Source organism: Camarhynchus parvulus, chromosome 9 (assembly GCF_901933205.1).
Source record: "Camarhynchus parvulus chromosome 9, STF_HiC, whole genome shotgun sequence".
NCBI classification, from domain to species: Eukaryota; Metazoa; Chordata; class Aves; order Passeriformes; family Thraupidae; genus Camarhynchus; species Camarhynchus parvulus.
In genome coordinates this window covers 5999465-6143643 of record NC_044579.1, presented here as the reverse complement: position 1 = coordinate 6143643, position 144179 = coordinate 5999465, and the positions used below count along the sequence as shown (strand labels likewise).

At 41.6% G+C, this 144179-nt stretch overlaps 1 protein-coding gene across 6 annotated transcripts; it reads left to right on the top strand.

Moving 5' to 3' along the window:
- Positions 1–27491: 27491 nt before the first annotated feature.
- TBL1XR1 (transducin beta like 1 X-linked receptor 1) lies at positions 27492–135837 on the top strand. 6 transcript variants are annotated; one of them, XM_030954556.1, is made up of 17 exons: positions 27492–27868; positions 74477–74541; positions 97341–97408; positions 113597–113699; positions 115878–116023; positions 117486–117705; positions 119711–119843; positions 120773–120914; positions 121198–121261; positions 121363–121460; positions 123179–123239; positions 124402–124523; positions 124979–125053; positions 127423–127550; positions 127729–127894; positions 128783–128884; positions 130580–135837. In XM_030954556.1, exons 4-17 carry the CDS (start codon positions 113642–113644, stop codon positions 130604–130606), a joined length of 1542 nt encoding a protein of 513 aa, XP_030810416.1. In that variant the 5' UTR covers positions 27492–27868; positions 74477–74541; positions 97341–97408; positions 113597–113641; the 3' UTR covers positions 130607–135837. The 6 variants fall into 6 exon arrangements, with proteins under 6 accessions (XP_030810416.1, XP_030810415.1, XP_030810412.1 ...); XM_030954555.1 differs by having other exon boundaries at positions 119696–119843; XM_030954552.1 differs by lacking the exons at positions 128783–128884; positions 130580–135837 and having other exon boundaries at positions 119696–119843; positions 127729–128761.
- The last annotated feature ends 8342 nt before the right edge of the window (positions 135838–144179 follow it).

Sequence of the window (144179 nt, the reverse complement as noted above, 5' to 3'; positions counted from 1 at the left end):
CGCCTCCTCAGAGCCAATTATCCTGCAGTGAACACTGCAGTCAGGTTAGCTGAACGTGGGTGTTCCCAGCGCCAGCCGGCATCAGATTCCAGCCCTCCCAGGGGACCGGAGCTCCTGGGGTGGGTATGGAAGTGCTTGGCTCCCTCCTCTCCCTTCCTAGCTGTGAAAGAAACCTCTCAGCTTCTGTCACATCTGACTGCCTCATGCATCCCCAAAACAGCCACGCTCTGATGAGGGAGACAGGCGTTCTGACAGCAGAGCATCGCTAGCTACCAACCTCACCAGAAAACACAAGCTGAGGACAGAACCCCTGGCTAAATATAGAGCCCAACTGGGAGAGAAAACAATGTGGCATTGCAGATCCATCAAAATTAAGAATGAAAATGTGAAGGCGCTGCTCACTGACGACCCCCGGCTGCTCGCAGCGAGCGCCGTGTGCCCAGAGGTGCAGCCCGCCGCCAGTATCCAGCATGGAATGGCACAGGAGGGAGAGCACTGCCTTTATTAGCACTTGGCCATCAGTCAGCAGTCCACACTCCACAAATAAATGAACGGGCTGGGTGCATGTCATCCCAGTTCATGTGTTACAGAAATAGCGCTGGACTGGAACCAGAGTTAACACAGCTGAGATTTGGGATGTGGCTGATTTGGAGAGAGGGCAGATGGCAGGGCCTCGTTGGGCTATACCTGCTCTTGGAGGCAGACCTGATTTACAGCTCCATCCATCTTCTACACTCTAATTTCCCTGCTTTAGTAGGTCACTCTCCTGCTTCACATGGACTTCTTTCAGAGCAAATAGACTAGGAAGAAGTAATGGGTTTGGTGTGTATTGGATGGACTGATTTGGTCACCTTTCCAAGACAAAACCAGTAGAGAAATAGTATGAAAAAAGTGAGTGAACCCTGAGGGTGTTGCGTGCAGGTTATTCCCAGGGAACCTGAGGACCAGGCAATGATGCTGTGCCAACATGAGCCCTGCAATGCCTTCAGTCCTGGTACCTCATCTGGGTCTGGCTGTGGCTTCGTGCTCTCACTCATGGCTTGTGTTGGATTGGATTTTTCTCCTGTCTTGTGACATTCAAACAGAGGTCAGGCCCTGTTACTTGCTGCATTAAGCTTTGAGCCCAGTTGCCTTGTGATGGAGCCTCTGCCACCGAGAGCTGCAAGAGCTGCTGTGACCTTGCAGAAGGTGCCCGACCTGCCCTTGTTTTTTTCCTACTTACTTTCCTCTAGTCCTCCAGGAAACAGCTTTAACCAAAGCCTCATTGCATGTGTGTTTTATAACAACAGTCCACTGTTACTGTCACTGGTGGGTTTTCAGTCCCTGTCCCAACATGTGTCCTTGCAGCAGAAATGCCAGTATCCCTCCTGGGACGGAGCCAAGGCTCACCAGTGCTGATGGCTGGGTGCCTGCTCCATTCCTGAGAGAGCCCTGGGCAGGGAGCTGTCACCTCTGAGTTGTTGCAGGTCAATACACTCATCTGAAGAGCCCAGGGGCTGGCAGAGCTCCCCGCTGCCTCCACACCCCTTGAGATGCCTGATCTGTGCAGGAAACAGGGAGAATTGCCATCCTCACACCTTTGTGTCCTGAAGGCACAGGAGCCACAGCTGGCAGGATGCTGCAGCAGGCCTGGTGCTCTGTGGATCCTCATTCCAGCTTTCTGCAGGAAGGGAGGTGTAAAGCACCTGTACCACCCCAGCTGCAGGCTGGCCAGGCAGGTTCCTCATGCCACCACGCAGCCCTGTGAGGTGAACCCCTTGATTAAAGCCTGTGTGATGTCACAGATGTGCACAGATACCCTTAGCCGTAGGATTGTGCAACTGGCTGGTAATGTGCATGTTAATAAGGCTATTAAGGTTTACAAATATTCCTTACAGTTTATAATTTAATTAATTGCCAGTTAATTGTCTTATTTTCCCCCTGTGATTGATGTCAGTGAGTGGGATTAGGCAGCATCAGATGACAGAGGAAGGAGGAATGAATGCAGCTTCCTATGATGGTGTGAGAGGAGATGTTTTTATGGACAAATCCTTTCTGACATGGATGAATACCTCAATGAGATATCACAGAGTATCAGCTCAATACATATTGTAATGGGATCATTAGTGGAGGTACCAGCTGTGAGAGGTTTGTATTCACAAGCCACGAGTAAGTAACGGGGAAATATTGGTTCCTTGGAAATGTTTGCCAAGCATAAATCTTCCCTGTTTTTACTGAGCTGGTGCTCAGTTTACATAAACTGGGAAATAATTCTCTAAGGCTTGTGGGACTGCTCCAGCTACCCCTGAAGTTGGTCACGGCAGGGCAGCTTTGGTGAAGAAAGGGAATCTAAATGCAGCCCTGCTGGGCAATATTTTTCCATGGGGAAAAATTAAAGAGGAGGGTTTGAGGAGGGTGTGTAAGCCAGGCTGTGGCTCTGTCCCTAAAACAAAAGGCATCTTTACTTCTAAGCAGGGAAGGGGGGGTGGCTGAGCAGACACTGCATCTTCTTCTCTCCAGGATTTTGAGTCTCTCACCAGGCTTGTTCACACCCTGCCCACCCCCGAATGCCTGTTTGATGGACAGGTCTGTGCATCACAGACGTGCTGGGAATATCATTCCTTCAGGATCCCCTAGTGCCTGCAGACACGGGCAGTGTGCAGCCACGAGGGCCAAGTGGGTCACTGAGCTCAGGTTGATTCTCCATCTGGAGATGGTGCAGAAGGAACTTTTGCCTTCCCTGAGTCTTTCTGGGTGACCAAAGGCAGCCAGCTCTGGGGGGGAATGGCATTCCTGTAGCTCCCAAGGCCTGCAGCAGTGCCAAGCAAGGGGATTTGGGGTAAACAAAAACTCAGGCGACTTTTGACCAGACTTTGATCGCATTTCAGCAGAATAAACCTGGAGTGATTCCAGTGGCTTTGGTGTGAGTGGGATCAGACTGTGCAACTGGGCTGCACGGCAGAAAGCTGGATGTTCCTGCTGGGGTGGGTGTGCAGTGTGGTTGAACCCCTGCTTAAATCGGCACAAACTAACGAGGTCATTTCTGAGGCTGGAATCAGAACATGGAGCTGGCCAAACCACATCTGTCTCCTTTAATTCATTCCTTCCATTTTGGGGACTTAGCCTTTAGGAACAGCTATCTGTGATTACATAAAAGAGATTAGCCAACAGTTCTGCATAAATCAAGGCCAGTGCAAGATGTGTCCTAAGTGCATTGCGAAACCTGGGGCTGGTGGAGGACAAGTTCCTCCTCTTGGGGAGTGAGGCTCTGCAGCATGGGGCCAAGGGCAAAACCTTCCTGCTTCTCAAAATGGCCCTTCAGGCAAAACCCTCTCCAAGCAGAGATGGGCATGCATGGTGGGGCATGGTCTGCCCTGGGGTTGTGTGGTGTGGATTTTTTCACCAAAGCAGATTTTCCATCCGAGATACACGATGGAAACAATGAAAGAAAGGGCTGGAGAACCTTATTGTAAACCAGATCCCCATGTGTGAATGCAAATAAATCTTGCTGCTGAAGGAAAAGCCAAACCAGAATGTGTTACATTTAGTCTTTTAGCACAGTTGCTAAGAAAATATCTTGATTCGAACACTGTTGGATGACTCAACAAATCTTTTTTTTTCCTGGCTTTTTTTTTCCCCCATTTTGAGGCAACTTCATCATTTTCCCCCTGTTTGTTTGTCTGTTAACATGCAGGGTGAGGTTGTCCCAAGGTCAGGGAGTTGGAATTTCCCTTCCAGTGTTGTCCTACTGCTCCTCTCCTTTTTTTCTTGTTTTTTTTTTTTTGCTGCAGGTCACAGCAGATCTGTGGTGAGGTTGGTGGGGGAAGGCTCATCCCTTCTCTCCCTCTCCATCTGCCTGGGGAGTGCCAGTCCCTTGACAGGAGAGCACCTGGCTGGGCATTGTCCTTCCGCCTCATCATCAGTGTGTCTGTATCACAGCTTCCCTCCCGAGCTTTTAGGGCAAAATTACCAAAAGCAGTCTTGATTTTTTGATGTCTTTATTTTTGGGGAACTGAACATGAGACACAGCAGCTGAGTTTCAACAGAGCTGAACACCAGTAGCTCCTATTACTGGCTGAGCACTCATCGCTGCTTGAAATCAGGCTTGGAGTGTCTTTAATGGTATTTATTGTTTAAAGGAGAACTGTGCATCAAACCTGAGCAAGACCTGGGAGAAATCAAAGAAAAGGGGATTTACACTCCCCTAGTAGGAAACTGAAACAATGTGCAATTTAAGATCTGCCACTTAAATGTATGTTGGCTCCTCATGATGAAACCACCTACCCAAAGGCATTTAGAATTATTTTTTAAAAAGCACAAAAATGCTTATTTCCTATTGAAATGTTCAGGAAACACATATGCCCTGGAATAGAGTTGAAAATGAATCTGGTTATCTTTCTTCATCCTTTGATCTCTAACATCTTTCAAAATCTGGCCTCCAAGTAATGTGCCCGAGGATGCATGAAATCAAGGGCTGAATCTTTATCTCCTCCACTCGATCCTCTCTGCACTGCAGCTCACAACCCAGATCCATTGCTCCTCAGGACTAGCCTGGCTGAGGCAGCCAACAAGACTAACCCCAGAAATACAGGTCCTGGATGGGAATTCATAAATGCCCTGCACAGCCACCTTCCCTGTTTCCTCCCATCCAGGTTGCAGCTGCATTTGTCCCGTGATTCTCCCCAGATGTGTGGTGAATTTAAAGATCTATCCCAGTCCTTGACCTACGTGGAGGAGCACAGAGCCAGTCATTTCTGAACCAACAGCCACAGAGAACCCGAGGCCTTTTCATGCTGGAAATAACCATGGGAAGGAAGGAGAGTGCCTACAGACAGCAACTGCCTCTGTAGTGAAGTCTGAAGTTTCCCCTTTGCTTTTTCGTGCATAACAGCATCTGTATGCCTCATTTCCATCTTCACAGCTCCTGTAATTTACATAATGAACATTTGCAAAGCCTGAGATCTGGGTTCACTTTGTACCACATTTACTGTAGATGACCTTCAGCGAATCATCAGAAAAGTTTCCCAGGCAATTTTCCCAAAGGGTGTGAACATGAAACCTAAGATCATCAGGGAAGGAGGAAAGGAGAATGAAAGCAGATTTCTGAGATATCTGTCATTCAAAGATATGTTTTCTCTTCTAGAGCAGAACAAAAATATTTGAATTTAAAAAGAAGGGAGTTTTGTCTTTAAAGCAGGTGTTGGTATCAGGTCCCTCAATAAAGTGACTTTAATTAGCTTTGTCTGCCTAGATCTGCAGAAAGACTATTTCCTTGATAAAAATGCATTTGCTAAAATATTAAGCAGAGGGGGAAAAACCCTCAGAGAGACAATTTTATTTGCATTCCTTCATAAGCAATGGCTGTAAAATGAGTTTATCCACTTTGGCCCCCTGATCAGGTAATGAATCTGAAAAATAAGTCTGGTGACAAATAACTGGCAATCCAGCAGAGATTCAGGACTGAGGAGGAATTCTGACCTCAAAGGATAGGAATAGGACATCAGGGTGAGAACAAGCAGCTGAAGGCACTTATGGCTCCTCTGGAGGTGTCAGCTGCAGCTCTGATTGCACCTCCTGATAGTGCTCCAGCAATCACAAAGTGATAAAGCAGGAACTGACCCATTTTTGCTTCTGACACCCATCCTCAATGAACTGTCCTTTTCAGACCCAAGTTCCTGCAGAGTTCATCTGACAGAGTCCTGGGAAGCTGCATCTCCCAGATTACATTGACCTTTATGTTATATTTACATGGGACAACAGGGAACACATTTTTATAGGTGTTGGTTGGCTTCTAGATAAGCATAAATTAGGGATCATCTCTCATCTGAGGAGTGCTTGTGACTCCACTTTTTGTTTGCTCTTTGGGCAACAACACAGGTTATTGCTCACTGCAGGAATGAAGGATGCTTTGAAAGAAGAAATTCATGTTGTAACTGACTCAGGACTCCTGTTTGTACAGAAAATGAGCTGAAAGCTGAAATGCAGAGCCTTATTCTGGTGATGAAGAAGGGTTCTCATATCAGCTGTCATAAGACTCTTCAGACAGAATGAATCACAAACCCACCATGATAGGCATGCTGGAAATGCTCACGTAGATAAACCTGACACTGTTCCCATTGCTGTAGGCCAGGCACATATGAAGTGTTGCTTTACATAATAATCTTGAGAAGGCAAGCAAGCTTTTTAGATTCCCCTGTGCTTGAAAACAGTGCCCTGTGTGCCCTCCTCTTGGGGCAGGTAGGTGTATTTGCACCCTGCCAGGTAATTACAGTGTGATGGGTATTAGCCTGTATCTTCCTGCCTCTGGTGTGTTGCAGTGGTTTATCCATATATCCTTTGGGATTGGTGTTTCAGCTATAGGGCCACTGTATGGGTGAGAACTGGAATCAGGGTGAATCTTCACCAGCTTGTTTCTTTTAGTGTGGTCTGGCTCTGGGACTCCAGTCATTACCTTGGCCTGCAGGCAGATAATTGTATAATTAAGTATTTGGAAGATGGGCTGCATGTTGCAAGCATTCCACCTTGGGACCAAAAAGGAAAGGGGGTGGTTTGGAGAAAGAAGAGAAATGCTACTGTTTGTTGGGCCCTGGGAGGGGCCTCTGTCCTCAGTGGCTGCTGTGTCAGGCACAGCAGACAGGGCTGGAAGAGGAGCAGCTGTGTCAGGTGAGGTGTCAGCACCACATTACCTGGGCCAAATATGGGATCTGTGCAGCTCCCCTATGCATTGCCCTAAAATGACACGAGTCTGCCATAGTCACAGTTCAGGGCTGCTGGACCTTCCTTCTGGATTGGGAGGGCTTTTGCTTGTAGCCTTAAAGAAAGACCCTGTGGTTTTCAAGCACATGCTGGATTGTGAACAAATGGTTAATGCTGCTGCAAGGAAGCTGGCTTAGGAATGTTTCCTCCTTTCAGCCTGCCCTTTTTCTATCTTTCTTTCCTTTTTTTTTTTATGGTACCATATAGTGTTTAATAATTCAATACGTACATAATCCAAAATAAACACACTAATTAACCTTTGTTTTGAGAAATTTAATTAGTTAATGCTTAGTGTCTGTTCAGCTTCCAAACGGTTTGGAGTGGGAAAGGTGCCATGGGGAAAGCATGGCAAAATATGTTTAATGCTGAGCACCTTCAATTATTTAAACAGTAACGTGGGCTGGACCAATTAAAAAACAAAGTTGTTATACAGGCATATACATGCTGAAATATCTTGATGTAGTGTTCTCAAACTCCAGAACTGCTGCAGAATATGTGGTGAAATATATCTGTGCATAAAGCAACTGTAAGGAGGAGGGAAGCTGGTGGATGAGGAGTGATTCAGCTGCTTGCCAGCAACCCCAGAACTTCCCTGCTGAGCTCAGGGTGCAGCAGGGGTAAGGGAGGTGCTAAAGCTGTTGTGGTGACTGCCCATCCTGGTTGGGGGAAGCTGGAGGACAAATCTTGCCCTGTGTCCCAAATAGATGATGAATTTTCTGAAAGGTCAAATGCTGTGCTCTGACTCACTAGTACAAGTCATCCACGGCCCAAGTGCTTTCCTTCAAAATATGTTACTGTAGGGTAATAATTTTAGCCAAATCCTCAAGCTTTAATATTCTTCCCCAGATGAACTGTAAATAAAATTATTTCCTGAGAGCACTTATTTGAGCTTGATTATTAAATACATTGCCAAAATCTGGTCGTTTAATATACTGCCTGCTACTTGAGCTGAAGTATCTGAAAGACAAAGAATGAAGTAAACGAAAAGGAAATCAACATTTTGCTAAATTGCATGTTTTTAAAAATCCTATAATTGAGGCTGCTACTTCATTTCCATTTGTAAAACAGATTGAGTTCCCCTTCCATCTACTAATGGATCTGGTTTATCTCTGATACTAATTGCAGCATTTGCATGGTTTGCACAGGCTGCTGGTGACAGGACGTTGCGTAGGGAAAGTCAAACATCTCCTGCTGAGCTCTGGGCTGTCACTGAGCAGTGATACTTGGCACAGAGCTCTGCTGAACTTCAAGCCCTTGTTCTTTCTCCTATGGCTCCAAAGTCTGGGTCAATCAACCAAAATAAACTTGTTAATTCGTTTTCAGGATTCTGTGCCTCAGGTCTCACTTGAGAAGCAGTGGGAAGGCTCAGGTGATAATAAAGCAACACCAGACAGTCTGGATGTTTAATTAAACTTGTCCATGCTCTCTCTGACCTGGTGACTAGGCTGGAAATGTCACCAGGACAAAGGCTGCAAACATGAGGTTTCCATGTGGGCTTTCCTGCTGCACAAGGATGTGGGGGGACGTGGGAGGTTGCAGCTCTTTTCTCATTCTTTCAGGTTATTGTTGGGAAGGGAATTATGCTCTGAACATCTGGGGGAAAAGAAAATAAGTTTGGGCTTCTTTAGATGAATGAGCCTTTTCTTGGGCCCTGCTCTAGCAAATCTGTTGGCATACACCTGAATTAAGCATTTCTGGGTGCTGGGTCTGGTGAAAACTTGCCTGGCTTTTAGTTAGCAGCTGTTCAAGAGCTCAAGTGTACACCTTTTACTGCTGGGGTGAGGAGGCAAAGAAGTTTTTCAGAGAACTGCACCCAGGAATGTGAGCTGGAGACCTCTGTTCTCCCCTACCTATTGGTCTTTGCAGCCCAGACACTTTTCCTGGTACCCCTGTGCACAGATCTATGATAAAAGCTTCTGTGAGGTGTTTCAGCCTCTAACATCAGTATCCACACCTACCTGAGGATTCACCCTTTGCTGTCCATCCTTTCATTTTGCATTTACAAACAGAAATATTTGTCTTTTTATTTTTTTAAAATCACTCTTGAAAGTGATCCATTGGATTCCCAGTGTGGCAGAGGGAGCCCTGGCCACACAGTGGCCTTTGTGGAGCAGGTCCATGGGCTCAGTGCCACCAGCACCACAGGGGAGCCTGTAATAACCACACCAGCACAGCCCAGATGTCCTGGAGAGGATTTGGTTTCAAGACACACGGCTGCAAGTTTGGGAGAACGTGGAGGGGGGAAGGGGTTCTGCACTAATATACATAATTTGTTTAAAAAGTTTGCAGGTGTTAGAATTTTTATTGAAGGCTGGGAGCTGAGAAATCGTATCCAGTCGGTGAGGTAATGGTTTCTCTGCTTGGGGAGTGCACACAATCTGCATTAAATAAATGGCAGCTGTGTTGCCAGCAGAATTTTATATATATGAAAACTAATCTGAGCCATACCAAGCCAGACCTCCGCTCCTGCAAATCCTGGGAGAGAACAAGAAAATCCACTGATTGCTCACAGCTTTCCTCCAAAAACTGGTGGGGATTGTCCCCCCAGGCGTGGGAGCCCCTGTCCCAGCTCCATCACCCTGCAGCTGTGGGGGATGAGCTGTGGGGACCAGGGATGCTGCTGTGCTGGAGACATTCCTGCAGCTCATCACAGGCTTTGGGGCAGTGGGAACAGCTGCTTGCCCTGTCAGCTCCCAGCTAAAATGCCTGTGACGTGTGGTCCCATGGGAGCCAGGTAGAGCTGGGTCCTCACCTCAGCTCCAGCTGCAGGGCTTTGCTCTCCTAAGCCAGAGAAGGAGAGCACACACCAACAGTGGTTCCCATGGAGCTATTCAAGGGTTATAGTTTTCTGTTTCCTCCTCTCTCTGAGCTCAATTCTGCTATATGTTGAAGCCCCAGTAGAGAATTTGTTTCTTCTTATTGTTTTTTTTTTTTTATAGACAGGTTGTAATGTCAGGATATGAGGTTGAAAGGGCAGGTCTGAGTCAACTCTCAGATGAATTCTGAGCATTTCCTTTCTACGTGGATGAGTTCCAAGAATTTATCTCAGTTCAATAAACCCCACTTATTTCTGATGCTCATTCAAACAGACTTTGAATCCCTTGTGCCCACAGACCAAGGCTGGTCATTTGGGTTCTGCAAAGCTCTTTCCAGAGAGGTCAGGACATGTGGAGTCAGTGTGGGGGATGTTTTGGAGTGACAGTTGAAGTAGGTTTCTTTATTTTTATATATATTATTGATATTACAGATTTCAAATATATATATATATATATATAGTTGATATTACAGATTTGAAATATAAATATATATTTCTGCAGAAGGCCCTGGCAGACACAGGGCCTGCTCTAAGGGTGTGGGTACAGGCTTTGCCCTCAGCACAGCCCCTCCAGGAGTGTGGCACCTTCCCATCATCACACAGCAGTTACATAAACAGAGCTAAAATTAGAGCAAATGACACTTCACAGGCACAACATCATCCCCGGGGGCTCTCAGGGTTTCTAGCAGCTGGGGCTAAGGAAGGCACAGCAATGGGGTGAGTTTTGGTGCTGGAGCCCCCACATTCTCCCAGGCTGCCCCCAATATCCTCCCCCTCCCTGAGCCTGGACTGAGCGAGTCCCATGGGATCTTTTTGGCTGCCTGAAGTAAATTTTCTCTTATTTCCCTCCAGGCTGTCTTTTCCCCTGTTGCTGAATTTTGCTCAGCATAATGATTTCAAGGGCACCATTTTCAATTTCCTCTGCGGAGCCAAAATTAATACTGAGTTTGTGCCACAGCGTAGCAGCACTTTAAGCATCCACCAACAGTGTGCATATTTCACAATAATGTAATGGCTCCTAAACCCAAATACTGCTTAAACCACCACGGTATCCACTGTAAATATCAGCAATTCCTGCCTGAACCACGGCACCAGCAATATGACTCTGTAGGTGCTGCTGATGTGCCCATTAACATCCCCCCATGATAACCATTTTTTTTAGAACCAGGGGCATGTTTGGATGCTGCTGCAGGGCAGGAAGAGGTGCGGCCTCAACCTGGGAAGATGGAAAGATTCACAGCTCACATTTTTCTATTTCCCTTTCAGCACTGTCTCTGTAGGGCAGCCCCTCTTTTCTCACTTCCATCACTTCCTCTCATCATGGCTCTAGGCAAGGCTTAGATCCAGACAAGAAAGTTTGGGCCTATTTTCCTCAGTCCCCAAGCCTTGTGGGCAAATTGTTGACATGAAGGTTTTTAGCTGAGTTACTCCTTTGGGTTATGCCCTTCTGTTTATGCCTCACCCCTTACAAAGGAGGTGGCCATGGGGTTTTTTAAGTAATACATATATAGGCAGGAAGAACAGAGGGAAATTTGTCAAACAAACAGGTTCTAAGTGATTGCCAATCTATGGATTGACTGACCATGTTTGCTGCCTTGGGATGGTGATTTTGACTCAGTTTAGAAAGGAGCAGAGGGATTACAAGAACCCATGTGTGCAAAAGTACACAAGCCATTAATTATGGCGACTGCTGCATGATAGAATCTAGCAAGAGCTAATGGAGCTTGAGAAACCTGTGGAAAATGTTAGCGAGAGCTGTCAGGATGTTTGTCTTAGAGCTGCTCTGGATGATCTCATCTCTCCAACGTTTCAGAGGGCGAAGGGTGTGCCGGGTCAGCTGGAGCCGGCGGGCAGGCACCCCAGCTTGGGAAAGAGGGCGATGGAGTGGGGGCTCAGGGTCTGCCCAGGCAGAGAGAGGGGCACTTAGAGGGCTCCACGGCTGGAGATGAAAAATAGGGATGGAAAGAGTAGGGTTTGAGAGCATTTGGAAAGCATTGCGTTGTGTCTTTTCTTCCTGCTCCTCTGAAACAGCCCAAATAAAATGTCACTTGGCATTGCACAGCAGGGCGATGCAGGGCCTGGGGAGCAGCTCAGAGGGGCAGCACTGGAGCCCCAGGCAAGGCAGGAGGGATGTGGCTGGGGTGGGGAGCTGATGTGCTTGCTGCTGCATGCAGGGCAAGAACCAAGGGCAAGAACCTCTTCCCAGGGGAATTCCTGCTGCTCCCAACCCTTCTCCACACTTGTGGCTCACACAGACTATGCCTGGAGGACCAAGCGATGACAAACAGGTCAAAAATGGTGGCTTGGTAATGTCAGAGCCAGGAGTCAGCTCTGTGTTCTGACTTATAAGAGATCTCTCTCTGTGTCCCAGGGCTGCCTTGGCTTTTCATTCATGCTGGCAATGACGAAGGGCTGTGCTTAAGCAGCATGACCGAGCTGGCACGGGCGGCTTTTAGGAGCAGGAAACCGCTCCCTTTATCCTCGCTTGATCTTTTGAGTGAAATACGTGCAGTGCCCTTGTCAGCAGTAAGAGCCTCCTAAGGAAAGAAAGAAAGGTTAGCAAGCAGAAACAGATGTTTACCTTTAACTTCTGGCTTTGTGTGGACTGGGGAGACTGGGGGAGGGGGGTTTGCAGGGCATGGAAAATGCTCTCTGGAAGCCTGAGAAAGTCCTGTCGAATCTGCCTTTCCCTTCATTTTGCTGTGGTTTTTATTTGGCCCAGTGTGCTTTCATCATTATTATTATTATTTAAACACACCGTTCTCTTAAGGGAAAGATAATTGCTTTTTCTTTCTTCTGCCTGAGCTTCTCAACAGGATTAAGATATAGAAACCAAATGCCTGGACACGAGGATGATCTAATAGGCACCAACCAGGCCGAGTCACTGTGGCCCAGTTTAAAAACATGGCACTTTTCCAGAATCTATTTGTTTCTCTTAATATGGTGATTTGTTTTTCTATATTGCTCTCTATAATTATCACTGTGCTGTGTATTCACTGGCTCTAGGCTCAGTGTAATATAAATCTGGAATTAGTCTATTGAAGTCAGTGTCAGATACATTTCCTTTAACATCTAAACTAGGTCTTAGGCCCATTTATCCTACTGTAGCTCCAAACTAACTACACTGAAATAAATACACACCAGTGTTTTTCAAAAAGGCCTTTGCCATGGTCCTTGCCTCCACCTTCTACCCTTAGGCTAAACCTTGGGCTGGGGATTAGGAAAAAAAATTTGCCAGAGAAGGTAATTCAGATTAAGTATTAGAACCATTTTTTTCACTAAAAAAGTGGTGAAACATTGAAGTAAGTTGCCCAGGGAGGTGGTGGAGTCACTGTCTCTGGAAGTGTTCAAGAGGCCTCTGGATGTGGCACTTGGAGGACATGGTTTAGGGGTGATTGTGGTGGGCTGGGTTGATGGTTGGACTGGATGATCTTGAAGGTCTCTTCCAACCTAGATGAGTCTGTGATTCTGTGAGGATAACTCCTGTGGCATCTTGCTGTGCCTTCAGAATGAGCCTTCCTTAACCCCCACTGAGGTCTGGCTCTGTTTGTCCTTGATGGAGAAGGGACGGCTTGGAGCCAGTGCTTGCCCTGCACTGCTGGTGGTGAGGTTGGTGTTCCTTCACCACTTGAGTTCAGCCTCCCTCCAAAATGCAGGATAACCCTGGGCTCAGGCTGCTCTTAAATCTGCTGCTTGAACCTTTTTTCTTTCTCTGGTCTGCCAGGGCTGGAAATTCCTTTTACAGGTCCATAAGATCCTGTGGCTTGTCTCCACACATACCATGTGCCTGGTCAGAGCTGAATTGGGTCCATTATTATCCTTCCCAAGGTTGTGTTCAGTAGTTCAAGAGGAAGGTGGGGAGGCCCTGGCAAGGGGGCCCAGAGAAGCTGTGGCTGCCCCATCCCTGGAATTGTTCAAGGCCGGGTTGGACAGGGCCTGGGCTAGTGGAAAGTGTCCCTGCCCATGGCAGGGGGTTGGAATGAGATGATCTTAAAGGTCCCTTGATGTTCTTAGGGTCTTTTCCAGCCTAAATGATCCTATAATTCTATATATGTGTAAATTATCAGGGAAAATATTATCGTGGTTGCTGCGCTGCACACACACACACGGAGCTGCCTCGAGTGGAGGGACCACAGCTCATCCCCTGGAAGCAACAAAGTGCTTTTCTGCAGACTCTGGCAGACATTTCTTTAAAATAAAAGAAATATATACCTTCTCAATCTCCCAATTTTAGACTCTGATAATCTGGAGATATCCTGATATACCTGAGGGATTAAGAGCTTTTTTTCCTTTCTCAGATGAAGGTTGTGCACATCAATGGGTGCCCAAAAGTACACCTCGTGCTTCCCAGTGTTTTCCCCAGTTTTTTTCCTTCAGTTGCTGCACAATGAATGCACTTCACAGGGCTGTGCTGCTGCTTGATAACACAGCTGGAGAGAAGCTATTTTCTGATTTTTCAGATACTGTGGTTTATCTCTAATGTTGGTTTTCACTGGCAGTTTAAGAAGTTCTTAGAAAACTCTTCAACTTCCCCCTTAGTACTGAGATGGTAAGAGCAGATAAAACTTGTCGCTTAATAATAACCATCAAAAAATTTAGAGGTTTTTTTAAGATAAACTCAGGAGCTATTATTTGGTTTTTAGAGACAATACATGGCTCACTTCTACCCCAAGGAGAAAGGGAATGTATTAAACTGTCCTTTCTACTGGACCTAAACAAACAACCAAACCAAATAAAAAACACCCCCAACATCCCCCCCAGAGAATGTAGATTTTTTAATTGAAAAGTTCAAACTTGAAGATCTGGGGGCAAACCTTTCAATTCAAAGCCAGAAGTTCTGACTGGGAGATTTTCTTGCTGGGTTGTTTTGTGGGCCAAGACACAGCCCTGTGTCACCATGTGATGCCCTTTCTGATGGAAATCAAGATGTTCCTGGTCATGGTGCCTCATTGGGGATGAGGCTGGGCTTGGGAGCTCTTCCCAGGAAGAAAAAGGAAGCATTTTTTGTTAGGAAAAAAATTTACTATTTTCCCCAGGACAGCAGACCTGTTTGTGAAGATTTCTGTTACAAATACACAATTTTTCCAGAAAACATTGTTCCTGCTGGCTACGTGCATCACTTCAGAGCAGAGAGACCTTCTGGTCCTTTCCTAAACATCCCCCCAAACCAGCAATATCCAACCAGCTCCTGCTCCCTGTTAGAATTCAAACCACAGCCTTCCTCACCACTCCTTCTCTCAGATGACATTTAAACCTGTCAGCAGTTACAACTGGAGTCACGTAATCTTTGCAACCAGTGCAAAAATTGCACTCTGCCTTCTAAAAGCAGAAAAAGGAAGGGGATGGTTAAGAATGGACATAAATACTCCAAAATGCCTGTGTGCTGCTGTCCTTGCTGCTGGCCTGACAGTGTTTCCACCACTCCTCCCCTTGGAAAGCAAAATAAATCAGGGCAGTGGTGAGTAATAAAATGCAATAAGCAGAGATGAGAAATACATTTATCAGCAGTCAAATTACATGGATAGTGTGTCACCCCTGTCCCCAAGCCACATTTGATGGCACCTAAGTGTCTCTAGGGATAAGGAAAGGGTGCTGGGACATGTCTGCTGAGAAGCTGGAATACAATTCCCATAGAGCAGCTGGAAGAGGATCCCAAAGGGGATCCTCAAAAGACTCCTAAAGGGATTAATAGAATCATTAAGGTCGGAAAAGACCTCTAAGGTCCTGAAGTCCAGCCTGCAACTCAGCACCACCTTTATGTTCACCACTAAAGCAAGTCCTCAAGTGCCACGTCCATGTGTTTTTAACACTTCCAGGGATGGTGACTTCACAGATTCCTTGGGTAGCTTGCTGTGAGGAATTTTTTCCTAATATCTAATCTAAACCTCCCTGAATTCTGTCACCCGTGGGCTCTGGCATTTCAGAGCTAGTCAGAACACAGCCATGCCCAATACTGCCTTGAGTCTTGAATACACATGTGAGCCATCCTAATTGCTTTCATCTGGCCCAAAATGTGGCCACTGGTAAGCAAAGACCTGCTGTTTATGTAAAGTACAAAGCAGGCCAGACAGTCCTCTCGAGCTGTTTCCGTTTCCCCATGATTAATATATTCAAGTCTATAGTCATTTGTTTTTACAAACTTCACAAACAAAACCTTGATGTTTTGGTACCAAGCTCAAATATGGGAACAATTTGGTTCCCAGCGCCAGCATTTCTGATGCAAGAACTGAAAGGCGTCCAGAAATGCCGTGTTTTCACTGAATAGTCTTCAGTCCCAAGATATAGCATTTTTAAAGCATTACAGAAGCAAAAACAATCCCAGTGCCTTGAAAGCTTTTTACACTGACTCTGCTTCATGGAAACACTGACTCAGGGCCAAATGGCTGATTATGTTGTGTGATGTAAGAAGGAGTTAGAAAGCTTAGCAGGGCATTAGAATAATGCAGTGTGTGTGCCTGTGTCTGTGTGCAGTGAAGGGGGGACATGGCATTTATTAGAAAGCTTTAAATCTTTTGCAGCTCCACGTTAGTCACTTGCAAAACAGTCTCAGACCCAGCTGAAAGCGATGGGGATGTGATGTGTGACAAGCTCTAAGCTGCTGAGCTGAGCTGAGCTCCTGCTCGAGATCTTTTCAGTTCATTTCAAGGCTGCAAAATCTTCCTCGCTGGGGTGTGGGGGAAGCAAACGCTGCTGCTGTGCAGCCAAGGCAGAAAAGGACTGTGTTATACTTCTGGAAGGGCAGAGCTAAATTGTGGCTTGGCTTCTGCTGTCACACTGAACTAAGGGTGGAGATTTGGGGATGGTGCAGCTCTCCCCCAGTTCAGATACTGGTAAAGGGAGGTCAAAAAATGGCAAAAATGCTGGCAAAAATGTGATGTGAGGGGAGTCCCAGCCCTGCCTGTTCCCTGCTCTGTGCTGGTGGGAGCCACTTCATTGGGGAAGATTTTATCATTTACTTTATCACATTGTCCAGAGAAGCCATTCATTGCAAACATGAACTTTGAGACAAGTAAAAGTCAGAGATGACCCAAGTGCCTGGAGGCATAAAACCAGCTGCTGAATTGTTCAGCTTGTTTAATGAAATGGAGCAGCACAAAGCCACAGTTCAAGTGTAGATCTGTGTATACAACACTGGCACTCAGAGAATTTATGGAGCTCACTGCAAATTTAAGATTGGGAAACCTGGCTGGTGTCAGCTATTAGGAAGAGACTTGGGATAGAAAGTCCTGTTGGAAAAGCTGCCCTTGCTGTAGTGCTGTGATGGCAGAACATGAAGGAGCTGGGGATGTGCCAGCTCAGAGCGGCTGTGGGAGGGCAAGGGGAGCTGCTACTCGAACCTCAGGCCTGGCTACAGCAAAGTGCTGTTGTCAACTCGCCCTTGAGTGGTGACTCCCTGCAGAGCCACAGGTAAGTCACTGTCCCTGCTGCACCTGCACAACAGACTGAGCTACCAGGCAGATGTGCTGCAGTTCACTCCTGTTTTCGAAGTTATTTCCATTCTAAACACACACACACACACACACACACACACACACACACACACACACACACACACAGCCATCCCACGGCCATCCACACTGTTCTTTCCTTCCCAGCCACCCCAGTTCCCAGCAGTTTGACTGTCAGCTGTCTGCCCATAGTGCCCTCTCTGCCCAGATTGCCCTCTTTGCCCTCACTGCCCTCCCAGCTCTCTCTGCCCTCACCCTGCTCCCTGTCTGCCCATGGCACAGCCCTGGGGTCTCTCCTGCCCCTGGGCAGCTGTGATGGCTCCAGGCTGTGAGTGCTCCCAGTGTGCAGGGTGAGTAAGGCTGTCTCATCACGCTGCTCCCACCTCCAGTGAGTCATCAGCCAAGAGGAGATGCAGGCACTGAACTATATTTGATGCCTGTATCTGAAACACTGGGTTTGAATGACTGTGCAAGTCATTAGATCCCTAATTTCTTCTTTAATGGATTTTCTAATGTATCTGATGAATAAAGAGATGCTCAATAGTAAATAGAAATGCCATTTGCAACCTTGGACTCAAAATGGGGCCATAATGTTGTCTTTACTTATGTTCACCCAAGGGCTGTGGACCTCACTGAGGTGGAACAGTGTGAATGTTGCAATGACAGGGGCTGGGAGTGTCACTCCAGGCTACTGCCAAAGGAACAACTTGTGCATGCATAGGGTTTTTGGGACCTGAATGATCCCATTGACTCCTGATCGACTGCGGATATGACCTGGGCTGAATGGGTCTTGTGTTTGCACGGGGAGATGGCCCAGAAGGACCCAAAAGTGATTCCAAGCAGACATTGCTCAGTGTTGCTGTGTATGTGCAGGGTCTGTCCTAGCCCTGGCTGTGACCCCTGAGGGGATCCTGGGTGCCTGAGACTGTGCTCAGGGAGGGGGTGGCAGGAGCAGGGTCCTCCCTGACCCTGCAGGCTGCACTGACCCCTCAGAAGGGCTCTCACTCCCTGCACGGGGGCTGCCATCCCTCCTGCTGGGGAGGGAGCTCTGTGCCCTGCTGGCTGCAGCGATTTGAGCCTCTTGTTTCACAAGGGCCACATTGGTGCAGGATTATGTGATTACACATCCACATCCATTTGTGTAACGCTGGCAGCCTCCTCGGCGAATATTTCTGTGCCTCCAGTTTCTAAATGGCATTTCTGCTACCAGCCATATATCATCATTACCAGGCAGGCTTTGGAGGATGCACCAGCAAAGTGTGATATTACTTAAACCTCTGCAAGTACTGTCTGATAATTAATCAGGCGTGGGTTGGTTATGTTTTCACCTTACTCGGTGAAGAATAATGCAGTGCGAGGGAGCAGGATTTTGGTTAAAATTCTCTGGTGAGCTGCTCCCCCAGGCCAGGACAGCTGTCTCCGTGTGTGTGTGTGTGTGTGTGTCTGTATATGAGGGCACCACCGACCAGAAGCCTTTTCCAAATCTTTTTCTTCCTTCTGAAGCATCAGATAGCCACTGAGTCAGTGCCAGAGATGAGAGCTCAGCCCAGAGGAACCAAGGGTCCTATCCAAGACTGCAGACTCCCAGCCCTTGCTGGCCCAGATATTGTTTGATTTTTGGGGTCTCGTCCTGCAGCTATTTCTGCTATGGTGTTCTCTGCAATCGTGCCATTATGTATTAATAGGGGATGGAGCTGGCAGCAGGAAAGGGCAGCAGAAGCACACATTTGTCTTGCTGTCCAGTAAGCCACATAACAAATAGCGATGCCAAGTGTAATCCTGCTTCAGTTAAAACTGTTGCTTTGGTTTGTCATCATTCATTGTTTGCAGTACAGCTGCTTAATGACAGGATGTGGGAAATGAAAAGTTTTTTATGTCCTAGGAGACTTTTTAAAATAAAAATTCCTGAGTGATGAAGGGGAAGAAGGTGCTTGCATGAAAACTCTGGGTCTCAGTGCCGAGACACAGCCTGGATGGAGTGAACCTTCCCCCGACAAGGCTCAGGAGATGGAGGTTTTCCTCTCAGCTTTAAAAATAACCTGCTGTGTAAATCCAGGCAGTATCCGTGCCTCAGCTTGTTTTGCTTACATTACACATCCGCTGCAGCTGCCTCTACCTGGTGCCTTGCAGAACAGGACCCATGTTTGATAGGAAGAAATTAAAACTAAAAGACAAATGCCATGGATCTGTGTGCGGCCACTTCTTTGCAAGATGCCCCATGGCCAATTAAGTTGGCAAATGTTACCTATTGAACCTAAATACAGAGGAATGGAGGGAGTTTATCCATATGGACCCTGAGCAAGCAGATGAAATCTGAGGTGGACAGGGCACTTGTAGAGGAGACTTCATTAAGCCAGTAAGGAAAGAGACAACCCCAACTATGCCAAGACCTAGGGTGTGTGGAGGTGCCTTTTTTATTTTTGGGTACATTTTCACAATCCTAATTTTCATACAGGCTGCAGTGGGGCCACAGTGGGGCTCCACCCCTTCTGCCTGTTAATCACTTCTAATTGACAGTGCAGAATTAGCAGTGGGTGCATGATCTTTGCTCCCAGTAGGAACTCTCTAGGTGGGTGCACTGCACATCATGTAAGCAAAGAGGGAAGGTGATAGGTTTGGAGGGAGATGCATTTCATTTGGGCTTTAAACTCATTTCTGGCAGGTACAGCCCTTGAAGAACCACTGATGTATATGTGGCCAACAAGTCTGCATAATTGCTAGCCCATGCCCTGCTTCACTCTGCCTCTAGAAATACTCTCCCTCCTCTTCTATGTATATTTATTGAGTCATGTCCTGAACTATGTGGAATCAGTGTGGAATTTGCCTTAGGTTCCTCTCTGCTGGCCCAGGGCTTCTCAGCAGCGTAAGCAAAATTAAAGGAGGTGCTGGGGTTGGGATAAAACCACTCCTGCTTATCAAAGAGCGAGAAAGAGACAAGCCAGGGAGCTGTGCTCTCTGCCCTAAGTGCTGCAGGAGGATTGGGGAGTGGCTGAAATCCCTGTGGTGTGCTTCCCACATACCTGGCATTCTCCACGTTTTACAATCTCAGATAAATGTCACTTTTTTTTAGGATTATTTGATATCTTCTTGCAGTAATCTATTACCAGCAGATCACCGCCATGCTCATCACCACTCTCTAGGTCCAAAAGTTGGTTTTTTCTGTGTGTTTGCTTGTATCCCTTGAAAATTTCTATTTCCAACAAGCCTACTGTTATCTCACTTTTGCTATTTTAAGTTCCATGGCACAAAAAGGCTGACTCACAGAAAGCCATGTTGTAGGAAATATTGGCTCAGCTGAGGAAATAATTCTCAGTTCATTCTCCCACTGTGAGATTTGGTTTTGGGGTTTTTTTGTTTTATTTTGTTTTGTTTTTTGGTTTTTTTTTTTTTTATTGGTTGTTGTTGTTGGGTGTTTATTTTTGATTTTTGGGGGCTTTTTGTTTTTTTTGGGGGGTTGGTTTTTTTGTGTGTGTGTGTTTTTTTTTTTTTTTTTTTTTTTTTTTGTGTATGTGAGTGTTCTGGTCTCATGGTATGGCACACATCAAGCACTGTGAAATATTGACAGCTATTCCTAAATGCACTGCTCTACCCAGTCTGATCTTTCTTTTTGCTCATACCCTGAAGTGTTTTATGTACCTGCTAGGAACGTTACACAGGATGCTCGCACAGCTCATAAAATTTGGTCTCGTATTGGAAATGTTTTGTGGGAATGTGCTGCTTAATCTACTGCAGCCACTCACAGTTACTGTCACAGGGAGGGGGTGAAGATTACAGCTGGCTTGGGGAAGTTTGATACCTTATCAGAAGTCCTCAAGAATAAAACTGAAAGAAGTGGATGTTCAATAAAATGTAGATAATTGACTGAAAAAAGGGAAAATATGGCAAGCCCCAGTGAAGTCATCGTTTTGGCTGGGCTTATGCTGCTGTCAGTTCCCTCTGAGTACCTGCAGTCACCCTCTGCTAGGGGATTGAGTGGAATAAATCCTGGGTGTGCTTTAATTAAGTGTTAAGCACATCAGTGATGTGCAGTGAAAGACAAGGCTGGAGATCCAGGATGGAATCCTTGCCCAGCGGGGTGGGGAAACAAAAACAACCCAACAACTACAAAACCTCTATTGACTTCAAGGGCTTTAATCACTGGAGCAAGTTGTCTAATAACATACTGCAGGGTGTGCTTTGGCACTGCCACCTTCATCATTCACTTTATGCTTAATATGCTAGAAAACAATGTTTAACATCTGGTGTAAGTGGATATAGCATATCTGTCTACAAGAAAGCAGCTGATGCAAATGACTTAAGAAATAAAACCTGTTCAAGTGTACCTATTGATATTTTTTTCTACACTTTTTTGACACTATCATTAGCAAAACCTCATTAGAAGGTGGTTTTCAACAACTGCTGTCCTCAAGGCATAATGTATAGCCCTCATATAAATAATATTATCATCTTAAAAATACTTCATAAACACTAATTTACCCTCCCAATTTCTTGTGAGATAGATAATTATGTGTTAACAATAATATAATCACCATTAGTAGCCGTGTTAGTCCTCTCTTTTTACAGATAGAAGCTCATGCTCTGATAATAAACAGCTTGCTGAAGGCCACATGAGAAGCCTTTCAGGACTCTGATTAGGGAGAGAATCAGTCCTGGCTCTGTCCTCCCCTCACATAAAAACCAGAACAATGTTGGTATAATGAAACAAAACAGGGTTTAAGTATGGGCAAGAAAGAGAAATCTCCTTCAGGTTGGCTGGATTCTTGGACTCACAGGAAATATTAAAACAGTATGTGACAGAGATCAAGGGAAATAACAAATATTATACCTTTTGTACTTATGCCTTTATTTACTCTGCAGTAATTACACCAAGTAATGTAGATTACATTATGATTCACTATGACGCTTACAAGACTGAATTTTTTGCAACCACATCCTGAGCCTGTGAGATAATCTGTTTGATCTCCTACGAGGACCAGATATGTCTTGCTTGAAACTTCAGAGGTATGCCAGAGCAGCTGGGACACACCCTTTTTCGTAACCGTGTTAAAATAAAACAAGTTTGGATTTGCTCAGCCACTGTAGGACGTAACATCTGAGTTACATGCCTCCTGTGAAGGGAGTTTTGCCCTAACCTCAGAGTTAACAGGGACTTCTTCAGTGTTTCTGTCTGAGAAGTAACATTTTCTTTCCATCTTAAAAAATGTGCGTATTTACATACGCAAAAAACCCCAAACCCCAAACCAAAAGAAAAAAAAAATCCGACAGAACAAAATATCCCAATCCTTAGCAAATTATTAAAGCCAAAACACAAATTTGTTGCCATGCCTGTAAGAACCCCAGTTCACACTGAAGCTACAGTGCTGCACCTGGAATAACTAAACCCGCTGAGGTCAGTGTGTGTCACTTCCCAGAGTGAGGTCTGTATCAGCACCTTTCCAGGCTGTTCACTCATTTTTCTCCTCTTCTTGTGTGAAACCTCCACTAATCCTCCTGGGGCTGGATTGTGGATAACGAGGGATGACATTCAGCTTTTATTTTGTCCTCTCTCTTGTGCCAGGAACCACAGTGGGAGCTCAGGTGGGCAGGGACATTCTTTGCCCCAAACAACAGCCCATCCATGGGCAGGAAGGCTCTGGGACTGCAGCAACAAACCCACTGGTTTTCCTCTCCAAAAATAAAAAGGGACCATGTGGCCCAGTAGAAGCCAAGGTGCAGGAATCTGGTGCAGGGCGCTTGAAGGAGCTCAGGCAGTGGGCATCTCTTATTTTCCTTTAAAAATCCATTCCTCTGGCACTGATCTGGAAGCTCTCCTTGGTGTAACACATTCACACACACATCTGTACTTCTCTTACAGCCTTCAGGGAATGATGGGCCTCTGGGTGGGAGGTTGGCAGCAATACAAACAGTGAGGCCAGGCTGTTTGGTAGGCATCCCCATCCTGCAGCAGTCCTGACCTTGCTCATCTGTACTAGTTTTTGGGGTCCTGTGGTAGATTTTGAAAATAGCAAGGTGAAATTCAGCCCTGTCCAGCAGAAGCTCTGAGCACCAGGGAGGTGCTGAACAGTTCACATGCCTGAACAGCGAGTGAGAGCTGAACATGCTCTGAGCAGCACACCTTGTGTCCTGAAGCTTCTGAAAGAACCACTTAATGGCTTTGGATCACACAGTTCATGAGCTGCCTGTGAATGAGGGACTGTTCACCTGGTCATGCTGCTCCTCTGCTCCTCCTGTTTATTCTGGGAAGCAGAAGCCTCCCAAATCGATCTGGAAGTGTATCAATGAGATGATTGTTTTTGGATTGACTCCTCCCTGGCTTATGGAGAGCTACAGGGTTATCCGTGTGTGTATGCCTTAAAGCAACTGATGAAACTAGTGGTACTGCTATGTTGATCACCAGTGTTGGATATTTTTTACCATATATGATCAATAAATGATGAATCACCAATAAATTTATGCTAAGGTGAGGCAGAAGATGCTCCCTTCTCAGAAAGCTCTTTTCCAGCATGTCCTCTCCTGCAAAGAGTCGTCAGCAGCTTCAAAAGGAGTAAAACCACTGCCTTCAAAACAGTGAACTTCCATTTCCTTTGTCCGTATGCACAATACAGATAATTTAGAGGTGGTTTTTTTACTTAATGTTGATATCTCCCTCAAATTAAGGGGAAAAAACGGTCTCAGGAGTATGAAGGCCTCTAGGCCGAACTGTTCAGTGCTTCTGATCCAGAGGAACCCCTGTTGGAATTGCTAGGGTGTGGGTGTACCTGCTCATTAGGATTAAAGTGCCCTTGTGGTTCACATTAATCCACTTTGGGATGCAAAGTGACAAAAGCATCTTTGTGGGGGATCCCTCGGTGTGGGGAGCCCGGTCCCTCCGCTGCCCTGCCAAGCCCGGAGCTCCCCCGTGGGAGCCTGACGGTTCTTCTGTTTAAATCAACAGGGTTTAAGTCCCGCTGGTTTAAATATCAGGTTTAACTGGGGCTTGCCTGCAAATCAAAGGCACTATGGTAATTTTTACGAGGGAAAGTGCGGAGGGAAAGTGTTCGCCTGGTGCTGTCCAGGCTCCTCCCTGCCCTCCGTGCTGAGTCAGTGCCCTTCCTCACCCAGCAGCGCCTGCACCCTCCTGGTGCTGTTTGTGCACGATGGGGTCACACACCCTGTGTGCTGGGGGAGCCCCTGCATCAACAAGAGCTAAAAATGAACAAAGAGCCTTCCTGGTTTGCTGCTATTTATTTACACGCTGCCGTGCGTGGCGAGCTCCACTCTGGCACCTGGGTTTTGTGTGGGGACTGGGCTTGAACTTTTCTGGAGCCAGCCATCTGCTTCCTGCTGATGTGCTGGTGCCTCACTGTGCCTTCAGTCTCGCTCCAATCTGCACAAGATTTATGGATAGATATTATATAGATTTAACACAATAGCATGGGTTTTATTATTTGCTGGAAAATGTTAATAAACCCCAAGTATTACAGATGCATTTTAATCCCTGAAGTGATTTTTGAGTAGAATGCATGAATTATTAATTGTTGTTATTGTTATTATTGCAGTGCATACCTACCTCACAGGGCATTGTGAGGATTAATTAATTCTTGTAAAGATGTAAAAGGCCATATAGGTGTCAAGGGTTATGACTAAAGTGCTTTGAAAATGGAAACCACTCTGCAAGTGCCAAGTATTATTATTTATGGAGTCCAGGCAGTGTGCTTGGTGCTGTGCAAACACTGGGCCAGTTATTGCAAATATTTGCTTATATGTGCTTGGTAGGCCGAGCACTCCCTGTTACAAGTCATTTCAACTATTTTAAGGATGCATCTTAAAAATATGGGCGTGAGAAGACTTTCCAGTCATTTGGATTATGGAGCCACTGGCTGTGAGCAGCTGTCACTGAAGAACTTCAGAAGCGTGCTTTCATTCAAACACAGACATGAACCAAGACCTCAGTTCTGCTCCAGTTATACATCTGAAAGTTAGGGTTTTGTCCAACCTTTCTTGCTACTTTGGGAAGGGAAGTGTAACAAGAGTTATTGTTCAGAAGTGGCTCTCCCAGAAGGCAAAGCCAACTCCCTGAGCTCAGCTCACTCACCGAACAATCTGCTGCAAACCACAACCTGCTCAACTGCCCCGTGTTACCCAACATCCGTTCTTGGAAACCTCTGAAAGCGAGAGCCTCCTTCCCATGTGCTCTGGAAGTGTCCCCTGTAGCTCTGAATCCAGCTGCACATTTGGGCAAGAGAACTGCAAAGGCAAAAGCCCGTCACGGAGAGTGAGAGGCCTTTGTGTAGTCCTACAGCGTGTTTGCCTTCTTGAAAAAAGGGAAACCAGAACAAAACAGATGGGGGATGACTATAACAGCACAAATCCGCCAGAATTCACTTTGCAGATCCTGCAGAGCAGAGCTTCTCGGGAAATCGCCCGGTTGAGCACGTCATTGTGTTAAAAAAGAGAGCCTGGCACCCCAGAGCCGCAACTGAACATTTGGAGAACACCAGAGCACGGAAACCTTCAGCCAGATGACTCCAGCTCAGCGCGTTGTCGCTGCTCGGCAGATGGATGGGAAGACAGTGTTTGTAGTTCCCGAGGGCCAAACAACGCACACTTCAGGGATTCTCCTTCCCCCATTTCTCACACAAGCTTTCTGAATGTCACACCTCTCAATCCCATTTCATGGACCTCTCACATGTCCCTCATTAGGCCCCTGCTGTCCCCCAGTTCCCCAAAAGAGTTCCCTTTCCTATTGCCTTAGGCTATGTGCATATTCCCATTCCCCTTCCTCCACACACTGTTAGTGCTTATCTTCTTTCACCTGGGAAATAAATCAGAGTATCAAGAGGTCAAACTCCATTAGAAGCATGGACAGATCTAAGATTATAATGCGTGAACGTGTTAATGAGTGCCTTGCCACTTTTTCTTCCCCTCTTAAATTTCTTGACTTTCAGCAAATTTTGGAGCTGGACTGGATATAGTGCTCAAAACTATTGCCTCCTTACGTACCTAAAGCAGACAGCCTACACACCATTAGTGAGAAAAGAGAGTTGCCCACTTGGGCCACCAAAATCATTACACAAATAAATGCTGGACACCAAGTGATTTACAGTTACAAATACGCTTCCTGGCTTTTCTAGAGAGATTTAGGTTTCTTTACATAACTTTGGCCTGTATTTAAATATTTTTCTTCATAAAGGAAGGAGAAATGCATGGGTTTGACCCTGAAGAAAATGAGTACTAAGAGAGGATCCTACACGCAGAGATCTACCCAAGGCTTGCTGGAGCCAATGAACCCCATCTGCCTGTGTGATGATGCTCAGGTAGGCAAAATCTGCCTATGGTATATCCCAGGTGTTAGACTGAAGGTAAAATCCAGAAATGCTGCCTTAGGACTAGCATAGTTCTCTGACAATACTCTATCCACAAAAAAAAAAAAAAAAAAAAAAAGAAAAAAAAGGCATTATATCCATGACCATCTCTTTATCCACTGCCAGCTGCAGTGAAATCAAGTTCAGAAATTGAGTGTGGTGATGTGGATGCCCTATTTGAGCTGGGCTGGGGTGTGTGGAGAGCCTTCGAATGAGCTGGGATAACCTTGGATGTTGCCATCGCATCTGTGCAGGGTTTGTGGTCACTGGGACTCTGCACGGGTGCCAATGTCCGGACATGAGAGGGCTGGACCATCGCCCAAGAGTGTGAAACGCTCTTGCAAAACCATTTTAAGATGGAAAGGGCTGCCTGGTGACAAATGTGGTTTTGATTAACAAAGCTCGCTTTCAAAAACAAACAATGCGGCCCTATAGAGGACAAACAGCATTTCAATTGTAAAAATGAGCAGCACCCAGGTAGGACATTGCATTAGCGCTGCGGAAGATTATTTTCATTAGATGAAACGAGAGGGCAGAGGCGGCAGCGGGGTGCCCGCACGGGGCTGGATCCCGGTGCCAGGTGCCATCGCCAACCGCGACGGGCTGCGAGGACAGAGGCAAAACCACCATGTTACATCCTGCATTTACATAAGCTCTGTTGGCAGCGCAGTTTAATGTCTTTCCTAGAAAAGCTCCGCGGCCTGGGGCCTGCCGTGCCCGGGCGGCCTCCCCTTCGCTTCCCTCCCTTCGCCCGCGGCCGCCTCCCCTCCCCTCCCGCACTGCCGGGTGCGGCGGGGAACGCGTCAGGGAGCGGGTCCCCCTCCCGACCCCCGCGCTGGGCTTGTGTGGCCGGGCCGGGCCGCTCCTCCTCGCCTGGCCTCGCCTCCCGGCTCCGCTGCTTCCCTTCCTCCTTCCTTCCCTCCCTTCCTTCCCTTCCCTCCGCCGGCGCCCATTTCGGCGCGGCCGGGCACCCGGAGTGTCTGCGGGCCGCCGGCTGCTCCGCGCCGCTTGGCTCCTTCCCCCAGTAACAGCTCCCACATTCCGCCCCGATCCCTCCTCAATCTCAATCACACACACACATATTACTTTTTTTTTTCCCCTCCTTCCTCGGGACTTAATCTCCAGTCCCCCCACCCGCCCTCCCCCACCCTCCCCTCCCCCGGCCCCTGGCTCGGATATAATTGAATATCACAGCGCTACGCGCTGGGTATTTTTTTTCCTTCCTCCTCCTGTGTGTGTGTGGTGGTTTTGTTGGTTTTTTTTTTTTTCCTGGTGTTTTTTTTCTCCTCCTCCTCTCGGTGTGGACACCTTAAAAATACATATATATATATATATATATGTGTGTGTATATACATATATATATAATCGATAACGATACGCGTGTACACACACACACACTCACACAGGCAGGGATGTGCGCGTATATACACGCGGCGGTATAAAACACACGGGAGGAGGAGAGACAATCCAGGGTGAATTCCTCGTGCCTCCATTCCCTGGGAAAGGGGGGAGCAGCCGCTCGCAAGGTAAGAACCGGGGGGCTCGGAGCCCCGGGGGCGGGCAGGGGCCGGGGATGGGGGGGGGGGGCGGCCGCCCTGTTTGTGTCGGTGCAGGCGGGAGGGGGATGGGACCACAACGCCTCTGTGACCCCCCGTTTTCATTAATATGTGTGTATATATATATATACACAGACACACATACATATATATATGCACGCATATTTATCCCTTCCCCTCCCCCACCCCGCGCCGCTGGCTTCCCCTCCCCCACCCGCCTTCATTTTTTTAAATTAGAAAAAAGAGAGAAAAGGTTTAATGGAGCGGGGGGATGGGGGGGACACCGGCCTCGGCAGCGAATGGCACACTGGAGCCATGGCGAGAGGCCTATTTTTAGCCCGATTTGTGTGGAAGAGCGGCTTCCCCTCCCCCCCTTCCCGCATATTTACTTGGAGGGGGGAGGGGAAGGGGGGCAGGGCCGGGTCGGGATGGGGGAGGGGAGGCCCTTCCCCTCCCCCACTGGCGGAGCTCTCCCCCATCCCGGCTCCCCGTTCCTGGGGAGGGGATACACCCCCACCCCGGGCCATTCCCCATGCTCCCCCCAGAGCCAAGTTATTGATCAGTTCGCCGGCGAAGTTCGGGGCGGAACGTGCAATGCCCCGCGGTGCCGGGGAGCGGGCCCGGTTCGGGGCATAAAATAAGCTTTTATTTCCCCATTTCCCAGCGTCTCTCCTTCCCAGGGTTTATCCCTGTCCGAAACCCTGGTGTGAATTGTGTGTTGCATCAATTAGAGGGGCTCGCACGGTTGATGCAGTGTGTACTGTTTTCTTGGTGGAGGATTTAAGTCCTGAAATATGTGGCTTGTTATTGTTGTACCCTCGAAAGGGTTAAAATTTATCGTGTTGTTCCAGGTGAATTTAATCTTTCAACACCGAATTTCCTTTTAAGGCAGCTTGACAGAATAAAAGTCTCTTCCTCGCTTGTCTTTATCCCCAGAACAGCAAAACTTTGTCTGTGCTTTATGGCAGGGGCTGGTTGCTGCAGATGACACGTGAGTCTGGAGGAAAGTTTGGTTTGTAGGTCGCTGTGTAGGAAAGTGAAGTTTGCTGGTGAAGTTTTTACTACTCTCCAGTGTGCTCGACTTCCTCGTTTTCCTGTCTGTGTAAATCAAATTCCTAACTGATTTATGGGGGAGGGGATCACAAAACATATTCCTTCCTTATTGTTAAGGCATGGGAGGCATGATCAGGAGAAACAGGTCTTTGTTGCTTAAAAAAAGAGTTTTGCGGGCTTGTCTGACTCGCTTTGCTGTCCTTCCGTGCTAAAAGAAATGTCTGAGCACGTTGTGTGCTTTAAAAAGGTTCTTTGCTGTTCATGGTCTCTGCCCTTTGGGTGTTGTGAGTTGTGCTCCTTGAGCAGCAAGGGTGCCATATGCCAGGTTGGTGTTTGGGGTTTGGTTGTACCTGGGCTTCGGGGCAGTTTGGTGCCCTCTTCTTGCTCTGAGTAACCCAAAGGCTTGTCCATGTGAGGCTCATGTTGGGTTTGGGGCCTTCCTTTGGACATATGTGTTAACGGGCTTTTTGGAATATATTCCAAATGAGGACTGGACTGCAAGCTCCTGCGTGTGTCCTTAAATTTAAGTGAGTGGGTATGTGTTTGTGGATGAGCTGTGAAGGGGTTTTTGCCCTTATCCATTGAAAAAAAGGGGCTGCTGATGGTGCTTAGGGCACAGGTGGTGCCCTGTAATTGATCGAAACAAACTTTCTGTGGTTTTCTCTAGTGGTTTTTTTTTTCCCTTTGTTTTTGTTTAAGGTCTAATGGAATGGCAACATTTGTATTATTTACCTAAGGTCACCTGAGCTGGTACATTGTCGCTATCTTAAGTTTTCTTGGGGGAAGTTGGATTTTTCTCCATGAGAACCGTGTTTTCTGGTACTCTGTCTTGGGAGCGTGGTGGCCTGCCTCCCAAACTGTTATTGGGAACACCTGGAGAACGCTTCGCTCTCATTCCTTCAGGAAAGGAGAAGGAAATGTAATTTAAATCTATGAAAGGAGTTGGGGTTTGGCTTTTGGGCTTTATAATTTGTTTTTAAGACTTTGTAAGAGTGTATAGTTTTTGTTTGTTTGAACGTGCACAGCCATAACGCGTGTTTGTAGCATAAAGAATACAATAATTACAGAAGATTCTGTTGCTTAAGCTTTTTCCCTCCTTCAAACAGGTAGTTAAGATTTTTTTTTTCTTGTGAGTTTCTTTTTTAATATGAATACTTCTTTCAGTTTTACTCTACATATGGTAATTATTGATGTTTGTGTAATGCTTTGAAGTTGTAAGGCAGGGTATAAGCGCTGAGTACCCAACAGCAATACTTCATAGTCATTTTCTCATCATGAAAGAGTTTGATGCTAAAAAGTGCTACAGCCCTAAGCATAAAAGGGGCTCTGGATGGATTAGGGGAAATGGCCAAAATTGCTGATAATGTTGTTTTCAGATAATAGTTTTAAGTTAGGAAGAACAGATCTGAATAATGTAAAGCAAACTGAGTTATTTTGCTTAACTTCATTTTGGTCTGGAATTCAATGGAACGTGGACTTCACATTTGAGTCAGAATGTGTTTGCTGTTATAAGTTCTGTAGTGGCAGTAAAGACCCACATCCTACAAGGATGTAATCGTGCAGAAGTCAGGAAGTCCTGTAAAACACACAGCTTTGTGAACATCAGTGGTCTAGTTCAGCTGAATGAGCTCTGCAGCTGTCTGTGAAGTTGCTCCCAGAAGTTGGGTGTGTTTTGTATTAGTGGTGGGCAGTAGGATGTGAATCTTTCATTACCCTGGTGCTGTTTTGGTACAGCAGCACTGTACAGTGTCTTGGGAAGGCTGAGGTAGTGGCGGGTGTGACACCTATTCATCACTAATTCCTCTGCTCTTTGGGAGTCCCAAGTGGCAGTCACCCCTCCAGTTTTTGCTTGCTTTGCCTGTCTCTTCTGCCCCCCTGGTCCCACAGCTGCTGAGGATTGTGGTGCCTGTGTGAATTCTGACACCTTGCTGGCGAGGACACTGCTGGCAGGCAGAGGAGAGACAGACACAAGTCTCCTGCCAGCTCTTCCCCTCCCCAGCTGGGATAAGGTGGTGGTAAAGTGGTCTGGTCTGTGCTTTGGAGAGGAGAGCAAGGACAGGGTGTGCTGCCGGTCGGTGTGGTGTCAATACTGCAATATTGTGATTCTGAGATGTATCGTACCCAAGTGTGACTCATTGATAATCTAACTCACGTTGTTCCTATTGAGTGGTGTGATACTGGTCTGTGTGCTGACCATCCTCGCTGGGTGTGTGTTTGCACATGCCTGCACCCAGAGTTCAGGGTGTGATAATGGCTGTATTTAGTGCCCTAAACATCAGCTCATGCAAGTAGCTGCAGGCTGGGGGAGAAGTGAAAGTGTGTGTGTGTGCACACTCTGTAATTATGCATGTTTGGCTCCTGCAAAAAGTACCTGCTCTGAGAATATACTCATTGCATGCTCATTTTTAAATACAAATTTAAGTGTTTGTGTTAGGTGAAGGAGTGTCAGGAGCTTCCCATTAGGAGCTATGATTGACAGCTCTTCTCTCTTTTTGAGTTGCATTGCTGCATTAATGTAGTAGCTTCAAATTAACAGGTGATGAAGAAACCATTTCTGTGCTTCTGTTATTGATCTATCTACCCCTGTCCCAAATGTGCCCAGTTTTTTAAGTGCTGAAGTATGAAGTTAGATGGTCTTAATTTCTGTAAAGTCACTTAAATGACGAGTGACTTTACTAGAAAAAGGTTCAAGTGATCCTGACCAGAGTAGATGGAGATGGCTTTATTCATTTTATAATTGGTTTCTTCTGAGATAAAGTGTGACAATGAAATGAGGAGTAAAGAATATCTTTTGATATGAAATTGTAGGGGAATATATTGGCTTTCCTTTAATTTTGCAAAATTGAATTAGCTAACTGGAGGTAAGAAGCAGTGAAAATGAGGCAGCATAGCTGTCACTCTGGGAGAGTTGATAGCTTGAGTGAAAAGGTTTGGAAGTCTGGTCTGGAAATTGCCAATTTGTATGAAAACTGGCAAACTTCTTAGGATTCTGCCTTGTGGTATCTAGTCCAAGATGAGAAGGCCCTTTCCTTCCCACTTGTAATGACAAAAAGGCTGAGCTTGTTTATACAAAATGCCCTGGAGTTTTAGTGGCCTTGTTTGAGCACAGGTTAAATGTGTCTTTGGTTCAGAAGGATCTACAGAACCCTAACTCTGCTTACACTCTGAAACCTTTGTCTTTAGTACCTTACCACTTACATTTCTGTGTCATCCTTTAGACCTTTTATATTGATAAGGAGCCTTAAAAATAATTCTGTCTTGATAAGAAGTAAGTGGTCATTCCAGGCTGGAGGTTGTGTAATTGTAGGGGAAGATTCACACATTGGTTGGGTGTGTAGGATTTTGCTGTTTTGGCTAGCCAAGAGGTGAAATTGCTGGTGTTGCAGCTCACACCTGCTCACTTGCTTCTTGGATGGGCTGATTTCAGGGAAGACTTTTGAGTGCATTTCCTTACCTTATAGAAATAGTAATAAGAAAGTCTGGTGAATTGGTGTAGCTTTCTGAAGAACTTACTGAAAGAAGCTCCAAAGTGATGAGGGGGAGCGTTATGGAATTGTCTTGGCCAATATATGCAATGTCTTTCAAAGACGCACAATTTAATTTGGATATAATTGTGTGTGGGCCAAGCTCAGTGCTAAGTGGAGATACCGAGGTCCTTTGGAATATGTTAGCTAGAATGCCAGAAGCAACATCCCTAGGTATGCTATTGGCCTAACACACCATTTTTTGCAGATGAGTAATGCAGGCGGATTGGGTGTCAGCCTGGCTGTGTGGTTCAGTGCCTGCCCATGGCCCTTCCTGGTGCTCTCTGTATCCTGCTTGCCTCCAGGTGCTGGAGGTGTGGTGCCAATGGGGATCTGGTCCCTGAATTTGTGCTGTAGTTGTGCTTGGTGCAAGCTTGACTCCACTTAAGAAGAGTATAAGCTGGCATCTGCCTCTCTAAAGTAAGATATTAATAGTCTTATTTTCAAAGATGCTGAGTCCCCGCAGTTGCATGTGAAGTTGGCAGTCTCTGTGTGTGCTTAGCATTTCTAAAAATCAACTCCTGTGTGTGGTTTGCAGGCTTTTGCAAACTCCCGTGAGGGTGTAGTTTCTGTTCCTGGGAGCAGTATTAGTAAAAGGCTATGTTGTGTGCTCTGACTCGTGTTTATTGTTGTAATTCTGAAGTCTCCATGTTGCAGAAGAGCAATCTTGCTTACTAGTAATGTCTAGCAGTAAAAAATCAGAATCATCCAGAGAAAACAGTTGTGTGGGATTTTTTTGTTTTATGATCTGAGGCTCTGTTCAGTCTCTGCTCAGTGTCAGTGTGTTACAGACACTCTCCACAACCGTGTGCCATATGCAGACACGCTGGGTGTCATTTCCTTTTGCTGGAGGTGCGTGGCTCTAAGTTTGAGCTGCTGGGGTGTGAGTAGCAGACCTTCCCTTCCCTTCAGTGGGGCAATAGTTTTGCCAGCCTGGCAGGGCAGGCGAGCAGCTGGCCCTGCAGTAATGCTGGTGCTCCTTTTAACCCGTTGTGGGTTTGGGGAATGATTCAGTCGCTTCTCTGGCTGCACACAGAGCTCCCTCTCACCCCACTGACGTCAGGCTGATGGTAGATTTTTATGAATTGGGACTGTGAAAGTGGAAACTTTGCTCTGTGCACAGCTATGTGCCTGTTGGTGGCAACCAAAGAGCTGCAGAAAAGATCTCTGTGCTGCCTATTTCTGGAGCATTTTTCCAAGGTTATGAGTTAAGGGTCAAATATTTACTGTTTGTGAAAATACAGTGCTAAATGCTGTGTCTGGTGCCAAAACCACAGAAACTGTCAAGGGCTAGAGTCCTAAATAGAACCCATCCTCAAAGTTGCATCCATTTGACATTAACAATGTTAAAAGTTCAGGCTCTTCACATGGGTGACGTATTGCCAGCAAACTGAGTGGGGAATTATGGATGGCGAGCACATGTGAGGCAGATTTGAGTTCTCTGATGGTTCCCTAAAAGTACCAGGCAAAGAGGAGACAGTTTGATTTCCTGGAATAAGTTGCCCAGTCTGTCCAAGGAGTGCAATAACAAGTTTCATAGCTCTTTAGTGGTTTTTGGACAGACTGATTCATGCTCGAGTGTCAGCATGACTTCTGAAAATACTATTTTGCTTTGTAAAAATAGTATTAAAAAGATGTCATTATTTTTCATTTGTTATTGATATTGGTCTAACTTACAGTCCTCTTGGACAAATGAGCGTTTTTGCCATTTATTTCAGCAGTTGGGAGAGGAGCTTACCTTAAAATACCGATTGATCTTAAGAGAGATGAGTGAGTCTGACCCTCCCCCCCACTTCCAGGTCTCTCTAGCTCACAGTAAGCATGAGAACTTTTCCTCTTTTAGGTTATGTCTAAATTTGTGGGGAAAAAATAGTTTTGATATTGCATAGACCTATGGGGGAAATAACAAGAGATCTGGGTCAAAAAAGTAGGACGTGCAAGATTTAGAAGCTGTTGAAGTGTATTTATTTGTCCTATATTAGGTTAAAGGAAGTATTGGTGCTCTCAGTTTGGCAACGTGTCCTTCAGTCTGTGGTGTGCTGTAGAGGGAAGACAACTGCTAAACAATGAATCACCACTAATTTCTGTATGGATGTTCACGTTCTTCTCTAGTGCAGAAATTTCTGCTTGTGTATCAACACAAACACACTTTTCTAAATACAGACTCTTGGAGGTAAATTTTAATTGTGAAGGGCTTTGTAAAAATACGGATTTTTTGCCATGATGATGTTTGTGATTCTCTAATGTATCAGATTTTATACTTTTTAATGTACTTAGAAAGCAAAGTTAGCACTAATGTGGATGAAGGAAAATGAGGGATAACGTGGTCAAACCATCTATTAATGCTGACATCAAATAAATTGTGCTAGAAGTGTATCTTGTGTAGCAATGGACTAGCTGTTTCCCATTGCTGTGCAACAAATCTGGGGTTTGTAGAAGTGAGGTCTGTACTTGCTGAACAGTATGAATGTTTTCTTGATGCTGACATGGTACTTGATTTTCTACTTTATTTTGAAGGCACAACTAAATTTCACAATCTGGTATGTTGTTTAGACTGTAAGTATCTACCATTGTGGGCATGAAAAAAGTCAGCAATATGAAACTTCAATATGTTGAGTTGTGACAAACTTGAACACAAATACAATGAAACAACCTACTAAGCCGTTTTGATGAGCTTGATCTGATAGCAGGAATGGATGTCTAAATGTAGCTGATTAATAGAAACCAACTTCTTTTTCTTTTTTTTTTTAACAGCTTTTGCCTTTGTAGTAAATATTTGTCACAGTTGTTTGAGTTGTAAGAAAAATGCTTTGTATTTCTGTGAATGTCTTCCAGGGCAGATTGTGAATGGCCTTTGATTACATTAGAAATATCAGTGTTATCCTGCTGTTGGCAAAATCCACGTTAGTTGGTTCTTCTGCTGTCTACATGTGCAAGGTTATTTTTTACTTTTCCTAGTTCATCAAGGCCCTTTGTAAGATTCTTTTTTACAGTACATATAATGCACATTAAATACATTAGCAATTAAGTTTTAAGAGTCTCTTCTATTAAAATAAAACAAAAAGCCCTCTTTACGACTGGGTCATCCCATTGAGGTGCCTGGGCACCACAGCCCTCCTAGGTGTATTATTTTCTGCTAAGAAGGGCATTGCTTTTGTCTTAAAAAATGAACCCTCTCTTTGTGTGGTTCTGTGGGCTGGTTGTGAAAGCACCAAATTCAGTTTTCCCATCAGTGCCTGGAACACAGCTGAGGTCCCATGTTAGAGAGATACTCACTGCTTGCATGTGCTGGGGACTTCTGGAGATCCTGTGCGTATCAACAGAAATGGTGGGAAGAATTTTTAAAAAACTTACATGAAAGATAAAGGGATGGAAACTTTCAGAGGTAGCCAGGGAAAACACTGTGGATGTGTTTTGACTCGCTCTTTGATGCTAGGGATGACTTCACACGCGAGGCTCGGAGGGTATGTGAAATGCAGCGTCAGACTCCGGCTAGGAGAACGTCCCTTACGTAGGCTGAGGTCTGGCTGTTGTGCCAGCAGCAAGGCCCTGTGTGTGTTGGACACTGCTGCAGAGCTCCAGAAAGCTCCATTGATCATGTTAGAATAGTGAAATTTCATTATGTGCTTGATGTGCCTCCCACTTACCCAGCTGTGGCCTGGGCCTGTAACGCTGTAACTACCTGCTTGTGGAACGGAGTTTTGTCAAGGTGAAATGAAAGAAATGCACAGGTTTTAAAAACACATTCAGAGATCAGGTTAGTCAGATTTCATTTGTGTTAATGTTCCTGTAAATGGTGAAAGTTTGGAACTGCAATGTACTTCCGTGTGCCTGTTGCTGCCTAGTTGTATTTGTTAATCTGATGCTGCTGGGCCTACTGCTGTTCTGTGTAATAAAATAACCCCCCAAGCCTCCCCATGTGTGATAAAAAGACAAGTGGTGCAAGATTGTGCTGCCTTCTTTTTTCTGAATTAACCCTTTCCTAGTGTCAGGGTGGCTCTGCCTTCTCCTCTTGGCTCTGCTCCTTGTCCATGCTGTAGTGGGAAAGTGGCAAATAAGTGTAGTGAACTGGCAGTTTGCACCATTTTATTCTTACCCCTTCCTAAGGCTTTGTTTGATTTTTCTAATCATTCCCCACCTGTTTTTTTTTAAATTTTTTCCCCCTGGGCTTTCTCTGTCCTTTTTGTTATTTTGGACTTTTTCTTTTGTGTTCTCCCCATCTGTTCTCTTGTCAGTCCTTTAAATCAAATTGCCTTCTTGTTTCTGTTCTCTGGGTCTTCTCTGCTTTCTTCCTCTTTCTCAAAAAGTTAAATTTTTATGCAGGACTCTGTCCTAGATAGCCCTCTTGAACTGGAGGGGTTGAATGGGTTTGGATGATGTAGCCTGAGTCGGTGGTGGAGCAAAACCTGCTGGGCTGCTGGGGAAGTTTCATTTTCCTGTGTGTGCCCCTGGCAGCAAGCAGGAGGTGAGTGAGGGGCCTGCCTGTGGGCACATGGGTGCTTGGGATGGGCACACAGGGCAGGAAATGCAGAGGACAAATTTTGGCAGTGCTCTTATATGATAAAAATAATCTTGGCTCTAGGCATATAGCATTGATCCAACTCTTGATGAAGTCAGAGGGAGGCTTTGGAGGGAGTTGGTGTGAGCATTTAGTACAGACATGAAAAGCTGAGGAAGTTGAAGTGAAAACCTCAGCGCAAGGTGGAGTTGGCTTTGGGCTCTTCAAATTAAGGGGTTTTATGCAAGAAGTTTTTATTGACATTGTGACTTAAAATTAGTGAAAACAAAGTCAGTCATCGTGAAATCAGTGGCAGCCTTATCTTATTGTTTTTATTGTGGGTAGTGTTGACAAGTCACATGCCCCATTGTTCTGGGTGAACAAACAGGGCTTTGAGGCTGCGAGCTGGGACGTGCGCACAGGCGCCTTTGTCCTGTGTGGAACTGCGACTTCGGAGCCGAGCTTTGTCTTTAAAGGGTTCACATCCAGAAACTGCACGATAAAACACTCTCTTGCTTTATACCTAAACACCATTTTTATTTCATGTCTTGTTGTCCAGAACCTAGGAAATAAACACAGGTGACTTAATGGATCATAAACTCTCTCCTACCTCATTTCCAAGCAGAAACTATGGATAGCAGGCTGGTGTTCTGGCTCCAGAGTGTGCTTGGGGCTGAGAGAATGGAGAACGTGCTTTTGAGAAAGTCAGTAAAAGATATTTGCTTGAAAGTCTTCCAGGTGCAAGTCCTTTACCATAGGGCTGGTGCACTGGAGACAGTAATAGTGGACCTCATCTGTACTGAAGTCACAGTTTTGTGGATCACCTCTAAATTACTCATGCTGTTTATAACTCCCTGTAATCAGGATATGTGTAGTGTAACTAAGATGGATGCAGCAGAGACTGGCTGCAGGAGCAGACTTGGCACGTGTAGGCTGTGGATGTAGTCATCCAGCCGTATCTGGGGGAGAATTCCATTGAAATTGCTGTGAGTTTTGCTTAAGGAAGAGCAGAAAGATTAGTCTTCCCTGCCTACAGTGATTTTTATTATGTTATTGTTTTTAGTACATCTTAACAATGCCTGTGTAGCTCATTGTCTGGTCCAGTATTTTTGATTTGGAGGATAAATGTGGTTGTGGTTTGGGGTTTTTTTTTTTTTTTTTTTTTTTAATCAGTGTATAGTCTTGCTTTTTCCTTTTTGGAAGCTGGTGCTTGCAGTGTGTTTTATACCTCTACAGGTTCACCAAAATGATCTTGAATTGTCAGGGCTCCACAGTAGGTATTACCAAGTTGCTTTCATTTGTAATGGCACGGAAGGTTGTAGAAACTTTCAAGCTGGTAGAGATTCTCGTAGCAATCTTGACTGTGTGTCGTCAGTGTCAGCTGTGTGTCCATCTGCTCTCTGGTATTAGAAAACTTCCCCAGTTTGGGTGGCTTGCAGGCAGTGTTGTAAAATACTGCTTTAATTTCAATGCAGGATGAATGGCAAACTTTTGGCATCCTAATGTGGGTGTAATACAGCAGTGGAATATATTGTGTGGGTTACTGCTCAAGGTTTTCAGACTTTTTTTTTGAGTGTGACGGCAGTTTGTTCACACAGTCCCTTCACTGGAACTGCCTGATAGAGGGAATTACGGAATTACTTTCTGGGTATAAATTCTCTCCATGCATTTCCACAGGCCTGTCTAGCTCTGTGGTGCATCCCCAGAGACCTCCACTCCCCACACCCACAATTTTGCTTTTCTGAGTTGACCTAATATATGAGTATGTGACAGATCACTGTGTTTACTTTATTTTTTGTTTACATCACTGAAGATTTTCTGTCCACATAATGATTAGGACAGAAAGCTGGTGTCAGGATTATCTGTTATTTCTGCCACTGTGTGACCTATGCAAATGGATTAACAAATTTACCCATGCATCAGTGATTTAATACTTAACAGGAGCTTTTTCAGACCAGTTCAGTGCTCCGAGATCTTCTGGTGAATGGCTGTGTAGGTAGCAGTGTAAAGTGGCTTTTGTTTAATTTTTCAGTCTCTGCTTACTTGGAGTTTTTAGTTTAAGCAAGTACTCCATTTTAATTTATAGGTTTTGTCTGTGTCTTTTAGTTTTCTTTTGGACAGTATGTGGTCTTTCACATTGGAAATATTTTCTAGTGCCAGGACATATTGAAATTAGGCTACTTGGTTCGTAAATTTAGGCATGTTTCTGTCCTTAGTAATGTAGAAATGCAACCTTATATGAAGTTTTAAGATGCTTGCACTTTTTCTGGACCCTGGCAGAGTTTTGGGAGTGAGGAAAGGTGGAACTTTCTTGGTGGAGCCACTTCAGGAATGGGTTTTGGAGAACAGCTATACAGGCAGCCACCTATCCCAGCACTGGGGATGGAACCCTTGAGCTGACCCTGTTCTTGATAGAGCAGAGGCACAAAAGAGTTTCTATCCTCTAATGTGGTATATTGAGTTCTCTGCCATGCTGAGACAGATTTATGGGTCCTAAAAACATCATCTCTGGAAGGATGTGTTAAACCCAACAACTGCTTTGGTGGGGAGAGGGGATTAAAGTCCAGGTAGTTTTGTTGCACCAGTTTTACAGCCTGGCTCCACAAACACTGGTGTTGCTACTGTGGAGGCTGTGGCTGAGCCATGGGAGTGAATGTGGTTAGTTTAGGTAAGCGTGGGCCATGAATTCCTTATCTCAGCTGTGCTATCAGGCAGAATCTCCTCAGAGTGCAGTGGGCCAGCTGATAGCTCAGCCAGTCTGTACATACAGGCTTGTACTGACTGCTCGGGTTCACCCATACGTAAAATACACATAAATCTTTGCCATGTGCATCTAATTTCATTTGGGTGAGTCTTCCTTTACAGCTTCCGAAATTATTCTTGTTTATAAGTTTAACTATAAACTAATTTACAAGCTTTTATGAAAATCTTTTTTTTATGCCCTTTACTGGGAGCCAGTGGTGTGTTCCTGGTCTGAGGACATTGATTTCTGGTCAGTGTTTTCCTTGCTGGTATAGGTGTCTCCTAAAGCACATCTTGGTCCTGGCTGTCACAGCTGTGCTTGTGACACTGATGAGCAGACATTCACTGTTAAATTATCTTTTTTTCATATGTTGTTTGGACATTTTTCATCTGCTGAAAAAAGGAAATTTTAGGGAGTGTTGTAATTCTGGGGAGTCTCTTCACTTTGGGAGTAGTACCTAAAGTTGTAGACATTTGGGTTTTGGTATTATAAATTGTACTTCTGTATGGTGACTTTTCTTATTTTCACCATACTCTACCTTGAGAAGTATCTCTGGTTAATTTGAAAAGAAAGTCCTGCTAGCAGTTAAATAAATACCTTGAACTTTGCAAAGATGTATTTACACACACTGGCAGCATGGGTTGAAGTTAAAAGTGGGAATTTACAGTAGGCTCACATTTTTTTTGGAATGACTCCAGGAAGAAAGTGTCTCATTCCTGTTTAGAGTAATATATATCTATATATCAGCTGATATGGCTGTTGGTGTAGTCAAGCCCTAATTGTTTTAAAAAATATCACTTAAGTGTGATTCTTCGGTATATTTAGAAGAGCTGAGTGAAGCCCTTTCTTGGTTGAACCATTTTCTTGTGATCTCAGGCAGTTTGCATGTTCTTCCTAAGAAATATATTATCGCTCCATTGAAGTCAATTCAGGTTTCTGGAAGTAATCCAACCTTCAGGAAAGAAAAATATTAGTGTACATGTTGAGGGAAAGGGTTTCCCTTTATTTCGGAATTTGCTTGTCATGTGTAGCAAATAAGCCATTTTCAGACACATTAGGGCTCTGTGAAACTAATTTTCAGCGCTGACAGTTTGCTAGTCCTGGGTTAAGCAGAAAGATTTAAATTTAATGTTTCCAATTTTTTGTTTTGTTTTAAATAGGAAAGGATATGTATATTTGCTCAGTTATAATTTGAGTGCCCTGAGTGTTTCAGGATAACAGAAAAATGAACCATTTGAAATGCTGAGGGTGATGGGGGTTTTTTGCCAGTCGTTTGTTTCAGTGTCTGAAATGTGTTGTTGCCAGTTTAAATGTTGGACTTTATGGAAGTAGCCTTTGCTTGGAAGCCTTAAATATTTGCAATGTGTTGTTTATTTGCTTTATGAAGTTTTGTGCCATTGGAAGGCTGGTTTTTGTTTTAGCAGTGGGTTTTGGCAGAGCACATTCTAGCATATGTAGTCAGTCATAAACAAACTAGAGGCCACTAACGCTTTCATCCTGTGGCTGTATCAAGGCATGTAAGGTTGAATTAAAACTGTCTGTCTGACTGTGCTTCTTGGACCTGTGCTCCACTGAGACCTTCAGGAGGCTCACGATAAAGCTCTGTGCCTTCTGCCATTAAAGCAGTGACTCTCTTTTGGTTTTTGTGACTTTAATCTTTTAATCAAGGAGAAGTTTTTCAGGTTTCCAGGCATGGTTTGTGGCTGAGGACCAGCGCTGCACACGCAGAGCTGAGTTGGGCGCCAGTTCTCCATGCAGAGCGTGTGGAGCTCCAGCGGTTCGTGCAGGATTTGATGTGCTTCCCAGGGGAGGGCAGCGATTTGGCAGGAGCCTGCCCTTCGGTAGCTGTGTGCTCTTGGAGGTTACGAAAGCTGGGTCATTGAACCGGATTGTGGAGCCTGCAGAGGGCTGCACAAGGGCGGAGGTGAGCTGCAGTGGAGAGGAGCCCCAGGATCAAGGGCTCTCCTCCCAAGGCTGTCACCCTTGGGCAGGACACAGCGAGGACACTCGGGATGGCCTCTGGATGGGGTGGACAGGAGAAGAGCTTGGAGCCCTCCCCTCAACACAGGGGTTAAGCAGGCTGTGCTGGAGCACAGCCCTTCTCCAGGAAGCTGCCATCCTCTCTGGGACCTGCCCTTCGTTCTCTCCTCGGGTTCAGCCTCCAAACCCATGGCATTCTTCCTTCACCTGTTCAAAGCACTTCTTCAGTGTTGCTTCTGAACCAAATGGTGTCTTTGCCTCCTTGTCATTGCAATCATAGAGCTGCAGTTTAGAAATTATTATATTTTTAATATTTGCACATATTTCAGTCTATTTTCCTAAATATTTTATTTAGGCTTTTAACACCTCAGTGACTCAAAGCCTCAGCTGGTTTTGTTTGGAGCTGTTTCTTCCTCAGGCAGAAATCAGACCTAAAATGTTTTTTTCTAAAGTTTATGAAGAAAAAGCTCTCTGGTAGCATTTCTGATTTGTTGAGATTAGCTCTGAATTTCCAGATAATGTAATTTTCTTTTTTAAAAGAGGTCCCCTCCCCCCTCCCCGGCAAGCCCTAAAGTATTCTTTGTGTGAATGTACTATATGATCTCTAATTATATGATCACATACCATTCCACAAATTGTGCAATACAATAGCATAGAATTATTCCTAGGATCTGGTAGAGGTCTATTCACTAGACTACCTTAAACCCTGAGCTTGCAAGTTGTTTTGTGTAAATTGACTCCTTCGCCTCCCAGAAGCCCTGTTTACTGTAGCTCTGCCTTAAGCCCAGGTTCAAAGCTTGTTATGGAATCGGGGTTTGGGATGTCAGCCTTGAAAGTTGCCATTTAACTGCTCTCATACAGCACATGCATATTAAGTAGGATAGCAGAATAACAGTGAAATTGCTCACCTAGGTCTGCAGATGAATTACCATAATTAACTGCTTCTTCCCATGAATTGCACCTAACGAAGGCTGTGCTGTTGGCTGAAAATAAATTGCATAATGCATTGCTGTTGACTAAATTATTTACATACCTCAGAGAGGAGATGGTATAAAAAGGCTGCAGAACAAGTGCTGGACCATTATGAAAAAGAAATGGGGGGAGGGAATCACAGCTAGAATGTGGTGTAGCCTGCCTTCTCCTGGGTCACCCAGGAGCTCTGTGTCCTGTTTGCAACACAGTGTGTGCCTCCATGGTTACATATTTATCACACTGCATTGCATAATGTATGTGTGGAGAAAGCAGAGTTAGATCTGTGCACACAGCCTTGGGCCTGCTCTTAAAAAGAGTGTGGCTATGTAGTTATAAATTGCTAAAAATGACTTTTTTTTTCCTCCTCCTCTGTAACTGGTCCCAAAATATCTGAAGTCAAAAGCAGAATGTGGCTTAAAAAAAATCAATTATAAACCAAACTGGACAATTTTTGAGATGCTTGCTGTTCTGAGTTTACTTCTGAAGTGTCCTTTGTGTGCCTGTTGTGAGGTGGTTGAGGATTGAACTATATCCATTATGTGTTTTTCTTAACTTCTTATTTAGCCACGAACTGTTTTAAAAGAGCTGTATTTGGATCTGCCATCCTTTTGTTGTCTTGTGGAATGCTGTGCAGCCCTATTTATTACAACTTACTAAAAAAGATGGCTCTACTGCACAGAAATTGCTTACACTAATTTACCAGAGGAGTCAGACAATAAATATATGTGTGAGCTGCTCTATGCACACACAGTGGTAACACCAAAATAACTGCAGCAACTGAACATGGGCTCCATCAGATGTGGTGTTTTGTGTTAGAATTTTCCAAAATAAGGCTTGTCACAGCTTCTGTTTTGCCATAGGCAAAAACCAATCTGGAATTGTTGATCTTGATGCCTAATTTTCTGGGGGTTTACTTTGGTCTTGGGCTTTGTTTTGGGCCTAATCTTGACAAAATTCTTGAGAAAACTTGGAAATGCATATTTTTTTTTTTCCCCTGTGCATGGGGTTGTCCATGCACAGCGACATGGACAGCCCCATGCCTCCGTCCCAGAGCTGGTGGCTCAGGATGGACAAAGGAAGCTGCGAGTGGGGTCATGGCCCTCACAGAACCTCAGTTGTTTATGTCATCACTTCTGCTTATGGTCCCAGTGGAAATGTGGCTGCAGTGGGGAAAAGCTTTGTAAAAACAACTCCGCTGAGGAAACTGGATCACAAATAATTTTTTATAAGTAGGCCAAAACATTGCGTGATAAGGTTTGTATTGAGTAGGCTCCCTTTTCTTGCCAAATTAGCTGGAATAGGTCAGCTTTTGTGATAATAGCAATGAGAAAAACTAGTCAGTTGTTTTTGTTGGCTTTTTTTTTTTTTTACCTATTAAAAATTTTTCTTGAAAAGCTTTATTTCCTGTTTGAGAACATGTGCTTGAAGTTTGGCAAAGATATGATCTTTGTGTCAGCAGGGGATATTTTTGGCTTGGTTTTGTTTTGGATTTGTTTTGTTGGTTTGGGGTTTTTTTATTGTTGGTAGGGCTATTGTGTAAAACATAAATCTGACATGGGCAGCCTTAGTTTTTGCATTTCTAATAGACTGTTCAGGCTGGTGAGCCACTTACTGTGGAGAGGGTGTGCTGCAGTATTAAAAAGCGATAAATGACAAAAACCCATTAATTGGTATGCAGGCAAAAGTCTTAAAATAGCGGAACAGGCTTGGAAATAAAATACACCAATACTACCTAACATTTGTGACATACCTAACAAATTATGACAAAATATTTTTAACAAACACTTTTCTCCAAAATTTCAGAATGCTTTCAAACACTTCACACATGGTTCCTGCACTGTACACTTCCTAGTGATGAGTGATTAACACTGCTGCAAATACATCCTGTCCAAAAAAAATGCCACAGAGGAAAATTTGTTTTGTGTGTGTAGGTTTTGAGTTTTTTTAATATTGTGTTTCCTATTCATATTTTTAGAGAATGACCTAAATTTAATTTATGGAAAAAAAAGAGAGATTTCCATAAAAAGGTTTTGAGATTTGCAGTGAACAGAAAGGGAATCTGCTCATGATTATTACAGTCCTTCAGACACACAGTGAATCTTGAAATTGTTGCTGAAGGATGGAGCCTTTAGTGCTATTCTTCTGTTGTTTGTCACTGAACTTCTGAGCTGTTATTTAGGAGAGAGGGATGATAGAAAGGACAGCAAAGACCTTGGGAACACCTCGCCACAATTTGAAATCTGGAGTGTTGTAAAGGCATATTTCCTTTTAGAGGACTGGAAGAGGAGACCAGAGCCATAAGAGTGTACAGGAAGGGGAGAAGTAACATTAATTGTTTCTTGCTCTTCCCTTTGGAACACAGATTCCATGAATGCCTGAGTTCAGTGCCCTGCTTTAATGTGGTGGGAATTTCACCACCTTCCTTGTTCTGTCTGTTAACAATCAACTGATTGAGGGTCACGAGTGTTTTACAAGACATGGCCACCTGATGTGGCACTGCTTGTGGGACAGGGACCCACCAGTGTTCTGGGGTTTAAGTGTCCCTTGTTGTGTGCAGGGAGAACTTCAGTGAAAAAATTGTGCCGTAGGGAAGGGACAGAGAGGGAGGAAACTCTGCATGGAATTATTGATTTTACATGGTCTGGGAGGAGAAATGGTAATTTCAGAATGTGGCATAACTGTCTCCAAATTTGTTTGGCTTCTTGGTGGGTTGGATGAAGATTTTTGTGTGTTACAGAAAAATTTTAAGAGAAAGGTCACAAAGGGAATAAAGGAACAAATTTTGTGCAAAGCTTTGGGGCAGTGAGAACCTGCTATGAAGCGTTGAATATAGGGGGTAAGATTTTACATTCAGTGTATAATTGCAGGTATGGAATAATTGTAAATTTGCAGGTGAGAAAAATACTGTACTTTGCATCAGGCTTTCCAAGTCCCAGTTGAGCAAGGATGGTATTTGTCTTGGCTAACATCTGTTCCTTTCTGGAATAAGTGGCTTTAAAGGAAGGCATGAAACTTTAATATGATTTCTGGTTAGCTCAATCTATCTCTTTCTCTGTATTTTCAAAACATACTTTATTTTATTAGATTCAAGAATGCAGGTTACCTATACAAGCTGCTGGCTCCTTACATAAATAATCATATGATAAATGCAATTAGATTGAAGTCCAGCAATATTGAAATCATTTCCATAGGAAGCTGGCTGCCTGCCCAGACATCTGACGTCATTTAGGAACCACGCTCTTGGTCTTGGACAAATGTCTTTGGCACAGCCCTGTGAAAGTCACTGTGGTTGGGATCTGGGTGGAAATAAGCTCTGAAAGGCTGAGTGTTTATGCCTGATGCCTTCCCAGGCATCTCCCTCCCCTTAGACACCTTCCTGCACACATCTGAGGAGCCCTGCTCTCCACAGGCACAGGGAGGAGAATGCCAAGCCTTAACCATTATGAATTCTTTCATGTATAGTAACAAGTTTCCACTCAGCCTTCCAAACCCTTGTTATGTGCTGGAATAATGTGGGAGAAGGACTTCGTTGTGGCCAACGTAATTCTTGGTAAACAGAGACGAGGAATGATGTCTCATTAAAAAATGTCGTGTGGCAATAGGAAAGTCATGTTTATTACCAGTTCTAGAGTTGTATAAATAGAGATGTGAGACATCTGCTGAGCATTGCTGTAGTAGAAACACTGAAATCACGTTTTTTCAAGTTAATAAATCTCAGAGCTAAGAAGAAGAGTAGTGGAATGAGGGCTTGGAGCAAGGCAAATGAAATGAGCAGGGGCAGTGGAATGATGGGAGACTTTTTCAAATGTATTTTCCCAAGAAGGCAGTTGTATAACAGTGTTCAGTGTTTTAGGATTTGTATCTCCTTGTGCTTGTTGAAAAGCAGGAGAGACTAGACATAAGTAGGAAAAGCCTTGCATCAGGGCATTAATTACACTTTTATTTAGGTGGTGAGTGTGTATTGGGCTGGTGGAACTGAGACCTGCATCTGTAGAGCAAGTGTCATCCCAGCAGTAGGGAGCTCCCTCTGTTGATGGGACAATTTTAGGGAGATTCCCAAATTTTAGAAGGTTTTTGTCTCCTTCTCACCTGCAGGATTTGGCCTTGAAAGATCACTAATGTCTTATGATAAAGTAGGACTTGGGGTTCTCTTGGTGGCCTTCTTTTGTTTGATGGGTTATTTATTTATTTAAAAATATGTCTCAATAAAATTCTCAAAAAATGAAAAAAAAACAACCCTCTTTCTGTGCATTGTAGTTCTAAGCTGCTAAGGAGCAGAATCATAGTTTAGATTTAAATCCAAAAGTAAATGAGTAATTTATTGCCTGTTGAACATGAGCAAACAAAATCCCAGTATATTGAAGAATGTTTTGAATCTATTTCCACGGGACATATAGACAGCAATCTCTCATAATTGGTCACCTGTGGCCTAAACAAGGTAATTGTGTCTGCTGTGTGACAGTGGTGTGCTCTTGCAGGATCACTGGTTTTACCTGTTAGAGCAAGAATAAAATAGAAGGTGCAAGTGCCACAAAATGTAGTTCCACAAATATATGCCAGTATTTCTCTTTATTACGACAAAGTTGGTTGAAATAAGGAGAAACTTAGAAATTGCATCAGGTATATTTCAGACTGGTTTAATGGAATTCTTATGTTTCATTTTGTTGTTTGGTTTTGGGGTTTTTTAATACTGTAAGGTAGACTGCTGGATGTTTTTCTGCTGTATTTATGTACTGAAATTTGCGAGTTATTGGGTTGGCCACCACCTATCTCTCATCTCATGAATATGTATTCCAGTTTTTTTTTTTTTTTGTTTAACAAAAAGCCCTGTAGAATAATGCTGTGCTGTTTTCCACTCAAACCCTTCCTCATTGCCTGAGTGAAATTGGTTTTGATGGTAGTGTTACCTGTCCCCTCTCTCCAGTGTTGGCTTTTCCTCAATAAAAACCCATTCTTCATCCAATTCCAGTTTAGCAACCAGTTCCCCAAACCCATTCAACTTTATCCAAATCTTATGCCAAACTAGATTCTCTGTGGTGTGGAGCATCCACCAGTTTCTACATTCTGACCCTAGTGTTAATATGATGATTTTCTCTAAGGCTATTGTTAGAAATTTTATAACAAAAATCAACTGTGAACAGCTGAGAAGGAGCAGGGCAAGATTTTTTTTTTTAAACCCTGAATCATTCTAGCTTGAACTTTTTTTTTTTCCATACATTTATACAAGCTGTGTTTTGAGGTGGAAAAATTGTAAGATTCTGAATATTGTCCAAACAGACCTGAAAACTTGGTGACTTTCTGACTGCAGGCTGGATGTCTGCTCTCATGTTCTGTGGACATTTGTGTGTGTAAATGAAATGGTTGCATTCTGTTTAATTTGAATGGTGAAAATTACTGTAGTAATTCCAGTATTATTTAGTGAACCAGTATGATTGCTGGAATGGGGCGGCATGGGAAGATTGAGGGACTTCATTATTTATGGGGCAATTTTTATTTTGTTGTTCATTATATTGGCTTGAAATTAATTCACTGTGAGGTTCGTGTAAAATTGCTTTTTGTGAAATAGTATTTATTTTACCTTTTAATAAAACACCCTGACTTCTATGAAAGGCATGAAAATAATTGAAATAAATTATATGCAAATAATTATTTAAATAGTGCGGAAATATAATGTGTGGTGCAATTAAAATTCCTGGACTCCCATCTGTCTTCCTAAGTGAAGTCCTCATAATGGTGTTTTTCAGAGGCAGTTTTTCCAGGTGAAATTCAGCAGCAGCTTGGGTCAACCAGAGCAACTCTTTGTGTTAGAAACATGACCAGGATTATCTTTCTAGGGATGCCGCAGTGAGGATTTTAGGAACACCTAGACAGAGCTGTTCTCATTGCTGCCTGGATTTAAGGCCTCAGAGGGTTTAAATCTCTAACCCTGCTGGGGTCAGAAGAGCAAACTCTTACTGGGATTTTGATACACACAGGAGTAAGGAAAGCTCCTTAGGATCCTGGTTGTAGGGAAGAAATTAAGCTTTAACCAGATCTGTCTCTTTGTTGGGTGTCTCCCGGTGTAGTTTCCTCGCATTGCTGTTTTCTGAAGCTCAAAATAATGCCTTGTTCTCAAGCGATATTAATCATCTTGCATGCATTGAAGTGTGGATCTGACTGTGACTCAGAACAATTTAAAATCAGGCTTCATGTCTTATGAAAATAAATGGCTCCCAGAGGAGAAAGGACTTCTGTTTTCATTTACTGCTCGTGATGGTGAGCTGGGCCTCAGTTTGAGATGTCCCATCTTGCGCTGACTTCCTGCGTGTCCCTGTTCATGCTGACAGTGCCACTGGCTTTGATCCCAGCCTTACTGGGAGAGAATCTTGTCATGGGTGGCTTGTGGACAGATCTGATAAGAGAGCGTTTCTATGTTTCCTCAGCAGGTCAGGCAGGCATTGACAGAAATACTCTGGAGTGTGTTTTAAGCATGGGGAGGGAAAGGTAACTCTGAAGGGAAGGCAGCTCATGGGAAGAATTGAATTGGCTTTGGGAACAACCCTGGAGCAAGGAGCTAACTGAAATAAGGGGTGTGAAGATTGATCATTTGGGGGTTGTTGCTGGAGGGTATGTGAAACATTTTGCTAGCATTAAAATAACTTAAGTATGTGTGTTTTCTAACTGGTACCTTATCTTTACACCACAATTGAAGGAAGTTACTTTTTGTCCTTTTGGATTGCATTGGGTGTGTCCATCTCAGGGGTTTTTAGTCGGTTTCAGAGGGGTTTTTTACTTGGAATGAATGGTCAAGGTTGGTTACTTAAGTAACGGGTTTCAAAGTGGGAAGGGAAAGTGAAATTTTCACCGCTGTGTTCGCTCGCAGTGAACTCAGCTGAGCAGAACATTTAATGGTTTCATTGAAAACTGTTGAGAGCTGCGGGAATTCTTGCCTAAATTAATTCACTGCATTAATTTTTAGAAGACACTGGGTAGTGTAGGTATACAAGCTACTCTGTAGTTCCACCTTTGGGCACGGGTTAATGGATTTTTTTTAAAGCATGATCTTTCCCATCAGAGGCACCATGTATGATTGGTTGCCCGTTTGTCAGAATTTTAGATAATCTAAGACAGAGTTGCTTTTGTAGACAAGTCTATTTTTGGAGTGTGTTCTGGGAACAGTAAGTTGGGGTGGCAATTTTTATTTATGTTTTGGATGCTTTCTCATTGCCCTCATCCTTGTCGAGCTGGACAAAATGGTTACATTTTAAGGCAAAAAATGTAATCTGGTTTGGGAGCTAATGCATTGCATTATTCAACAGCAACCTCCACCCAGTTAAATGTAGTATTGACAGTTGCAGTACCACGCTTCAATGTATTGAAGATTAAAATGTGTGTATTTGTAGGAGAGCATTTCTGGTGCTTCTTATTTGATACATGCAGTCATCATAGCCCATTTGTCATTTATCTGTCTAGTTTCAGACACGTCACACCTGTGATCCTTCAAAGAAACTGTGATCAGTTATACTTTGCTGCAAAGGCAAGAGATTTTTGGTAATCTTCCCTTAAAAAGTGGGAAACATGCATGGACATTGGTGCAGGTTTGGTGCCTGCAGTATAATTTTGTGTTGTCCTATGTAGCTGTCATGGAAGTTTGTCTTCCTGTTCATTAGATTATTTCTTTATTTTATGATATCACTTCTGAAACTTGCTTTTTTATAACACTAGTGAAAGCAAAACTCTCAGGAGGCTGTGCTGAATGGCTGCAGTTATTTGAGAAAAATTCAGAATGAAATTTACCTTCTTTTCTCAGCATGCAAGAACACAAGAATTAGTACTGATTAAGACCTCCTATGTCATCATCTTGTTAATTATAATTTTTGGTTATGGCTTAAGGGGAGGGGATGTGTCAGTTTACCCAATGAATTAAGAAAAGAGTAGCAGGTGAAGAGACTGAATCTTTGAGCTGTTCAGTCCAGCAAAGTCATGTGTTTGTGTGGAGGGAACTGAATTAGTTCTCCTTGCTTGTGACATCTGGTTCATCTTGTGCAGCAGAGTGTGGTTGGACTTGGGGCAGGTGTTGGATTTGTGGTTGGATGTGTTCTTGATCTGTGATGACTTTCTGTTGCATTTCATTGAGCTGTGTGTTCCTGGAAATGATAAGCTCTGTGTGGCAGTGGGAGATTCTGGTATTTTTTCATTGTCTTGAGCAACATCTGTAGTCAACCGTACAGTTTCAGAGGGCAGGTATCTGAGATCCCCAGCTCTCTACATGAGAGTTCATGCTTCCAGCAGCAATTGCTTTGTAGGTGGCCAAATGGAAAATGAGAATCCTATTTGCATTCTCTGTCCTGTTTTCAGTCTGATGGGGAGATTGAGATACTTTAGTTACGTAAACGACATAAAAACCCAAGCGAGCCTGGCCTTAGGCCAGAGCTCCATCTTTGTGCTAATGGGTGAGTGTGCTTTTTGTAGCTGTGCTTATTACCAGGAAATCAGCAAGCACAACTGATACCGTGCCTTTGGAGGAGCAGCAGTGTTTGATCAAACCGGGTGTGTGCCAGATCACAGCTGCTCCTTTAGGGCTTTTTTGTGCAAATCCAATCTGGCAACATAATTTTGTACCAGCTCATCCTTTTGCCTTGCATGGTAGTTTGATGTGGTGTTTCAGCCCTTGACCTGGTTTAGCCAAAGTCCTTGATGTGTTTGCAGAGAGAACGGGTAAAGGTTCACATCTGTAACAAAAACCAGAAACCTTGCAATACAAGCAACAGTATTTGCCATTGTAAGAGTTTCAAATTATTGCAGGGCAGAGTGTGAGGGGAAATAGTCTCTGGCAGTCAGTACTGGAATAAGATGTATTTCTCCAGTATCCTTCTCTAGTTGTTCAGCCTTCAGACACTAAAGGAAAAAGCATGTTGAAGTTTAACCTGGCAGTTCCACTATGGTGGACCAATCTGCTGCTGTGGATTTGATGTGTTGTTCACAAGTGTGCTGGGAGAGGTATTTTACAGTAAATACTGGTGTATTTTACAGTCACAGCCATGTGCACTAGGGACAGTTCCTTTGTGTTCTAAGCATGCTGGTAATCCATGGTTCCAAGCTCCTGTGGATTTATCTGCTCTCCTCTAGAACCACAGCAGCTGAAACAACTTCCATGAAACTTGAGGATAGGTACGAGGGAGTTTGGTTAGTAAAGAAACAAACTCCATGATTTCTGGATGTGAACTTTTAACATAGGAGTGTGCAGTTAAGGTAATTTTAAAGAAATGAAAGTTTTTTTATGTGAGTGGCAGACTCTTACGTCTCCATATGATTTCTTCATTGGTTCCCCTGTTGGCAGTTCACAGTCTGTCCTTCAGGCTTGCACTTAATGGGTGAGTGTTTGCTGCATTTTCTGCTCCTAACTACCACAGGTGCTTATTTGCTCCTCTCTGGCCTGTGGCACTTACAGGTATGCCTCTGGAGTGAGGAAATGAGGAGTCATTAAACTAGAGGAAACTCAAAAATAGCTTGCTTCAGGCAGCTTATTGCAAGGTTGTTTAGCGTTTGTTTTTTTTTTTTTTTTTCTAAATAGCAGAACAAAGCCACAACCGTACAAATGTTTTATAGGCCTTTTCCTCACTGCTGTGACTTGTTTCTTTTTGGTTTTAATTTTTTTTTTTCCCCTCCCTGGTGTCATATTATGAAATTTTTGGGCTGTTACCTTACCATAGCTACAGCCTTAGTGAAGATGAAAATAGTAACCTGAGTAATCCCATATGCCAGGGATGGCAGCGATGCTTCCGCTGGAGCGGTGGATGAAGCTCTCACTCGTGGTTTAGCTGTGGGGTAGACAGGTGATACATTGACCTCTCCTCCAGGTTTTGGCACTAAATCCAAGCTGGGCTTTCTCCCATGGGCTGGGGTGTTCGGTTGGTCTCTGCAGGATGTGATGGGAGCAGTGGTTATCCCATGGCAGCTGCCAGGCTGGGAAGCAAAGTGTGGCCAGGTGAAGAGCAGGCAGAGCCAGGGCCCCTGTGCTTGGTGGGCAGCTCTTGGCACCACATTCCCATCTGGTGTTGGGACCTTGGAGGTGAGGAGCAGTCGGTTCTAAGGGGGAACCCCACTGTTTGGAGCTGCCAGGGAGAAGGTGTCACCCCTCAGGATAAAAATTGGGCATTTGGGGTGGCAGGATTTGAGAACAAAGGAGGTGGCAGCAAAGGCTGGGAGGAAGAAGGGCTGGAAAGTGTCAAGGCAGTAGACAGAGGTGGCAGAGGCTGAGTAGCTGGCAGAGGAGAAGCTTGTTTCAAAGTGACTGGGACCATTTGGTTTATGTTAACACATTCTACTTCACAGTTTGGGAGGAGTGCAAATAAACTAGGTCAGCTCATGCAAGCCTTGTTAAGAGAAACATGAAAAAATGGCTAAGTGTAGTGAGAGAAACTATGGGAAACGTCAAAGATAAAATTGTTTGAATGATTTTATAATTTTTAAAATGATTATTTTTATTGGATGTGCAGTGTTAACTTAGTGAGGCAGCATGGATTTTATTTTCCCTGCTGCTGTAGTTAATGATTATCTTGCTTCTTTTGGAGACTGAAAAATAACAGTGGTCTAGTGTGGCTGGGGCTCTGGAAATATCTGTGACTCAGTAGGCAGCAGTTCTGTAAACAGATGCGAGACATCTCACAAAAGGATATAAAATTATTAAACCATAAAGCAGTGAAACCATAGAACCTTTCAGTGTGTTTACCAAAGTTCTTACAGGTTCATGCTCAAAGGAAATAAAACCACTGGTAGAGAATCTCATTAATTTATGTCTCAGTCAGCTTCAAATCTGTACCAAAAATACATTTCCTGACTTAAAAATATGAATTTATTAGGACACTACTGCTGTGCTGTGAGTATCATGTGGAAGTTGCTCATCTAGTAAATTAATGGAGGCATGTGCATTGAACCTCCTTACACAGCCATTCCCTTTTGCTACCCAAAGCAGGAACTGATGACTTTTTTCCTGCTGTTGCAGAATAAGGAATTGGACCAGAGGCAGATTAGGCTCTAACAGTGGCTGTGTTAGAGCTGCAGCCAAAGTGCACAGGAGCCAGGTCTGCAGCTTCCCTGCAGGTTTCTGGTTCGTCACAGCCACCTCGTCATCCTCCGTGAAGTTCAGCCCTTGAGAGAAAATCCAATCCATTTTTCATGGCGGTGAGGCGAGGCATGGAGATGGAGTAACGCAGCGGTGGGGGAAGATTTGACAGTCCTCAGTGTCCCCTCCTGCTGCCATCATCTGGGTCACATGGAGCACCTCTCTTTACCTGGCAGCAGAAATTAGTAGTGCTGACACCTTCCTTTGTACACTGGACTCAGCACCTAATGTTCTTGAGGCAGAACAATTCCAGAAGCCTGTCCTGCTGATGAGAAAAAAAAACCAAAGTGATTTCTTTTAAAGTCTTTTCTAGAAACTTAGTGAGGTGTCTGCTTGGCGTTACAAGTTGGGCCATCCCCACAGTCAGAATTGGCAGTGGAGGAGTTTCATTAGGCAGTGGAGTAGTCTCCAGTTTGAGTGGCAGGAACCCATTAACAGCTGAGGGAGGGATGGGAGAGATTTGTAAATTGGGGAGCACTGTGGTGAAGGTAATTAGGGAGTGATTGCTGTTGCTCTAATGCAAAGACTAAAAGCATCAAATGAAACTAAAAAGTGATATCCAAAATAAACACAGGTATTTTTTTTTTGCCTAGAATATTCCTGCAGACTTTTTTGCCTCAGGACATGGTAATGCTAAAAGTTGATGTGAATTCAGAAAGCCATTATATATTCATGGAAGAAAAATTGACCTGGAGCTATTGAACACTCAGTTTTTGAGCTGACATGGAAAGGGAGACTTTTGAAAAGGGATTGAAAGGAGACTTGTGAATTTAGGAGCAGCTTTCATAATGAGCACTGTGTGAGAAAGCATACTGATGCTCATCAGAAAATACATCAAGTGCATCATTAGCCATTTGGAGGGAGCTGGAGTTGCTCTCTGGTACCAAATCAGTGATAAGCAAAGTGCAAAGGCCCTTCTTGGCTAATAAAAGAGGAACCTGGTAAGTGTGTTATGTTTGAGGCATTAGAAGGTGAAGCTGGTGCAGGACTACAAAGAGACATGGCAAGATAAAAGCCAGTCACCTTTTCAGAAGGATTTTAAGTGGTTCTGAGTGGGGTGAGACTGCCTTTGTCAGGGGCAGCAGAAGCTCAAGTGTGAGATAACAAAAAACTTCAGTTGGGTTGGGGTGGATGGATGGATGGAATATACCATGTTTTACTGGTGCTAAGCAGAAAGAATTGCTGAACTTAGATATAACCAGTTAAATCTATGTAAAGACAGAGGCATGTACACCAGCAAAAATGTGAGTTTTTAATAAGTGGCATTGTACATCTGGTGTAGGTACTTGAGCATTTCGAAGATGTAGAGTCACAGTCTCTAAGGCTTTGGAAACACTTTCAAAATAAGAATGCCTTTGGTTTTTATTGCCATTTGCTTAAAGTATAAGGAGCCCTGGAATGTACACTGAAGCTTCAAGAAGTAAAACAATCTTGCTTTTCTTTGTGGTTATTTAAAGCGTAAATGCTCTGATTGTGCAGACTTAGTTAAGAGGATTCTTTTGAAGAGTAGTGGAAATGGAATGGTGGTGTATGTCAGCCTTTCAGCTAATATGTCAGCTATATGCTTTAATTAATCTTTTTTTCTTCCAAAGTGATCATTACATGAGATTGTGGTTATTATAATGCAAAGACTAAAGGCATCACCTGAAAATAGAGGGTGATGTCCAAAATAAACACAAGTATTTTTTTCATAGAATATTTCTGGAATCTGCCAAGTATTGCTCAGATACATGTCATAAAGTCTTTTTTTTTTGACCTTGGTTTGTGAATGTTTATGATATTTTTCTCATATTTTTGTGTTAGGAGATTGAACTTCATTTTAGGAAGAAGTTCTGTACTAAGCAGGTACTTAGCTAAAGGGAAGAATTTTGCAGGTACTTCAAAATTCTAGGAGCACTATAAGCATCACCCTGCCAAATTAAATATTAACCTCAGGATGTGGTTTAAACCTTAATTTTTAAGAGAATTCCTTCTAACAACTCTGATTTTCATCTAGATTTGATTAGAAGCCTTGTGCTTACACAATTAGAATATGTCACCATACAATTAAAATACATCCGATGTGTGGTGAATGTTACATATCTGAATATTGGCAAGGTGGGATGGGATGAAGGTAGGGCTGCTGTTCAAGCTTGGGAAGACAGTCATGTTAAAGTTTCTTGCCTCCTTTTTTCCCCCTTAGATGTTCACAGTTAAATCTCCAGCTTTCTCTTTGTGCAACTGCTGTTCTTTATCCTGGCAGAAGAAAATTGGGGGTAGCATTGGTTACCGTGTGGGTGCACGCGTTTAGCTCCCCTGGTGTTTAGGGGAAATGCAGCTGGGCTCTTTATGTCCCCACCATGCTTTGCTTTTCATGTTTCAAAAATGTGCTTCTATATAAAATATTTAAGAGTGTTTGTGCCTATATACATATATATAAAATACAGTGTTTATATGAGCATGCTTCTTGGATAGAGTTGCCTTGGTTTAGGTTAGAAATAGCAATTATGTGCTAACAAATTGCCTATTACATATGCCCAGTATACAATTTTTCCAGTAAATTTGTAACAGTTTGCTCAGTTCCAAGCCTGTGTGAGTGAGTGTGTGTTGCCTCTCCATCCTATTCTGGTTTTTGCGTGTGGAAATAAATTAATTTGGTTTTGCATGTTAAGTACTGTATTAATGCAAACTCAAATAGTCACATATATTTATGGGACTTTGCAATTGCTTGACTTTTAAGATGCTTGATAACGAATTGGAATTAAATACAAACTCAAGGAGCTCCTTTGGCAAATAAGCATAGATGCTCATTGCACTCATCATGTGGCAGTTTTTCATGCACACAGTATTTATTTTAGCAGCATGAACTGTAGAATGTGCCCCTTAAAGTGCCAATTGTGGCTTAATTATAGACGCAGAAATCACAATTTTAAGTTGTTTTGCTGAAGGCTGTGCACTGGCTCTCTCTGAAGACAAAGTGCACATTTTGGGAACAACAAATCCACAGCAGTACCTGCTGGACATGAATGTGCTGCAATTGTTTTTTCTACCAGGGTTTATTTTATAAAAGAACTGCTGAAACCATGTTATTAAGGTTTCAAAGTCAAATATCCCAACAGCAGTGAATAGACAGAATAAACCATTGTAGGACTCGAGATGTCCAAGAGCACACAACACCACTGGCTGGTGCTTGGCCATGACCCACAGGTTCTTCTCAGCTGTGGGTCCCAGCCTGGATTGATGGAAGGGCTCTTCCCTCCCTGGAGCATGTGTTGGTCCTTTCAGAATTCCAGAGGGTTCCTGGTCTCTTTGGATCCCAGCCCTGCTTTCAGGCAGGTTTCAGTAGCTGCGGGTTGCCCCCAGACTGGTGTTACCTGCAAGCTGGATGAGAGTGCATTCCTGGGCTTCCTCTGAGTCACTGGTGGAGTCACTGCATAGGTCAGGTCCCAGGAGAGATGGCTGCAGTATCCCAGGTGTTACTGGCCTCCTGGTCACCACAGAATGGTTTGTGTTGGAAGGGACATTAAAGACCATCTCGTTCTGGCTTGAACTCTGCCTGGAACAATTCCAGGCATGAGGCATCCATATCTTCTCTGGGAAACCTGTTCCAATGTCCCCTCACAGTAAACAATTGCTTCCTCATATCCAATCTAAATCTGCCCTTAAAGCCATTCCTCCTTTTCCTGTCACTATGTGCCCTTGTACAAAGTCCCTCTCTGGGTTTTTTTGGAGATCTCCTTTAGGTACTGGAAGGTGCTCTAAGGTCTCTCTGAAGCTTTTTCTTCTCCAGGTCTCTTAACATGGCTTCATAGCAGAGGTGCTCCAGTCTTTTAAACAACTTTGTGGCCTCCTCTCAGTTGCTGAAGGACCCATGAATTGCTGTGTTTGGAGCCCAGCTGTGTTTCCACCCATCTGGGGATCATTCATCCCTCTGGCCACATCCCAGACTGGATAGGTCCATACTGTGGGGTATAAATTGGGGTAATACCCTCTGCTGCTCTCCCTTTTTATTTGAGGGTAGCAGAAAACCTGCCTTTCTGTAGCCATTGCGGACCCCTCTGTCTCACTGAGCTTTCTGACACAACAGTGGTGGCCTTGCTGTGACCTTGGTTCTCTGCACCCTTGGACAGAGCCCATCTGGTCCCATGGGTCAAGATCAAATAATCCCAGATAGGAACCTCAGCCTTATCTCCCATCTGCTGCCACTAAATCATCCACCTCCTTCAGCAGCAGCCTCACTTTTTCCCTGCTTAGCCTTTTACTATTATTTGCAGCGTTAAACATCAAACTATTTTCGAAGCATTTCCATGAAACGTTGATTTGAAAAGTTGTGGTTTATCAGTGAAATGTAATGCAGAGTGTGTTACACCCCAATTATATGTGCATTAAGCGTTCCCATAAGAAGTCTAAACTGAATTTTGCAAATTTTTATTTAATTATAGACTTACATTTCAGGATGTATTAGGCCACCCACTGAGTGTGAGGGCGTTCTAGATTGCTTCCAAAGAGCTACCGGTTGCTTTGGGAAAACTTAGTTCTTGTCAACCTGATGAAGTTTATAGGAAATCTTCCTGCAAAAATGACAGCAGCTCTCCTCTGACTTCTCTATCGTACCCAATAATTTAATTTTAAAACCATAAAATCCAGTATTTGAAATAACTTCTTGTTAGTGACAAGTATAAATATTTTTCACTTTTATTCAATATTTGAAACAAGTGCCGTGACTGTTTGTGTATGAATGTGTGCATTTGTACACTGCATAGAAAAATACTCAGCATTTATGTGTGCTTCATTCATTTTACTGTTATGAAAAAACCCCTTGTATGTCTAGCCAGAACAGAATTTTACTGTAAACCTAATGCAGTGTGCTCATTTGTATGGGTTGCTGCAACTGGAATTTTTCAAATGCATAATGTGGTGGTCATGATAATGTGTTTACAGAGTGTAAAATTTGAGCTTGAATTATGATTACTGAAATAATTGATCGTCAGCATTTGTGCTTTGCATAAGAAGAGTTCAGGAAAGCTGAATATTAAATAAACAGCATGTTGGATGAACAGCATTTGTCTTTCAACTCATCAAATGAACAAAAACTAAAAGAAGAGCATGTATTCTTATTGCCAATTACTGTCCAAGGAGGATAATGATACAATCTTTATGACCTGCTAGAACAGTATTCTTAAAATAAATTTCCCATTACATTCCTCTCAGTGTTAAAATACAGTCTTTCTACCAGCAGATAAGTTGTGCCAAAAATAAAACCAGAAAGGTCTCTCATACATAGTTTCTGGTTATTAAATAATGTGCACTCTCCCTATCCCTTCCCAGCAGGATCTTCTGGTTTCTCCAGAGGCTTAAGGAGCTCCTGCAGGAACTCAAGGAGCTGGTAGATGCAGGGGGTGAATGAACAAAATTAAAGTTCTCTCCTTAGAACTTCTCACTTGTTTTGATCATCTTGCAAATGAGTAGAAATGTATAGAATTTTTGTTTGTTGTAAAACAACATATATACTGTGTCTCTGATACCTACAAAACAACACTCAGACATCAAAGGGGATCTTCTTTTTGTGGGAATTGTAAGTTCTGTAAGAAAATTGTTAGAGAAATCATTAGGATGTAGAGGTACATAATTAATATGTGGGAGTCAAATGCGTTGTGCATTCGGTGTGTTTATCAGCCCATATTCTGGGAGTGCAATCTCTGAGAGGCCCTGAAGTGCTCTGTAGTGTGTGTGGGCCAAGGGTGAGGGATGGAAAAGCATCTCTGATCAGAGCAGAAAAGCACAGAGAGCCTCCTGCTTTGTCTGGATAGGCAGTGTTTGCTGCTCTGAGGGAATAAATAACAGAAATAACAGCAATAACAGCAATCACACTGTCTCAAGGCTGAGGCCATGGCCGGAGCAGGCAGGGAAATCTTTGAGGAGATGATGCTTTAGTCTCTCGGAGGTGTTCACTCCCCCATGCCTGTGTTTTCCTGGAGCTCTGGCAGTGTGGGAGCAATGCAGAGCCAACAGGTTGCAGGGGTTTGGATGCAATGGAAAAAAGGGGAATGTGTCTGGCGTGGCATAGGCAAGAGGAATACAGGAATATACACCCCCCACCTTTCTGGGGTTTGTTCCCTTGGGCAGTCTCTACCGTCCCTAGTACATCTCTGTTTGTATGCTAAAATGATCAAATCAGTAATGATCACTTTCTTGGGGTTTTTATGCTTTTTCTTGTTTATTTTCTGCAAGGAGTCCTTCAGGGCTTCTGAAGATCTCATTTCTATTCTTGTGATAGCAGGTGCCTTTGATAATGTGTTTTTCTCCAGTCTTGATTATTCTTTTTCTGTGTTGTTTGTTTCTTCCTTTTGGCAATTACATCCTCAATTTTGGATTATTTTAGATTTCTATTGCTAAAATCAAAACATAGTCACTAACCATCTTTCTGCACTTGCTGATTTGTTTTTTTGGGCAGCGAGGCCCCTGCTCCTTTGGCATCCTAGCTGTCTGCATATGGTAATTTATATTGTCTCTTAGCTGCGAGATATTTTTTCTTCAGCAAATTATTCCTGTTTGTTTGCAGTTGATCATTTTTGTTTAATAGCATTTTCTATTCCATGGCACAGCAGTGTCCTGGGAGAAAAGGATTTTCTCCTGGTGCTCTAATGAGTTGTTTTCTTAGCTCTCCCAAATGGTGTCCCATTCTTAGAAACAGTCCAGCAAGTGTCCTTGTGGTGTGGACGTACAGCAGGGCTTGGCAGATCCGTTCCGCCTTGTTTGGGAATTTCTCAGGCACTGAGCTGGATCAAAGTGAATCAGGCAGGATGCTGATGGAGCCAGGGTGACAATTAAATGCCAGCCCAGGCTCCCAGACCCTTCAGTGCCCTCTCTGCTCGGGGACTCCAGCCTGAGCTCAGCTGCTCCCTGGGAGGAATGACTCGGCAGAACACCAACTCCCGATGGCTCCAAACCAGCATGATCTGAAATCAGAGTTTTGGTGCCGTGATCAAAAGAATTTTTTGTAGTTTCCATGAGTAAAATCCCTCCAAAACTAGCAAAAGGGTTGTGTCTGCTGATCAAAGGGTCCTTTGGCATCCCCAGCCAGTGAGATTCAGTGCAAAAGGGAATTTTCAGAAAGCTCATTAAAAATTAACAATATTGTGGGGGAGAAAGCCCAGAGATAAATCCTTAGAGATCATGTTACTTTAGTAGAAGTTTTTACTTGAAATGAGAAGTACCTGAATGCCCACTAGAAAACAAGTTCTGTAATAAATTCTTTGCACCACATTCCCTATTTGAGGATATGGGAAGTTTATAAATTCTGGATTTATAACCTGTTTTGTTTCTTGTATGGAGATTTCTTTGATTTATCTCAGTGTTTGGTACTGTACAATTTACCATATTAAAAAAAATTGAATTATGGATTTCTGCACCTTAGATTCTTATGGGTTGTATTGATCTTTCAGAGCCTTTCATGTTTTTGAAGTGTGTAAGACAGTGAAATCTAAATTCAGAAGGTGTTTCTGAGGTTTATTCTTTTATAATGTATGTATTTTATCTTATTGATTCCTTATTTGCTACTGTACAAATGGGAACAACTTTATTATTCTTCTGACATGGCTTGTAGTTAAAATCAGCCCTCTTGGTCCCATCTTTGGTGTTTCTCACTGATGTTCCAGAAGGGATATAGAGGAGGCACTGTAAAGAAACTTCTGGATGAGATGTACAAGTTAATTATCAATGAGCTGAGGTTTTATGATACCCACAGTGAACTTGTAGGGAATGCTTCCCTGCAGAAGCAAGAGCAAGTGTGGCACTGCTGAAACGAAGTGTAAAAAAAACCTTAGTTTTCAATGCATACTAAATTCAAAAATAATTGCAGGCACAATTAATATAGGTGACTTCCTGTGGCAACTGCCCTCTTATTCTTTCTTTCTTTCTTTCTCAGTGTAATTACCTGAAGATTACTGTAGTCTGGATACAACTTTGTGGTTTATTTCAATGTATTTGCTGGTTTTGAGTTCAGTGGTAAAGCTAAGCTTAAAAAAACCAAACAAAAACCGTCCCACCCAGGACTGAATGATTGAATTTCCTTTATTTGTTTGTTCGGTGCTCACTTTTCTACCTCCAAAGGAGCACCAAGCACCTCAGGATGTGGGTTAGGTCTTGTTAGGGTTTTCCTTGGATCTCTTTTCAATGACTTCCATCCAGAGACAAAGGGACTACCCAGTGCTGCCCTATTCAAAATCTTCTTTCTTTTGAAAGGCTTTTGAAAGGTGAACATCAAGGCTGATTATAGATGTTGTTTTAAGGAGGTCTTTTAGTCTTTAATTTACACCTTTGACTATTTAATACCAGAAGAAATATCTGCTAAGCCCAGGGTGGATCGAAGGGAAAGCAATTTAATCAACAGGTAGAAGCCCTTGTTTGAAGTAATTGATTGTAATTTTGCTTTGGATTTAAAGAAATCAAACTTTGTCGAGAAAATAACTGTGCTGCAATCTATTAAAATGTTTGATTTGCTACTAAGATTGAATTGTTGTAGTAGAAGTGGTATTTATTTTGCTAATCAGGCTGATTTACTGCTTTGCTCTGCTTTTGTAAAAGCACGTAACCTTTATTTATACAAATTATTTGAGGTTTTATGACTTTTTAGGAAGTTGCATTGTGATGAATAGCGTGTTTCTAATTTATTGTGTCAAACTGCATTTAGCAGAAGGCGTGTATCTAATGCATAAAGTCTTCACTTGGTTTACTGTTGCAGTGTACTGGATAAAAGAGGGAGACTTCTGCATTTCAAATTAGGGAAAAGTGCTCTTTTGACAGCAGTGAAATGAACTGATTTTCTTGTTCAGTATTTTGGAATTAGTGGGGGTTTGTAGTCTCATAACTGGCAGATACATTTCTTATCCTTGTGTGTCTGGAGCACATGCAAAGCACTGAAGCCACTTGAATGCGAAATAGTTGTGGTATTAAAAATAATTTCTGTGCTACTGTAAAAACTGGCCACTTAACACTTTTAGTTCATGAACACTCTGCCTGTGATTTCCAGCAGTTCCACTGATTGCTTAGTTTTCTTCAAACTGTAAATACTGCTTGATTATTTAATTTCTCTGATATTTTTTCTAGTGGCTTCAATCAGGTTTTGGTGCAGGTTGCCAAAATTTTAAATTGAATCTGAAATTAAAATCTAAACTCCGTTTTGATGTGAAATTTCTATAGTATCTATGTCTGCAGTGGGTTCTGTCATCAAAACACTGAAGAATTTCAGTTCAAGAGCTGCAAAAGGATTTTTTACTCTTTTTTTTAATAGAAATTCTTTGCAAATATGAAAAGCACTGCTTGTTTTTGAGTGGAATAAACAGAAATGCTTCTGTGGTATTCTCTCTTCTGCTTCCCTGATGCTGTGAGGCAGCAGCACTGGGCAGGAGACACAGTCCTGCTCTGGGGAGCCAGTGGAGACACTGTCCTTCAGTTCTTTTTAGGCACCACCATTTGGTTAAAATAGTAAGCAGCAGGGTTTAAAATTTACTGTGTGGTATCTGTAGGGGTTTCTATTTTAATCTTCCTTAATTCTAAACATATTTAATAGTAATGTCATGGAAGTGTCTGTCTTCTTTACCAGATTTTTTAAGTTCACCCTACCTCAGTTCTGGCTTTTTGGGTGTCTCTGGCCATGAGCAACTCAGCTATTCATCTTGGGCAGTGCCCATAGTTTTTCTTTGCAAGTGATTTGGTTAATTTACAAGAGAAAAATAAAAGCCTCAGGAGGGTTTGGGTGGAGTGCCTGAGATAGGGCTGCTGAAATGACCTCACCAGGTCAAGTCTTCTGGTGACTAAGGGTGAGCAGGAGTGTCTTTCTGGTTTGTTAGTCAAGAGAAATGCAGATGTTGGCTTTAATGCTTTGGCAAGTACGCCTCTCTTCTTAAAGTGTGTCACATGAAGGATGTGACATGTTTGTACATGGAGAGTACATGTGAAATCAGATTGGCCCTGCAGTATGAAGTCCTACCAGACAGGAGAAGCTGCTGCAGTGTTCCATTGCAGCACGTTGCTGGAATCCAGGGTTATTTCCTTATCTTACCCTTTATGGCTCTGCAGCTTGTGCTGGGACAGAGGAATTCCATGCAGTGATGGGAGGCTTTGTAGATCACTTCCATACATGTGTTACTGACACTTCACACTGGTGCTGCTTCTCTGGCATGAATTATTTGCACTTCCCTGTGGCTGCCTCTCTTCATCCACACTCAGCTTTGCCCTGTGAGCCCATGGATGGTCTCTGGCTGGTCCATGCAGCCACTCTCTTCAAAATTTGGTAAGAATGTTTGGCAAGTGTTTTGAGGATTGGCAATTGTTCAGGTCAGTTAAGGATTTTTCAGTGAAGTCGTTACACAATGCAGTTATAAAAATTAACTCTTTGTATGCAGGCTACAGTAAATGAGTGTACTTTGATTTTTACTGCTTTACGGGAAGATATTAGGAACAGAAAGATAAAACTAGTAAAGTTTTCTGAATCACTGAATTAATGGATTAGCTAAAAATGCCCCATGGAAATTATCTTAGCTTGACCAAAGAACAAATAGTGCTAATTGCTCTTAAACTGAGCTTGTTTAGTCTGGAGATGTTGCTAGCAAAACTGCATCCTTTTGGTTTTTGTGGGAGAGGGAGTGCTAGTGTGTAGGTGGCAAGCACACCCAGCTTGTGACAAGGAGGGTCAGCGAGACTTCTCTGAAAAGGTGTCAAAATCAGTCCAGTAGTAGTATTCCTGGGAGAATATGGCAAGTGGATTTATTTCTGGGTAAAGTTGGTGTAAAAAAAGAAGGGGATATGTTAAATGGGTCAGAAGTGCTGGTGTGTGAGATGCTTTTATAATTCCAAGGTTTTGCTTGTTCCTTAGGCAGTGATAAGAAAGATAAGACACAAGAAAAAGTCTGATAAATGATTGCAGCTGTACTGTGTCATACCACAAAAAATATCTGTATTGAACCTTGTTTTTATCTGATACAGTAAACAGTCTCTTCTGAAGTACAGCAGCTTGTAAACCTGGGTTTTTATTACTTCTTGGTGCATCATTATTGGGCTGCCAAGTCCTGTGCATTTATTACTCTGTGCTGCATAGGGTCTGGGTGTTTATTAGTGCTAAAAACCTCATATTGTTCCATTTCAACATTCTGCCACTGACTTGGGAAAGTATGGCATAAAAGTATCCTAAAAAAAAACAGGGAAGAAAAGCCCTTGACTAGGTGTGACTGAAATAATAGCTACAGTGTTCTGTTTGGAGATGAACCAGACCCCAATATTTGGTGTTTGACACTGAGGGGAAATAATTCTGCTAGGTGGAGTATTTTTGACAAGTGTGTTCAATACTCCTCCCCTGAGCATTTGTCACTTGCTTCCTTGGAAAACCAGTGTATGTTAGCATGATCACAAAAGAAAGCAGCAAAATTTACAGGCCTTCTGTTTGTTCTCCATCAGTAAAAATAACTAAATATATGTAGGTTCAAATGGAAAATAGAGGCATAGCTGGTTTTTGTTTCCCTTTTTTTAGGTTCATAAACATTCATCACTTTTTTTCCTTTTGAAAATGAAAACTGGGCTGGTCTGTGGATGCTTTAGTGAATTTGTATTAGAGCACCAAAAACCACATCAGGAGCAGTTCTTTTCAGTGATGGTACCTACCTGGCATATTTTAAGATGTGGATAAATTTTCCAATTTTCCATCTTTAACAAGGCAAAAGATTAAGGAAGTTTTATTTCCCAAAGACCAAGAAGGTATTGAGTTTGTTACTTTCTCTGACCAGTCTAGTAGATCACGTTTATAAATGTGAGTTGACTTAAAAAATAGAAGAAAAGTCCCAAACCCACTGGTTTAATGAAGCCCTGACAGCAGTTACAGACAATGAGAATTCTGTAGGTGACTGCAGAGGCAGAGTTCTGTAAATGAAATTCCCAACCGGTGAAATCCTATCCCCAGCCCATTCCAGTTTGAACGAGATTTGCAGGATGCACAGCTCAGGCAGTTTCAGATTCCTGGTGTGAAACAATCAAGATAAGAATCAAAAAGTAAAGAAAGGGAAAAGCCCTGTTAGATCAAACACTAAACACTAATCTTTCTCCTTAGGCAGAATTACTCCTTCCAGAGTCCTTACTGCTCTTGTTTAAAATAACAGAAGCCCCATGGCACCGAGAGTTTCTCTTAACTTGTCTTCTCAGGCATGATTTTGTTATGGGGAAGCTTTTCCTGGTTATTTAAAATGTATTTGCAGCTACCCCGTCTTTATCAGACAAACCTAAGTCTTCCCTTGCCCTTAACATTTGCTCCTGTGAAATTGCTGTTTTTTCTCCTGTTGATGATGTTACATAGCTGTACTTGAGACTGATCCCTTAACTAACATCAGCATTCTTTTTTCTGCTTTTTAAATTGTTTGTAAAGTGGTGTAATAGGTTATCTAATCCCACTTTCACTTGTTTGTAGGATAAACACCTGCTGTGTGTTGCTCTGTATGTGCAACACGTAAGTTCAAAGGGATATAAATTGAGCTGTACAGCTGCAATGACCGTAGGAAATCCAACAGAAAATACTTCCAGTGAAACAAAAATATTGACTTCACTCATTTTGGCAACAAAATAAGTTTGCTTAGGGTTTTTTTACACTCATTTTCAATAGGGAAAAACCTTTTCCTACAAGCAGGAAAACCAACATAATTGAAATGTTAACAAAACAGTATTTTTAGGAGAATTTTTTTTTTAAATTTCAGGATATACCACCTAAGTCTGTCCTGGAGGTACATAGCTTATTAGTTCAAGTGTATACATACAGCTAAACCCTCTTTACTGCTTAGGAGAGGCTTGAATAAGGGCACTGTTAGGTTCTTACCAATTAATCATGGCCTAGTTGATGATCTTTGTAAAACCTCTCTGCTGTGGTTTTGTTTCCTGGAGTCTCAGTTCTTTTGAATATGTTGTCTTTGATGAATCAAATACATGTTTTCCTTGGTCATGCTTAAGTCTTGTTGTTAAGAAAAAAAAACAACAAAGGACAAGTGGCCATGATTATATTAGTTTAATATGCTGCTGATGATTAATGACTTTAGTCCATTTATTTAATAGATGCTGTTCTCCTTGACCATAGTGCTAAAGTAAATATTTTGCTATGTTTCTCTGTGCTGTAAGCTCCTTATTCTCTGGGACAGGTTTTGGTGTCTCTTACTCCATGTACAAGTCTAATATTGATGCAGCTATTTTGCTATTCAGTCAGTGTGACGGACAAACAGCTCTGGTATCCAAATGGTTTGAAAAGACAGCAGAATAACAGATACCTGTTTTACACAGTTGGTGCCTGTGCTGTTTGTCGTACAGCTCATGCCTAGTACATCATTCCAGGTTTACTGAGAGCTTTTTGTGCTGGGCTCCCTTTCTCTGTCCAAGGCACCAGGCATCCTTTGGAAACATGTATTTTGGTGGTGGAGCTATAGGGCAGTGCTGCTCCTGCATTTCTTCCCTTTCAGGGCTGTGTTCCCTCTTCCTTTCTTGAGCCAGTTCTGTCCTCCTCTGACCCTGCAGTGGGATGCTTCAAGAGCTGAGTGGAAGAAAAATTAATTTTGTTTTTAGAGGAGAGGAAGTGTTGAGAACACCCAGCTGGGAGAGGGGAGATGAGGGTAAACTGGGGCCTCCCCAGGCAGTAGCAGTCAGATCTTGGCTAGGATGGGACTTGAGCTTAAAACTAAACCAAAGCCTTCAGGTGAGCCACATGTCTGAGCTTTTAGGGACAAGAGACAGCTCCTTTGGGAATGAGTGTGCTGTCCCTCTGCCTTCTGTGACTTGAGCCCCTGCTGCAGGGAAGGTTTCCCTTCTCCGGGGCAGGAAAGCCTCCGTGCTAATGAGCGGCACAGGCTTTTCTCCTATTCCCTGCTCTGCAATTTGTCACAGCTCAGTAGCTGCTGTGTAAGAATAAGTTGTCCTTTTAGCAGGGATGGCTGGATAAGCAGTGCATGAACAAGGGCAGCCCTCTCCAGGTAGGTTTTAACTCTGATTCACAAAGAGTCCTCATATGAGGTTGCAAAATTGCTCTGTTGGAGAAGTGATGGAGACATGGAAAGAGCAGAGGCCAAAGGTTGTAGGAAAGATGGTATTGTCTACTGGTGGTGTGGTGTGAAGATTTGGAAAAAGGAAAAAAATCCTTGTGTTGCTGGGTCTGGGGCAACTTGTCGGCTACTTAGTCACAGGGTTTACCCATACTTCACCTCTAGGTTATTTGTGTGAAAATACGACTCAGACACAGTAGTAGCTTGGAAAGGTGATACAACTGCCTGAGTACATTGTGCTTCAGGTGTCACTCAGTTATGAAAGTTCCTGAGAAAATGAGAGGGCACCATAAGCAGAAGTGCAGCAGCTTTTGTTAGCCAGTATTTTTGAAAAATAGAATATTTTTTATTTTTCCTTGATGCATTTAATTGATGATTTTGGGATATTCAGTGTTACCTTCTTTTTGGCAGTGTGAGAGGCTTATGTTTTTCTCTGGCTTTGCACAAAATAATAACAGTAATAATAATTTTAGGAAGAATCTGGAACACATTATTATAAGCACCTTGTTTTAGTGGAGCTGTATCCCAGGAACACCTGCAGTGTATGGGCCCAAGAGCCACTACAAACTTTGCTTTCGGGCCTCTGGTACGACTTAAAGTTTTCAGAAAAATGTTTTCATACCTGTGGATTTTTAAGTGCTTTTGAGTTTTGAAAGTCACTTATAATTTTGAGGGCTATTTTAAGGGAATTCTTGGATCCTAACTCTTCAGCCTCTGTGCTATCACTATCACCCAATATCGCGAGCGAGGTAGATTTTTAAGATTATTTTCGAACACCTTTGTTTTTAACCCTGACCCTTTGCTGCAAGGGCAGGTACCCTGGGAATTATTCCTGCAGTGGGCAGACAGAAGGCAACCAGGCTTCCTGCTGTGTCCTCAGACAGGGAGAGTCACTTGAGCAGCCCTGGGTGTGCACAGCGTTCAGGGTCAGCGGCCGCAGCGGGACAGCTCCAGCCTGTTGACGTCAGGCTGTCTGCAAACACCTCCTGCAGCACAAACCAAGCCCCTCTGCATTGTCTGAATGTCCTCAGCAGCTCCTTAGCTTGGCTTGGCAAAGATGTACATCTGAGCTGCTGCTTTGAAAGAATGCCCTGTTTGACTTCTGGGTGCCCAAAGACCCAAAAGGTGGTAGTGGTACCAACACTGAGGGAAACCCAGACAGAGCTCCCATGGTGGTTATACTCACTGAGGTTGAAAACAATAACAATATTGTCAAGTCCTTTTGTTATTTTGGGATATTTCCTTATGTAAACATACTGAGCCTAGTTCCAAATGTGATGTCTGTGTAAAATGTGTGTCCCACCTCACCAAAATATGGCATATATGAGACAGAATTTTAATTAATTCAGTAAATTAGGCTTGCTGTAGTCTAGATACGCTCTTCTGCATGGCTACTGTGAATCCCAAAGCAGAAGAATATATTGTCCTGAAAACACAGTATCTGTCTAAAAACATAGTATCTGTCTAAAAACACAGATGAGGCAGGCGCTGTTAGCAGAAGAAGGTGATTTTCCCAGGAAAGCAGTTTGAGCTTTGTTCCATATCCCACATTGGAGACCAGTTTAAAAGTCCTCCTAACCTTGCAACTATCAGTTCCCTGCAGGCACATTTCCATGTTGACAAAAGCAGCTGTGGCCTTCCTTCAGCTGTGAAGGCTCATCTGAGTTAACTGGGAATGAGTTCTGAGTGGAGAATGGAAGGGTTCTCACCCACCAGTGCAGCTGAGTTGATTTAGTGAGCTGCAGAAGACTGAGTTAGTATATGGGAAATATGTCTGTTGTTGCTCTGAGGAATGGGAAAAAATATTCTGATTTTTTAAATTGTTTTTTGTGTTGTTTCATGTTTTTGGGTTTTTTTGTGTCTTGGTTCAGTGTTTTAGGCATGTAATTGAAATCTGTAATAACAGAGTGGCCCCTAAATGTTTCACATATTTATTTTTTTTTTAGAGAAGGAAAAATGTTTTTCCTATTTGAAGTGTGTCTTCTAAGAGCCCCCAGTTTGGCAAGTTGTTTTAGCTGATTAATATTCCAGTGATGAATTTAAATTTAAAACCCAGTTCTAGACTGAAAAAAACAGAAAAAATATTTGTCAGTAAGCTACTGTTTTGATCAAAATGTCAGTAATCATTATGTCTACTATTTTTGGAAGAAAAGCTCCACAAATTGGAAACTACCTTGAATTTTCACAGGTGGGCTCCCATCCCGCAGGTAGCAGGTGGGGTTTTGTGAGTGCTCCAAGGTCCTTTGGCATAAGAGTGCTTTGGGTAATAACTCTTTATACTCTTCCCCAGTCTAGACTGGGTTTAACTTCATTCTCTAGGACCTTCTAACTTCCAGTTTATGTGAATTGGATTACTTGCTAATGAATTTCATTTAAATGCTTGCAAGTGAAATGGTGCTGCACTGCTGCTTGCCTTCCTACCAGCTGATTGGTATTGACAAGATTACTGGGGTGCATTATGGGTTTTTAATGGAGCTGGCTGAGTTGGTTTCCTCTCCAGCAATTCAGCTTCCTTCCCTTTCAGTGGGCTATGAGCTATTTTCTGTGATTGCCTCAGTTTTTGACTATTGCAGAAATTGGTATTTAAATTTCTGCAGTATTCTTTTGCCCTGGTCTGACTTGTCGTGTGTTTCTCATTGCACAGTGAATCCTGTTTCTGTGGGTTTGCAATAAGTGGTTTCTGTATCTGGATGAATTTTCTCCAGAACGGTGCTGTCTGCTTGCCCAGTTCTTATTCTCTATCCCCTCAGATACCATTTGTTTTAGCAGTTGATTCACATATGTCCTTGGACATACAGGTGCTTGTTCTATGTAAGAGTATTCCTGAAGTGTGGAAAGTTGTGCAGCTTTAATGTGATATGAATGTACAAATTAAGCATTTCTTCTTTGAAACATCTGGAAGGTCAGCTTACATCAGGTTTTTCTATATTTCTAATGGAAAAAAGGTAGAAGAACAAAAATCAGGAAATAAAAATTTCTCAATTGACAGAGAAGAGCTGTTTCAGGTAGAGTTTAGGAGTTTGTGTGGATATGTCTCTGGGCAGGTCTTACATACTTTCAGTGCTTCCCCTGATGAGGCTTCCTGTAAAACATCCTCGCCCACGCCCTGCTCCCAGAGTGAAGTACAGGAGCAGTCTGTGCATGTTATTTTGTCACTAGGAGCCCTATTGCTACCTACCACTTTCAATTAATGACACTTCTTAACGACATCTTGTGCGTGGTGCTGATTTCCCCCCCCACCACACACTTGTATGTATTTGTCTCTCCTGAATTTTCTGAGTTGGTATTTGTCTCAGTTCAGCCTCTCTGCCAGATCAGAAAAGCAGATGTTGTTGTAGACGTGCTGAATTGCTTAAAAAAAATTATTGCCATACATCACTGTGGAACTGTGATTAAAAGAAATAACTTTGGTTTTCTCTGTTTATGTTCCAAGCACAGCAGTGGTAGAATCACCATTAGCTTTGTATGTGCCTATTAACCAAATGAAAGGAAGGATTCAATGGAGTGATTAGTTTTCAATTTAGGCTTTTAAAGTTATTGTCTCATGGTTTTTGCAGCCTAGTTACTGAGGGGGAATATCCAGGATTTAGTTATTTTTAATGCTGTTTTGATTGGGACACTTTGTCCAGATACTGAATTCAGATAAAAGCAGGATACTCAAGGATAATTTAGAAGAAAAGATACTGTGTCCTTAGAAGGCTTCTGTGATTCGGAAAGCACAACATCTCATGGCTAAATTTGTTGTTAGAACTCAAAGAGCACCAAAATCTCAGAAAGTAGTTTAAACAGTGTGATCCTAAGAGGATTAGAAAGAAGCACAAGTTCACATGGGGAACAGGAGCAATTCAAAGCTCATGCAAAAACCACTGGTTTAACCATAACACATACCCAGTGTAATGTCTGGGAAGAAGAAAGTAGCACCAATAGCAGCATTTCTGGAAGGAAATGGTTAAACATTTCTGCAAGTAGCATTTAGAGAAATCCTTGCTTTGAACTGATTGTGTTTGGAAGCAGGTAAGGACTAACATCAGTGCACATCTGGTCTGTGTGTTTATAACCAGATCTGTCACAGTGTTGGTGCCAGGGTTGTTTTTATCTGTGGTTTCCTTTGCACCAGACGATTATTGCTTAGTTGATAGCAGCAGCCCAATCTGTGCAGGCAGCCTGGATGAGTATTTGCTGCTTTGATGAAGGTGGTTTGGCGTGTTGGTTTTAGCCCTGCAGGTGAGAACTGCCTGACTCATGGGGGCTGGGTTTAAGGCCTGGAGCGTGGCTGGTCTCTGTACTGCACAGCAGGGTAGGATGCTCTTCACAGGGAGATGATGTTGGGTGTTGTACCGAGTGCTTGGCCCCAAATCTCCAAGGGACACGGGCATCAGTTATGTCATTTTATGCAGAAAAAACTGGTGTGGGCAAGGCTGGTAAGCGCTGGCTCTGAGCACAGGTCAGTGCACACACATGGCAAAATCATCTTTCTTTTCAAGTTGAGGGGAGCAGTTTTCAGTTGATGTTGAACACGTCACCAGGCAGTGGTGAGCCGTTCCCAGCCCCTCCAAGATGAAGGATCCAAACTCTCAAGCTGCTGTGCATTCCCCAGGTGTGCCTTATCAACTTAAAAATAATCCACCAGATGCCCTTTAAGTGTCATGTACAATAGCGGTTACTGCATCTGGGCACCTATTTCAACCACCGTAACGTGGTAGAATATAAAGGTGAGAGAGAGTCTGAAATCAATAAATTATAACTGTCACCTACATTGTTTCAAAGTACATGCCAAAATCCAATAAGATAAATTTGGAAAGAAAAAAAAGCTGCTGATGAGGCATTTGTACTCAGCAATTGATTCTGAAGAAGGACATTGCAGAGTTTTCTAAATGTTTACACATCGCTTCAAGCGCCCTTATTTAAAACTGGAGCCTACAACCAATTAACATTGAAGGAGGAATGAAGTCAGTGAACCCTTTCTTTTCTAATTCTCTGCTCTCTTGAGTCTTTGCTTCCAGCTTCTTTCCGTGTCACTGCCCTGTTTAGATGTAAAGCAAAGGACAAGAAGCCTCTTCCACGGATCAGGCAGAAAGGTTTCCCTCTCTGGCTTCGATGATAAGTACTGCACTCGAGATTGCACAAGGGCAAAGAGGTGTTGGAAGGAGAGAGTTTGGGCAGTGTGTAGAAAGCCTTTTTTCCTTGAAGAAAATGGTTTATGTCTGTGCAATCATCCCTTTATTTATGTTTGCAATGTTCCTTCCCAAATGGAATAACCCAAACCGAGCATCACACTCAGAAGCAGGGCCCTCCTCTGCCTTTCTCTGAACACAGCTTTTATCATGATTTAGATTGTTCTGAAAAGAATCTTGGTTGGTTGCTGTTTTGTTTTGCTTTGAAGAAAAACTCTTGTTATAAGCAAATAATGTTTTTATGGGTTCTGCAGAGTGGGTGTTAAAGCTTTCTCTTCTCAGCCGGTCAGCAGCTCTCTCTGGCTGTGGAAAAAAAGCTTTCTGAGTAGCCTTGCATAGGATACTGTACCTCTTGAGGAGTGGAGTTTCACTCAGCCTATTTACATATTTTCTGCAGCACAAGTACAACTAAGCAAGGAAATAAGAGCATGTTTGCAAATTCTTTCAATTCCCAGCATTCCTGCATTCCTCAGCATCCTCTGCAGTGCCTCTTGCTTGCACTGTGAAGGTGATGTTACTGCCTGCCTTGTGGGGTCTTCTAAGAATAAAATAAGCCAAAATGTTGCAGCGCTTTTTTTTTTTTTTATTTTTTTTATTCTTTTGGGCTGGGTCCAAAAATGGCTCTATAATGAATGATTTCCTGCTGGTTGAGCTTGCAAGTTGCACGTGAGAACCTTGTGTTAATCATGAGTCCCACAAACTATAGTTACTCTTTACTCATAGTAAAAGTTTTTTGACCACAGGTTGCAGATGCTTGGTAAAGAATTTAATCTAAAAATAGCCTGGTAATACTTCATTAGTCACCCATGTCCATCTGTCACCCTTCCTGCTCTTTGAGTGGGTGATTAGATTATGTCCTAAAGAAAAGTCGTCTGGCAAGTATTTGTATGGAGGGCAACCACTCAGGAATATTAGTGTGGATAAAAATCATTTGTCACTGCTGAATAAAAATGAATGTTGTAGGGGATGGAGTTACCTCATATTTGGACGTCAAAAGCTGTGTCCTTACACTTAGTTATTTTATTGTAGGGTGCATAAAATTACTATTGACGTGTAAAGAAAATTATTAAAATGTAGGAGAGTGTGGATTTGTTTAGATTATGTTTTTGTTTGGGTTTTAAAGGTGGACAAGAATTCTCTTGAATTTTGCACTAGGGAGATTTATGTTATTTACATGTTGTCAAGTGTTGCTAGCAATTAGTGTGAGCTGGTTGTTTTCTTTAATTACTGAGGTCACTGCAGGAGTTGGTAACTCTTTAGGCTCATGGGCACACCTGTGTACATAAATTGAGTTATTTAGTGCAAGATGTGTTAGGAAAACAGATTTTTCTTTTACTGCTTCACAGTGGATGTAACCATTTTGAAAGTCATACCATTGGAATGTTGATTTTTGTTTGGGGCTTTTCAAAATATTTCGGTGTCAGTACCTGTGGTTTCAAGATAGTAAATACTAACATTTCCTATTTTGTCTCCTTATTTCCCTGTCAGCATCACCCTTCTGTGGCAAGAGGCACCCGAAAGGAAAACTTCTGCATATCAATGCACTGCCAATGGTAAGTACCTTTTTAACTGACTAAAGGTGGCATGGTTTCTCTCTGCACACCTGCCATTAGCAGGCTTACACTGCAAATAGAATAACTACTTTTTAGTATTCAAGTGGATTATTTTCATTTTTTAAGGAACATCTAGACCATTATGCTGTTTGACAGAAATATTACAATTGCACCTGGTTTTATCCTGTGGAAAGTAGGGCAGCATGTTAATTTTGAAGTGAGAAGTGTGACTCGACAGTAGCATAGCTCATCCTGTTGGTAACTGGTGTTGCTTCCTCTTTTGGCCAAGAGCCTGTTTGGGGTGAGCTGCAGCCAAGATGAATGTTCTATTGCCCCCACTTGGGTGCTTTCTGCAGTTTGTTTCAATACTAACAGAAAAAAACCCCAGAACCAGCTCTGCATTGTCAGGTGTATTTTACTTCAGCCCATTTGGCAGTGTAAGACCAGTGAAGTTAAAATTTTAGCTGCTGTAGAAAGGGTAATCTTCTTATTCCATCTCTGAATGTTAGTGTTACAGACTGCTGCAAATTCATATTTTCAGGCTATCCTTATGGTTTGCTGGTGCTTCCTGAATAGCTGTGCAGATGGAAAGCAGAGCTGAGGCCTGAAGGGAAGGGCTGGAACATACTGCTTCAGCTTTGATCAAACTACCTCTTTTTTAGCAGTTTTGGTATCTTATGTTGTCACAGTGGAGGTGTGCAAGAGTGGTACCTTCAGCATTAGCCTTAAGAATTAAATGCATAAAGTGCCAGTGTGAATTCTATATCTGAAGCATCTCTCTCTTGTTGTGCTCAGTACAGAGGCTAAAGGGGTAATGTTTTGAACCACTTGCTTTGAACACTCAGTTTTGGATATGAGAGCTGAGCTGATTTCCATTGGTTTGCATGTGGAAATGGATCTAAAGAATATGTAAATCAATTACAGCCTCACTTATTTATACCTTTGCAACTCCACTGTCTTTGCCCTGTGAGGAAAAGTGATGCTTAAAGAGAGTTTGCTTGGATGTAACTCCTTCACTTTGAGGTAGTGAGCAATTCTGTTAACTCCCAAAGACATCATGGAGTGAAATGTAATATATTTGTCACAAAGTAAAGCAAACATACCTCTGAAATCAGAAGATCTGCACCAAGGATGTATGTTGTTTAATAGTCTGGTTTTTAGGCTCAGAGTTTATATGAGTTTATATTAATTTGAGATGAACTTCAGGTGGTGGGAATGGATTTGTTGAGTGAGAAAGAATAGCATTTACCTAGTCACTCAGACTGGTATTTTAACTTCTTGGTCCTGAAATGAGCAGTGCTCTCAGCCTTTTCTAGTATTGTTAAATCTTCATTGTTGTTGACCTTTTTCCAGCAAAAAGCTACTCTGTTTTCTTTTTATTTTGTAGTGGTTGAGTGTTATTTTAGTTATTATTTAAGATACTGATCTGTATTACTGTCTCTCTTAAAAACATGACTCATTTCATATTAACCTAGTCCTTATACTTCATAAAATTTTAAAATACTGTGAGACTGTACTTGAAATGTTACTGCATTTTGCCCTAATTTTCCCCCTACAAATTATATTGGAAACTCAGAATTGCACAGTCTCAAGGGCATGGTAGTTGTTACAGTGATCATAAAACATACTCAACTATTACTTGCAGTGGAGTGAAGTACTCCCCACTCTTGTCTTTGAGGGCTGTTTTTGTGCTATAAGTTGTTATATTTTATTATTCAAGAGATTTCTAAGCCATTACTCACCTCTGATTAACTTTGAGATAGTTTGAATGTAGATTTAGGAGACAAGCTAGACACATTTTTTACCATCCCCAAAGTAATTGTAACTAAACCTGTACAGTAAAAAATACTTTTAGAGGTTTTTATTATGTTTTTCTCTTTGCTGTGTGTAAACAAAGCGTGGGCCAGAGGTCACTGAAGAAAGCAGGTTTTGTACATCCCCCAGAAAGGCCTTGCTTTAACAATGGTTGCCCATGTTCAACACATACATTTGAATAAGAAATTAATTTCTGATTCCCTTGAGAAATGGTTGTAGCATTTTTGGTCATGTTTAAATCCTGACTGTCAGTTCCATTTCTTAGTAGTAAAAACACCCAAAATAACAATTTACACATACTCCATCCTCTTCTGTTGTTTTCTTAGATTTTCAGTTTTCAAGGCAATTAAAAGAAGCTTATTTTTTGCATCATATTATGTTATGATATGCACAATATATTATGTATATGTTAACTGATAAACCAAATAGGGTAAAATACTAGTTACTCTTTAAAAATTATTGTAGTTGTTGGTAATTCTTTAGAAAATTAAATATTGATATTGTGATATAGCATGGCTGTGTTCAGTGGGTGTAAGTTCTCCTTCCCATTTTTCCAGCCAAATTTAATGTTCCTCACAATGTCAAAGGAAAGATGCAAAGGCTTTCTGAAAAAGGCCTGGTAATTGCAGGAAAGTAAGCATCTAATGCTACTTTTCTAGGATTTTGAAGGTTCATTTAGGGGCTGATAACTGGTACTTAATCTGTGGTCACAAGAATTAATGTGTCGGAAATAAAAATTTGAAGTCTTGGATCTTGGGTCTAAGCAAATGATGACATCAGGATTTCAACAAGGGCTTTAGCAAATGCATTTTCTTATTATGTGATGGAACTTGTAGCTTACCCAAGAAAGATTTTCCATTGTGTGGTGCTTTTTTTGTGAGTTTTGGAAGCAAACCAGTTTGCCTTTCTGCCTTTGCAAGTCATTGAGCAGGTTTGTGTGTTCACATAAATAACGTGGGAATATAGGAGTGTGCTTATCTATGCACATATTTATACACACATATAGGTGTATATGTAAATTTAGAAATACAGAATGGACTGTGCAAAACCCAGGAGCTTACAGAAAAGTGGGAGCTACCAGTTTGTGACTGTTCTATGACAGCTTGCTGGGATGGGTTTAATTTGGCAGAGGTAACCAGAAAGGGCTGGGAAGGACTCGAGCTGGGCCGTGTGCTGGCCTTCTTACAGTCATCCTGGAAAACACTGTGTCCATGTTCTGAGCCTTTACATGGATGGTTTGACAAAGATCAACACCCTGATCAGTTAAAAAGGTCTCATGCAGAAGAGAATAGAGAATGTTATTGTTTATTACAAGCTGGCACAGGTAAAGTCTGAGGATAGGCAGTGAACACAAAATTACCTAGTCCCCAGGCAAGCAGAGTCATCAACAGCTAAGGCATGTCCTCACAGTCTTGGGGGGAATACCAAGTAGGTGATTTAAATCCATTCTTTTCAGTGCTGCCTACTTCTAGGTGAACACATTATACCGTGTTTCGAGGGTGTAGCACGCCTATTGTGTGTTATGTCAACTGTTCCTACTCATAAGAGATGGGATAGAACAGCTCTGCAGGCACTGAGTCTCTTGGGCCAGCAAATTCCATGGGTGCAACATTTCAGTGTAATTACCTACAGGGGATTTATCTCAGAAACAGCAGGAGGGCTTGGAGGAGCTGGGGAGAATAAGTCACTCCAAAGTGAAGGGAGACTGTCTGCAAAAATTTCCCCAAGACTGCAGCAAGTTGTTTTTAATTTGAATGTCTTTGTGGTGCCTTCAGGTAGTCCTGTGAACTTCACACTCCTTAGAAGACAGGTAAATGAATAAATGGATTTAACTATTAGCCCATGCTTCCCCAGCAGCTAAACCCTCCAAATACTGATCTGCCTGGCCACTATGTTGAAATTCTTCCATGCAAAGCAAGACAACCAAGGGAGGGAATATGAGCTGGAGAGCTGGGTTTGGTGTGGAAGCCTTGTCTCTGCTGGCACCTGCCAAGGACAGCTGGAGGTCTGTGCCTCTAGCTCCAAGGTTTTTGTACTGCAATTGCAAAACTGGCTTTGTTTCAAGAGGAGCTGAATGGCATCTCTCAGCTAGAGGTGTATAAATTGAGTATCTGCAGATGAGCAGCTCTTTGGAAGGTGGTGGAGCTGAAGGTTGGTTGTCATACTGAGAGCAGGGACCCTTGCTTTCTAGAGTTTATGAAACTTGACAGGACTAAAGATGTTGCCCTCAATAACCTAGAATAATTGATTCAAAATAAATAACCCTGCAAGACTAAGGCCCTTATTCTATGAAATACAAATGCATGTGCCTACATGTAACTTTTAGTGTAGGAGTAGTTCTTTTGCAATATAAATAAGGAGTTCTTGCATGCATAAAGCTAACCAAGCTTGAAAGCACATTGAACAGTAGGGCCTAAAAGTGCTTGTGAAATTTATTGTTAGCCTGTTGGTTGTACAGTTTATGGAGTGCAGCCTTAAAAGGAAAAAATAATATTTCTTGCAGGTTCTGAAATAGTTTCAAATAATTGACAACATGAAATTTTGAACTGTTTTGCTCCTTCTGAAATCAGTGGATGCTGTTATCAATGAGGGAAGGCGAAGTGCAATGTATTTTGTGTGATAATTGGTTGTGGCTAAACAGTTATATTTCAAAATGTTCATACCTCAGTTCTATTCAGTTCTATTTATTAGATCAGCATGAATTAGCTAATCTAGTGGTTTATGTGTGGAAGAGGAAATACTACTGATAATGTGATACAAAAGAAAAGTTCCATCATGTGGTAGGGTGCAAACTGTGGTAAGCATTAAAAATTGTGCATACACTATTCTGAATAATTTTTGGAAGGGTTTTTGGAATTTTCTGTTTCTTTACAGAGAGTAAGTTAAACACACTAGCAAGATAGATCCCTTTCTGACTGAGAGGGAAAACACCCCTTTTCAGCTTTTTCTGCCATTAAAGTTCACCACTGAATGAATCAACTGAAACGGAAATGAACGTCCTTTAAAAAAATTGAAGGGTTGGCTCTGTTTTGAAGTAGCATTTGTCAGAGAACTTTCTCTGCTGTTTCCTAAGTATTTTACAGTTCAAAAATAAGCTTTGACTAAGAATTCTCGGCAAAATCATAAATATGTAATTATCTAAGCAGCTGGGATATTTAGCCCCTGGCAGGTGCCCAGTGCAGTGCAAGAGCAAAGGGAACTGGGCCAGTATCTCAAGCTAGAAGAACATCTTCTAAAACAGGGTGAGGGCCATTACTATTCCTTATCTACTGCCATTTCTAGGTTTTAAATCTTAAATATATCTGAAAAGAGGCTGTTTCTGCTGCAATGGGTTGTCTTCTCTTACAGCTGGCTTAGTCAGTTTTTTTTTATTGTTTTCCTCTGCTTTACCTCCCCTGCCTTAGGTTTTTTCTGTCTTCACTGCTTTATACTGGTGTTGGTTCAATAGATAATAGTAGTGCAGTTAGCATTAGATGATGTCTTACTTGATCAGCATGCCATCTGCTTTAGAGGAGAGGGAGATTTTGTGTTTGTACTCTGGGTTCACTGCCATATGCCCTGGTGAAGTTGTATAACCTGAAATTACCCTTTTCCTGCTCTGTTATATGAAAGAATTAGAAATACAGTGTAAAGTCTCCTTAACATTGGCAAAGTTTGTTGCATAGTTGAAAAATTAAACTGGCTTTTGTGTGTACATGTAGTAGGGTATTGTAGAGAAAACCCAAGGACAGGCTCTTTTGTGTGCCAGCATGTGAGTGCTGCCATCTGCAGAAGAGCAAGGCTGATTTCACAGGAGACCATGTCAACGTGCCACTTGTATCATCAGGCCTTGATCCTGGTTTCCTTCTTGTCAACAGAAAGTTGATGTCAGTTCAAGTTAACAAAAGTAAAAGCTGCCCTTAGTTTCAGCAGTGCTGATGCTGCGAGATAATGAATATTGCTGCAGAACAATAGGAAGTCTGCAGGCTGTGTGGAGTGACTCTGCTGATGCCGACTTTGATTTACTCAGGAGAAACAGAGACCTGCTGGCCTACGAAAACCAGGACGCTATGTGGCCATCAGCATGGATGGCACGGCTAGAAGTCTGTATTTGCTTTCCAAGTCTTTAGTTCACCCAGTGATTAGAAGCAAAAATTGTAGTCAGTGGGTTAGTGCACCCATCTTTGTAAATAAAGGTCATGTGTGGCGTTCTTATTGTGATTTAGTGAACAAATATAAGAAACTATTCAAGACAAGGGATTTGAATCCCATACTGGGCATATGTATGTAGGATTGGCATCCACGAATTTAATATTCACACAAATGGAGGGTATTGATGTCAATTGTGAGCCATAATTGGAATCTTTGACCTCATTAATAATATTCATGAAATCTTCCCCTTTCACTTAATTTCTTTGGGCTGTAGATGGACCATATTTTATTGCAGTCTACATGTGTTTTAAAAATGTTTTATCCTGTGTTCAGGTGTTTAACAACTGTTTCAAAAAAAAAGCTAAGTCCAGTGGCATAAGTTAAATTTAAGTCCATCATAACAATGTGAAAAGGAGAGGATTTGAATAAAGGAATAAACTGGGCACATGGTGTGACTTGGGAATGGGTCTGTGCAGGGCAAGGAGCTGGACTCGATGACCCCTGTGAGTCTCTTCCAGCTCAGCTGATTCTGTGAAACTGGCGAAGGAGCTTTTATAAAATCAGCCATTTCACTCTCTTGTAACTTGTCTTCTCTTCTAGCTTAGTTGACACTTTTTATGAGGAGAGCCATGCACTTCTGGCATACAGTAAGCCAAATTACATATACATGATGGGCTACGAAGAAGTGATTTTGAGTGTGTGCTTACTGATGAGAATCCAGAATAAAGTCACTGGTGGTTAAAATGAACAGAGGGCAGATCAACCATCAGAGCAGAGTCTTTTTCCATGAATAAAAGAAACAATTTTAAAACTATCAGGTGCATAACACACAAATTAAGGGGAAAATAGATGGTCAAAGGTTAAAGAGGGAATGAAAACACAAGTTTTATGGTCACAAGATCAAATGAGGCATTAGTTAATTTTCCTTTTTTTGGTGCAGTTCAGCAGAAGTTCAAGTAATTCAACCGAGTGATTGAACTGGAACAGGAAAGAGTGCCAGAAAAACTGGTTGCTAATAACATAAACAGAAAAAATAATCAAACAAAGTTACAACTTGATGTCAGCATTTCACATTAAAATGAATTTGAAAAGGCTGGAATTCCTTCCTAGTTCATGGAACCTTATTTACATAGAAAATGAATTTGTAACAAATATTCTTTTAACAGCTGATAAATTATTCTACTAATAAGCCATCAGAATAGGTTTAACCAAGAAGTGGCTGAGGCTCAGATAATATTTTCTGAAGAATGACCATCTGGGAAATTGGAAGTAACCTGAGTAGTAAGTAAGGGTATCTGAACTGTGAGGAGGTGACTTAATTACGTAAATAGCAAATGGAAACCACATTAGGGATGCTGGGGTTTTGCTCTAAATAGAAGATAAAATACAACTTAATATTTCCTACCGTCAATACCCCAAGGTGATGTGCTGCTCTTTAGGCAGGATCATTGCTGCCTTTTCTTGTACACATTTCATACTACTTATGATAAGCAAGTAATTGCTATGTGTTTGAATTTGTGACTGGAAATGCAGCTTAGATTGTTGCATACCTTTCCACTGGCCTAATTCCTGGCTTCTTTTATATTTAACTTTTTCTACAAACAAAATCCTTTTTTGCTGAACTGTTCAATTTTGGTTATTATTAAGATTTTTCCTATGCTGCTGCAGTTTGAGGTTCCTGTTTTAAAGTCCTCCCCAGTTGTTGAGCAGACTCTTGCAGGTCCCAGTTCTTGACTCAGACTGGGAGCTGTGGTGAATAGGCTGTTGTGGAGCAAAGTTGCTTCCACTGCCCCATCCAGTTTTGTTTTAACATCCCTTTTGCTGGACCTGACAGGAATTTCTCAGCAGACCGGCCTCCTCATTGCCCACAGGAACAACTGTTGCCATTTTGTTTTGTTTTTTTTTTTTTTGTTTGGTGGCTTGTGATTTTTTTATTCACGTGTCTCCATGGTGGTCCATGTATTTCAGTTGAATTTCCTTTTCATCATAATGCAAACTACACAAACTACTGATTTTTTATTTTTTCTTTCAAAATGCCCATGTCAAAGCAGTTGCTGGGTTTACTCTGTCGAGGTTAACTTGCACTTGGACTGTCTCTGTTAAAGCTTCCCATTTTCATCAGACTGCTTTTCATTCTGTCCACAGCAGGATGTGGATTGTGGCATATTTGGAAGAGGAAGGAGTGTTACATGTGATCCTCCGAAATATCTTAGTCCTGATGTCTGAGTGTCTGGAGTTCATGGGGTTTGGGATATAGGGCAGAAACTGTAGCCTGAGAGAAAACAGTGTAGTGATCAGAAACATTATAGTTCAGCAAATTCAGAAGCACATAAGCAAGTCCTGGACTCATTTTTTGTCTGATTTGGAAGACAATTTAATCTGTTACGTAAATCTTTAAATTTATGCTTTGAAAAAGGAGTGTTATGTGCGCAAATTCTAAATCATTCTGAAAAGAACTCGTGGCATCTATACATAGCAAACCTCTGGGGAAAAAATAGTCATTTTTTAGGATTCCTGAGGTTCTGTTGTTACCCCAAGATAGATGTGGGATGTTTTGCAAGTGCAGGAATGGAGAAACATCAGGAAAGACAAATCTTGAGCAGAGTGTTACTAGAAGTGCCAAGTTACAGCTGTGATGGGTGACATCAACTTAAAAAGATGTCAGCTATGCAGGACTCATAAGTTAGGAACCTCTGTGCTTGCTTTTGAAGAAAAAAGCATTGCAGCTTAAGTGAAGTCAATTGTTCCACATATTTTTGTGACTTGTCACTCATCTGGTGAAAAATCTACAGTGGTTTGTAGGTTTGGAGTGCTCTGAGTAGGGAAAGGAGCTGGGGCATCCCAGGAGGAGATCTGGGTCACAGAGTAACACACTTCCTTCCTTATTCTCTTGCCCTGGCAGCATGGCATTTTTGTATTTGCAGGGCTGTATCCACAGGAATCTTCCACGGGAAAATTAATTTATGCCAGAGAAATTATTTATTTAAAATAAATCTAGCTTTGCCTCATGCATCTCTCTGGCTACACCCATGAAAATTGCCAAGAGGTCAACTGAAAAACTGCCTGGAGATCAGCTGAAAAAGGGCCTTTTTGGGAAGTGGGTGAATTCACAGCCCTCCTTTGGACAGGTTATGGGAGCTGAGTAGCACTTAGGACAATTGGGAAGATGGTGATGTGGCTCAGTTCCACAGGCAGCTCACTGCACACTGTGTCAGGGTTGAGAAATGCGAGTGCAGCCTTGCCATGTGCGTGGTTTTAGGGGGTTTGAAGAGCAGTTTTGTGGCTACCTCAGCTTTAAATTCAGTGTGATACACAGAGCCTCTGCCAGCACATGTTGAAATCCTGTAAGAGTGCTATAATTAGGAAGCTTAGTTGAAGAATTGGGTGAAGGAAACACTTGCATTCCTTAAGTATAGAGGATTTGTCAAAAAGCAAAATGTTCCCTAACTTGCTATGAATTCCTAGGAGGATTTCATGATTTCAGGATTTCTTGGGTTAAGTGAAAAGGAATATACTGAAAAGGGGGAGGGGGACAATTGTTTCTGTTGTAATGTGTGAATGCCATAAAATCCTCCAAAATGCATCATTTTCAAGTAGGGGTTTTGCTTCTTTTTCTTTCTCTCATTTTATCTTAGTACAGGAGGATTGTAAGATCTGTAAAGCGTGGTCTTCACTGTAGGAAATGCATCTATTTATCACTTTGAGTCAAATCTAAGCGAGCTGTATGGATTGTTTCAGTAACACCTAGGAAAAATATAATTTGTTTTGAGAACCTTAAACCTACTAAATATTTGCTGAGTGAAGAAAGAATCCTAGCCAGGCAAAAGTGCCTGTGTAAGGTTTTGCCTCACACTAGGATAATGGCTGCAAATTTCTAGAGCTTCAGAATGCTGTTTAATAAGGCATTCCCTAACTCAGCCCAACAGCCAGAGCCAAGAACAGAAAAAAGTGCCTTTTCCTGTGATGCTGTTACCTTCCCTCTCTCAGCCTGTTCTGCAAATCACTTCCCTGCTGGCTCAGCTCTGGTGCAGCTCGGTGCCTGTGTTTCTGCTGGGCTCCCTGGGGCTGAGCAAGGACCTGCCTGGAGGAGGCTGGTTAGGAATATGGTTAGAAAATAAGAGAATCCCATTCCCTCACTGCTACCTCTATATTGTTGGTTTTTTCCAGACATAATTAGACTTGTTACATAGCTCTTTATCGAGCTCTTTTTCTAAAATAAACCAAGGGCTAACATATAATCCTCATTCGATGCTAAAAATATTTCATTCCACTGGCCAGAGAAGTTACTGAATTTAGATAAAGATGATGATATTCAACATAGTATTTATCTTAAGACAGTAGTAACTGGCACTTCCAGGAATTTCTAGAAAAGCTGTGTTACCTCTCAGCACTTCCATTATCATCAAAAACTCTTCATTATATTTTGTCTCCCACAGAAGAGGAATCTTTTTTTTTTTTAATGGGTGTGCTAGGAGGACAGACCTGGAGGACCTTGGTCCATAAGAGAGAGTAGCAGATGGTCTGATATATGTTAAAACAAAACAACAAAAGTCCTGGACAGGAGACTTTTTTGTTGACCTTTGGTGTTGTTTATTGACCTTGTCTGGTGAGATTATGATCTCTCTTCAGCACAGGAACGAAGTCCTACCTGTTTATGCAACCTTAGCACAATGGGGGCCCCATCTTAAAAAGAGATCTTTCGGATGATGCAGTAATTCAAATAAATGGTGACAGTAATAATGTTCATTATGTCTGGTTTGAGTTGTTGTGAATGTTCCTTGAGCAGAGAGAGATGTACCTGAAGTAGAACAGCAATATTTTAAGTGAAATAGTAAAGTCCTTTGCATCATGTGTTGCTTTTTAATTGCCTGTGTGTTTTGTACATGTTTTTGTACCACTCCATTTTATCCATGTATAAAACCACATCAGAGATTTTTACAAGGGTTCTATCAGTGCATTTTGTGATTTATACTCAAGTAGTAAAGATGATGACTGCCAGAGGTTTTTTGGTTTTATATAATCCTGGATTTGCAGCCTTGTAATTCACTAGCTGTCTGTTTCAGAGTGCAGAACAGTGATAAAAACTTTGCACATAGACTTGTTTGACTTTTCCTTCTCTACAAGTCTTGGATTCACAGCTGAGGGGGTGGCCACCCCTCCTCTGCACGGTACCTGCTCCTTTTCCTCCCAGGCACTGATTTCTGGTTCTCTTTTTTTTTTATTTATTTTGTTTTTTTCTCATATTTCAGAATTCCAAATGGAATTGAGGGATAGGGTAAATAGAGATGAATTTGGTTACATATGGCTGTGCTGTGAAAAATGCAGGTCGTTTGTGTCTAGAAAATGGGTCAGGTTTTAATTGCATTGTCAAGGGTAGTTAATGCTTAAACAGTTTGCTTCTTAATATAAAGGGGAACAACAACAGATCTGCTATTAACTTTTCAAAGCATTTCTAAAATTATGGTATATGTGTATAAACCTAAAGTACGACAGGCCTAGAAAGCCCTGCAAACCTTTAACTGCTTGGAAGTGCTCTCAGTTTTCTTCATGACAAAATGAGCTATATTTGTTTTTCAGCACTGTATCTTGTGGCATATCTACAGTGAGCCTCTTCTCATCCCAGGGTTTCTATGCTGAACAGATAGACCAGTTTGCATGACCTGAGGCAGAAAATAACATTTTCAGAATATTCTGAGTAGCTTTTCTAGCAGATTAAGGAGCTGAAGTTCAAGTCCATGATCATTTGACAGTGCTGGCTCATCCTTGTGCCTCTGCCTTCCATACCGTGTACCCCACGTGTTTTCCAGAGGTTGTGTTCAGGAATAACCCTGGCTGCTTTTCGTGCTGTGGTGCACAGGGTCATTGGATTTTGCTCTTTTCTCAGCTGCAGTTCAGGTGCAGAGCACGATGGCAAAGGATTTATTGTTCCTGTGGTTATATAATGGGATAGTCAGTGACAATAATTTCCATTAATTAGGTTAAATTCAGCGGAAAGGCAGCTTCTGTGGCATCTTGGAGTGAGAATCCTCTTACCAGGAGATGCACCTTAGGCTGGCTGAGGAGTTTGTGGTTTGTCTGGTGGAAATTCATTCCCTCAGCAGTGTCACGGAACCTGTGGGCTATATAATAGCAGTCTGAAAATGTACTGTTTACAAAAGGGTGTTCATCTGTCAGCAAAAGGGGTAAAGTGTCCATTGTTTGCTTGATATTTTCTTTTTCCTCCTGTGATTTGAAGAAAATTTGTGTGGACTTTTTGAGTGATTTGTATGAGGCAGGACTTACTAGAAAACCACTTGTCTTTATCTCCATAACATACCCAAACCTCTAAATTCTATCCCTATTTCTATTAAAGATTAAATTGAATCATCATAAAAAATGATGTCACATGTCCTTCCCTCTGTAAAGCCAGTTTTGCCTTTGGTAAATGTAACCAAAAAAAAACCCCAAAAAACAAAACAAACAAACAAAAAGAAAATAATGTTTTCCTACTGCTGAAAGTGTTTACAAGTTTTAATACAAGTGTTGCAAGTAGAATGATTTGGAATAGGAGAAAAATCAGAAGATATGAACTAGGTCTTGACTTGGTGCTGGTTTTATATAAAGCAGGGGTGGTATGGGGGTGGTTCTGGTGTTACAGCTGCAGAGGCAAAACTGGTTATTGATTGCTGGACTTCAGTTTTTATTCATAACTGTAAGACATGTGGATTCCTACAGCTGTTGCTGGAGTGAAATTTGCTGATAATAGAGACTTAGCTGGTCAGGCCCACTCTAATCCTGAACATTTTTAAATGATCTCCTTAAGATTTAAATATTTTTAGTATATATAAAGAAAAAACCTGTCAGGGGATGGATGAAACCACATTCATGTCTTCTTTTTTACCTTCTTTTTGAGTGCCTTGCAGCTTTTTTGCTTACAAGTGTGGCAGTTACTAGAGAACATAAAGTGTACAATGGATATAAAAATAGCCCACATGATGAAAGTGGCTTTGGATCCCAGCTAGCTTTGTATTTATTTCTTGTAGATTTTGTTTCTTTTTTTTTATTTTTTTTCTTCTAGGTTTTTAATAGTTAGAGTGAATTTTAGGATAAAAAAAAATGGAAATGGAAAACCACAGACAATCCCTGTTCCCAGACAGCAAATGATGATCTTAATAACTTATCTTAATAACTCAGGATTCTCTTCACTCCCCTTGGAGTTAAAGGTGAATTGGATATGTGTAATATTAGTTACAGCTCCAATTGATTTCTTTATACAAGTACTTTGGTATGCATAAATAGAGGAGAAATTAAACAGCTGGCAGAGGCCTCTTGGTTTTGTGTAAATCTTAAAGCTAGGAGGATGAATTTTTAATTTTTTTTTCTTCAAGATTCAAAGAGTTAGCTGTAGGAGGAAGTTCTGTAAATGGCATTATTAGGAGTGTGCTCCTGCAAGCTGATGTTATTTTATACCAAGAGAAAAGCTGAGCAGCAGTGATTTCTGTGTTTCTCTTCAAGTCTGTCTGAGAATTCCAAATTATTCTGCTGTACAACTGTAAAAATGGATTATTATCCACTGAGACATGAATACAGGTCCCCTCTTGTTGATGGGATAGTGTTCCTTAGTCTTAAGTTTGTTTCAAGAGCTGTTTCTATGTAATTGTCTGCATTTCTGCTTTCTCTCTGTGGCAGGCATACCTGAAACAATGAGTCCTGCTTCTCTCTCAGCAGAAGGCTTGAGGCAATTCAGTGTGTTTTTGCAGGGTTTCTCCTGCCAGCTTTCCATCTTCACTGAGCATCCTCTGCAGGATGCTCCTTTTTCTGCTCTTCTGCAGATAGTGTCGGGCATCTGGAGAGATAAAGGGAGGAGAACTGTTTTCAGGTCAAATCACAAAACCTAAACTAGAAGAAAACTCAGTGAAATAGGTGATATTCTTTAAAAATGTAACTCTCCTCTTCCAAAGTCCCCAGTTCAGTCCAGTTTTGCAGAGAAATTTGGGATTTTTCTACTTTGTTGGTGACTCTTCCATTTAAATCCAGTCTAAAGATGGAGTGGTATGTTGTATTGCACCTCACAGTGCACTGCTGGTGGTTCCAGCAATCAAAGCTGGTCTTTCTCTGGGAAATAACAAAATCAGATCCAGGAATTTCTTATGACCATCTCCTGGACACCTAGCATCACTGTGTCCAGTGTCCCACCTAGCTTCACTCCAGTGTATTATTTAACTCTACTTCTTTTTATTTTCTTTTGCGTACACATCTCGATGGAAAAATGTTTGCACCAGCTTATGTGATGTAATAAAGGCTATTAAAATCCAACATGGCTTTTGTACATATAGTTGCCTGTAATGAAAGTGAGGTATTAATTTGGGAAGGCACACAAAAGGGGTATTGTAATTGAGCAGTGGCTGACATGTCGCTCAAAACTCAAAGTAGGTTGTACTATAAATATAGTCTCTTGTTTTGCAATTGACATTTTGCTAGTGGGTGGCTAATTTGAAAGGAAATAGACCAGTGATCTAATATTAATAACTAATTAATAGTTATGTGGATATTTTAAGTCTATTTTTCTGCTTATTTATAGGCATCTATTATTCATCTATGCTGTGTATCCTTTGCATGTATGTTTAATTCTGAAACTTTTGCTTCGGTAACATTCAGGCTTTGCAATCAAAAGCTTGACAGCAAAGTTGGTGTGTTCTTGAAACCCACTTTTTGAGGATGGCAATTTCAAAGTAAGAACACTTTCACCACTGAGGGAAGTCTCCCTCTTGAAGCAAGGCCTAAGAGGAAAGCCAGTGATGCATTGTCTACATCCCACCTGCATTTGTGAGTCCTAATCAGCATCACTCCTGTATGTATCCTCTGTTTAAAGCAGAATACAGAGCAGTTTTTAGGCTTCCACTGAAAGTGTGTAGCTCATAGACTAAATGAAGAGGAAAAAAATAAGAAGGAGCATCTCACAGGCAGCTTGATCCTTTGGGATCAGAATAAAACATGCATTCAAGTGCTCATTGCTTCTCACAGCATGTGTGTTACTATACCAAAGAGAGGTGATGTTTTTGTTTGCTCTGATGGGACAAACTTCAACATAGGGTTTTGTCTCTTCTACCTATTCCCCCTGTCTCCTGCCTTCTCTCTCACACTCACATTCATCTGTAAATTAATAAGCATATGTGATACTTGTCCTTTTAATGAATTCTTAATTGAATTGATAATAAGACAGGAAGACTATGTGAGAGATTCATTGTACTTCGTATATGCCTGATATTTTTAGATCTGTTTTTTGTCACATAGCCAAACATTTTTAAATGTATTCCATCAAACTCCATAGAGCAGTGCTGTGATATCTGGGCCTTGACTGTTGGCTGTGGAATTTGTGTGTCTTGTCTTTGCATCTCATCCCTCTTGTGTGAATAACTTTGCTGTGAGTGCTCAACTCACAGGGCACAAACATTGTTTCCCTCTATCTCTAGAGTTTGCATTACTCATTTTAGCTACTGTCCTAGGAGGTTTAAGCTCTGTCCTGTTGTTGGATTAAAACCCTGCTGCAGTTACCTGTGGGACTCACCTGTTGGTGGAAGCACCCATGCTCCCTTCCACCACAGCCTCATCTGCTGCATTCAGGTCTTCTCAGCATTTGTTGCAGGTGTGAGGAAAAGCCCATATTAGCAGCAGATGTGTACAACAAGCAGATACACAGCATTCTGCCCTGCAGAGGGTGGGTGGGCCTTGCAGCTGTTTGCTTGTTGCAGGGCATGGCATTGATGATAGAGGAAACATTGTGTGGGGCTTTTAGCTTCTGTGCCTTTCCAAAGGTGGTGAGCTTTTCTGTATTTGATCTCCCCAAAGCTGTGTCTGTGTTCCAGCATAGTTCACAGTGTCATTGCTGTGAATCGAACAGCTGTGGATAGACAGATCCCTTGGAGCAAACATCCTCCTTCCATTTTCTTACAGATACCCAGAGATTGCAATCTCAAAGTGCTTTTTGTTTGCTTGGGGTTTTGTTTTGTTGGTTTGTTTTTCTTGGTTGGTTTTTTGTGGGGGTGAAGGTGGTTTCTTTTTCCTGTCTCTTGTGTACTTTGCTGTGCAGAGGGCAGCTCTGGGCAGAGAACCAATCCTGAAAATCCTGAGTCACAGATGCAGAGATCTCAGCTGAGGAGGTTGGTGGTCCAGGCATCACTTGGGATCCAGGCCATTTCAAGAAGTGCTTGAGGTTGTTGTCCGTTGATAAAATCCATTGATAAAATGCAGCTGGCAGTGTTTGTCGAGCTCCAAGGACAGAGCTGACACCAGTAATGCACTCGTGGGGCTGAGGGTTGTGTGTGACGCCAAATGAGGCACACGGAGTTTCAACTCTGCAGGACACATCAGGTTTGAGTTCCCTGATTTCTCTGATTCCAGAGTCAGTTTGAAGCATGTTGGAAGTGACTGTCAGGGGGTTGTTTTGAAGTTTTTGTCCCTGTATATTTTTCTGACTCTTTTTTCTGTGACAGTTCATGTTTTTATTTTCAGTTCCCTATGACTCAGGGAATCTTTTCTCTATGTGTATGCTTATTGCAGGCAGTATTTAATATAGTCCTGTTAATTCTCATGTAATAATGAGAACCCATCAAAAGGTGCAGTCTTAATCTGACAAGATTTATGGATGCTTTGTTGTTCTCTAACAATAAAAAAAACCCTCTTAATACTTAAAAAAATTGCAGAAATTCTCTTGTATTTCATGTGTTGACATGGTGTTATGTTGTAGGTTGGATTTGATGATCTCAGAGGTCTTTTTCAGCCTAAATTATTCTGTGGCAACTTCAGTGTTTTCTCTGTAAAAATCATATCTGCACCCAGGCAATCCTGCTTACTCTTGTAATATTTACTTGCTAACCTTTTGTATTAAAAATAGTAAACCATGTTTGTCAAATAACATAGCAGGTCACAACACTTCAGGCATCTTAAAAATTACCTGTCAGTCCTGGTAGTGCACTGGAAGTGTCAGACACTGAGAATGTGAAGCAGTGGTTCCTGTGCAAGGTTCTTGTGTCTTGAGCTGCTTCTGATCTACCAATAAATTCAAGGAACCTCACATCTGGTCGTGAGCAGGAGCAATAGACAATTAATGTGTTCAAGTAAATGAGTGAAGTTCATGAGTGACTCTCACACACACAAATTTTAAAGTATGGACTTTTTAATGGCTGAGATCTTCATTTAGTTTGGATGTATAGACTTGGAATACAGTCTTCCATCTGAATGGATTTTTTTACTGTTTTTGCTTTAATTTCTCTTATGCTCCATAAGTATTTCGCCAGTGCTGCTTTGGTGTTTATAGGTTTTGAGGTGGTGTTTTCCTACACGAACACACAATTTTCTGAGTAGCACCACAAATAATTGTCCTTTCGCAAACATTTTTTTCTCCCCCTCTCATATTATTAAAGGCCCATTGAGTCTGAAAATTAAGCAATGTAGCTTCCCACAAACATGCATATTTTTCAGCGTAATTGGAAGATGTTTTGGATTACTGTCTTCAGGCCTGTGGAGCCAAGAACCCAATTATAGGCATGGTTAGAAGGCGATCGTGTGCGTTAGTCAGATTATAACAAGATTCCAATAATGTAAAATTGCTGCACGACAAATTAGTTTGTATAGTTTTGACAGTTGTTGCCTTTAATAAACTAAATTATAAAGCAATACACAGCCGCAGCGCTTGCGAAATTGAAGAAAAATTGACTCTTACTTCCCTGTCAAAGTCTTTTCCACAGAGCAGGACCGTGGGCATGCGTAGGTCTGGTTTGAGTTGTTCAGTGGGCGTTGTGAGTCCATCTGTCCCAAGATGATTTTCTCTGTGAGGAGATGAGAGACAGGTTACAAGAGCTACATTTAAGACTTTGTTAGGCACCTTCTTTGTACTGTCAGTGATGACAGATGCAGTCACAATCCTTTGGGCTGACACTTTTAAAGCTAAGATTTGGGAGGTTAATTGTAATTTATGTATAAATGGTGACTAGATTAATGCTGCCTGCTTATTTTCACTACAAGCCTGAGCTCAAGTCTTCTGGCAGAGTGCAGGAGCCATCAATGTAGTAACTTCATGTACCAATTGAATTGGATCTCTGAAATCCAAGAACCTGTTGTTCCCTGGAGTAAGGTGTTACTAGAACGCTAGAAAACAAAGCAAAATCTTCTATATTCTAGAAATCAGGCTGTTCAATCAGTTGGTTTTTTACACTTTTCTGTCCTGAGCTATGTTCTAGCTGCAGGTTTGAGAACCACTGTGGCTGCCAAGTGACATTTGTATCTATGCTGGCAAGTCTCTGTTTTAGTGATATGGACTTTAATTAGATATGACAGAGTTATGATACAACCTGCTTTTGGTCCAGTTTAGGACCAAGTCCCATTATTTTTTCATGCATTTCCAAGCAAATTAAAGCCCAGTTTGAAGTATGTGCTCCATCCCAGCTACTTGATATCTGTTCAAAAGGAAGGGAGACTCCAGCAGCACACACTCACTGCCCTGCAGTTTGGAGCTTTCCTATTCACAGTCCAGGAGCAGCAAGGGCAGACCTTATTTCTGAGTGTCCTTGGCTGCTGTCACTTGCAGGGTTTCAGCTCCTGCACTTTTCTCCTGGGAGAACATGATGGCACTGACTTAATGGGGGTAAATGGGAAGATGAAGGCTGCTCGTTTTCTGTGCGTGGTGAGGGTGAATCTCTGGTCATGAATTCAGAGGCAGGCACGAAGTACAGAGCAGCCTTCTGCTCTCACGGTGCTGACAGTGATATTGGTTGATGGCATTAAATAAAGCTGCTGGAGATTGTGTAGAGTGGCAAGGGAGAAAAGGGGAAAAAAAAAAGAAAAATGTATTTATTTACCAAATTCGAAAACGATAAAATGGAGGATTTTCAGGAATGAGGATGATGACCGACTTTACAGTGCTTTTGAGTGGCTAACATTTTGAAGGGTGGTTTTTTTTTTGAAAAAGAGCTGCAAGCTCCAGACATCATTTTTAATGAGTATGCAAAATACTGGCTGTAGTATTTGCAACACCAGTCATGAAACAGTACTATTGGAGGCAGTCTTTAAAAATTAAATACTTCTGCCTTCCAGTTTTGAAAAAAATATTCCTGTGTTTGATTTTTTCCAGTAAGCATATCCTTATAAAACTTAAATGCTTTAAGCCAAATAGCGTGCATTATGGTCAGGCAAAAGAATTGGAATATCTGTCAAATAGAAAGAATGAGAATTTCAGCATCTTGTTTCCAAAATAGTTGTACACACTTCTTGCTTCCTTCATGTGCCCTTGGCAGTCAAGTCAGCTGTAAGACTTTTTGAACACCATGATGTGCTCTGAAAATATCCTCTGCACTTCGTAAATCGTTAAGAGGATGAATTATGGAAATGACAGTGGATAAGGAAGAGCAGCAAAGATGCACATTCACTTGGGACATTGCCTTGAGGCTGGTGTCATTTGTTGGTTGGATGGTCTTTGAAATAGAGGCATTAGAGGGAATAAGTTGTAGCAAGCAGATGAAATATCTCATTTATAGTCATACTCATTGCACAGAAAGAAAACAACATCAAATATTATTAACAGGTGGTCTAGTGGGAAGGCAGCAGTAAACAATATTTCCTAAAAGTGGGTAATTCCTCTCTCCCTGATGGGCCACATTCAGTTTATAAAATGCACATCAGTATTTTTTATGACCACATAGTTTACTTTTTTGTCTTGTTTTCCCTAACTACATACGGTTTAAAATCAAAACAAGTAAAACCCTAGTCAGTCATTAAAAAAAAATAAAAGTTACTTGTTTGTTTGTTGAAAAAACCTTTTGATTATTTTTAATTTTTTTTTAATTTAAAAATTAAGTCGCAGTCTAACAGCAGTATGGATTTTGTTTAAAATAAATACAAGAGAAGAAAAATCAAAAAATGTTGTGGAAAAACCCCCACCAATAGAGTGGGTAAATGGGCTCTGTGCTGATCCAGGAGCAGTCTCTAGTGGCAGGTTAATCCAGCATGGCTTTCTTGGGTGCCCATCCTCCACCTTCACTGATATTAATCAGCTTCTTCAAGAAAGTGACATTTTCACAGAATCTTATTAAATTTGCCATCTCTGTTGCTCTCCAGTGCCAAGGCAAGTGCAATGTGTTTACATGTGGCATCATCACATGTATTGGTGGTAGTGAGATGAAATTCCTGCTCTCTAATTAATTTTGCAGTGGGGAAGTTATGTCTATTTTTGCAGATGGTTTTTAAATGCACAGATATTTTAAGCTGCAGAGGGGAAGATTTCATGCTCACGATGCACAAATTCTTATGGAGTGTGAGCATTTTAGTAACAGACACAGTTGTTAAGTTTGCCTGTTAGCATCACGTAAAATGTTGGGTTCTCAAGCCCTGCACATTTTTGCAGTGTTTTCTGTTCTAGTCCTCTCCCCGAGGCTGGAAAATTCCTTTACTCCTTCCTCTCTCGTTCAACTTTTTCTTTTCATTAATGAGACTGTAGGTTTACACTTTGATTCTCTTCAGGCTTCTGAAATACAAGTAGATAGGCATCTTGTAAGAAAGAAAAATAAAATACTAAGTAACTTTGAAGCAATTCACAGCTGAAGAGTAGGTGTAGTAATGGAAATTATGCCCTGTGATTATAGGTGAGCACCCTGAGATGGGCTTCATTTCATCATACCTTGGTAGAAATATAATTAAATGTGAAGTTTTTATCCTACATCCTTCACTGTATATGAAGGGTTTTTTGCCACAAATTCTATTCATATCACGAATATTATATATATATAGAGAGAGAGAGTCTTTAAGTAATGTGTCTCTGCAGCACATGCTAAAATTTTTATTCTTATTTATGAATTTGAAGCACATAAAAAAATATAATTTATTGGATTCTCTTATGGTTGTGTTATGAGCTGCAAGTTCTTGCAGAAGTAGCTGACTATCAGGATCCATCTGAAAAATTTCTTTTATTGCTTAGTCATTCCTAAAAGCCCTGTTAAGTTAGGCCATGCATTTAATTGTTGCTGTTCCTTCAGCCCTCTCCCATGCCATGGCTGAGATAACAGAACAGGTTTCTGCTGTTGTAGGGAGGTTCATGCAATGGTGAAATTCTGTGTTCAGTGTGTGTTGTGTTTTCTGTGGGGAACTGTGGAGAGGAAAGGAATTCCTCTTAAAGCAGCTCCTGTTGAGGGTGTTGTGGTTCTCTGCTCTCCTGTGGGGCCTCCGGGTTCTTTCTCTTGTTTGGCATCATTTTGGGGGTAATTCCAGTTATTTCCTTCAGCAGAGTTTGTTCCAAATGAATGAAAAATCCTTAATGTAAACATAAAGTGTACAAGGTTCAAAGCATTAAAGTTGAAACTTACTGCTCTGTCTTGTTTGTTCAACCAGCAGGATCAACATCCCCTTTTAATGACCTTTTGCGCTTGGAGTTAAAATTTTATAAGCTTTTAAACTTTGCTTCTGATTGTTTTTTCCAAATCAAAATTTTAGCAATGCAGTTGGCATATACAGTTAGGTTTGTAGAAATGATCAAAGCAGTACATAATAGCCTAGCAGGGAATTAAAATCACATTAATGGAGGGTCAAGACCTTTTCACTTAGTTCTTGTGAACTACTGTCAGTGTTAAAGGAGGACCAGGACGCTTTTCCAGTCCAGGGTGGTGGTATCATGCTTTTGGAGATTATTGTGCATTTGGCTGTTGGAGGCTTTTCTGGAGGGAAAGAGGAGAAGTTTACTTGATTCTCTTGGGAACTGACACATGGAAAATGATTGCTGACCAAAATACCCTGTGGCTCCCCAATCAAAAGAGGAAAAAAAAATTCAAGTCTTATTGGGCTTAGCAACAGACTAAATAGCAGAGGGTTTCTTAGAGGTCACTGCTTTTAGCATGATGGAAAGTCTGAAATGCTAAGTCCTGTTTAAGGCATGTGTTGCCTTTCTTGGTTTTAATCCTAGTATTAAGGAGGTGCTGTGGAAGTTTTGGTGTTATTTGTAATGAATTTTGTGAGCCTTTGTAGCTGGAGTTTCCAGAGGGCAGAGTTAGCTGTTTCACTATTGAGCGCATCCTGGTCCAAACAGCAATTTTTTGACATGTGGATTCTTTTCTTGTGGTGCCCAGACAGTGTTGCTGTGCTTCTGCCTTCAAATCTTCTCCTTAATCCTTTAGTTTACATAAGATCACTTTCTAATGATTTAATCTGTAACGAATATTGGTGGTAGGAATCAGCATGTTACACAAATACAGGATCAGTAATTATTCTGATCACAGGTGTGTAATGTTTTAATTTTGAAGTCACCTGTAGAAATTAACTTAATTGAGGGTATCTTAATGATTGTTCATATAACTGGCTCTTTATAATTTGTTGGTGTGAAATTCAGCTCCTGAATGGTCAGTTTTGAAAACACTGGATGGTTTTATCATGGCCTTGTGTTTCCTGGTTTTTATCTTCCTATTGAATCATTTTATTTGTATTGGTTAACACTGCAATATCTATTGCATCAATACTTAGCCCTTTGTAAACTTTTTCTGGAGTCTCATAAAGTTCCCCTTTGTCAATGTGGACAGACAAAAAGAACAGAAATTCCTTTGAAGCTAATATGCTGTTCTGTGGTGGGGATTTGCTTTCAACTAAAAGAGTGAGAAGAAGATAGAGTTGAAACTGTGACTGTAATTTGTTTTTTAAATAAATTCCATGTAAATAATCAAGGTCTCTAATTTTTGTTTGTTTATTTTCTTAACTAAGCATATATTGTTATCAGTAGGAAACTGAATGTTGTTTGTATTCTTTCAGTAAAAAGACTGGTAGAAAAATAGCTTTTATCCTTTTTTCATCCTTTAAAATAAATATTGATAGAAACTATCATAATATGGTTTGTGTTACAGGTGGTGTAATACCAAGGGCTGTACTGCTGCCACATCACAATTTTGTGGGGTTTCAGAGAGTAGTTCTGGTAAGGACACTCAATGATTTATCTATTTATTTGTCATAAAAGTGGACTGTAGTTTGGTACAATTTAGTATTACATGCATTTACAGTATTTGTTAGGTATCAGTTTCTGCAGTTCACTGAATCCTTATATTAAGTGTTCTTTTATTCAATGGTCTTTAACAGCTCCTTTTGGAGCTGTTAGTGTCTCATGTGTAAATCCATATTAATTTTGTTGAGAGTTTTGATATAACACATCAATTCACAGTATGGAAATAATAATAAATAGACCTTTTGTCAAAACACATTGTAAAAACTGTATTGTCTCCTTGAAGTGTGGAGTTACTATTGCCTCAGTGTGTATCAGTTATTAAAAAAGGGTGTAAAATTACTGTATTTTGATTATAGTATGTTTTTTCAAGTGCTAAAGTCTTGTATTCTTAAAGGAAAATACAAGTGTGTTGTTCAGAAGGCAAATATCCAGACCGTGTGCTTTTATTAGTGTCTTCTTAAATGGGATGTACAGTCATGATTTTGCAGTTATTTTCTTTAAATGTATGTAACTGCAATTCCTGTATAACTTCTTTTGGTTTTGGAAACTTTCCTTAGATATATTTTCTTATCTCTTCTCCGTGGCTGGAGTTACAAGGGAGATGAGATTACGTCTACTTATTCTTACTTAGAAAGGGAAAATTCCTTATGCACCAGGCCATCAGCAGCCATGCTCAAGTATTGTGCAAGAGCACAATTGAGCATTTGTTCTTTCAGCAGGAGATAACTGAGACCACATTTGTATCTGTAGAATTTTTAATATATACCATAATTTAACAAATGTCTTGTGGGTGTAGCAGATGTCTTCTCTCTCCCCTGCACCCCCTTCCTTTTTTTTTTTTTTTTTTATTTGCAATCCCTTAAAATTTTTGGCAAACTGTCCATGTGTGCTGTCCTAGGTCATTAGAGGGCACTCAAAGACAGAGGGAATTTATTTTAACAAACCCTACCTTGCAAGTAGACCCCCACAAGGTAGAGAAGGACATTGCTGATGTTCTTTGTGGCCTTGCAGGGTAGTGTGGTACTGGCTCTGCTCCAACACATCACTTAAGCAGTAGAAGGCAGCTGGGCTGGAATATGTTTAAATATTCTTCTGGATTGGTCTGTGTCCATGTGCACTTTCTAAAAACAAGGTGGGGTCCACAAGAACTTCTCAATTGGGTTTTCTGGTCAAGCTAAGAAACAAACAAGGCGTTTGAGATATTGAGGAGAGAGAGGGGTGTCCTTGCTTGAGAAGTCTCTGGCCTGATAAATTAAAGCAGCAAAAGGGGTTGGAAGTTGTGAGTGAATAAAAACTGAAGCCATTTTCCCTTCTGCCATGGCACCAGGTTGGTTTATTTAAAATAATTGGGCATGGCACTACTCACACTGTGTGATTTCCAGTCCTGTAAATCCATAATGCCTCGAGCATGCACCACTCATGCATGTAGGCTTACTTTAGAATTTCTGAGTCTTGGAGTGGCAGAAAATGGGCTTTCAGATTTACAGGAGAGAAATGGCTTTGGGAAGGTTTGAGTAGCATCACTCAAGAATGTTAAATGGCAATTCTGCAAAGTAAAAACATCATAGCTTTATAAATATTGTAAGAAAAGAAAGATGATGGGAGCTCTTTGGAGTCTGAGAAATACTGAAAATTTTTCAAAATGTTGTGAGCAATTTGTGCAGTACTTATTAAAGTATAATGTCATCTGGAGAAGTCATGGACTTCTTCATCTCTATCATCTCTTTATTTTCAAATAATGCTCCCATTACTGGAAATGGGTGAGCAGAATCTTACGTGCATAGAATCTGTTTGAGGCAAGGTAGAGGTAACCAAAGATGATGAGTTTCTTTTTGTCAAAAGCCATCCTATTTAATTTGTTTGACACTGAACTAGCAGAAGCAGTTCCTGTGATTGGTTAATTCTGCAGAAAGCAGAGCAGAGGTCACTTGTGGGACAAGCTGCGGCCCATTTCAGTGCAGCTGCCTGTGTAATAGTGGCCTGCAGTTACAAGGCAGGGTGTATTTCCATCTCTGCTAATGTTTTAGCTTGACTCAGCAAAACTGGTTTTTCTACACAAAGCTGTGGTTGTGTTTCCAATTGCATCAGTGGAGGAGCATTTTAATTCAAAATAGCACCTTCTGCTGGAGGGGGGTCCTTATCAGACAGATGAGGTATTGTCAGGTTTTGAATAGTTTGCTTCAAAGGGGATTAATTAAAAAATTAGTAAGAACAGATGTCTGATGTTGGCCTGAACAGTCAGAAAGAAGAGGAAATGTCCTGGGTTTGAACTTTTTATCTTAATTGGATCCCTTGTGACTCTCAGCCCATTTGATAAGAGTTTATTCAGTAGACTCTCCTGCTTCTCCTGTACAAAGCCAGCAGCTTTAAATTTTAAGGTTTTTATGTATGGGTTAGGCAGTCAGGAAAGTTTTTGCATACAGCTTGGGAGGATGATTCCTTCAGAAAACAAAAACTTTATATACCACAGGCTGCTTTAGTATAGCTTTTTTATATCCCATATGCTATACAGAAAAGCAAAATAGTGTTCTTTTACACTACTTTTAAATGTATTTTTGAATGTCATTATATATTCTTGTACAGGTGTGTTCCTGCTCCTTTTACCTTCTGTACAGTGCCAAATTAGCAAGAGGAACATTTGGTATGCTGCTTTAATCTCCTAAGATCAACAATGCAATTACTTCTAGAGATGCAGGTGACTTTGCAATGTGTAGGAGCTGTCTGGGGCTGTGTTATAGCAGGCACAATCATCCAATCTCTGGGAATTTTTCCTTTGCAGTAGTATAAATATGCCTTTAGACTTAAGCAATGATGAAGTATCAGAACTTGGCATTTATTCAAAGTTGTCCTTAGTGTGGGATAATTTGAGTTAGGCAAAATATTCCAATTTCTACAGGCAAGGAAAGAAGCTTGTTTTTATTTTTCAGGGCTTTCTGTGAAAGAAAAGGCTTGTCTTGATGATTCAGATATTGGAACAGTTCCCAGTAAAAAAAAAAAAAGTATATTGCAAGGTATGGAAAATCTGGTCAAGGAGGGTGATGGCACTGACAGTGTTGTGTGCCTCTTCCATGTATTTGTTATAGGCATATCCCTTCAGCATACATGCTAGTCTTAATATTCTCTCAAAAGACCCTTGATACAGCTTCATTTTGAGAGGAAAAAAAACCAGATGCTGAAGGGGGGGATCAGCTTAATGTCTAGGCAACTTTTGGAGGCACGAGTGAGTTTTTCATCAAATATATATATGCTTGAAGGGAAAAATCAATAGAACTTTTTATTGAACTTTGGGTATAGCTAATATAGATGGAGATGTCTCTGCCAAAATACAGAGCACTAGTACCTAGATAGTACAGGTTTTGCTCATGAAAAGCCCCACAGTCAGATTTGAGGTATGGTACAGAGTAGGACGTAGGGATGCAGAGATGGAATGTGTGTATTGAGGGTGATTCCTTTAGCAGAAACTGAAAATTGTATAAATTAAGGGAAGAGATGCTTGCAGGCTTGGAAAACAATCTGTCCCTTGTTGCAGAGTTCCTGGGGCTGAGGTGTGTTTGTCAGAGCTGCCTGTGTGCCCACAGTGGGACTGGACCGAGGGTCGCTGCACTGCCCCTCCCGTCCCTTGGTTGTCACCTCACTGCCTCCTGGGCCCTGAAGGGACCATGAGGACAGAATGGTGACCCAGGAATAATGCCCAGTCTGTCATTTTGTAAAAGTAAAGCACCACTCTGCCCCAATGACTGACCCCTGTGGCCCCTACCCCACGTCTGGCCACTTTTCCAGGCTGTCTCAGGAACACACTCCTCCCTCCCTCCCTCCTGCCTCAGCAGCTCTGAGATGTTGCTGTTGCTTTTTTCCTCTATTACTTCATGATAAATCACACCACTATTGCAGATTGACATACAGAGCAGTGAAAAAAGAAATGGGAATTTCTATATTGGTCTCACATTCCTGATATTTTCGGTTGCAGGTGGAAAATAGGATGAGTAGAGTGATGATGCTGTGTCACTGCCTAGGACACTGAATCAGGGCTGTCTGCAGCTGCAGTCACTCGTGTTCTCAGTGGCCATGCCCAGTGTCTGTAGCAGGGCTGAGATCATGGGTATTCCTTCCCTAATATTTGATTTAAGTTTAACAAATAAGAAGAGCTCTGTCTCTTTGAATACCAAAAATAATGTTTGTCAGACAGAGTTTGTTTCTTAATTTCTTTCATGGCTTTTGAGAGATGGGTCTTGGTAGGACGTAGCCACAAAAGGCAAGAACTTTGCATCCTCTTCTTCTTTAGAAATAATTCCAATATGGCATCTAAGTGATCTAGGTGCTTCTGGAAAATTTAGCTGCCTAACTTCAAAGTTCACCTGAAATTAAATCTTGAGGTACCAAAGTGAATACAGTTGGTTTCTGATCCACTTCACAGGCCCTTTTTCTGAAATAAATTTGTAAGTGTTAAATTTGTTTTAATTAGTACATATTTTTTTTAAATGAGGAACATCTGATTTAATATTTTTTTCCCTGCTAATTGGTTTTGAATTATTGAAAAAAAACCCTAGGTGAAGATGGTTTTGTACTGCCCTTGTGCACCTGATGTTGTTTACACTGGTAACTGATTTCTGTCATTTGTCCTCAGACACCACAGTTTGATTATTCCTGAACAAAAATGTGCTGTAGTTCTAAGATGGCTTCTTAAAGGCTCAGAGCTGTGGTTTGCACCTTTTCATACTGGTGTTGTGTTTGGTTTTATTTAAGAATAAGATGGTGTATGAGGAAAGGAGGCTTTTTTTGCAGATCAGCAACCAGTAGGGCAGGGATAGTGCAGGAGAATGGGAGTAGACATGGCTCTTGGAGATTCACGTGTGTTCTGGTTTTGCATTCATGTGACCAGTTGCAGAAACACGTTATCTAGGACTTTGGTTTGGCAAAAAGTGGGGGGAGTTTCCACTTTTTTCAAGATCCGGCTCTCATAATGGTTATTTACCTGCAGATTCCCACAGGCTCATTTTGGGCTGCTTTAGTGAACAGAGGTGGATGTGAAACTGCTTGGGCAAAGCAAAGAGTTGAGTTTTTAATCTGAGGGTAAACTTTCTTAAGCTTTCTTTAGAACTCCATTCATGCATAATGCTGCAGTCAGTTGTGAGTTACACATCTTTAAATCTCTCGAGGTGAACATATTGGGGCTAGAAGAACGTGTCATTTTACATTTAATTTATTCCAGCCTTTAGGATCTGTTTCATGGCTGTGGAAAAGTTTGAATACTAAATATGATGAAGGTTAGCCTATATTTTTGATACCAAATTCTGCTGGCCAACTGCATTAGATTTTTGGCATGTTTAATATCTGGGTAAATGGAGAAAAGCTTGTTTGAAGTGTAGTGCATTTCTGCTATTAATGTTCACAAGTACCAATCTACCTGTTTGTCATTAATCCACAACTCATGAGTAATACTGACCTTGTCCTAGGAAGTCAGAGGTATTCAAGGTTTTTTTCTTAAAAGAATCCACCACAAACCCCAGCATTGTTACTAAAACTAATTAATTGTTTTCCCTGTCCAAAGGGCACCCTATTCTTTTTCTTCATCCCAAATGTAAAAATAGATTAAGAAATCTGGCCTCCACTGCAGTAAGTAGCAGGTTCTGATGCAGTTGCTCTTGAGCTGATTCTGTGATTAATGGCCACTAAAGCTGGAAATTATCTTTCCTTGTTAACAGTTCATATTTTCTCAACTTGAAATTTCAATAAATTGTAACTGAAGGATCTTCTCTATGTCCTGTGGGGCAGTTAGGTTGGATTTTTTTTTCCTTTTTCACCCCATTATGGTATCCCTCACAGGGGTTTTGTGTTTCATCCTTAATTTTTCAGAAACCTGGAACTCAAAGCAGTTACTGTTCAACAAGACATCTGCCTCAGGAAAAGAATTGGCAGCTTTTATGCATCACAAAGGAATTTCAGAAAAATTATTTATTCCCAAATTAGATTCTGCCAGAGTACATAATTCCAAAACTTCTTTTCTCATGGGAAAGGCATAAAAGCCTAGGCTTAACTATGGGGAAATAAGCTGGGTTTATTTGCGTTTAGAATGGATCAAAGCCTCTTCAAGACCTGTTCTGTGCACTGAGCACCTCGTTACTGCCTCTCTCTATTTCATATGTTTATATCCTCAACACTGCTGAAGCTGTACTGTGCCTGATAATCCCTGATGTTTTCTAAAATAATGTAGGGATCAGGAAAGATGCTCACACACACAGAGCATCCTTCCACTCCAGGAAATGCTTCTACTCTATTTAAATGGTCAGTATTATTTATGGAGTAGTTCTGTCAACTTTTTACACTGAAAATAATACCTACACTTGCAAATAACTTTGTAGGTGCTTAAAAAGCTGAGATGGGCGTGTTCAGGGTCAGACCTGAGAGGCAGGGTAAATGAGAGAGTGGATCCTTTGCTGGGAAAGGTTGTGTTCACGAGTCTGTGCCCAGACTGATGCATGCTGGGCTTTCAGTTTTAATTTGGTTGTTCACCAGGGAAGAGGAACCAGTCCCCAAAGACCTGCAGAAATGTAATGTAGTTACCCAAGTAATGATATCAACCTTAATAAAACCCAAAAATACAATGTTTTGGAAAAAAAAGCCTATTCCAGCACCATCAGGCAGAAGTGGCCACCAATGAGTGTTTCCAAACTTGGATTCCAAACTGGAGCAGAATTCAGTGCTCTCAGAACTGCTGGGCAAGGGCTGCTTGGATCTCTGCAGGCTCAGCCTTGCAAGTCCCCAGTCACACCACAGAGCACAATTTGGAGTCTTATTATTTTGCTGCTGGTGGTGCAAAAATTCTAGATGTGGAGGCTGGCACTGACTTGAGCAGGGAGGTGCTCAGCTAACACGCTGTGCTGAGCTGTAGGCAGCAGCTTGGGGCAGAGAGGAGGTGCTCGTTGGCTCTGCAGACTTGCTCTGGTCCCAGTTTCTGCACCTGTTCAGGTACTGAGAGCTCAGAGCAGTGCTTGGTTACTCTGTGCAGGTGTCACTGAATCACCTCGAATTCTTGTTGTTATGGCAACATTAAAAAACTTCCTTATCAGGAGTGAGGGAACCCATGCTGGTAAATACACTGAAGTGCGTCAGACAATGGCCTTTCTCCTGCAGGCTGCTCAGGACATGACTCAGGGCACCAGGCTAAACAAACAAGGACAAATAAAATGAACAGGGTTTACTTGGACTAGAAAACACTGCTGTTGATTATGAACTGATTTTTTTTTTCAACCAACAGAATTTATTTGTGCAAAACGTTAACAACTTGTGTTGTAATGGAATAGTAATGAAAGAAGGACATAGAAAAAGGAGTGATTGAAGGAGGCACAGATGAATGCTCTGGAGAGATGGGCTTAGGGAGTGCAGAGTATGTGTGGGCAGTGCATGGTGAGGAGGTGAAAACCAGGGCAAATGTGTGGCCACAGGCTTGAGATCGGATGTCAGATGAAGAGATGAAAGCTGGAAGATGGATCACCAGCTGGGGACAGATAGCAAGGGCAGTGGGCAGAAGCTGCAAAAGGGTGACACTGTGTGAAAAGGGAAGAGGAGCCCATATGGAAAAACCCCAGTCAAGATAGGGCTGCTGTTGTAGGAGTGCAGAAATACCTTCCCACAGCTGCTTCTGGGAGCTACATCTGCTGTTTTATTACCAGCAGGTAGCAATGTAAATATTTTAATCATAACAAATAGGATCCATGCCAGGCTATACAATCACTAATCACCATTCCACAGTAAGATTTACAGAACACACAAAACTCCCCCAAAAAACCACAGACAGCTGAGAACTGACTAATTACAAAAGTCTGCCCAGACTGCAGCAGTTTTCCATGGAGAAATAAGTGGCATTAGTTGGAGAATGAGTCTTGTTTTGTAAGCCAGCAGCAGCCTAGTGAAAAACTGTGTCGCTGTTAGTGGACCAGTATCCATCAGCTCAAGCAATTGATGTAGATGTAATCACTGTCTCTAATAGAAATAAAGTCATGATAATGGAACATTGTCACAGGATCAATGTCTCCTGTTTTGAAAATAAACCCCCTCAGCTTTGCTTTTGCATTTATGTACCAGCAGGCGACCACATCATTCAATTCAATTGACACAGTCCCTTAGAGCCCTGAATGATCTATTGTGGGAACATCAGGAAGAACATATTGGAAAAAATTGAATGTTCCTGATCAGACTTACAGGACATGTTATTTAGTGGGTTTCCTAGCAGTGAAAATGAGAATAAATCAAGTGAGAGCAGAAACTTAGCACGGTATGGAGATTTTTAACCCCGTTCAGCTGTTAATTTCTACAGGTTCTTGATCAAAAAGATTGAACCACAGGAGTTGTGTTTATTTTCCGTGGTGGTGTTCACAAATAGAAAATCACTTTTGGACCTTGCCCCTCCCCTCCTTAGTCTCCGCAGAAACCCTTCATGGGGCTCATTTTGACTGACTCAAGGGTTCTTCTCAATCTGTTATTTTCTCAGAATTTTTTACACAGTTTGATCCAAGCGAGGTTTAATGGGCGTGCTCCCACATTCATCCATAATTAATTTCTTGCAAAGGCTTTAATGCGGCACAGGAGATCAGCAGCCGTATAGTTGCATGCTTAAAACCAGGTGCACGCCAAAAAGGCATATAGAGGATTTTAAACAACGTTGCAGAAAAGGCTTTTTCCAGTTTTCACCTTTCTTGGACCTGATTCCAGCAGCTGTTCTGTGTCTAGATCCAGGCAGCATTAGCAGGCAGCTATTTTAGCACTTAGTAAAGCCATTGAACAATTTCACAAAGCCTTCTTGAGACAGGGTCTAAAAGTTTGATTGCAGAAGTCTGTCTTTATTGGAATTAGGTATTCCTGAAGGACTGTAGCTGTTTCAAGGGACATCCTTCTAATGGGCTAAGAATGGAAGCTGCCGGGCTTGTTTGATGTAACCACTGTTCCTGAGATGCCCCTCTAATAAGGTGATTTTCCCTTTTTGAGGGACAGAGGGACAGATGTCTCTCCCTGGAGGAATGCCAAGCATTTGTGTGGTGCTTCCCTCTCCATTACAGAGATATATTTAGTGCACAGAGCCTGGAATTTGGACCTTGCAGGTCATCTTGAAGTAATCCATGCTGGCCAAACCTACACCAGTGCTCCCTCAGGTGATTCTGCTAATTCTGCTCATCAGTCAGGACCAATCACTTTCTAATCAGTTTTACAAATGCCACATTTCCAGTTTTGCTGCCATAATCATCTGTCCAACTCGTGTGTGTGTGTAGGACAGTCTAACCCTGAAGGTCAACCCACAGTTCTTCCTTTCTAAAAATGCCTTTGGTCTGGATTAGACAATTGATCCAGGAGCATTTCATAATGTTTAGCTATATTTCCTGAATGTTTAGCTATATTTCCTGGTGTGTTCTGATGATTATTCAAGTACTGAGAGGGTGGTGGTTTAATCTTTAAACAACTATGTCTGGACAGTTTTCACTTAATCCCAGTTTGTCTCCATCAGGGAGCCTGAGCTCTGTGATTAAAAATCCTTCACTAAACAAGATGTTTGGGCTTGGGATCTTGTGGGGAGTCAGGGATGGATGGCTTTCATGAAATAATCAAAAATTATTTCATAAGCAGGACTTACTGCTGGAGGTTTTACTGCATGTTCTGAGCAGCTAAGTTTGGCTTTTAAGTTATAAAGGAACATATTTGCATCTGCAGAAGGATGTATCAGGACTAGCTGCATTTCAGCAAGGTTGTAATTGTCATGCAGGAGAGTTGTGCCTTTAAAGAGATGTCACAGAATCACAGAATGATTGGCATTGGAAGGGACCTCTGGAGATCCTTTAGTCCATCTGTGTCTACTTTCATTGTTACCCAGAGCTTTGAAAAGTCTTTAAAATACTAATAAACAATATGTCTTTATTATTCTGATAGAGGAAATAAGGAGAATCTTCCCCAAACATAATTTCTTCTGGTGTTGCATTGTAATAATGAGAATAAAAAAGGTTTTAAGAATGTAAAGTGTTGAATGAAGTGTCAATACCAGAAATATCCCTGCATCTTTGGTCAGCCTAGGGATTTTCAAAATGTGGCTGCCAAGAATCACTCTAAGATGCCCTATAGCTGTCCAAAAAGGTGTATTTTCAACTCCAGAAAGCCCAGAAGTTTGCAGCTCTGTAGCCATAGCTGTGGAAACACAATACTGGATATGCTGCTGCTTGTGTCTGTGCTGTCACATCCGGAATTCCAGCTCCCGGGTCACACAGCATGGGACTTGGGGGAGGAGATTTGGAGTTCAGTAATTAAATACTACTTTGCTCTAGGCAAAATCAACAAATGGGCTTCATCTGCAGCATATTTTGTAACTGTACTCAGGACTGGGCTGCATTTTTCAGATAAGTAGACAGTAACTTACTTTTAGCCAAGGTTCTGGGTGATTTTGTGTTTTGTTATGGGTTTTGTTTGATTTTCATTTTTTTCCTTCTCTTCCCTTTCAGGGTTGTAATTCTTTTTCTTCAGAAGATTTCAGACTGGCTTTGTCATCTTGTATTCTTCATACTCTCAAATTGGCATGGAAAGGCAGAGACTGTTGCCATAAATTAGGTCACTAAAGCTGAAGTACAGAATACAAATATTTATCGCCTGAGCTAAGGAAGGCAATTCAGATGAGGAAAGGAAAAGTTTTTTTTTTTTAGTGTTCAGGAATTAAGCTATATTCCTGAGGTTAAAAGCAAAGTGATGGAGTTAAACAATGAACATGAGAAGCATCTCTTGGTTTAAATTACTGGAAGGAAAACTAGCAAAGCCTGAGATGAGAAATCAGTAAAAGGTTGATAAGATAGAATTACAGATAATTTTTGTGCAAGTGCACATCTGACATATTATTAAATCTTAAACAAAAGGGCATTTAGCTAATAGCAGTTTAAAGGCACCAAAAAAAATTCCGAAAATGAGAGCACTATTTTGAGATATTACAGAAAACACTTGGGCATTTAACTTGAAAAAATATTTTTCTTTTCATTCAGAATGTTAGAATTCTGAACTGCAGATCAGATAGTAGGAAAACTTTACTGAGGGTTCAGTTGAACTGTGCCCAATACAATATTGGCTGGCATGACTCGAGTGAAGATGTAAAAGAGCAAATAGGAGTGTTTAGAGCAAGTAGTTGGCACACTTGGAAGAAAAGTCAACCTTTTTTTTTCTTTTTACAGTGTCACAAAATGTTCATTTTGATTGAAATTGGTATCTAATGAATACTTACACAGAAGGATGTACAACACGAGTCGTAGACTGCATGCTTGATATAAAGGAACCACTAATTAATTTTATGAGTTTTCCTTTATAAAGCATTTCTAAAGGGCTATGCAGAACTCTTCTGTGGATGTAAACTTAGGAATTTCCTCAGCCATTGAGAATGGACCCACCATGTCTCTACTAAAGCTTTCTCTTTGGACAAAGCTTTAGTGGAACAGCAGCCACAAGGAACAGTGTTTTGTGGTTTAAATCTCCAGTCCTGTAACCTGTGGTGGCTTTGGTATCTGAAAGAAATCCTTCTGAAACCTCACACATCCAGGAATTTGGTCTGAGTGGCTGGATTGAAACAGCACCTTTTGCTCTTTTTATTTTAATCATCATGGCCATTAAAACCAAGAAATACTCTTAAGCAGCAATTGATAAAATGTCTTTGTGCACATATGTTAACAAAATACTTGTCTGGATTTCTTGCAAAAGAGGAAAAAATAAAAGCTCTAATGGAAATATTTCTGTTGTAGGGGTTTTAGTGTTTCTGTAGCCAGACTTCTGTTTTCCATGGATAAATGCAGCAGTCTGTTTATGTCTGAACATTAGGCATTCTTCAGAGCTACCCAGAGCATTAGCTGCTCCCTTTAACATCTCATATCTGGTATCAAAATAATGATTGGTATGGTTTTGGGGAATTATTATTCACAGCACCCTGTCAGGTTTTCCTCTTATCCTACCTATTGGGAATGTGTTGGAGCCCAGCTACAACTGCAGAAATATCATTTTCTTAGGCTGTTATTTGATGATACAATAACTCTAATTGTAGTGTAACTCCAGTATACATTATCAAATGGTGATTAAGAGATAACGCAGTAATAATCTGATGTATAAACTTTCTCTGCCAGTTCAGGTTTGTCTCAAAAAAACCCCTAAACAACCTGAAAAACCTATTAGGCCAGGAGCCATATCGGGTGGCATCTGTTCTCCGGCATTTGGCATGAACCTGGACAAGGAGTACAAAGCTAGCGCAAACATGTGGAGTGGAATAATGATTTGTCAGAAGCACAGCCAGGTTTGCACTGTTGGGCACTGATTAGACCTGGTGTTGGTGAGAGAGGAATTCAGTCTCCTTTTAAATGGATTTTAGTTGTAGATTTTGCCCCAGGTATGAAGTGTGTGAATGGTCCTCAAGGGACGGAGGTGCTGGGGTGAGACTTGTCCTGTCTGCCCTGGGACAGGCACAGAACCACAGACACACTTCTGCCAGTTGGGAGCAAAGCCAGAGCTGGGGTTGTCTCTGGGATAGAACCCTCATTTCCATTGAAAAAAGTAGCTTCCAAATGAATTTTTGTGTGATTCCTGGCATGGAATGAGTGGGTCAGTTTGTCTGAAGCACAGGTGTGTGTCCTGTCTGCTCCTGACCTGTTACTGAGTAAATCTCAAGGCTGCCATCTCTATAGACAGTTGGTTTTTATGGCTGATGTGTGTTATGCCTGATAAATTTTGGGACTTTAGAGACTTTCTATAGCAGTCTTAAAAATTACCTGGGATATCTGCATGTTGTGGTGATTCTAACTGAGCAGTGGTGTTACAAACTACAGGCCCATCCTCTGGGAAAGGAAATAAAACTTGGGAAGATGCCTGCTGAAATGGACTTTCTTTTGAGCAGGGAATATTGATCCTGGTGTGGTCCCATGAGCAATTTGAGCATCATTCATAAGCTCTCATGCCCATCCTTTTTTTACCTGTCATGGGATATTTTATTTATTTATTTAATCCTGGTTTTAGCAGTGAGAAATCAGCTTCACATGCGCTGTGCCTGCTCCAGGGTGCAAAACAAAAGTAGAGGCAAGTGGGAGAGATTTCCTTTAAAAGCATAATTGGCTCTAAAACAGCAGTGTGGGTGCATCATACTTTACCATGTAATTCCTCAGAATGTTTTGAGGAAGACCTGAAGTGTTTCTAAGGGCAAGGAAAAAAAAAGGGCCTTAAGGATCTCATCGCATTTTTAGAATGGGTTTGGGAGATAAAGCTGCAAATATCTTAAGATATTTTAATGGGCCCTATGCAAATTAGGCTACAAATCTAAGACTGCTAGGAGTTATATGTTAACTTCTTACTTTTGTCTCATTTTTATGTGTCTCTTCAGTGATTTAATTTCTGAATATAAAATGAAGAGCAATATTAATATCTATTAAAGTGTCCAAAATGAGTAGTTGATTGCTTGTGGAAATAGTGAATCTGGGGGGAATTAGCCAGCATTGATGAAGTAATTTTGTTAGGTTGTGGGGTACATGCATGGGTCCATTGTCACCAACAATGTGAGAGTTGGCAGCCTGGTGTTAATTCAGAGTGTGTCAAAGGGAAATAATTATTGTATCCTCTTCTACTGTATTTTCTCTAACATGGCATTTTGCTTTGGGTTGGAAGGAAGGTGATTTGCTGTTCGTTCTTCTGACATTCCTTGTGTCACTTGGGACACTGTCCCCAGGCTCTGCCCGAGCCGCGGGGCCTGGGGTGGGAGAAACACAGAAAAGCCCTTCCAGAAAATGGAAATGGGTGCTGAAAACCTGCACCAAGCTGTATTTTGGTAAAACACAGGTGCCTTTTGCACCCTTTCCAGTTTCTAGCCCCTCATCAGGCAAACATCGGGGTGTTTATGGGGCTGTTTCTGTGTTTTTCTGGTGGCCAGGGTGCCACAGCTGGTGCTGCAGTGCCACCTCCCGATGGCCAGGCAGGACCAGAGCTGCTTGTGCAAAACACTCAGAATCAGCCTTGGAAAAATGAGCCTCCATGATTCGGGTGGGGTGCACAACACTTTTGACAGACAAGCAAAATGCTGGATTGTTGTTGTTTGGTTTTTTTTTTTCTTTCCTTCAGCTACCCAGCTACATAACAGGTGAATTGATGTGGCACCTGCACGGTTCTGCTTTGAGGGGGGAGCCCTCTTTATATAAATAATTCAGGACCTCTCTGTGTGACAAATAGCACTTTCATCAGATTTCTGTGGTTTGATCTATCGTTTTTGGTGATGCAGCAAGATTTTCAAACTCAGTGACAGACCCATGAAACAAACGCTGCCATTTGTGTGTGTACATAATGTAAAAAATCCTTCTTTATGAGGCTCTTTAACGTTAATTACCTTCTCCTGTGAAGGAAAATATTGTTCCTCTTCCTACAGCATTTTTCTGTAATAAACAGTCTTAAAGAAAGATAATTTGCTCCGTGTATGGCAACAAAACTTAGCCAAATAAAATCCATGTTTGGTCCTGCACATGGTGGAATTGGTTGCTAATGCATGAAATGGCTAAAAATGCCATTAATTTTACATTCTGCTCAATAAACAAGTGCTCAAAGTATTTAGTGGAGCTTGGCAGGGATGTCTTGTACCCCAGGTGTGGCTGGGGCTGTGGAGAGGTCAGCTAGGGTTGGTGTCAATGCACCTTCCTGTACCAGTCATGTTGCACTTACTGCAAGTCATTGTCTTGGGGCAGCTTTTTCCTTTAGAAATGAAAAGGATTTAAGTAGAACTGCAATTTTGGGGTTTTTTTCCTTAAGAAAATAAAGCCTTCTGCCCCACAGCATGGCTGTGAGCTGGGCGACCACATGCCTGGGGCAGGTTTGGGGATGTCCATGTGTGGTTTGAGGCAAATAAATTCATTTTCATACCCAAGTTCATCCTTTAGCCTCTACTCTTGAGGTGTTTAATTGGGTCTTGTATTCAACACTTCCCTACTGGAGCAGCAGTGGCAAGTGGTCTGTCCATGCAGCCATGTGGCAGGAGCCCTGTTGTAGGAAAAGTCATTCTCTAGTACTTTTTTACATCAGATCCCAGATAAAACTTTGTCAAATAACAGTAGGAAAGTCGCTTTGCCTTCTCAGACTCCAGTTCTGTAGGAGAAGCAGTGGGGGTGGTCAGCTGGGTAAAAACCTGGGAGGGTTTGCTGATGGAAAGTGCTGGACAGATAATTGGAACAGGAGGTGGACATTATTTCATAACATGTTCTGAAAGCTGATGTTTTCACTTGTTTACTTGGAAAGGTCAGAGTTTTCAAACATTCAGACATCATGAGAATGTTCTCAAAAATGATACTTTGAGTTAGAACAAATACTGTATTCTGTCTCTTCATGTCTTAGACTGCTGCTGCCTCATATTTTCCAAGTTTACAATCAAAAATGTATATAACCTTATACATGATTTGTCTTTCTAAATATTTGCTATTACTAAAATCAAGAAAAAAATTGTGTGTGTGTGTAAATATATATATCCCATCAATATTTTTGAAGCACTGATTGAAACCCTAGAGAAATGTTACTAAAATGAACTGTTTAAAATTTGTTTCTAATGTCAAGAATGCCTTTTGCAAAGCCAAAAGGTATGGCTGAGATGTTTTCTAATCTTTAGTGGGATTAGCTGGGCTTGTTTGAACAGACACTGTGATGTACCTCATACTGTTCTGCACCTTTTCACTAGAGCAGGAGTACCTGAGAATTGGAGTAGATAAGAATGGAAAAGTGAGAACCTGCCTGGATGCCAGTGTGAAACCAAGTTTTTGGTCTTTGTTAACCAGGCAGAGAGAGACTCAAGTTATAAAAAATGTGTTCCATAGCAGTAATGTAGATTGGCTGAAACTTGATTATTTTTTAAAACCTGTGATAGGAGGCCTTTTTTAGTACTGGTATTAAACAGCAGAGTTCCCCAGTCCATACCAACTTGCATCATATGAGAATCCAGCTTGTTAATATTTAATTTACTGACCTTTATTTTGTGGTGAGACAAATGACTTTTTAATGACTCCAGTAGACTTATTTGCATTATAAAATAAAGCCATTGTCTATGCTGCCAGGGAGCTACTTACTTTATAAATATAGCATTTGTTGGGAAATACCTATTAGGTACTAAAAATATTTAATTGACCTACTTTTTTTTATTTGCAGGGTTGTGTCCTTTGTTGTGACCTCATGGTTTAACTGGGAATAAAGATGAGTATAAGCAGTGATGAGGTTAACTTCCTGGTATATAGATACTTGCAAGAGTCAGGTGAGTTTTTACAATTCTGGTTATTAAACAATGCATAATTTATTTGATCTTCATCTGCAACTGGCTTTAGCAAACACAGGCTCATTTAATTATTTTGCCAGTAGGCATGGATTCTGTCTGAACTGTTTCTTGGTGTTTCTTCTCAACAAGAGAGTGAATTCCTGCCAAGTTACCTTCTGTAACTTAATCAGATTTAGTCATTTGGAGTCTTCAGATGGCAGTCGAGCAGCCAAGGACTCACTCGATTGCTAAAATGCGTTTTCCTGGAGATCACTTCTCCACAGGGTGATGATGGCACTTTGCACCGTTTTCTTCAGGGCTGCTTGAAGAAGAAAATAGAAAGATCAGCAAAATGCTGTTTTTTCCTGTTGTTTTGGAGTGATGGTGCTCCTGCCAGCTGGTCTTGTGTAGCCAAATTCCATGCCTGAACGTGACCGTGGGAGGGCAGATGTGGCTGAGTTTCACAGGAAGAAGTGACAACTGTGACTATGACTTGTATCACTTGACTCTGTTTAGAGATGAACAGATTTTTTACAGGAATAACCCTTGAGGTTCCCAAAAACCTCCATCCCTCCAGGACCTTTTTTTGGAGGATCTTGTCCTTCTGAGTAGCCAGAATCTCCTGCTTCTTAGGAGAAAGAGCAAAAGACACTTGAATATTGTCAGACTTGAAAAGAAGCCCTTTTCCTATCATATCCCTCCACGCTGGCTGTGTCTGCACAACACAAGAATGCAGCAGTGCTCCCATATTTTTAAAGCTTCCCCAGCCCAGTCAGATCAGCAGTTTGAGTTTGTGTTGCATGTTTGGGTTTCTAGATGCAGCCATATGGCTTCAGGGAGTTTTGTGGTGGTGGTTATTCGTGAAGCTCTGTAAGAGACAACATCATCTTTTACTCACGACTGTGATATTGATTGCTTAACACAGCCTGCATTTAGAATGGGAAGATCTGACTGGAAGTCAGGGCATGCCCCAGTAAATGAACAAGTGATGATTGTCAGCTGGCAGGAGAGAATATGATCTCAGCAGTACATAAAAGAAGTCTGCATATTAAAGCAAAAAATACTTTCATCTTAAGACTAGAGTTTAAGAGATCAGCTTTAATGTGTATACTATAGATATATATAAGAAAATATACACATATATTTTATATTTTACCTTACTGTTTCAACTTTTGATTCGTACTTTCTGTTTAGTGATTGCTGATGGGTGGCTTCAGGCTTGTTGGAAATGCATTTGACTGATGCAACATATGTCCACTGCTCATGGACTTCCCAAATTGAGGAGAGAAGCACCAGAAGCAATGGTGGATGGCAGACTTTTACAGTTTCTGCTTGTCAAAAGAAATCAAAACCTTGTTTTTCTGCCTGAATTTACTGAAAACTACTACACACTCTTGTTCCAGTTGCAGATTGCTTTTGTCATAGAAGCCAAACTTACAAAATTGCTTCATCTTCATTTGAAAGTTTTCAAGCAGCTTCTTGCTTACCTGACAGGGAAAAAGGAAAAAAAAAATAAAGTGGTTTAAGAAAAAATGCCATGACAATAGTTAACTTGCTGAAACAACTATTTTTCTCTAACTTAAATTCACTTTTTCAAGGTGATCAAATAAATAGCAAGCAGCTACCATTGCTGCACCATGTTTGCCACTTCTTTATCAGTGAGTGTACAGTGCTGATGTAGCTCTAAATGCCAGAGCATATACAGTTATGGCAGTACTGTACCATGAGCTGAATTCTGTTCACATACAGATCCATTTAACTTTCATGGCTATCAAATCAGTGAGTGAAAATAGCAAGTGAGTCTTGTGTCCTGGATATATATATTTTTTATTAAATACTACATATCATACAATACTTACATGTAGTTTGTGAATATATAAATACATTTAAATGCTATAGTGAATAGTGTATTTTATATTGATTCATGCACAAATGTTTTGCCATTGATACTGTAATTAATAATTGTTGTCTTTATAGATGAATGTGCTTTTCTCCTTTTGTACACTTAAACTATGAGGGAATTAAGGTGTTTTGACAGGTTTTTGGTAGTTCAGAAGCATTCTGTAGCATTTTACTTTGTATAATTTGCACAGATGTTAAACAGAAGGTCCTACTGTGGTACAGCAAGTAGCATTGTCTGTCTGTAAATCAATTCTGATGTCTTTGCCTTGTCTTTAGGGTTTTCCCATTCAGCATTTACCTTTGGTATAGAGAGCCATATCAGCCAGTCTAATATAAATGGTGCTCTGGTGCCACCAGCTGCTTTGATTTCCATCATCCAGAAAGGTCTGCAGTATGTAGAGGCAGAAGTCAGTATTAATGAGGTAAGGAGGCTTTGCCTGCAGGAGCATTGTGTCCTTGCTTTGCAGTAAGTTTGAATGTTAGTATTTTTCCTTAACTTTCTTGTATCCTATTTACTTGCTTTTACTTCAGATTCCTCACTGCTGGTGTTCACCATGACTCTAGTGGTGGAACCAGAGTGGAGTAACATAACTGGGTGGGGTTCTGCCCAGGGCAGCCACACAACACCAGGCATGGTGTTCTGGCTCGTTGCTTAAAGTCCATTGTCTGCAGAGTTTTTACCCTCCTCTAATGTTGTAGTGCATCTAGTGCAATAGGATAATAAGGGGACCAACAATCTCTTCATTTTTTGGCTTCTTAGACAGGCGCTAGGGAGGTGGGAGAGCACTGTACAGCTCTTGTTTGGGCTCTTGTGTCATCACAGTGAAGTAATGTGAGCCCTAAGGCAGGATTTCCAAGGAGGGGCTTTGAATTTGTGGCAGGAAGGCTGAAGGTATATGCCAGTTTGCCTTTTGCCTCTGCTGGCTAATTCATCTTGAGCAGCATCTGTTAAATTTGATGTTTAAATGGTTATTCCAGCAGTACAGAAAGCTATGTATCTTCCTGCCTGATGCTGCAGACACTCTCCCTCAATTTCCATTCTCATTTGTGCCTGGAAGGTGAGAAGCCTTTCTGTGTGTCAGTCAGTTTACTGAAGGAACCTTTTTTTTTTTTCCCCGTTAATTCTGCTCACTTTCCAGTCTCCCTTATGTCTGCTGTTTGTGTGGTTTTCATAGTCCTAGTGAAACAAATCCTTTCCCTTAGGAAGCCTCAGAAAAATAAAGCAAGTGATAGGAATAGAAGAAGACGACCCTATATTTATTGCAAGGAATCCTTCTAGTCCCTAAAAATAGATCCTTACAAAGCCTTAGCATATGTATAAGAGTATTTTTAACTGGGTCTTGTCCATTTCAGGATAAAATTCTTCCTTGTTGCTTGAAAGCATGCCAGCACAGTTTAAAAAAAGGAAGAAAACTAGTCAACTCCCCAGATAATATGTTTATGGAAAGTATTAGTCTAATAAGACGATAACTTCACAAGTCAGTGACCTGAGTTGCAATGTTTGCAGCTCTCTCTTCAAACAAACCATTAGATTTTGCTGCAGCCACTCATGTTTGAAATCATATTCATAGATAGCTTACAGAATTTTTTGCTTTAGCTGACAATTCAGCAAACTTAAAGCAAGTAACTTCTGATTCCACAGGCTCTCCCAGAGGCCTGCAGTGGCTTTTTTTGCATATTTATTGTGGCCTCTTAACTTTAGACTAAAATTCCAGTCCTGACCACACCAATGATGAGATATCATTTCCAGCACCATATGTAAACCACTTTATTATATTAAATCAAAACGTTTTCTTTAGTTTTGCTTGGAATCTTTGCCCATAATGTTAATTTCTACTTGGTTTTATCTTTTTTTTTTCCTTTTCTCCCTGTGCTGTAATTTAGGATGGTACCTTGTTTGATGGTAGGCCGATAGAGTCTCTCTCACTGATAGATGCAGTGATGCCTGATGTGGTACAGACAAGACAACAGGCCTACAGAGACAAGCTTGCACAACAGCAGGCAGCAGCTGCTGCAGCTGCAGCTGCCACCAACCAACAGGGATCAGCAAAAAATGGAGAAAATACTGCAAATGGAGAGGAGAATGGAGCACACACTATAGCAAGTAAGTTGAGACAGAAATTGCTTTAAACTGGGTTAGCATTTCCTAGCTGTCCATCATTGTATGAGCTTGTAGACAATGAGGTAAAAATGTAGAGTTTGGAGGAACCCTTCAGCTTGCAGAGAATTCCTTCATCATGGCTCATACTTGAACAGGTCGTGTCTCACCTTTGGTTGTCCCCAGTTTTGATATCTGGAGTTGCAGGAGTCAGGAGTTCTGAATTCATTAATTCACAATATTCCCTTGACCGGTCTCACTTCCAGTACTGCTTCTTTTCCATCACCTGAAGATTTTTCACAGGGCCCTTGCATAAAAAGGAAAAAAAAATTGAGTCATCCCTGTACAAGGAATGAGGAGAGGAGTCTGCCAATCCATGGCTGGTTAAAACTGAGTATTGCTGGTGAAGCTCTGCAAACTCCTTCCAAAAAGTTCTGTAAAACGCATGGATCCAAGAGCTGTACCTGGCTCTTCCAGTGGAACTGAGGTCAGGCTAGCTAGGAAAAGCCCTGTGTCCCTTGTCTCTTTTATCAATATCAGGTTTCACTATTTGCTATTCAAAATTGCTCAATGCAACTGCTCTCAGGTTTGCTTTATTAGTGAATTTCATTTTAGTTGTGATCGGTGAAATAAGTGAGTTCTGTTTGTCATCACTGGTCAAAGGAATCTTATCTTATCTTACAATGAGGCTTAGGATGGAAAAGTTGGGGTCAGGCATTAAACTGTGATTTTGAAAATACTCTTCTGGAAGTCTGAATTGCACGTTTAAGTGTGGGAGTTACAATTCTTTCTGTAAAAACACCTGAAAAAATGCCATTTTTGGAGAGAATATTAATATTGAACCATGTACAAATTTTACAGCCTGATTTTACTAGATTTTTTTTGTTAGCATATATGATAAAAAGCTAGAAATACATTCTTTGGCTGAAACAAATGAGGTCTCTACTTTGATGCTTTAATTTAAAAATCTCAAAGGAGTATTGATAACTGTGATCTGGATAGAGGAAGGGTAGACCTCGGATCTCAGCCCTGTTAAATGTGATCTACCAGCAACCCCTGCTGGCTGTACAGCACTTCAGACTGGCATCGATCCTCTGACTGAAGTAATGCTTTATGTGGTGCTCTTTCTAAAAAAATACTCATGTTTTAATAGCCTTTTTTATTTTCTCCCATGCACAAGCAGTGACAGAAACCCTTAATGCTAAATTAAGCAATAGCTGTGAAATGATTTCTTTAACCGCAGTGAATAAATATGGAGCAGGTGAACTGTGCAGCATTTCCTACATTCTGCATTTGCACTCATCGTGAATTTATTTTTAATAAATGAAAATGATTGATGGTAGATGCCAAGAAAACTCTTTTGTCAGTTGAATTACCCCCAGTATGTTCTACATAACAATATGGTTTCAATCTCACTTCCAGTGCAGAAAACTATACTGCCATAATTCCACAGTAATTGCTGATGAAGTTTGAGAAGCTTGGTTATGTTAACTCTATCAACAAATGTGATTATATTCATTAAAGGAATTTTGTAAATGGAGTGTAGGAGATGTAGATTTAAAACCTGTTTGACTGCAGTTGGTGAAAACAGATATTTTTTGAAAATGAATGTGTTTTAAATTTATTCCTACAGCACAAGCTAGACTAGTAACATATTGTACTATGCAGTATTGGGCCTGAGAAACAGAGTACTTGTAACAGCATTTATTTTTTAGCATAGCAAAAAATTCACTTTTGGCCCTGATTTGAAGCTCCAAATTTAAATCCATTTGGATGTGAAGGTTTACAGGGGCGAAGAGCTTTCTCACATTTTCGAAACTCCCCATCTGTTTATAGTGCTTCATTAATTGGAACTGAAAAAATAAAAGAGCATGACAGCTCTGTCAAATTTTTGAATCACATAAATTGTGAATTCTTGCACTCACGGCAGAAGAATCTGAACCATACTGGAGTCACAATGTCCCAAAATACTAAAATCCACCTCTCTGCACTGTTGTTTCCCACAATGCAGATAATCACACGGATATGATGGAAGTAGATGGAGATGTGGAAATCCCTCCCAACAAGGCAGTGGTGCTGCGTGGTCACGAGTCCGAAGTGTTCATCTGTGCCTGGAATCCTGTTAGTGACCTTCTGGCCTCAGGGTATGTGCACTGTCTGTGTGTGTGTGGAGTGTCTGTGCTGGGGCACACTGGAGATGATAATAATGATTATTATTATTATTAATTTTTAATTATTTTTATTCTTATTTATTATTATTGATTATTATGCACGGGAAGAGCAGAAGGCTCAGGGAACACCTGCCCCAAACATCAAATGCTACAGCGTTTGTTTTTTAGAGAATAGTGCTTTAAAACGGAATTTATTATTCTTAATTAATTAATATATAACAAATTAATGTACCATAACATACAGCTACAATATATAATTATGTAAGTATAATTATATATGTAGTATTATATATATTATAATATATATGAGATATATATAATATATAATTATAATTTATCTATTTATATATTATAGTATACATCACATAGCATAAATATTGTGTAGCATATATATCTCATTATATTCTATATTATCTATTCTATATTACATCTTATGCACGTATATATGTACATATATGTATATGTAATATATATAAAATGTATAAATATATAAATGTAATATATAAAAATGTATGTGTAATATATATAAAATGTAAATATATATGTGTATATGTAATATATATAAAAACTGTATATGGTGTTTTATAAGACTATATATTATATATATACAATACATAATACAATATATATTTTATATATATAATATATAATACAATATATATTATCTGTTATTTTACATACTGTTTGTTATATGGTATGGTAAAGTAATAGATATTAAATTGTTGCATATATTATAATGTCACATATTATTAGCATATTGTATATTGCTAGTGTATGGTATATTGCACATTATATAATGTTACAGACCATCATTATGATGACACATGTGACTGTCCCCATGAAATTGATGGGATGGCCCGTGTGTGAGCAGCAGGATCTCTGTCTCCCCGGGTGTTGTGCAGGTCTGGCGATTCGACGGCGCGGATCTGGAACCTGAGCGAGAACAGCACGAGCGGCTCCACGCAGCTGGTGCTGCGGCACTGCATCCGGGAGGGGGGGCAGGATGTGCCCAGCAACAAGGACGTCACCTCGCTGGACTGGAACGTGAGTGCTCCCAGGAAAACCCTGCTCACAGCACCTCATGGCCACGTTTTAACTGACAGCAGCACTGGCCTCTGTGCCAGCACCTGAAATGTTTCTGTTCTGATCAGCGTTGTAACTTCTATTATACTTCAGGAACTCCTTTCTAATAACTGGCAATCAATAAAATATCATAAATCCTATGCATAGATCCTATCCTCTCTGTTCTACCTCACATTTGCTTTGTGCTCTTTAGCTTTGACCTAAGCAGTAAAAATAAATAAACAAATAACCTTTTTGCTGGCAGAGTGAAGGTACACTTCTAGCAACTGGGTCTTATGATGGCTTTGCAAGGATATGGACTAAAGATGGTAAGCAAAATACTTTTTAATTTACAATATATTTTCCTATATTGTGGCTCACGGCATAGTTTTTTATTTTTTAATGTATTCATATCAATATAAATTTTCAGGTAATCTTGCCAGCACCTTAGGGCAACATAAAGGTCCTATATTTGCGTTAAAATGGAACAAGAAAGGAAACTTCATTTTAAGTGCAGGAGTGGACAAGGTGAGATAATCTTTGGTAAAATTAAAATTCTTTCCTTCACCATTATAATCTAACTGTAAGCAAAATAGCAAAACTATGCAAAGTAAGTAAATGAAACTAAAGGCTTGGGATATAAATATGTGCTTACAAAGATCTTGTTATGCTTAGCTATGTTTCCTTGGGTTTTATAGTAATTTATTAAGATATTTTCATTTCCTGGATTTCAGTGTCTGTGGATCTCTTCCCATTTAGGTTAGTCTGAGTTGGAAAGTATTGAAACCAGAAACATGAAACCTTTGTAAAACCAAACCATCTAAATTCAGTGAAGCACTTCGAAGCAAAGCCTTAGGAAAAAAAATTGTACTAGAGGGGTAGGTCGAGGCTGAGTTGAATATCAGTCAGACCTGAGAATGATTATAAAGATTAGAGCTGGAACATAAGGGAATTTGATATATGTGACTGGGGGGCTGCCAATTGTGTAATGCCACATAGCTCATTGTTTGACTGTGTTTTATTTCACATCTCTAAACAAATTCAGGTTTACAAGGTCTTCCAGTTCAGAGCTGCTGTTAGTGTGAGAGGTTTTATGTATGAATGGTAGGAAGGGCACAGAGTGATGGGAAATGTACTTAAAGTGAATTCAGAGAATCAAATAGACTATAGCAAGAATAAGGAGAGTTGATTTTTTCCCTCTGTAACTGATTCAAGGTGCAGAAGTCAGCACAGGTTCTCTCTTAGAGTGGCAAACTGCAACGTCAGTACAACTACTTAAAACTGGCAGTGTCACTGTAAAGTAGGACATTTTCTCCTTTATTTGTTTTTTCTTTCCTGCATGCATTTACTTGGTTTCCTTTATTAGCCAGCTTTATAAATGCTTGTACTGGCACAAAGGAAGGAAAATTTAATGTCTCAAAGCATGGAAAGGATGTGTTTACTCTTTTGGCATCTGTGATGGTTATGCCAATTTTTAAATATTTGTGGAAGTATAGCTTTCATTTACAGGGAAATAATTAAGGAAGAAATAGAAACCTCATTCAGTCAATAAAACTACTTAGACAAACTGAGATTATGCTTTGAAAAATATTCTGCTTTAGCAGAGGGAGTGACCCAACCTTAGGCTCCTTTTCCATACTTATTTTGTGTGGTCAGTTCATGTTTCCATTGAATTTGATGTTAAAATTTTCATTGGTCATTGAGGTAGGGCAGGGATATTGGCATATAATATACTGATGGTAAGATACTGATTTTGTCATGTAAGGTTTCTTTAACCAGAAGGTTATGAAAGTATTGGCAGAGAACAACATAGAATGAAATTACACCCTTAAATTTTTCAGTACGTGACTAACTGTTAATAACATCTCCTTAGGAACGAGTGAGTAGCTGATACTATAATTTTAATATACAAGTATTTGAAATTAAAATAGGTGTGTGGAAAGGATTAGGAGAATATAAATAGGACTAAGGGGATAAAACTGTTTAAAAGCCGACAAATTCCTTCTTCCCTCTAGACCCCAAAATGTTGTGGCTAAACATCTTTCTAATGCAATCTTAAATTTTCTACTGTTTTCTGTACATCTACTACTATTTCTTTTAGTACTGGATCAAACTCTAGAAATGTATAATCAAGAGCAGGTTTGGGTGATGGTGAGCAGGGTAGGTATTTTCATACTTGTGAGTGGTGGTAGTTGTGGGGAAATTTGTACAAGTTTGTTTATTGTTTATTTATCTGTTTAACACAGACCACAATTATTTGGGATGCCCACACTGGCGAAGCCAAGCAACAGTTTCCTTTTCATTCTGGTAAGTCTTGATTTCATCATTCAGATTTGTCATCTGAAAAGACAAAAATATTTTTAAAAATAAATTTTAAAATCAGATGTTTGTAGTGCTTATTTGTATAATTTAAGAATCTTACAGATAGTCTTTGGTTACTTACAGTCCCATATTGGAATATTGAGAATGTAAACAAAGATGGATTTGTTCTGATTTTATAACTCACAGTTTTATTGCAGTTCCAATGAAGTCATAGGAGATAAATAATCCAAGTATTCCTGATTTTCTGTAGTATGCTGGCAGACAAATCATGTGGGCAGGCCACAGGGATTAGTGTTTCTCGCCTAAGGACTGCATTTGTCATCCTCCTGCTGCAGAGATCCCACCCCATATCCCATTGTTGCCCTGTCCCCAGATTGTTTGGCCACAAAGCAGCTGAAAGCTGTTCCCTGGCCAGCTGGGGTGGCAGTGCAGGAGGTCAGACAAATTGCTTTGTGGGCTGCATGCTGAGCAGCCCTGCCAGAATCAGCTGGGAAACAGAGTGGAGAGGATGGCAGACATGCCCTTGAAGGGCTTTTAAGAAATGTGTCTCGTTCCTACTCCTTGTTCTGCTCGTGCCACATTTCCAGAGCCATGACAGCAGTCAGAAACATCAACTCAGCATTTACTCCAAGCAGTTCTCCCTGTGCTATCTGCCATAAATAGCTGGCTGGATCAAATGGAACATGTTGCCCATGATTAAGCTTCAAGTTACCACACCTTATAATGCTGGAATTAAGAAAGGAAATAAATCCTCACCCATCCGTGAGCATGAGCAGGAGCTGCTGGTGGCGATGAGCTCATGCATGATGATGTGTGAAGCTGTGGGAACCTGTTCCTTGTGCTGACTCCTGAGATTTGTTTATAGATGACTTAACTACAGCTTGATGTCCTGCTGCACTGTCTTCTGTATAACTTTGATTTCACATATGTTCCATATTATGATGACTTATATTAAATTTATTCCATGTTGTGTAAGACTTGTTTTAGCTGCATTTCTTAGTGTTCATAGTGTTTATCTTCAGAACTGCTGTAAAATTAATAATTGCTTCCTGTTGGCTTTTGTTCCAAGGTGGTGCATGCTAAATTTGTACATCAAATTCCTGCAGAGTGTGTACTATAGCTTTAAATATCTTTCTTTTTCTTTTAGCACCAGCATTAGATGTTGATTGGCAGAGTAACAACACATTTGCCTCTTGCAGTACAGACATGTGTATTCACGTTTGTAAACTAGGACAAGATAGGCCCATCAAAACCTTCCAGGGTCACACAGTAAGTACTGCAAAAAGGGGGTTGCTCTTTGATATTTTTATTAGAGAGAGACTGGGGGCTCAGTAAACTTACCAGTACCCAGCACTGGTGTAATTGGTTACAGGCAGTAGATGCACACATAGGTAGTTGTGGTTAATCTGTGTGATTATGAGGACAATTCTCACCTCCATGTGCAGCTTATTTTACTAGTGTCAGGGTGCAAGAGTGAGCTTTAGGAGAAGCATGGTGACTTCAAAACTTTACCAGGTGGTATACAAGAATGCATGGGAAATGTGATAAATGGATGGCAAAAAGCTGTTAGTTGTTATTGAAGGCAAAGCTATGAATAAAAATTAAATGTTAAAATCCCTACAATTATGCAAATACTCATAACTTCTGTCCAGCTTTATCTTTTGTAAGCTATCATTTTGTAATGGAAGGGAATACTCCAACTAACTCTCATTGTTCACTTTTAGAATGAAGTAAATGCAATCAAATGGGATCCAACTGGTAATCTGCTGGCATCCTGCTCTGATGACATGACTCTAAAGGTAATGGGAGTTCTGGGCTGGCCCTTGTCTTTGTAGACTCTGGAATGCACTCCATTAGCCTGGACATCCCAGCAGTACCACTGTACTTGCTGTGTTGTCCTATATTCGTTCTTTTTTAATATAACAAGGTTAGGCAATCCTAGAAAGCCTTGTTAATCAGGGCCAAGCTCTGGTTCAGAAGACTTGTTACAGGCTGCCAGCCTGAGACTTGGAGCATGATTTATTAGGTGCTTTTAGCTGTTCACAGAATCAGGTCATTAATCATTAAGCTGTCACGCTTGTTGGTTGCTTTTGGTTAAAAGAAAAAAGTTGGAATGCATGTCAGGTAGCACATTCAAGAATGGGTGATTTGCTCCTTTCCTGGTTTTCTTCTGCTTTCCCTTTCTTTCTAGTTAAAATCTTTGGCATGTTGTTTCTTCAGAGGCCATGTGCACTCCTGGATTTTTCCAGTACTTCAGGAGTCATTCTGCAGTTTTCAATCACACCTACACTCGTCCTCCAAGTGATTCACAGCTGTGTGCTTTCTTGTAGAACAGGGGCAAACTTGTGAGTGCAGAGGACACTGCAGCTTGCACTTGTGACTTCAGGGCACTCCAGAGATCCTTACAAACCTGCTACCAGCACAAATGAGGTTGTTCATACCTGACAGGCCTGTGCTGCTTCCATGGCACAGATGCTTTACATTCACTGGGACCTTCAGCACTGTGCTTGGTAGAGTTTCAGGATACATTTTTTATATTGACAGCACTGTCCTGCTGGTAACCCTTGGGACAGTTAATTCCATCCAGCTCACTGTTATTTAATCAGGGAATGGCTGAATGAGTGGCCACATATCCCTCCTGTTGGCACACAGTCAGGCTCTGGCAAGGGAAATCACCTTATCTAAATACAAACACTTAAGCATTAAGCCTCCAGTCTAAAGCTGGATGTCTAGACATCTCCAGTCAGCACTGTCTAGCACTGCTGAAGAGCAAGTTATCCTTTCCTAAGTTAAGTGTCTTAAGTCAAGTGTTATGAGGAAACCCCTGAGAGCATCAGTTGTTCTCCACTGGCAGTGGATGGAGTCAAAGTAGCCAGCTTAAGCCAGGTATTTAATACTTAAACAGCTGAAACTCCAGGGTGATGAATTCCAGTCTGGAGCTTGAGCTGCTGTTGCTGCTGCCTCTCAGTGAGTGGAGGTGACAACTGGGAATGTGTCAGCATTTGTGGGATTCAGACAATTAACCTCTTGGTGGCTGTTTCAAATGGAGCCCAGGCTGGAAGGAATGTTACTGTTTTGTTCAGGATTAGCTCAAAAGCCAGGTGCTGGAGGCTAAGCCTACACATCACTAATCACTTGTGGATCTCTTACTTTTCAATGGCAGAATGAATAAATACCAGGTTTGGAAGCACATGGAAGGTGCCTAGGATTTATTTACTTGGTCAGTTTCTATCTACAGCTTAACGTTCTCTAGGGCAGCTGATACAGACTCTTTCATCTATGCTAGTTTTGGGAAGAGAAACTAGATTTTGATCCCATCAATTAAACTGGAAATACAATTTCAATTCTGTCTGCACATTGAAAATCAATTTCCTCTTCAGCAAAGCAGCAGTTCTGAAAAGCACCATTTGTTTACACATGCACCTCAATTGCAGCTTAAACATGCTCCTGGTAGCTTTTTTCCAACAAAAAGTGAACTAAAAGCATTACTGAGATATTCAAAATAACATTCAGGTGGTTATCTACCATGTAAAATTTCTGCCATATAAAAGCCTTCCCAAATCCCTTCTGTAGAAGCCATGTAAACTCTTAATAGAATAAAGTTATTTTGTTTGCTGAGTATGATCATACAGGAGTTGAAGTCCTCTAATGACCTCTCTGAAGTACTGAACACTGAAATCTGGCAATGCAAATACTAATATGTCAGGAAAATGCCATAGTGGTATTTGTGTCTCTGGATTTGTGTGAAAACAGAAAATTTCTGTACTATCCCTTTATTTCACTCAGTCTGTGTAGCAAGAAGTTCATTTAAAAATAGGACCGTGGTATTTTATCAACTCAGACATGAACATTTACATACTGCTCTTCTCATTTCAGCATCTGCTCTCATCCCTGCACTTTTCAAGGGGTTTGCAGTTCACTCAGGCAGTTTGGTTTCTACAGGCAGCACTTTTATTATTCATTAACCTCACTGGGGACTTAGAACACAAAGAATGTAAAGTCCTGGAATAAAACTTGGCATAATTACTCTAGAAACCTAGCAATCATAGCAGATGTTTTGAGTGGCCTAAAGGTAACAACCTGCACATGATACAGAAGAAACATGTAAAATGTATTTTAGTATGGTATTGTGCTAACTTACTTGTGTTTTCCTCCCTTTTTATCATAGATCTGGAGTATGAAACAAGACAGTTGTGTCCATGATTTACAAGCACACAACAAAGAAATTTATACTATCAAATGGAGTCCTACAGGACCAGGAACAAATAATCCAAATGCCAATCTTATGTTAGCAAGGTACTATTTAATCCTGGTCTTGAATGCTTGTTAAACATTATTTTTATCTCACTTTCTATAAATGTAAGTTCACAGAATGTTTTGAAGCACATAAAATACTTTATCATATTCTATTTGTATTAGCAACAAAAATATGTTGAATTGAGATGTAATTAATCTGTTTTTTTTTCCTTCACAGTGCATCCTTTGATTCTACTGTTAGGTTATGGGATGTAGACAGAGGAATTTGTATTCATACTCTGACAAAACATCAAGAACCTGTGTACAGTGTAGCTTTCAGTCCTGATGGCAGGTACCTGGCCAGTGGCTCCTTTGATAAATGTGTACACATCTGGAATACACAGGTATTGCTCTTGTCTGTGTTGAGAAGTTTGTGTTTTGGTCTTTTCCATCCTTCCAACCTTTGTTTATCCGTCATACTTCAGCCACAAAGAGCTTTGTCATTGCTAACACACTGGTTTTCTCTTTGTTCTGAAATTATTTCTTTTAATGGTTGTACATTTAATTTCTTTCTTTGAATGGTTGACTGTGGTGAAGTAATACTTGTCTTTACATTGTTTTAGCAAAAAAAAAAAAAAGACAAAAAAACAAGCCAAAAAGACCCAAACCAAAAACTCTTAACACCAACAAACCCCAGATTGAACAAAGTTTCTCCAAGACCATATTTCATCCAAAAATACTCTTCGTTAACTCTGCACTTTAAATTCCTGATAAAACAGGGTCTTTTGTGAAAAATGATGACTGGGTATAGACATACTAATCTGATTGGCTGTTTCATTGAATTTCACTGACAAACAAGAGAATGCAAAGTGAGGGAAGATAATGGTGGCAAAGTGTTGCTGTGAAACTTTCTCAAAAAGGACACTATTACTTGGTTTGTATTTCTGGCAGAAAAAAAGGGCTTGTTATGTTCAAAGTCTAAAGACCTTTTTGTCAGGCATGATGCAATCTCTGGCTACTGAGCGTTGGGTATTAATTTCTGAAAGGCTCATTTTAGTAATTGGAAGTAGTGGTGACCATCCCCAGTTTTGCCCATCAAACACAGGAGCTCAAGATGCAATGGTTGTGCTACATTCTTTAACAAAGTGCTGAGACTGTCCACAAATCTCTTCTGGACCACTTTCCTCTGAGAATTTTAGCTTTTCAAAGCAGTGGGGAGATTTCACGTGTACAAATTATGCTTGTTCACTTTGATTTTGTTGTATTAATTACTTGCCTTGTCCCTTTTTTAGACAGGTGCCCTAGTTCACAGTTATCGGGGAACAGGAGGGATTTTTGAGGTTTGCTGGAATGCAGCAGGAGACAAAGTTGGAGCAAGTGCTTCAGATGGTTCAGTAAGTGTTGCTTGACTTGGTTGGTGGTTCCAATAACATCTTCTGGAAATCTTTTAACCAACAATGGAGACAAAATTTCCTTCTCTATCTGAAGGTTGAATACAGCCTGCTCAGCTGTAGGTTTTCAACTGTAACCCTGCTGTGGTATTTTAAGGAGAATATCTTTATTCCAGTCCAAAAACCTCAGAAGGTGGAGATATCTCCAATTTATATTTTCTGTTCCTTCTGGGGCTTACTGTGTCAGTGCGTTCAGTGTGGCTGGTTTGGAAACAAATTTGTTTTTCTTTCTGTGCCCTTTTTGAGGGAAGAGGCTCAGTGTAGGTGATATTATTATAATGCATGACAGGAATAAAATACCTTCTGCATTGCATTCAGCAGCAAAACAAAGTGGAGATTTCCAAATGCTTGTAATTAAAAAGTTCCTAAAAATGTCAGCAGATATATATAAATATCAGTCTGCTTACTTTGCTTAGGAAAAGCAGGGAATAAAATCATGTTTAAGTAATCATGGATGCTGCCACTGTCATTTCACTGCAGGGTGTTGGAGCATCTCCTCCTGGCTGCTCTGACACTGCCCTGCAGAGAGCTGCAGTGGGATGGGAATCTGCAAGGTCTCCATAAGGAGCACAGCCCCTTTTGCTTGCCTCTGTCTCACCATGGTTGGCAAAGAAAGAGGAGAGCCTAAGGAAAAGCAAAATTAAAGTAAAATAATGCTGATAAGGGAATTGGGTTTTGAAGTGCTGTAGCTTCCTTTAACAAGCGTCAGCAAAAAGCCATCCTGGCAGCTCAGTAGTGCAGAGTCCCAGGTGGCATCTTCACACAGGTGCCAAAGCAATTCCCTCCTGAATGCTCCTTGCTGGTAAGTAATGCTGTTTTGTTAGAGTTCAAATCAAATAAACAGGAAGTTCTGGATTTTAAGAAGCCTGAATTCTAGAGAATTAATTTTGATTGTTCTTTATATCATCTTAGTCTTTTAAGTATAGGCAATATCATAAAAGGACAAAAGCCCAAGGCGTATCCTGAGCAGAAATTGATTATCACTCTCCCCAGATGACCCTTTTCTATACATGCTGTGTAACCTTTCCAGTCCTCCAATTAATTTGGCCCAAGAGGCTGATTGTACTTGGAATAGATTTGTTTTAATTTAGTTTCTGATATTTTAAAAATGTTGGACTTAATTTGTTCTATATTGTTCACTAGCAAAAGCCCTTCTCCACTCTATTTTAAATGTGCTTGCACCTGGTGTTATCTTGTGTGTGGTTATTTTTTACTGATAGATTTCTATATCTGACAGACCCAGCAGCACTACTTAGTGGAGATTTTGGGAAGACTAAAACTGGAATTTATACACCGTTGACTGTTTTTTCTGATCTATTTTAGTACTTGTCCATGTATTTGAATCTGGTTTGTAAAAATATAAAATGAAATTAGTCAGTTCTCAGCCTCACAGTATTAAATAACAGACAAACAGCTTACATAAGATGTTGTTGCTGCTCTGATTGTAATTCTGAAGGTAGCAGTGCCTTAGTTCATAAAGCGCTCACCTGTTCATTTTGATATTATTTAATCATTGTTAATGGATACAAGGTTAAGCTGCCACAACCCACGTGGCAGGTTTTGCTCTGATGCTTCCCCCAGAGCTGTGGGAGCCCGTGGTGCTGTGCAGCTGCTGCATGTGTGTCTCTCTCTTTGCAGGTTTGTGTACTAGACCTCCGGAAATAGCGCTCTTAGTTGGAAGCCATGGACCGACTATGAATGTGTACATAGCCAAAATGACTGTCCCTGACCCATGTACTGCTATAGTCCCAATCGAACCATGGCCAGTCCACTACAGCCAAATGTAAAAGAAATATATACATATACTGTATATAAAAAAAAAAAAAAAAAAAAAAAAAAAAAAAAGAGGAGAAAGAAAAAAAAAAATTTACACCCTGAAGAGGATGACAGAGTTTTGTCACAGCTTGTGAATCCTGTTCACCAAGTGCTGGAATCTGCTGTGCCCCAAAATAACATTTAAAGGTTTTTGGATATGAAAAACAGAAGAGAGCGAGAGAGAGAGAAATATACCATATACAAGAGCAGACCCATATACATACCAAAATCAGAAGATACTAATGGCAGCCTTCATTACCCCTTCCCCCATGAGATCCATTCTCACGTGGATTTGTGGGGTGTTTTTGTTTTCCTTCTCAGTAGTTAAGCAGTTTGTGTGTACAGAGAAAATGGACTTACAGAAATCTGCAGCAGTGGTTTTTTTCCTTTGCTTTTAAACATTGGGTTTTCTGTTTTGTTTTGGTTAAGTTTACGGATGCATGAAGTAAGGGAGTGATTTAGTTTCTTGTTTATATTTTTTCACCTTGGAAAAAAAAAAAAAAGGCGTTTCTTTGAAACATGTTTTGATGCATTCTTTGAAGAGGTAGTTTGAACCTGATAATGTTTGGTACATTTTGTGGCTCCCAGAGCACAATTTTGTGATCACAGGGAGGGTGGAAAAGGGATTAGGGAGAGAGAAGAAAAAAAAAAAATCCTTCTTTGCAGCGTGATATTCCACATCCTTCTCATCTACAAAGCAGGATGGAAATGGGTATAATGCTATGTTTGACTTTCTGGTGACATGGCTGAAATGCAGTAATTTCTTATTTGGGACGTAATTCTGCCAAAAGTAAGAACAGAAGGGCACAAAAACACAGGAAAAAGAAAACAAACAGGGATGCAAAAAAAAAAAGGAGAAAAAAATAAAGAGGAAAAATGCATCTTCTGTTGCTTTAAGACCATAGCTAAAATATGGTTAAATTGTGCACTATTGTGAAAAGGAGCAAAGTATAGCTGGAGGATTTTGTTTAAGAGGTTAAGATCTTTCTGGACAAGGGTTCATGCCACAGCTTCTTTGAGAGTTGCCCGTCATTATTTGTAGGAGCTTAGATGTATAATTGTAACCAAACTCCAGTATTAAAAGTATTTCATGTAATTTTTCTTTATTAAAATAAAATCTTTGGCATATATTTGATAACACTGCCATTAAGAGGCAAAATGTTTACTACCTTAGATTTAAAGAAAAAAAGATCTTAAACAGAGGACTTGCTTCAAGTTTATTTTAATAGCAGTGATTCAGCTTATTTAAAAGATGAATACTTGCACTAATTCCCCTGCTGCTCCAGTCCTGCAGTTTATTGTATCTTGTGACTACATTTTTTTCCAAATATAGGGTAGATGTAAGCTGCTATTTTTTTAATAATCACTACTATATAGTGTCTTTTACTCTGTTTACAATATCAAGTATTTTTCTTACAATGACAGATGTATATGGCAAACCTTTTTCTGCTCATGTGATTAAAAGTATACTAATAGTGATTTTATTTGTAAATGATAGCATGAGGTTGTGTTTATGCGTATGTGTAGTCGAAAAGGTTGCATCATGTCTTGCATAAGATTCCAAGAGTGTAAATTTATAAAAAGAGAGGTTGTCAAATTTATGTCACAGACATTTTACTTAAGGAATGGTTTATATTACAGAGCTTTGCAAAGTTATCGGTTTTATAACACTATTTCAATCACAATTAATTTTGTGACTTATGATTGTTAGTCTCTAACCTATTTTTTTATTCATTTGGGGTTCTTTTTCCCCTGTCCAAGTTAAGTATAAATTCATTTAATTGAGATAATGCAGCTTTGACATTTAACCATTGTTCTTTAGGCATCGATTTCTGCTATTTCCATGAAATGAACATGACTTGAAGCAAGTCTGAGTTTGGCTAAGGTAGGGTAGCAATTTGCCAGTGGTTAAGACAAGTCAACAATAATACATGGTTTATATACACCCCAGGATTATACTGCTATCATACACAGCATTTAAAACCAACACCAAGTCATATCCATAAAGACAGTTATCTGTGGTGGTTCTGTGCCAGCTATTTTTAGGGTTTTGGAACATATTGCAAATGTTTAGAGCAATTACCCTGTGAGTTACAATATGTAGGAAACCTAATATATTGAGTGTCTGGCACTTGAAATATTGCTTTTATTGCTGGAGGTCCATGACTGTGGCTGACCTCTGTCATTTAATGAAAAAAAAATAAAAATAAAAAAAAATTCTGTGCAATAATTTTAAACTGTGCTCCCAGGAATAGACACAAATGTTTTGAGTATGTTTAAGCTGCATTTTTCGTTTAGCAATGCATTTGTCAATTGCACTGAATTTAAATCTGAAAGTCAGAAGTGATTCTTGATAGTACTTTTGTATTTTAATATGGACAGTTTATTCATTTTCATAAAAGCTATTGGATGATTCTTTCAGCCAATCTAAACCGAATTGTGGTGGAATTCTGTGACATAGCTGCAAAATCACACAGCCATGTTTTAGGGTGTTGCCATTTTCCTCTTTCTCAATCATCAGCTGTTTTTCGGTTGCGATTCTAGTTGCTTCAGCATAGCATCACACACTCAGAAATAGAGAACACCAGAGCTGCAGCGTGTCCAGGCAGGGCTGTCAGGAACGTCGGCTCCGTTGGCTCGAGCGCTGCGCGCAGAGCCCGCTGCCGTGGGGCCAGGCCAGCGTCCCCAGCCGAGGTGTCCCACTGCCACGGGGCCAGCCCCGTGTCCCCAGGCCAGGCAGTGTCCCCAAGCCCAGCTCTGGCCGTAGCTGTCCAGCTGTCCTGCCTCGCATGCCACAGTGCTGCTCCTGCTCCCACACGCCCGGAGCCGCCGCCCGCGTTCTGCCACCCCGCCAACCAAAAACCAGACAAAAACACCGCAGAACCCTGACGTTAATTGCTGGTTTTTATAGCACAAAGGCCTTGTGTTCCAGGGTGGGGTAGACTGTCCAAATTGCTCCTTTCAAAGGGGAAGCCAAATGGCAGCAAGGCCCTGACTTTGTGTAGCGTGTACGTGCGTGCTCAGTCTTACGGATGGAGTTGTTCCTATTTTTATCAGTTCAACATGATAACAGGCAAATATCCAAACAGAGGATAAAAGGAAGGGGAAAAGCTGGGCTCAGAAGCAATGATGGGGTAAGAAATGAACTGCTCTTGAGTTCGCTGTCTTTCTGTGCATCCATCTCAGAATCCCGTTTGTCATTTTTGCATGACCAGATCCAGGTTTCTGTAGAGTTCGTCTTTTTCTATTTTTACTTCACCTTTTTCTGCATTTTTAAATTGATGTAAAGATTCCCAACCAGTGGACTTTTTAGTGTAGTTAAGAGAATATCTAGGTCTTCATAAAAGCTTTTTTAGACTCTTTGTAATGTTGATAAACTGAGTTTATTCTGGGACTACCATTGTGCAGGGTTATTTAGCATGTCTACTAGATGATTGGAAATCTTATATGAAACACTAAAAGTGCCTCTTTTTCTGGGTTGGGTGGAGGGGAGGTAGTAGTTACCAGAGTCAGAACGACATGGCATTTCGAAGCATGTTTCTTGATTTCGTGACACTTTAATGCATCTTGAGAGAAAGGCCAAAGATTTCTACCAATTTTAATTGATTTTCATTTTAAAAAGCACTCCTTTTTCCTTACACTGCTTACCTCATGCTGGGGCGTCTGATGGGGAATGTCCTTTGTGTTTAGGGAGAGCAGTGGGCGGCACAGGGCGGCCGTGCTGGTTTGCCAGCAGCGCGACCTCCGCAGCTGACACCTTCAATTCATTAAAGGAGCTTCATTGCAAACTGGGGGGTTCAGCCTGTAAATACAAGGATGTTCAGAGAAGAGGGGAGCCTTGGGATCTGCTTTTTCCAATCTTTACTCCACCAGGAATCCCACTCTCTGTCACTTCACCCTCGCCAGGGCGAGCGCTGGCTGTGCCGAACCCCAGCGTGGATCAAATCGGCCTCATCCCCCTCCAGCCGAGGGTCCCCAGTGTCCGTGGGGTTTTGCCAGAGCAGGGCCTGCTGGATTTAGCCCAGTTCCTTTTTGGCAGGATAGCTCCTCCCTTCCCAAAGCCCTGTAGAGCCATTCCCCGGTGGGATCACTTCCACCCTCTCCAGACGCCTGAAGAAAGCAGAAGCAACATTGTGGCATGTTAGCAGCAAATGCGGCTTCGGGAGACAGCAGTAAATCTCCATCGAGATCCCTGACATTTTCCGTAGGGAGAGAGACATGGAGCAGTCCTCACTTCTCCCTCTAGAGAAAGCTCTGAAATACCACGAGCTGTGAAAGTGTGACTGTCTTCACTGTCAGTCTGGTGGGAGGCAGACGAAGCAGGAAAATCTGCCGTTTCGAGTGGATTGCAGATTTAGTGTTAATAGTGCTTCAGATCAGTAGTTTTGAGTACATAATTCGCTTTCTCTGCCTTTAAGTTTGAAGCTTGACAATAACTTGAGGCATGGTTTTGTTTTGTTTTGTTTTTTTTATTTTTAAATAATCATTCATTTTTACTTCATAATGTTTTTTGACATTTGTGGGTAAATACAAGAAAACAGTCTGCATGTTGTTGCTAGTCCAGTGTACTTTGCAATCTTGTCCTCAACAGACTGCAGTGTGCAGAACAGTAATTCTAGAATACAGAAGTAATTTTCTCTCTCTCCTGACATTGACATTGTAGTTGTAATGGTTTCATTTGGAGTTACAAATCCTTTGGGTCTAATTCTGTGAGCCTACCTATAGCACTGGATTAAAATGTCTGCATCATTTCTTCAGTTATCCAGTTAAACTACAACTGTTGTAAAAGTGTAAACCAGCCCATGACAGTTTTTTGTACTTGTTTAAAGGACTTTTATTGTTCAGTTTTCATGATTATTGTCTAAAGAAGACTGATATAGATGTTCTATACTGTCCTGGACCATGTTAATTACACTTTATGATGTATTTTGGTTCTACATCACAATGATTTGTCCCCAAGGCCCTTATATCCCTTCTAGGCACATTTTCTGTTGCAGTTTCCCTTTGCATTGTATTGCTTTGACAACTGTAATTTGAATCAGATCTGAAAGAGGTCCAGAATAAAATATATTTTGATATTACCTTGGCTGAATGTTATATACCAATAATTTTAGACACTTGGGATGGAAGATTTGCAGTTCATTAGGCTGGGGAAGTGACAGACTGAAACACTATTTTTACTATTTGGTTTGGCACATTTTCACATAAGACAAGGTGCAAACAGCAGCAGGAGCTAATGCAGTGTGTGGCTGCAGGATGTCTGTGAGCACACAGTAGATCCTGTGATGGTTACATCATCCCCTGCTACCCTGTCCTGCTGCTCCATTTAGGGGAACTGATTTATTTTGTGTTTTACATGCTCCATCTTCCCCTCACCCCTACACCTGAGGAACAGAAGCAGAGTGCAGCTGTGTGGAAGATTCTGGAGGCATGGGAGCAGCTCCTCCCTGGCAATGGAATTTCACACTGGGGAGATCTGGTGGTGCAGAGTGACTCAGTTTGGCTGTGCAGGACAACCTTGTTTGTGTTACTGTATTGCAGATAAATGTGTGAAACCACTCAGATTCATGTGTGAAACAGCACACATCCATCATGCATATAATGATTTAATTCCTTGGGAATTGTGGGTCATGTCATAGCCCAAATGAGGGAACCTGGGCAGTTTATTTTCAATATGTCAATGTTTCTTTTCAATGTGTCACCAATTTATGGTGAAATTGCTGCTTTTTCTTGTAGATTGCTGATTTGCTCTATATCCAAAAGTAGTAGCTTTCTCAGTAATGCTATCAAAATTGATTTTAATACTTTGAAACTTGCTGTTGAAAAGTGCCTGTAATGAATTTAAAACAGAGGAGGGACTCTGTTTTACAAGTGTAAAACCAGTTTTGCCTTCCCTTCATCTGGAGTGTGAGCACATTGCAGGATTTCTGCATCACCTGGATTTTGAGGCAGCAATGTTGGAGCAGTTTCATGGTTCTGAGACAGACTGTGAGCTGATATTTCTTTAGTGCAAATGCAGGAGCAGCGTTGTGTTATGTACGTGTTGCTCTCACATGGTAGCGATGGCCAGATCCATCCTGTGAAGAGGAGACAGCATTCCAGGTAGGTGCCTTATTTCCCTGCTTCCCAAATCTTCCCTTTGGTCTTTAGTTACAGCCTGATTCTTACAACTCTGTAGGAGCTTGTGGTCTCAGGTATTCATAAAATCCATGTTCCCTACCTCACAGGGAAATGATTTGATGGAAGTCAAAGCAATATCTTTGGTTTGCTGATGTCAGCACAGGGCAGCTGTAATGGAATAATAATTTGGGAGGGATTTATTGATGATTCTGTAGAGAATGATGATGCTCCAGTTAGTATTTTGTCCTTAAGGAAAGCTGATCCAGGAGTTCTGCAGTGCAGGGGCTTTCATGGTTATCTGACTAACTGAAAATTGGTGCCATAAAGGCTTGGCTGAAGGATTAATAAAGACAGGTTTTTCTTAAGAGATGTCATATGATAAGGTTCTGCTTCCAGATTAATTCTTCAGTTACTAAGTCAAGATTTTGGCTTAAAAAAATTGTCAAGACATCTTGATAGAGGTTGAGTACTTTCAGCAGACTATTTTCTGTTTTCCTACAGTTTTTCTGACTTGTTCTAGATGCTGAGTGCCCTGATTTTAACCTTGAGAACACTGTAGTTTGAGCTTTCTGAGTTACATGTTCTTGAACATTTTCAGGACTTCACTGGACTGGTGACAGCTCAGACTGAGTGTTCTGCCTTCCCAATTAGAGAATCAAAGGGCCCAGCTCACAGTGATGCTGTTGGGAAATTCCCAATTATTTCAGTGCAAGCAGACCTAGGGCAGCGCTTCTGAAGAGAGATGTTGGTGGATGAAGGGCTTTTTATTCTGACATATCAAAAATCCATCCATTAAAGATCAACTTTCCTGTGCCACTGTGCTGAAGTGCTCATGCCACAAGCCTAAGGCACTTTTTGCTCCTTGTGTGTTGTCTCAGCCTTGGTGGAAACCATGACATCTGCAGGCTCCACTTAGTTTAATTTGTACCTTTGTTCTTGCTTCAAATGCTTTCTTCTGACAAGAAAATCTGAAGGTTTGGGGCCTGCCTTAATAAATGCCAGGCAGAGGGGCACAGGTGGGAGTTGTGTCATGTGGGCATGGCTGAGGGCTCCCCAAAGCTGCCCTGGGTCTCCACAGCCTCTGTCTTGCTCAGGGAATTGTGCTGCTGCATCATTTGCAGCTCCAGAAGCCACTTGGAGCACAGTGTCTGCTCACTGTTGCACTTGGGCTGCACTAGGGCTCTCTGCTTTATAAATATGGAAAAAAAATTTTTATGACACAATGACCATGTATTCATATTACTTGGGAGCCACAATAATTTTAACATATATCCCTTGATTTTTCATAAGTGATTCGTTTTTAAAGTAGCAAATTCCCACCACAGCACAATAGTGAAGAATTACACTTAGTTTACTTCTTAAATAGTTACTTGAAAGTTTTGCAGTTCTTTCCCTTTCTGTGGCTACAGCCCATCTGTCTTCAGTTTGCTTGAACACTGCAGAAAAGTCAGGTGCTGATTAGGTGGATGGGAACAAACTGCTTTCTAGCAGTGAGTAATTTGAAGCCAGGAGCCAATTCCCAAGACACAGAAGTAGGAGTTTGTGTAGTTGCAATTCTGTTGTTTACCATCTCATGCTCAGATTGGTAAAACTTGCTGTGTGTGCTGAATTAAATATTCTATTATTTTATCCTATTTATTTCTATCCAGTTCCTGCTGCTAATTCTATGGGAAAATCATTGAATATAGTTTTCATAGGGAACAAATTATAACCTTGCCCTGTGTGTTGTTCAAGCAGGAAATTCTCCACTAATTCTTGGAAATGTCAGCTGTATGGAGATGTAGTTTGGTGCTGCTGTCTGGACAGTGATCGATCTCCAATTTGGGGCTTTAGGTATATGATTTCTTACCTTGAGCATTCAAGAGCAAAATACTTGTTGACCCATTTATTTATCTCCTGGCTTATTGCTGTTTGCTTGGCTGGGTGGATAAATCGACTCAGTGTTTCCATCAAATGCTTTTCCAGTTGCAGGTAAATTGTGCCTCTGAATTGGACAATAAGAAACAGTAAGGATGAGAACTCTGTGCCCATAGTGCTCTGTTAGTTTGAAATCAGCACATTGTGACTTTCTTTGCATTTACAGCTGGATCACTTTTTACATGGATATAGGAATTCCAGGAGTTCTGTCCAGCTCTTCAGCCATTTTATTGCACTTGCTCTGTGAGGACTTGTAAATGAGCAGAATAAAGGGCAGAATAACTTTTGCTTTTGGAGTTTCTCTTTGAAATTAACAGGAGTCACCAAGTGATGAGGAAGGTGGGGAGAAATGTCTGAGGGTGTAGGTGAGGAAGGGCAGGAGGGGTTGCACATGCCTGGTCCTGCCAGGCTGCTCTCCAAGGCTTTCCTGTTGAAATACTGCAATAGCCTTAATGGTAAAACACTTTCCTCTCTAACCTGAATCTTCTGTGCAATTACAAATGTAGCATTTTGTCCACCCTGAATGGGGGGTGGCGGGGGGAAGCTGTTTATTGTCCACAGCAGCCTTCTACGTCTTTGAAATCTGTTGTGTCTTTTCTTCTTTAAGCTGAACCATCCTCAGAGTATCTTAATCAATCCATCAACACCAGCTGCTCTTATTGACAGACAATCTGAGGAATACTGAAATAAGAATCTTGTTTATAAGAAATACGGTCTCTGAAACAAGGCAGGGAGAAACTGAAAACAAAATAAAATTTCTGGTTTTGCAGTTCTGCTACAATAACTCTTGAGAAGTAGCTCAGTAATTTATAGCAATTTATAATTTTTGCTTTGCTGATGTCCCAGCAATGACCCCCCTGGTTTTTGGAAGTTTTACATAAACACCTTTTTTCCCTTCTGCAACCTTTGTGTTGTTCCCCCTTCATGGTTTTCAGCTAGTGACACATTTTTGTCCAAGGCTGCCCAGCAGGTCTGTGGCAAAGCTAGGAATTAAACTCAAAATTTCCCCCAGAATAGGACAGAGGACCAGGCTGAGGTTGTATCTGCCCATGGCTTCCACCTGGGACCCTGCTCCCAAACCAGCACTGGGACAGAAATGTTCAGAAACAGTGAGAGTGGAGCAGGGCCCCTGGGAAGCAAGGCCTGAAACAAAACAGAAAAGTGAATTCAGGAAATGCTCCAGTGATACATTAAGATATTGGTAATAGTTCCAAAGAAGAGAGAAAAAAATGTTAACTGCTCCATATTGAACATGCTTCCCGGCAGTAAATGCTTTTTAATATGATAAAAATGCATTTCAGACAGGGCTGCTTCTGTCTCATGGAGATCAGCATATTCCTGGTTTCTGACCACTGTCTTAAGAAAGGCTTCTTTTAAATAGACCAAAGTCATAAGGATTCAACAACATCCAAATCTATTGTGAATAAACAGCTTTAAACACGCTCCATGTTTTAGAACTGGGAAACCCCAGACACGTGCAGGTTTAGTAGAGGCCATTGCTCAACTGAGCCTGCTGCTGCCGTGGGGAGTGTGGAGAAAATGCACCTCCTTTTACAGCCCTGTTTGAGAGAGTTGTAAGGATCCAGCAGTCCCAGTGGTATAGAGAGGGTAGGTGTGTGCTGTATTTCCAGCTGCTTCCACATCCCCAGGAGAAGTGGGTGCCAGAAGAGGAGATTTTATTAGCACAGGATCACATGTCATGGTACATGTTCATTAACATTAAGAAATTCCCACTGCTGCTGAGCAGGAAGGATGTGCTATTTTCCCATTTCTGCCTCTCCTCCCTTTTCCAACACTTGCTATTCCAGCTGGGATGGCTGCAGCAGTGCTTGGCTCACGGTAAGCTGTGAGATTTTGGGTTTGTTTCCTTCTCCCAAGGTTAGGGCAGGAGCTGTAAGTGCTTTGAGCAGGTTCCTAAGCAGTCACAGTCTGTTGTGAGCAGGAGCACCCAGCAGAGCCCAGGAGCTGCTGCTGTCCCAGCAGGACCCACCATGTATTGAGGGCTGTTTCCAGAAACACAAACCCCAGCTTGATCTGGACTAATGGGGCTGGATTTTAAGTGTCGAGGTGTGTGTGAGTGACTCATTAAAGTATCCTGGCAGCTCTTCTGACCTGGGGTGATGCTGCTTGTACAGAGCTATCCATGTGGGTGAGTGTGGGGACAGGCAAAGGGCAATGTGCTGCTGCCACTGCTCCTGTGATCTGAACTGAACTGCAAACGGGCAGCACAGAAGTGCCTCGCAATGGGAGCAAGTGTAGTCAGGCAGATTCAGAGCTTAAGAGGTGTGATTATTTCCCATTTCCTGCAAGCCAATTTGTTGCACTTCCAGCCTGCCTTCCCCTCGATCCAAAGCAGCGGCAGAGGAGTCATTACAACAAAGCTCAGATCCCAAGATTGCCTCTAATTCAAAACCTAAAGTGATGGAAAAATGTGTAGTTTCAAGAGAAAGCATGTGCAAGTACCAAACCTCCCCCAACTGCGGAGATGTGTGTCTGTTCAAACCAGCCCCTCTGTGCTTTAGAGGAAACAATTTACTACTTAAGTAAATAAACACAGCTGTTAAGAAGTTAAGATTAGGCTGTCAGATTCCTGTCGCTGGGTAATGATGGTGTGCAGGCCCTCCCTGTCTGCAGAAGGGAAGATGGAGCATGCCTCAAGGGTGGAAAAAAGGAGATTAAAAGGCAGATAAAAGAGCTGATGCATTGGGACCATGATCCTTGCAGCTGAAGGGTGGATGGAGTGCTCTTCCACAGGGAATTACAGCAGGTGGGTGTGTGGGGGATGCAGGGAAAGGTGAGGATTTCAGGGAGAGTACCAGGCTGTCAGCTTTGCAGAACAATAGGGGAACTTCCACAGGCACAGCTGGATGTTGGAGCTGGCTGCTGTGCACTTCCAGGCCTTCCTGTTGTTTCCTTGCATCATTTGTCCTGCAGGAGTGCTGGCTCTTCTCTGAGGCACAGTCTGTGGCCACCAGCACCAGTGCAGGATTTGATGGCATTAACAGCAGAGCAGTCCCTAACAGCAGCAGGGAGGGGGATATGAGCAATGCTATGTTTTGCCTTTCTCACCCATAAATGTCGTACACTAGGAGGGTGGAAGGCTTTTTCCCTCTTGGATTTACAGATATTTCTCGGGTGGCTGAGTTTAAATCCAGCAGCCAAAGCTCTGGGAAACTCAGTATAAAAAACCCCAACCCCTGTGTCTGTAACTTTGGCTTTAAACATTGATTATATTTGGTGTAACTTCAGACAGGGGTTGCAGTTCTGCATGAAAATCCACTGTTTTCTGTCATTTTTGGTGCTGTCCTGTTAAACTGTGCTGCACCTTTTCCTAGTGCCAATGCCATGGTTGAAGTGCATGTTTTAGGTTTTGTTTCATTTATTTTTTATCAGCCCAAGAGACTTTGCAGGTGGCAGGAGCTGCCTGGGAGCCTGGTCCCTTCCTGCTCACTCCCTGCTCTGTTGATTTTCCTGTTAGCTGCCTCTCCCTGCACCCTTCACCAGCCCTACTCTTCCCTGGCCTGTTTCTGTTCCTGCATCTTCTCCTGGTTTCACTCAGCTGCTGAGTCAGTGATTCACTTTCCCAGGTGCCTCAGGAGGTGACATTTCAGAGCAGGTCATCACTGACACCCATCCCATGGCTCCCTGGCAGCTGAATGGATCAGGAGTTCTGGTTTTGGAAGCAGCAGTAGTTCAGCCCAGCCAACAGGTCCTTCTTCATTGTCATTCCTTGTTTTTTTCCCTTAACTCCTGTTATTTTCAAACAGAAACTCCAAAAGGAAGATGTGGTGAGGGTGTTGAGGTTTTGATGTTACCTATTAAATCATGCCTAGTTGCTCATTTTTAAATAATATATATCCATATAGAAGTGCACAGGATGAGCATCCACGGTTAACAGCAATTTAAAAACCACAGTGCTCAGGTGATTTATCTAAGTGATGCACATTGGTTGTTTTTGAGATGCAAGTTGAGAAAATGAAGTTTTTCTGTTTCACTAGAAAATGCAGTAGTTACTTGTTTGGCTTAATTATTCCATATGTTAATGCCTTGCTGCTCTTACAGCTGCTGGCAGAGAAAGGCTCCTTTCAGGCACTGCTGTGCATACTAATGAATCCCAAGGTTTGTTTTCCTGGCTTTTACACTTGTGATACCCCTCCATCCAGCTGCGGGTGGCCCTGGATAACTACAGCAGAGAACCCTGTACTTAGTGGAAACAAAATCTATTGATGACAAACAAGTTTCCTGTTATGATGAGGACTGATGTGAGTTCACTGTGTGCTGGGAGGACAGCCATGAGACTTGTTGGAGAAATCAGATGTGCCTTTGAAAGCATGGGAGAAATGCTTGAGGGAGTTGATTTCATTTTTTTCGTTGTTGTCATTCAAAATGTCTCCAGGAGGTTCAGCTCTTTTTTTCTTTGGCCACCTAGGAGCCTTACAGCTCCAGGAGTCCTGGGCATGGATTATCCCTGTAGGACTCATGAACCCACAGCTCTTTTAACCCTGCCTCTGTTACAGACGCAAGCCTTGACTGCAACACTTGGCTCAGTTCTGTTTCTGTTACATTTATAGCCCCATCCCTGTGTCTAATATCTGCCTAAGAGGCTATTTCTGCTTTATGTCCATTTGTGGTGTTATTTACAGTGGAGCTGCCAGTGCATTCACTGCCCAAAATACCAGCACAGAGTTTAACAGGTGTTGCTTTGCCAGCTGCTGCAGAGTCCTTGGAATCAATCTGTGGCTCTGCCCATCCACCAGGAGCCCAGGGCTGTGCCTGCCCTGGCACACACAGACCAGCTCCTCTCCTCTGGCTGGGCTGCCTCTAAAAGCAAAGTACAACAGAAATAAATTTGAAAAAAGGAAAGAGGGGGAGGGAAGAGAGAAAGGAAACCAGCCAGGCTCTGCTCCTGCTTCTTCCCAAGCCATATCCAACCCTCACACATCCTGCACAGCTCTTCAGGGCTGTGTAATTATCTGGCAGGGCCGTGTACTGTGCTCTCCCTTCTCTGTGCTGAAAGCTGCTGAGCCCATGGTCCTTTTGAAAATAACAGTAATAAAGGAGACTTTAAAGGAAAAGATGCTGTCCCCTGCAGAGTGTGCTTGTTTGGGCAGTTTGATGTCCTATTTTTTATTACAAATATAATTGAATTTCCAATAGTTACACACAAACAACTGTCGTTGGGGAATAAAAAGAAGAGACGTATGCTAATCAAAAGCTCCCATAATTACACAATCTTCAAATTAATTAACGAGCCAAAGGCAGCCAAACATTAGCATTTAGAAAGTGCTTTGCTGCATTAGCCACTAATGAGTTCATTTAAATCCATCATGCAACCCATTTTGGAAAGCATGAGCCATATTTAATCATATTCAATCAGATTTAATAA

Excerpts from the sequence above, each read along its gene's own strand:
- TBL1XR1 (XM_030954553.1), top strand. The coding sequence starts at position 113,642 with ATGAGTATAAGCAGTGATGAGGTTAACTTCCTGGTATATAGATACTTG. Across the intron at positions 116,024-117,485 it reads CAGAAGTCAGTATTAATGAG|GATGGTACCTTGTTTGATGG; the intron begins GTAAGGAGGCTT and ends GCTGTAATTTAG. Across the intron at positions 124,524-124,978 it reads AAACCTTCCAGGGTCACACA|AATGAAGTAAATGCAATCAA; the intron begins GTAAGTACTGCA and ends GTTCACTTTTAG.